This window comes from Nyctereutes procyonoides, unplaced genomic scaffold (genome assembly GCF_905146905.1).
Source record: "Nyctereutes procyonoides isolate TBG_1078 unplaced genomic scaffold, NYPRO_anot_genome, whole genome shotgun sequence".
In the NCBI taxonomy this organism is placed as follows: Eukaryota; Metazoa; Chordata; class Mammalia; order Carnivora; family Canidae; genus Nyctereutes; species Nyctereutes procyonoides.
In genome coordinates, this window is record NW_026575047.1 from 15,729,904 (window position 1) to 15,874,082 (window position 144,179).

Consider the following 144,179-nt stretch of genomic DNA (forward strand, 5'->3'; position numbering starts at 1 on the left):
ATCAGAAAAGAAAATCTAAAAAATGATGGCTTATTCCTTAATCTAATGCATGTCAAATGATGCATTCTAAAGTTTGGAAGATTATTAATACATACATCAGTTCTTAGGCCTTCCAAGGATAAGTCACTGAAAAAGGACCTAGACTGGCCATATTACACTCCAGAGAAACAAACACATTTTAGCTGACACAATGCCATCATACAAGAAGAAAATTCAGTCCATCTTATGTTACTGCATTAGATTCCTTGCTTATTAGCAGGAATATTATCAACCTTCACCCAAAACAAGAGTCCATTCTTAACTCAGCAGTTATGGTGATTCATTTTTCAAAATGCGGTTCTCTGCTGAATTCCCTAATGGCTGCCCAGTTTTCTCAGAGTAAAAGTCCAGTAATTTGTAATGTCTAATAGGACCTAAGTTGGTGATATTCCTTCCTGACTTCCTCTTTAGTCTTCTACTGGGCACTGTTTGCTAGTCACACCAGCCTCCTCAGAGTTCCTTGAACATGTCAAGCATCCTTCCACTTGTGGACTTCCACTGCTCTTTTTCTGCCTAGAATAGTGTCCCCTTAATATACTCATATTTTCCTCTACTTATATCTTCTCCTTCAAGTCTTTGCTCAAATGACAACTTCTCAGTGAGTTTATTTTGGCTAATCTATTGAAAACTTGAATGCCCATAATTTGTCTGATTATCTTTTTCTGAAGCATTTATAATTGTCTTATATTACATGTTTTTTTCTGTCAACCACCATCAAAGACCATTTCACTAGGGAGGATGTCGCTCACTAATATATTCTTAAATCAGTGGTTCACACATAGTGGGACCATAATAATATTTGTGTAATAATTAAAAATAATTGGGACACCTGGGTGGCTCAGCAGTTGAGCGTCTGCCTTTGGCTCAGGGCATGATCCTTGGATCTGAGATTGAGTCCCACCCACATCAGGCTCTCTGCATGGAGCCTGCTTCTCTCTCTCCCTGTGCGCCTCCCTCTAACTCTGTGTGTCTTTCATGAATAAATAAATAAATCTTTAAAAATTAAAATAAATAAAAAAGTAAAAAATAATTGATTTAATGAATTAGCAGTCATGAGTACATTCAAAGTGTTATGGATGCGTCCAGCCGTACAGAAGGTTTTCCATCTTTTCTGGTGTTCTATAAAAACAGTATCATCTTATCAAGGTTATTTTTATGTATACAAGTTTGAGAAGGAAGCAATTAAGGAAACTTAAGTTTGATCCAAATGCTGGAATTTTTAGCGACCCACACTGTACACATCAGATTTCAGTCTTTGTATCATAGGAAAGCCAGACTCTATGATCTCTTAGCTCTACAAAAGCAGGTAGCTCCACAAAACTTTATGTTCTCAGAGCCAACCTCAATTATGTAGTACAGGGATAAAGATAATAGGAATTAAATATATTTTCAAATGAGGAAATTGTAGATGTGGTTAAAACTAAGAAGGAAACAAATAAGAAATGAAACGATGGGAAGTACAGAGAGGCATAGTAGACCAACATGAGTATATTACACACATTCAGATTGCCTGCTATTGTCCTGCAGGTCACTAATGCTCTTTTCACTGATTTTTTAAAAAATCTTTTCTCTCTTTTCTTCAGATTAGTTTCTATTAGTCTGTATTCAGATTCATGATCTTTTTTTCTGCCATCCTCAATATATTATTTAGCCCATCCAGCGATTTTTAAAAGATGTGTGATACTGTATTTTTTTAATTCTAGAATTTCAGTTTGTTTTTTTTTATACTTCCATTTTTCCAGTAAGATTTTCCATCTATTTACTCCTTATGGCTGTATTTTCCTGTGAGCCTCTGAGATATTTATAATAGCTGTTTTAAAATACTTTTCTGGTAATCCAACATCTGCTCTATCTTGGGTTCTGTTTTGTATGGACTGCTTTTTCCTTAACTATATGCCATATTCTCTTGTCCTATGCTTCCTGGTAACTTTTCATTTATTGAGAATAATTGCCTCTAGTTCTGTTATGATCTTCAAGGAAGCTTGATTATTCCTGTAGATGGCAGTTGAATTAGTGGGTGACCACCAAGAATCTGTGAAGGCTTGATTTTTAACATTGGATAGTGCAGATCTGTAAAAACCCTGAGGTGCTTATCAAATTCGTTTAACTTAGCAGAACTCAAAGAGAAAACTCTGTTTCTACTGCAGATAAAATATTTGCCCAATTCTTTCTGCTTTCAGTTGTTACTTTCATCAGGAACCTCAAACTCTTCATGCTCAGGGTCAGGCAAACATTTGAGGGGAGTTTACACACAGACTTTGAGATGCTTCCCTTTCATGGATCCCCCTCAATTTCAGCCACTCTGACAGCCTTTGACACCTCATATCAATAAAATATGACTTTCTGTTTTATTTGCCCCATGTCACACTGGCTTGGACTGACTTTGGGGAAATGTCATGTAATTATGGATATCACCCAGTAAGTTTTTTTTTTCTTTTAAGAGTTGACTCTCTTTAAATATCTGCTTGCTTGGGACCCCCCCGCCCCCAATGCCTTTGAAGAGTTGATTTATGTTTTGTACAGTGTTTGCAATTGTTATTTCCTTGGGTATTAGTCCAGTGTCAACTACTTTGCCATTTCTAAAATGCTCTTGCTAATATTTTTAAATAAATCACCATTTAGAGAATGGTGCCATATTTGGTAATACATTTCTACCGTTAGATATTTATCTATATGGCCACCAATTCCTATATTAAGGAGACTTACAATGCATTAGAAATCATTTTTCTTATTTAGTAATTTTAAATATTGAGTCTTTATTCTATGCAATGTGGTATTCTTTAAGTATAAACTGGTATTTAAAACAATCATGGGACAAAACATTTTTTTGCCTCTACATTTATGATGGGTTTTTCATCCAAACTTTTATTAAATTATAGCTTGTATTTTGAAAACAAATGGATTAATCAGCTAATATGTTTTATGTTATTAGTATTTACTCAAAATTATGCTTTCATTGTTTAAATTAATTGTTTTGGGCAGCCCAGGTGGCTCAGCGGTTTAGCGCCGCCTTCAGCCCGCCTTCTCCATCCTGGAGACTGGGAATGGAGTCCCATGTCAGGCTCCCTGCATGGAGCCTGCTTTTCCCTCTGCCTGTGTCTCTGCCTCTCTCTCTCTCTCTCTCTGTCTCTCTCTCTCTGTCTCTCATGAATAAATAAATGAAATCTTTTAAAAAATAAATGCATTTAAGAAATACAAAGATATTGAACATGCCAAAAATACATAAATGTATCAAGAGTCAACTATTTTAATATAGAAGAGATTTATATACAGATTTTTTTATACTCCAGTAATTTTCCAAAAAGAACAATAGGTGTTCTAGATAGTGACTTCTCTAGTCACATGACAATAATTTTGCATGTGACTTATATTCATTGGAGGTGGGGGAATAAAAAGGCATGAAACTCAGAATTGTATTCAAACTATAAAGAGTCAAAACTCTAGAAGAGTATATGGCTTTAATAGCATATGGCTAGCATAGCATCTGGACATTATTATTATAAATTTACACACATAGAGATATACATATGTAATACATTGCTTTCTATAATCTTAAATGTTTAAAAAAAAGTGATGCACATAATCCCATAACCCTTCTACTGTACTATGAGTGTGGGAAAGTCCTATAAAAAAGAATGATTAATTTTCTCTGAAGCATGCATTTACAGAACAATTTATTTTCAGTGTCTTATAAACGCAAAAAAAAAACCTTCCTACATGCAACAAAATGCAAGAAACTCCACTGTAATGGCCAAACGCCCAACCTAAAAAAAAGGGGGGGGGGAGATGAGCATAAAAGTGTGGATATTTATCCATTTCTGGTTAATTTATTGAACAATATACCACTCTCTTCAATACATTTTAAGGCAAAAGATTTACAATGGGGTTTCCTGAATGGCCTATTTTACTTGCCAAAGGGAGTAAAAATGGGAGGTATATTTGTCTCCTTGAAAAGGTTATGAAACTATTTTGTAAAAACTTTCCCTTGGGGGCTTTCCAAAAACAACTGGGCCAATTCTGTGTCAAAACACAATGAACAAAACATATAAGACCAGACTTTTTGAACCAGCAGCTGGACCACCTGCGGCTCTCCTTAACAAGTGGGCCAATTCCACCTGGAAACAGAATGAACACAAGATATAAAAAGATCAAAATTGCTTGAACCAGCAGCTGTTCTATCTGCAGCAGTTAATCTTTCCTGGCAATCTGTTAGAGACACACATTCCTCAGGCTAACAGGAATAAGAACCTTTTTGCTGACTGTTGTGCCTCTGGGACATGCTCGGTTAACAGTTCTTTCCTCAAATGCCAGGAACGAGTCAGCTACATACTTAACCAACATAGGGAAAGAGCAACTGCAATTTCCCTTTTGATGTAAGGACATGAATAGGAATAGTTAGCTTCACTAATGAAATACAAATCCACTACTTGTTAACATTCTAGTTTTACAATTAAGATATTTGAGATATCTTAAGGTGTGCTAGCAATAACACTAGCTAAAATAAAACCTTCATGTAGAATAATGCAATGATACAAATGTGGTCTATCACTTAATCTAAAAATCAAACACTGCATGTGAAATGACACATAAGTAAGCTCATTGTGTTGGCCATGGTTCTAAGTGATGTAGAGATGTTAGCTCATTTAATCAAACACCTGCAGAAGTAGAATCATAAAGACCAGGGACTTGAAGCACTAGGAAGTTAAGTAACTTCTCCATGACTTTATAATTCATAATTAGCAGGCCTGGGATTCAAACACACACTATCTATATACTGAGACCATGTGCTTGATAACATGCAGTGCTGGAGGGGGAGAGAAACATTTGCTGGAAATATCTCATTCAACAAAATATACACTGAAATGTGCATGAATACTTTGAATTTTAAATGATTTAAAAATGTGTCATCCAGATATTTACATATTAGCTACAGTAATAGGATTCATTTCTACATTATTTTGTGCCAAATATTAAACAAACTTTGTCATATGTTTAAAATATTAATAACACGGGGCAATTCTTTAACCATATTAATTACCATTTTCTCAGTCTCAAGCTGTCCCGATGTGTACATAATATGCTAAAGGTAATCTAGTGGTAGTCTAAAGTGTTCAATTTGTGAAATATAATTTTTAATCAACTCATATGCCCACAATATGAAAGTATTTTTTTTTTTTTACCTTAAGAGGCCAAGGAGTTTACATGATGAAATCCTGATTCAATTATACTGGTAATCACAACTTTTTAATGAAATATTAATATTATTGTGACAGTTAAAATATATATATATATATAAAGACTTCATAAAAAGAAAGACCAATTCTGACAAAAATACTTTGATTTCAGATTTTATGAATATTATATTTCTAAGTTTTGTATAAATGAGATAGTTATAAATAACTAGTGATATCAGCCCAAATCATAAGTACTCAGACCACAACTTACTGTCTCCTGGGATTTTCCTCATTAGGTCACTTTTAATGAATGATAGTTTTATTTGGTTGGAATCTACCTATTCCTGTATAAACTAAAGATATCATCAGACTCTGAAGATAGACAAAGCTAAGTTTAAAGTCAAGCTTTGGCAGAGTCTAGTTGTATAGCTTAGGACATAGAACTATTAATCTCTAATCCTCATTTGGATTATGGAAATATTAAAAATTAATCTCATACAATTATTATTAATACATATTAAATATGGTAATATATAAAATACCTTTACGTCAGGGACAAATGCAACATACTCAGCCTATCAGGGTGATCAACCACCCCAGTTTGCCCAAGATCATCCTACTTTTGGCAGTGAAATTTCAATCCCGAACCAGGAAAGTTAGTCAACTTACACTACTCACACAAATACACCTTACATATATGTATTTTCATTCTTTTGAGAACACAGTTAAATTTTTTGAAACTAGATATATAGACAGAGAAATAGACAAATTAGCAATATGCAACGCCTCAATTTTTCAAAATTTAAATTTCCTAGAATTTCAACAGACAATAATACCAAAGACCAGGAGGCAGGGGAAGCCTCATCAAAAATAAAACAGATGCCTCAAATTTCCTGAGCACAGTTCGTGTAGCTTATGTGCAGAAGGAGCAACCAGACTCAAATTCTGCTCTTCCCACAAACAATTCTATTAAGTCTTGTTATTAGTTTTGCACACTAATAGCAGAATAGAAGCAAGAACATAAGATGAAGAGAGGCTTCTGTTGACAATCCGACTTAGAACTGACTTTCTACATCTTCGTAAGTGGAAGCAAACTTCAAGAAGTAGTACAAAAAGTTCAAGGCTCACATAAAATGATTATAATTAAAGATGTAACAATAGGTTGACTTCAATCATACAGTTTAAATTATGAACTAGTAGTGAGAAGAATATACAAACATGAGCAAACATGAGTAAACCCAGTATCATTTACGGGAAGAACAAGTAGGGAAAAGACAAGATGATTGGTCTTGCCTCAAGGCAGGACAAGAGGAAATGCAGGAATTTGACAAGATATAGCATTATATTGCCCTTTTCCTTTGGTATTATTTCACAAGGTTTCATTCACTCATCTAATAAGCATTTATTGAGTACCTATCATATAGGAATATAATATTGAAAAAGAGACATAATGTTCTTATTCTATCTGAGGACAAAAAATTAATGAACAAAAATTGAACAGTAAAAAGTTCAGTAGAGAAGAAATGAAATAATCCAATAAAGAATGTCTCAGAGGGCACTTAGCATAGGATAGACACGGTTGGCCTCTCCAAAGCAGAGAGCTCAATGATAAGAAGCCACCTGCCATGTAAAATGCCTGAGAAGCTTTCTGGTCCAGTAGGAGGCAACGCCAAAAGTCTTGAGGAAATAAGCATAAGTCTGGGCTGTGGAAGAGAAAAAGAGAAGGGACTGCTGTGGTCAGGATGTACTGATAAAGAGTGAGAGTAGTCCATAGGAGTAGATAGGATATCACGTAGGCCATGACTATGATAAGGTTTTAATAAGAAGTCAGTAGAGGATTTTCAGCAGAGTAGCCTGATCTGACTTATATGTGTATTCCTTTCCTACTATAATAAAGTGGCTTAAAACTATAGAAATGTTTTCTCTCATTGCTCTCATTCAAGCTAGAAGTCTGAATCAAGGTGTTGGGCATGCAATGCTCTCTCCAAAATCTTTAGGGGAGGACTCTTCCTTGCTTCTTTCAAGCATTTCTCGATAATCCCAGGCATTTTTTGGCTTGTATCAGTGTACCTCCAATCTCTTTGATTTTCCTCTGACATTCTCCCTATGTATCTTGTCTTCACAGGGCCATCTGATTATAAGGACACAGACATAACGGATTATGGGCCCACTCTACTCCAACATGACCTCATCTTAACCAATTATATCTGCAATGACTATTCTAAATAAGGTCACATTCTGAGGTACTAGCCTAACTAGAGGTTAGGGCTGCAACATATCATTTTGAGGATGACTAACTTCTAAAAACATGAGTAAAGGATCATTTTGTCCCTTTAGGCAAAAAGCTTTTAAAGGGGCAAAGATGGAAGGGGACCAGTTAGGAAGTCATTGCCATAATTCAGGTAAAGATAACTTAGTGTCTTTTTGTAGGATATTAACAGTGAAGATTGAGAAAAGTTTTTGTGAAGGGGAATGAACCAGATTTGTCTATGAACTAAATGGGAAGGATGAGCAAAGAAAGACTCGATTAAAGAGCTGAAGTTTTTAATGTTAACAGTAGAAGAGGTGAATAGTGGTGTTAACTGAAATTAGAAATGGTGGGAAAATAACAAAGAACAAAGTTGGTGTCTAAAAGGCAGTGTGTGTGCATGTGTATATGTGTTTAACATGTTAAGGTTAATACACGCATCAGATCTTCAAATGGAGGTATTTGATATGCCAGTCTGAAACTCAAGGGGGAGTCAAATAAATGAGTATTTCTATTACATATGGATGGTATTTGTAACCACAGACAGGATGAAAAACCGTAAGGAAGGCCAAGAATGCACCCTGAGCCCTGAGGCGCTTCAATAATCTAAAAACAGATTTACACAGAACTGTTTCTGAGACATTTCAGGAAAAATGGAGCTTCAGCGATGTAGCTGTTAAAATGAGATAAAGACCTGAAATCTAAATAGAAAGGAGGTTCTGAGTGAGAATGCTATTTGATAGTGGTGGTAGTGGTGATGTGTGTGTGTGTGTGTGTGCATGTGTGCGTGTGTGTGTGTGTGTGTGTGTGTGTTGGGAGAATTGTCTTGAAGATTATTTTCAGTATAAAGCTCATTTCTATAGAGCCATAAATATATACTTGGTATTAAATGCTAGGTATAAATAAAATTCTTTGCAAGTGGCAATTTGTCTCTATTGGTAATTGGGATGACAGAAGTTAAAGACACTCTCCTGTAATCCATTTACTGTCTTTTTTGAGAGATGGGGGCTCCTGGGGAAAGTCATGACATACTCTAATCTCCTTGTAAATACACTCAGAAATGTCCTTCCTGGTAGTAGACTAATGATATTCTCTAGAAGGAAGATTCTTATCTATGTAATGTTCTTGCTTTCGGTAAATAAACCCAGAATCTATGGATTTATGGAAAATGTCACATACACTGGTATATAAAATGGAAAGAGTTCATAAATTAAATGCTCTAGGATGTGTTGGGTAATATTTCACATTCTTCATATAGAGTCTCATCTGTTTCAGAGCCAGATAGTTCATCTCTAACGTAGTAAAGAAAGGATCTGGGAAGACACCCTCTATATGTCTGTCCTCTCTCTGTGTTCCTCATCCTTCTGATAGCTTTCATATCTGAAATTATTAGTAATGCTTGTTACTGACTAATGTTTTTCATTTATGTAAATCTGATTTGCCAAATTTGTCATTTTTGTTAGGTAAATATTCTCATTCCAATCTACTTCCCACAAGAGGGTCCTTCTGGAGCATTTCTTCATGATGGTTCTTTTGGAGCTTTTCTTCATGAAGACTAGGAAACTCTGGAGTAGAAATGATTCCAGGGACTGCTGATTATCAGAGGGATCCATGGCTCCTGTTGCATGCAATCAGAAAAACTAATTGAGTTTACATATTTGAGATCATGGCCTTGAGGAAAAGTTTCACCTCCATTTTCATACTGTTCTCTATTATTTATAAGGTGTAGAAAATCTGCAATACATATTGAGGGGAGTCCAAATAGAAATAATTAAAATTATAAAATTGTTGGTGTTTAGGAAGTGAAATGTAAGCGATCAGGAAAATTTAAAAGTCTTATAATATTCATTCCCTGGAGGTCCCAGGCAGACGAGATTTCCTTGTCCATTCACTAAAGACCAATGCTGGAAGAAAGCTGTTTTTATCAATTATATGGGCATTATTATCTAAATGACTCAATATAAAAGTTTATATTCAAGTCACAAGTATTGCTATAAACTAATATATTTATTCATTTCAAAAGTCCTTCCCCTTTTTCTTTTCTTTAACTTTTCCCTCTTCTCACTTGTTGTTTGAGAAAGATGGCCTCAGCAGAACACTAGAGAACAAAACAGTCAAATATCATCTTTGGAATATGTAGAAAAAAAGGTTTTGCTTTATCAGTAACTCATATATTATTTTAGACAATCAGTCCATATAATCATAGTAAAATATTTGGCCACGTCAGTGTTTTCAAAATCACTTCAGACCTTGTTCTCTGCTATTCTTCTCCGTGGGGTGAATAAGATTAAGGGTCTGTGTCCGATTCCCCTGTTGTCATCTGCCATGGTCTGTTTCATACTAATACTGAATGACTCCTGTCTTTTATCCTCCTTTGTTCTGCTACCTTCCACAAAAGGTAAGGTCCCATCCAGCTCTGCTAGCCAGGCCAAATCGGTTATCAGTCTTATCGTCTCTTATCACTTCTGAAAGACTTCTGGGTGCTTGCCTCTGACTTGACAAATTGATGCACTCTTTCCAAGTCCCTGGGCAAGTTGCTGCTCTTTCAGTCCATTCCACAGAAAATGCTGTGGGGCTCCCTCTCAATGCTGCTGCACTTATGAAAGCCAGTTGTCTTCTACTATTGCTATAATACGTTGGCAAAACTACTCTTTACCAGGCTTCTGTGAAAGAATTAGGACAAGCATCATCTGTACACATTCATTCTCTGAAGTGTACATTGTAGATCAAAGTCCCTTCCTAGAGATTTCCGACATTGTTGGATTCTATTTTTTTTCTCTGATGCCACATATAGCCTCATCATGAAATCTTTACCAGGTCTAGGAAAGAAAACCTGACCTTTATATTAGCAGATATTATCCCAAAATCTAGGGGTTTTTTTTAAGACTTTTATTTATTTATTTGAAAGAGAGAGAGAGCACAAACTGGAGGATGGGGGCAGAGGGAAAGGGAAAAGCATACTTCACACTAGAGCCCAACCTGGGGCTCTATCCCAGGACTCTGAGATCATGACCTGAGGCCAAGGCAGACACTTAACTATCTGAGCCACCCAGGAAACTGCTGGCATTTATTTTTAAATAGCTTTGACATATAGAATACAAATTTATTTTGGGAGTGCAAACTTGTTTTTCAAATTATTCTGATTTTAAGAAATTTTGAAACTATTTTAAAATTCAGGAAGTGATAAATGACTGCTTTATACTCTGGTGTCCTGTTGAGGCCACATTTCCCTTTCAGCCCTAGATGGTTGAAAGAACAATTGAGGGGGTAGGAAGAATTATTTGGAATGAATAATTCTATTAGGTTAAGTCAGGCAATGTCCCTGCTTCAGGGTCAATTCTGGGAAAAGAACAAGGGTGGCTAATTTTCAAGTCTTTTCAAATCCATACATGAAAACAAGTATGTGGCTTGTTGAAACACCTGGGTGGCTCAGTCAGTTAAGCCTCCAACTCTTGATTTCAGCCCAAATCATGACCTCAGGGTCATGAGATGGAGCCCCCTGTCAGGCTCTGTACTCAGCAGAGAGTCTGCTTAAGATTCTCTGAATTCTCTCCCTCTCACTCTCTCTCTTTCTCAAATAAATAGATGATAGATAGATAGATAGATAGATAGATGATAGATAATAGATATATTTCTTTAAAAAAGTAGAGGAAATAGCAAAGTAAACAACTCATGAACAAATCTTAAAGCTAAATCAATGGAAAAGTATTTTTATGAACTTAAAAATGAAAATCACAATTTAAAAAAATGACTGCATAACATCAGCTTTTCTGCAGGAGAGAGCAAATGTTCACCAAGAGATCTGATGGAACTGAGAAAGAAGAGCTCAAAACAGTCAATAAGAACTCACTGAAAATTGTGATGAGATAACTTCAGGAGAGAAGTTGTCTTCAGGCAAAATAAGGAGAGGTTTTGCCCAACCTAGAAGGGTTAATAAGAGGGGTCCATGGTAAGACGTGTAAAGGATCAGAGTAGTCATTCATAAACTTTGAAACTGAACATCCAGAACTCCCCTCCAGGATAGGACCCTATATTAAAGAGAAAGTGCTAAAAGTAGAATCAAAATTTAGTATGAAAGTAATATTAAATCCACATAAAAGTGTGTGGGGGGTGGTGATAGAGCCAGGACGTCTTAAAAAGTCAGATCACCATGTCTTTGTTCACTACACAAAAAACAAAAAAGGAAGGTCTGTGACAGCAATGACACCCTATACCACATTTTCTTCTAAAAGTTTAGGAAAACAGGGGAGCCTGGGTGGTTCACTTGGTTAGGTGTCTGCTTTCAGCACAGGTCATGGTTTCAGGGTACTGGGATTGAGCCCTACATGGGGCTCCCTGCTCAGCAGGGAGTCTGCTTTGCCCTCTCCACGTGCCCCTCCCTCCTTCTCTCTTTCTCTCTCTCTCCCCCAAATAAACAAAATCTTTTAAAAATAAATATAATCAAATGTTTAGGAAAACAAAATTCAAATAAAATCAAACAATTAAAAGGATTGAGATTGTTCTGGATTGAATTGCATCCCCTTAAATCCCATATATTGATGTCCTAACTTCCAGTACCTCAGAATGTCACCTTATTTGGAAATAGGGTCTTTAGAGAAGTAACCAACTTAAAATGAAGTCATTAGGGTGGGCCTAGGTCCAGTATGACTGGTATCCTACTGAAAAAGAAAAAGAAAAATTTGGAGGCGGACGCACACACAGGAGAAACACCATGTGAAAGTTGAGTTATGATAGCACAAGTGGTAGTATTTATAATCTTATCCTAAGGGTGTTGTGTGCATAATGTAAGATAAACTTAATGAGAAATCATGGATATTTTGATTCTCTCATCTATTATGCACTTCATATGATTCTCAGAGTGGCAAAAAAAAAAAGGAGAGATTAAATTTAAAAACCTAGGCTTAATTTTAAATAGGAAGTATCAGTATGAACAAGCTTGGTAACAAGTGATAAACTTCAAAGCCATGGGGATCTCTAAAATTAAGATCATAGTTTAAAATTTTATTACCAGTGAAAAGAAACCAGTACCCCTTGAAGAACTGCTGATTCCACATACAGGGAAAAATGTATATGATAATTCTGGAATATCTTAGTCGTACCAAATATTGAGGAGGCTATCAAAGTCAATTAGGGTCATATCAGTGCACTAGAGTGATGTCATAGCAAAGATACAACAACTTGCCATCATTTGAAACTCACTATGTTAACTTAAATTTATGGATTGAAAATTATGTCAAAAAAGGAGAAGCCTAATTGATTAACGTTTGAGGAAGATAGGGAATCAATTCAAATATTAGGAAATTACAATCATTTAGTCTACTTTTCCTGTATTAACTGTGCCACACTATAAGTGACTGATAAATTATTAAAGTGTCTCTTTATAAAAAGCATTTCACCCAATAAGTAAGAAAGATGTGATGCCACTTTGCCACCACCCAATAAATTATTGGACATACTAGGCATTGAGTCTCAATAACATCTCTAAGAAAAACAATTAGACAACATATACTTTCTGCTGTAAGAATGCACTTCTATCCATAATCTTGACAAAGGGATCAGACTAGACTCTGATCAAATCTCCAGATACAGTTACCCATACGTGATCAGCAAAACCAAGGTTGTTGGAACATCAACAGATAAATTATAAATAAATGAAAGCAATGAAAGGGGTACTTATAAAAGAAATCTAAAAATATACCACAACATTAAAAAAAGAGGAAAACTATAGTATCTAGGAATGTGCTTTTATCGATAAAACTCTAAAGAAATTTAAGAACGTGGTCACCATGTAAGTCATGATAAAAGCTGTTATGGGGGGGAGAAAGGAATTTGAAATTGAATGAGTCACATGACAAGCTTCTAGGGTGGGTAGCAAAACTGTATTTCTTGACCTGGGTGTAAATAAACTCTGTGGGAATTAACCTTACAATAACTCACTAAGTAGCACATTTGTTTATGGTGATATATCTACATAAGAGTTGTCTTTAATAATAAAAGGTATAAACATATGTTTTAGGTGGAGTGCCTGGGTGGTCAGTGGGTTGGGTGACTGACTCTTGATTTTGGCTCAGATCATGATCTCCAGGGTCATGAGAGGGAGCCCTTAGTAGGTATTCTTCCCTCCCTCTTTCTCTTCCTCTCCCTCTGCCACCACCCATGCTCACTCTCTCTCTCTCTCTCTCTCTCTCTCTCTCAAGTAAATAAATAAATATTTTAAAAAGTATGCTTTAGGCTATACAAATTTGATATGGAATATTTATATTGTATACTCAATTTTACTGAACAGATTATCTCCATTTTTGACATAATAATAGATAAGAATTATAAAGAAAGAAGAGAGGCTAAGAAAATAGGACAAAAGCTCAAATAAACCAAGCCTAAATGCCAACCTAATTCTTCACATTAGGGAGTAGAAACCCAGGATGTGACTGACCAGGTAAAATTTTTCTGATAATCTGTGAGGGATTGTGGAATGGAGAAACATCTTATTTTTTTCTTAGCTATTTCAAGCTATTAAAAGTCATCCAAAAATTACTATCTAAAACTATTGAAATATGATATATCTCTAGAGCCAAAACTACTTTGGGAGGTGGGAGTAGACACATGGAGCTTCCAGATAGTAATTAAATTAAATATATACAGAACCCTATGCCATCCTACATTAATAACTCTAACACATCTTAGGAAGCTTTTTCAAATAGGATGACATCTGCTCATCTTCTCTTTTACTTAGTAAGGTAACTAATATGTCTAACTCTCTTATAGTTCATTAAGACTATATATATTCCAAATATTGACAGCCCCAAAGTGCAGGGTACATAGCTTCAGAGACCTCAGCAAAGACAAAGGCTTTAGCAGGTGCAAGAGGATTTTAGGGATCCAGTTGCTGTAACTTGAACTTAAAATAACCACAGAAAATGTAAACAGGTGGCAGCAGACTTGGGCAGATCTACTATATATATATATATATATATATATATATATATATATATATATATGAGTTGTTTTATTTAGAGACCTTTGAGACATTATGAGATAGAACTCTGCTGAATTAAACTATAAGAAGTTGATCTGTCAGCATTAGAGGGGCTTCCAGAGGATCACTGAAGACATAGCACCTCTAAGTCAGCTATCTCAAATTCTACTGCAAACAAGGAATAGCAGAAGAGCTGACTAAACCTGGATGCCCACATCTTGAACACATGCTCAAGAAGTACCTGGTACCACAAGGACTAAAATCTAACTCTGGAGGGATTAATGGTATATACAAGGAAAGACCGTTTTAGAGGAGCCAGGTTTCTCAGGATGAAGCAATTCTACAACAGTGAGGAGAAACATTACAGCACTTGACCTAGGAATTCACGTCTTCTCACGGCAGAAGGGAGACTTTTTGTTTTTCTTGTAATATTTAGAGTCTGCAAAAAATTCATTATAAATATGATAGAGGGGTATAACTGGAAATAAAGGAGGAAAAGAAAGCACTTGAATATAAATGCAGTTACCACAAATTTCTGAACTTTGTAAGAAGACAGCAACTTCCCAAATATCTCAATTTTTATTCTATTCAATTTTTTATTTTAGTTTTTTAAAGATTTTATTTATTTATTCATGATAGACATAGAGAGAAAGAGAGAGGCAGAGACACAGGCAGAGGGATAAGCAGGCTCCATGCAGGGAGTCTGACATGGGACTCAATCCCAGGACTCTAGGATCATGCCCTGGGCCAAAGGCAGGTGCCAAATCGCTGAGCCACCCAGGGATCCCCTATTTTATTTTTATAGAGAGTAGATTTGTGTATTCTTACCCCCTGAGAATGTATAAGACCTAAATAATTTTAAATTCACAGGTCATGAACTTTAGACAATTGGCATAGGCCAAGTAGCATTCTAGTAAGAAAAAAAAAATAATGGTTTTCTCCATCTTTCCTCTTTTAAGTTTATACCATCGTGTGTGTGTGTGTGTGTGTGTGTGTGTGTATGTGTGTTTACAAAAGTATAACTAGGGTTCTGGAAACATAACTGTAAATTATATTTCACGATTAGCCTAGGGGATTTAGAATACATGTTTTCCTAATTTAGGGAATATGGGCTCAGTGCTGGGATACTCTTACATATATTATTAACTTATTATTTTTTTCAAAGTAAAGCTAAAGAAATATGCAGGAAACTACAAAACACCCAAAATAGCCAAAACTATCTTTAAAAAGGAAACACCCAAAATAGCCAAAGCTGGAGGTCTCACAATTCCACGTTTCAAGTTATACTATAAAGCTATAGTAATCAAAACAGTACAAAAATAGACACATGGATCAATAGAACAAGATAGAAAGCCCAGAAACAAATTTATTATTATATGGTCAATTAATCTTTGATGAAGCAGAAAAGAGTATGCAAAAGGAAAAAGAAAACAGACTCTTTAACAAAGGGTTTTGGGAAAATTAGACAGCTACAAGCAAGAAAATGAAACTAGGCCATTTTCTTACACCATACACAAAAATAAACTCAAATAAGAAAAAAGACCTAAATGTGAAACTTGAGACCATAAAAATCATAGAAAAGAGCATAGGCAGTAATTTTTCTGACATTAGTCATGGCAACATTTTTCTAGACATGTCCCCTGAGGAAAGGGAAATAAAAGAAAAAAATAAACTATTCATACTAAATCAAAATAAAAAGCTTCTGCATAATGAAGGAAATAATCAACAAAACTAAAAGACAACTGGGACACCTGGGTGGCTCAGTCAGTTGTTGAGTGTCTTGCTCTTGATTTTCAGCACAAGTCATGATTTCAGGGTCGTGGAATCAAGCCCCATGTTGAGCTCCGTGCTCAGCACTCAGTTCTCTTTCTCTCTCTCTCAAATAAATAAATAAAGTGATAGATGATAGATAGATAGATAGATAGATAGATAGATACATACATACATACATACATACATACATACATACATAAAATCTTTAAAAAAGGCAAATCTAAAATCTAAAATCTAAATCTACTTTTCTTCCCTTTCATATACAAATCTTTAATAAAAATAGCTCTGTTCAGGATGAGTCATAAAACAGAAGCAACAAACAAATTTCTGCCATCTAAGCAAGAGGGAATGTGGCAGGCTGAGTGGGCCATGGAGAACTGGGAGCAGTACTCAACCCAGAAGGAAGAACCTTGGCTGGTAGCTGACACGTGGGACTGTGGGACCAGGACTGACATGGGGGAATGTTTGCAAATGACACATCCAAACATATTTTTAAAAACCTTATGCAACTCTACGCCCCAAAAACAAATAATCCAATTATTAATGGTCTGAAGACACAAACAGACATTTCTCCAAAGAAGACATATAGATGGCCAACAGACACATGAAAAGACTGAACATCTGTCATCATCAGGGGAATGCAAATCAAATTACAATGAGACATCATCTCACACCTGTCAGAATGGCTAAAATCAAAAACACAAGAAACAATAAGTGTTGACGAAAACATAGACCAAAAGGAACTATTGTGCACTGTTGGTAGGAATGCAAAGTGGTATAGCAACTATGGAAATGTAGTGCAGTCCTTCAAAAAGTCAAAAATAGAACAACCCTATGACTCAGTAATCACACTATTGGATACTTACCCAAAGAATGCAAAACACTAATTCAAAAGAATATATGCACACCCATGTTTATTGCAGCATTATTTACAATAGCCACTATTTATGGAAGCAGCCCAACTGTCTATTGAGGATGAATGGATAAAGAAGATGCAGGATGTGTGTATTTGTGTGTTTATCTATATATAAATGTGTGTTTGTGTGTGTGTGTATATATATATATATATATACATAATGTATATATGTATATACATTATGTATATATATGTAATATATATATATATATATATATATATATTACATATATGGGATGGAGGGCAGCCCCAGTGGCGCAGCAGTTTAGTGCCGCCTGCAGCCCGGGGTATGATCCTGGAGACCTGGGATCGAGTCCCACCTCGGGCTTCTTACATGGAGCCTGCTTCTCCATCTGTCTGTGTCTCTGCTTTTCTCTCGCTCTCTCTGAATAAATAAATAAATAAATCTTTAAATATATATATATATATATATGGAATATTATATATTTATAAATGGAATATTATTTGGCCATAAAAAAAACAAAAAAACTGCCATTCACAGCAACATGGATGGAGCTAAAGAATATTGTGCTAAATGAGACAAATCAGTCAGAGAAAGACAAATACCATATATTTTCACTCATATGTAGAATTCAAGAAACAAGAGAAAATGAGAGAGAGAGAGAGAGAGAGAGAGACAGAGAAACCAAACAATAGACTCTTCACTATAGGGAACAAACTGATGGTTACAGAGGGGAGGTAGCAGAAGGGAGGAAATGGGTAAAATAGGTGATGGGGATTAAAGTGTATACTTATGATGAGCACTGAGCAATATATAAAGTTGTCAAATCACCCTATTGTAAACTGAGACTAATATGACACTGCATATTAGCTACACTGGACAAAATCTTATTAAATAAAATCTTAATAAATAAAATAAAAAGTGAAGCTAAAGAAAGATTAATGTTAAAATTAACATAACTTCTGAGACCCTGAAATTGCCACACTTATTCCAGGGAAAGACAGCTCATAGCATAACTTCTGAAAAATCCCAACCCCGTACTGGCACTGAGAATCCTCTTAATGAGTTTGTCCAAAAGGAAAGGTGGGGGTAGGATGGATTTTAGAAAAATTTTAATTGTGGACTTTAGACTTTTGACTCAAGCGTAATAGAATTTGACTTTAAAATGTATTTCAGACTTTGTTTCTGAATTTAATTTTTCAAAAGAACTTAAACCTTTAAGATATTTATCTTTATGATTTGAGAAGAGAAAAAGGTTTTATTAAAATGTGGAGCGTTTCAATGTGTCTGACATTTTATTATCAGGGTGACTAGTGTTTTAATATTAGAATTCCTTTATGATTTTATTTCATCTCATTACAGAATTTCTAATAGATTATACTGGACAATATGAACTGAACAAAATCTGTGATAGAAAATAGAATGAAAATGAACTTTCAGCTTTGCAAACAGAATAACCCTGAAAGAAACTTAATTAAAAGACAAATCTCACCCATTTTATAGATATTTGAGGATATGAATTTAATCTACTCTGCTGACTAATGATCTAAGGAAGAGACCCAAAGGAATGGCCTTTGGTATTTGGAGAATGGCCTTGTGAGGTTAGAGCCCTATCATGCTGAGAACTATGCTACAATCCATCAATGACCTGTGGTTAAAGCTAATAGGTTAAAAAGGGAACAAAACAAACTCTACCTTTCCTCTTAACCTTCCAGAGAAGTGCCATGACTCAGGAATTGGGTGATGAGATTAATTGTTTATTAGTATCCATTGTACACTCCTTCTAGCTTGTCTCCCTCTAATGCAGAGCCTGGGAGTAAATTAACACCTTCCTTAGAGTTTTACCTTCATTAATAATAAAGTTAACATTTTACTCTTTCACTATTGATTCTTGTTGTAATTTCCATTTGATTCATAACCTGAAAGATATGTGTACTGTTTTCTGGACTTTCTCATATCCTATTATTAAAAATAAAAAGAAGTATATGCTGACTATAGAAAACAGAAAATATAAGAAAGCAAATTGTGTTCTTTTTATTTTGAGTTGCTTGACTTTCCCTTGCTAATTGATAGAATACCTTAAATTGTTACAGATGGTTATCATTTGTCTGGAAAATATTATTAACTAGCACTGAACCAAACTGTTATCTCCATTACTCCAATCTGTCCTTCACATCATCAAAAAAGTAATCTTTCCTAAATTTAAATGTAATTATATTAATCCTCTGCTCTGAATCCTTCATTTCAGGTATAATACAATTGAAATTCCTTATTCAAATAAGGTTCTCATTTGTCTGGCCATTGACTACTATTTCAACCTTGCATCTACCATTGGTTCCCCCAATCACTCTACCATTCCTCTTGAACTCCTCAAATGCATTCTCCACATAATGCAACAGCAATTTGCACATGATCATTTCCATGTCCTGCCAAGCACCTCATAAAATCCTGCCACCATTAAGCACATAAAATGCAAGCTCACTAAAATACCCTCAAGGTCATCTGTTATCTGACTCTATCCTAGCTCTGCAGTACCATTTTCTGCCCTGATCAACTTCACGCTTCATGCTCTAACAATGTGAAATTGTGTGTAGGGTCCCCAGAGACACAATATAATTCCTAACTTCTGAGTCTTTGATCACACACGATTTTGTCTTTAAAATGTCATTCCTTTCTCTTTTAACAGACTTTTTCCTGATTTTTAGTTTCAATTCAGATTTCCCTCCCTCCCAAACTTAAAGTGAGGTTAGAAGGTTCTTACTGCATACTGCCGTAATATCCTATGCAGACATTTATGATAGTACTTTCCACATCATTTATAATTATCTGATTGTGTGAATTTCTCCCACTAGATTTAAGCTCCTTGAGGACAATGACTTAATTATATGATTAGTTCTCTAATGCATAAAGAAGAGCAGGAACTCAATAATTATATAGTAGATTGAAGAGTGAATAAATGAAATAATACTTTCTCTGGTTAATAGAGAGAATTACTAGAAAATCCTTAAATGTTAAATTGTTAGAATGTACATTGATGTAGCATTTCTGGATGAGACTATCTTTCATATTTGACACATATCAACATCTTTTCCTAGGAATTCAACTTTTAGAAAAATATCCTAAAATTATAATAATTTTATGTTATTTCATAATAATAAAAATAACTATGTCATACCTACAAGATATCCTATATACTTATATCATATCTAAAAAGATAATTCTTTGTCACTGTAATGGTAAGTAAATTGTAAACCACCCTGATGGTTAATTTTATATGTCATCTTGGTTAAGCCCTGGTACACAGTTTTTGGTCAGACACTACTAGTCTAGGTGTTGCTGTGAAGGTATTTTGTAGGTGTGATTAACATTTAAATCAGTAGACTTTAAGTAGGTAGATTACCCTCACTAAGGTGGATGAGACTCATCCAATCAGTTGAAGGCCTTCAGAGAAAATACTGAAGTGTCTTGAGAGAAGGAATTCTGTTCCAGACTACCTTCATCCAAGACTGCAACATCAACTCCATCCTAGGTCTTGCAGTGTTGCCCTAAAGATTTCAGACTCACCAGGCCCCACAACCATACAAGGCAATTCCTTAAAATAGATAAAGCATTCCCTCTTTCTAGAAAGAGAGAGAGAAACAGAGATATCAATAAGTATACATATATAGAAATATAGACATATACACACCCTATTGCGCCTGTCCCTCTGGAGAAACCTGACTAACCCAACCACTTAAAGGAAAATGAACAAAGAAATGTTTGAGTAAACTATAAAGCTCCAACCCAAATCTCTCACACTATTATGCTGTTGGCAAAATAAATAAATAAATAAATAAATAAATAAATAAATAAATAAATAAATAATTTGGCAGATCATCATGCATTAAGATAGAATGCAACTCATAAAAAATTTGATTCATAGCACCACTGATATTTCAAAAAGTCCATTCATATGTGTGTGTAGATACATAAGTACCAATTTGATAACAATAACTGTTTCTGAATAAGTAGATTGCAACTGTTATTGTCTTTTTCCTTGTTAGTATATTTGGAATTATTCTCAATGACTCTCTATTGCTATAACATAATAACATAATAACATAATATACTTCTTAGAAGTATAAAATATTTGATCCTTGTTCTCACATACCTCTTCTATAATTTTATTTCATTGACATAACAGTCACCCCCCCTTATTTGTCTTGACAACATGTAATCATGTCCCAATAATTCAGTTCATGAATCACATGTTCTCAGAAGCCTTTTCTGATTCATTATTTCCAAGAAGGGTTGCTTATTATTTTCTCTGAGTCATTATTCAATTCTGAACAAATTAATATCATATCCAAAATAATATATACATGAACTATTTCAGTTTTCTGGATTCTTATTTTTGTGATGATATATTAGTTCAACAAAGGCAAGACAACTATGTGTCAGGCAAACTTCTAGGTAATGGAGCTACAGTAGTTAACAAAATCACAGAATCTGTGTCCCCAGACAGTTTATATTCTAGTAAAAGGAGTGGCAATAGAAAACAAATAAGAAAAACACATTTAATTTTGAGTTTCATGTCTTTAGACACTCTAACCTACTTCTCCTTGTTGTATTCATCTATATCCCAAAGCTCTCCCACTCATTTTTTTTTAATATTTCCTGGATCATTGTCACATTCGTTCGCACCCTAAAATTTCAGTTCTTGAACCTCCCTCCCTGTATCACCTATCAGCCAAGGTCGTATCCTTTCTTCCTTTGCCTCTCTTATTAATAACTGCAATCCCTTAATGATCTTATTTTTGTGCCTTCAACTGCATAGCCACCACTTCACATTTCTAGTTGACTCACTGTAGTTCCATATTCTAACAAATCTTTGGCTCCACCAAAACCTAGAGTACACTGATTTTATCAACTTTTATTGTACCTTAAAATTCTTATTCCCTCATTTCCTTCCTTAAACAGTTGTTAACATTTCACATGGACCAGCAACATCTTTGCTATCCTCCCCCTTGTTGACATACTTTCTAGATTAGAACAGAAGCCTGCTTAAACTCACCAGTAAACCTACTTCAGGCCACTATCCCCAGAATTGAGTGTACCTAGGAAAACAAACAACCCCCTTGAAAAAAGTGTTAACTATTCTCAATTTAATGTCATTATCAATAACCCCAAGAGTTTCTTAATACTTCCCTGGGGGAAAACAAGTCCTATCTTATTCTTTCACTTGAGTACTCCATACCTTCTTTTTCTGTTTTTCTCTACCAGTGTCATTCCTTTCTCATTATCAGTTCTGATAGTTCAAATTTTACAAAGGACATATTGAATCAGAGGATATTACTCAAAACCTCTTGCCCACACGCCCATACATATCCATGTATCTATGACTGTAGTTTATCTTCTATTTATATGGAGGACCCACTTATGATTCACTTCTCTAGTAGGTTTCATTCTCTTCTGCCTCAAGAACTTAGCAACATTAATCCTCCCACATTCTGCATCTCCAATTTCCCCCCAGCTGTTGATTATTTTTATCAATATACAAATGTGATATTTATTTTCCTACCTTAATAGGAAACCCTCTCTCCACCTCTATTTCAACCTCTAGCTTATTGTTTATTATTATTATTATTATTATTATTATTATAGCAAGCTTCTCAAAGAGTTATCTGTACTATTTTTTTCCAATTTTATTCTCCTATTCTCTCTTATTAAACCCGTTCCAACTGGAGGTTTGCCCTTACCATTCCAACAAAGCTACATTTAAAATGTGACCAATATGGGGAACCTGGGTGCTCAGTTGGCTAAATGGCCAACTCTTGATTTTGGCTCAGATCTTGATCTCAAGGTCCTGGGATCCAATTCCACATGGAGCTCCCCACTCAGCAGGGAGTGTGCTTGAGATTCTCTTCCTCTTCATCTGCCCCTGTTCCAGCTTGTGTTCTCTTTCTCCAATAAATAAATAAATCTTTAAAATGTGACCAAAATTACTTATGTTGCAAGATTCAGAGGTCAGTTCTAGTTCTTACATTTGTCTTAGCAGCAGTATCTGGTCCATTTCAACATTGTCTTTTCCTTTCTATACTTTCTTCATTCAGCTTCTAAAAATTCAAAGTTGCCCTATTTTCTTCCTATGAATTGGTGCACTTTCTCATTCTCTTCTATTGGCCTCTCCCTTTTTTCCTATCCTTAAACACTACTATTTAAATATAATATTGCATCACCTCGATATATTAGTATCGACATATAGTTCTAGCTCTTCTAGACATATTCTCTAGATTTTTTTATTTCAGATTTTTATTTGATTTATATCTCCACCACATATCTCTCCTTTACAACCTTATGGTTATTTGACGATTTGACACTTCCACATGGCTATCAAAGAGGTATCTTAATTTTCACATGTCTAAAACTAAACTCCCTGTATCAGGTAACTATCCCTCACCCACAGTTAACACAGACTGAGAATGGACTGTATTTCCAACTGAAAATTGAAGCTGTGGCCAAGGTGTAGTAGATGCTAAAAAAGAAAATAAATAAATCAAATATCTACCATACTCAAATTACTAGATTGGCTAGAGACTGGAATCAAATCCCCTCTACGATAATTCAAATGCCAGCACTCTGCAAATGCTAGAAAAGCCCTCACTGGAGCAGCTCTCTGTAAATGCTGTACAGTACTTTCAGTAAGTAAGTTATAGATCTTGCACTGTGTTTATGCAAACGTAGCAGATGGTTATGCAAATGAAGTACATGTACTAAATCTTAGTGGTAAATTTAATTAATTATGAACTTATGAGATGGAATAATTTCAAGATGCTTTCCATTTAAAGACAGTTTGAAAAGAAATCTCAAACATTCCAGTAAAATCAAAGTGGTTGTAGGCTAATGGGCATTATGAAGACTTAGCATATTTTCTTAAGGCATTTTATTTATGATAGCTGTAATTAAGTTGAAAATGCTGACACATTTTCCTGAATCTAAACCATATTCAGATCCCAGAAGGATAGGCAAATACATCAAACATTTTCACAGTGTGCAGTAGGATTATCCTACAATTGTTTATTTCTAGAACTTGTTTATGAGTATCACACAGCCATTGAACACTGGAACAGTGCTGAACTTAGTTCAAATTCCCTAAAGCATTCAGCTATTGGAGGAGTATAAAAACGAGAACTGACTAGTGCACTTAGATTTCCATACAGACAGAGAAAAACTTTTAAATCCTTGAGTTTATTTCTATGCATTTGGGTGGATATTTTTTTTTTTTGGTCATTTCTTTGAACCAGAATGAAATTTCAAAATCTACTAAATAAAGGATTCAGCACAGCTGAGTTCCAATCTATCAACACTACTGTCACAGTGATTCATAGGAGTCCCTTAGCCTCCTTTGGTCTCAGTTTTTACATATCTAAAATAAGGAAAAGAATTAGACAGCTGTTTAATAGAGTACAAGGCTTTAAAAAGTACTACTTACAATGGCTAGTATCTTTTTCAACTGTGAGGTTATATAAACTAATTTTTCTTATTATTTGCATGTTTTGATCTGCATTAACATGCAAAGAGACAATATGTCTTCACTTTCAAGGAATAGCCAAGCTATACTACTATATTATTATCATATTAAAGGAGACAAAGAGCTATGACAATTCAAAACAATTTTACAGCTAGCAAATATTATAAACTAGAACAAATAGGATGATATGCCACTTTAAAAGTTAAACAATGAATTTTCTATATATGAGTCATCAGGGTCGCAATTTCTATGCACTATAAACATAAAATTTTTTATTGCAGCACTTTGAAAATAAAATATAAGCAATTTTTCATTTTTCAACTTAAGAAAAAAGTACAAAATACATCTCTTTATGGGTACTAAATCTGCCATTTTTTAAAGTTCAGTGATATTAAACGTTGATATGTACATTATTTTGCCTTTCCCTCCGGTATGTAGCAAAAAGGCAAGATGATTATACTGTCTCTGCTTGAGATTACGAAACACGTACCTCTGTCTTGGTGTCAAATTCAAGCCTACTTCCACTTAATAAAATCATTGGGTAAAATAACCAAGGGAAAGGAGACATAAAAACAAAGGATTGATTAAGTGCTGTGAGTGAAAATAATACTTAGAAGAGAAGATACAAGGAAAATATAGTGAGGAAAAGACTAGAAATGGAGGTAATAAGCTGTAGACCAAGAGAAAGAGATCATGAGGGTGAGGAGCAAAGAAAGAAGGAAGAATATAGGGAGAAACATAACTGAATAAATGTGGTGAAAGAGGAAAAGTACCCTCTAGGCTGGTCAAACATGATTTTTCTGACAGTTTATTATTTTTTTCAACGATTACGGAGTTGCTTTAAATGGCTATAAGTCCTTAAATATTGTTTTATGGAAGTTATGGATTTATAGGTCTCTAAAACAAAGAAAAATTTCATCCTTGCAAATAATGTGTCTTTAGTTTTTAGCTCATTTTTGACAGAAATTCTTCAGTGAATGAAATTTTTGCTCAAGGCAGACTTTGCTACTCCTACTGGCATTAAGTGGAAACACTGACAGAAATGGCAAGACTTCATATTGTAGATTAAGTTGTAATATTACTATAGAATGATCCAAATTCATGATAGTACACCAAAATGTGGACCATTTTTTACAAATCCACAAGGAAACAAAAGTCATTTTGCCTTAAGGCAAAAGAATATGAGCACATGAGATAACTTTTAACTGCTTCCAAATCTCTTTTAAGGAGAAATGATAAGGCTTTCAAGAGTATAGTATATATATTTTGTAACTTTCAGGCCAGTGCATGAGTGGTCCTTAAAGTTTAGCCTCTATCTTCCTGTCATTACAATACCTTCTATTGAGTCTAATATAAACACATATTCAGAGAAACAAGGCTATCTATTTTATCTATGCCACACTCTAGACAAAGTTATTTTAAAATTATCACTACTTTTTTCTTATACACAAGTCTGTGATAAGAACAATGATAATTCTTGATAATTATGTGAGAAAGCTTGCAATTCTAATTCAGATTGATAGTTGCTAAAATATTATTTATAGATCATAAAATATAAGCATATAATCATATATTGCATAAAATGTATATTTTATTGTAATTATTTTTATTTGATTGAGTGAATAAATAAATGTAAAGTACTCAGAAGTATGTGTTGCAGGTAGTAAGTCCTGCATAATTATAGCTACTGAATATTCCAATTCCTTTTCATACTCAACATACCTAAAGGAGACTTCCCCCTTATATCTAATTTCTTATTTTGTTAGAAATATCACATTTTTCCACTTCTCCAAATCAGATTCCCAAATTCATTCTATACTTCTTATCTTTCCTGTTTATACCTAGTCAAACCATACAACTTAACTTTGCATTCATTCATGTTGTCTTTGTACTTTTCTCTTTAGTATTTAGAGCATTTCATGTGGGCTGTGATGACTTTACTTTTCTATAATTTCTTACATGCCGTACAGTACTGTTATATTATTCTTTCCAAAATAGTTTCTTCCCTGCTACCTATCTGCTTAAAAATTAAAAATAATTTGCTATTTACAAATTTATAATGGATTTAAATGAATTCTAATCATTTATTCCTGACATCATCACTGCTCCATAATTAGATATACTCATTTTTTTTTCCTCTTCACACTCCCCCAAACAGAAAACCCAAAATTAGCCATGCAGGTATTCTAAAAATTTTGACAATACTTAATTATTCACAGAATGTCTTATATTTATCAATCTGTTATTACATAGATTTGGACTAGGAAAAAATGTGTCATATTTTAGATTGATGTTGCTCAAAGACTATTATCATGCTGAGATGTCTCAATATATATGACAGTATATTTTGCAGATGATAATGAAAGTATCTTTCCCAGTCCTCGTGAAAAAATCTAATATCTAAAAAAGCTATTAAGTGCTCTTTCTAAATCCTCACATTCAAAATGTAAAGTGAGAAGAGCCCTGAGAAAAAGCATAGTAAAATTCTTCTCTTTCTTTCTTTCTTTTGTTCGTTCATTCATTCGTTCTTTTTGATAGCCAGACATGTGTTATTAGGATAGGAGGAAAGAACTAAGACATTTCAGAATCTGTGCCAAAAAAAAAAAAAAACAAACAAAAAAGAAAGAAAGAAAAAGAAAGAAGAAAGAAAGAAAGAAGAAAGAAAGAAGAAAATGTGATAACATTTTTTAAAAATTGTAATAGTTTATCTACACTGATATTGAATATAACGTTATTTTTACTTTTGATATAGTCCTAAAGAAAGAAATAATAATTAATTAATTAATTAATTAATTAAAAAGAAACCAAGTATTTTAGGCAGTTAAAGGAGTTGTGTAGGAGTTCCCAAGTTGAAGCAACAATGAGGCTCCAGCAAGTATTGTAACTCAGTACCAGTATCAGCACTAAGCAAATTCCTGCCTGAGGACATGCAAACCCCTTCCTCTCAAAGACTGTCTTACTGAGACCTCCTCTAATTGATCAAATTAAAACATAATGTATTGTGTTTCTTAACTTTATTTCCAGTGAAAGAGTAAACCATTAGAATAACACCCTGAATGATTAATATCTAACTACAAAATGTTACACTAAGGTATTATGGCTCTCACATACAATTTTGATTTATATTCTGATACATATAAATCCTCCTGAGTGCTAATAATAAAAGATCTGTGGTATGATTAGCTTAAAAATGCCTACGATACATATTATGAATATTTTGACCATCTTATTTGCATTTAAAATGAATTAGTTTGCCAATTAGCAAGTGATATCTGACTGTTCCTAAAAACTAATTTATGTCTGAATTTGTTTATGAAATTAATTATATAAAACATAAAGGTATATTTCTGTTCTGTTAAAGAAATGAATTGTAAACTTAAAAAAAATTATCCTCTATAAAACTATGGAACACACACACACACACACAATTTTTTGAAGCAGAGTCACTGATTTAGGGGTTTTGTAAGCTTGGGTATATAAATTTTAAAGAAATATAGTCCATTGAATTTTAAATGCCCTTATTTCTGACAATTATGTTTGCTTCCTGTTACATATTTTGATTATACTTATTACATTAAAAAAGACCTAATTCTGGGATCCCTGGTGACTCAGTGGTTTAGCACCTGGCTTTGGCCCAGGGTGTGATCCTGGAGACCTGGGATTGAGTTCCACAGCAGGCTCCCTGCATGGAGTCTGCTTCTCCCTCTGCCTTGTCTCTGCCTCTTTCTCTCTCCATGTCTCTCATGAATAAATAAATAAAATCTTTAAAAAAAACTAATCCAAAACTTTAATATTAAGACTTAATTGACATATTTTGTAACTTAGTTAAACCCAAGTTACTCTTTCCATTTTCCAAGATATCATTTTCTTCATTATAGGAATATCTTGTTTACCAACTTAAGACTTAGATTTTACATTTGTAGATTTTTCCAGTGTCTTCTTCTGTTTCTTCACCCCAGAACAGTCTGTTTTATTACTGTATTAGTCAGCTTGAGCTGCCATAATAACAATAAAAAAAACAAATTGGATGACTTAAACAACAGAAATTTAGTTTCTCAAAGTTATGAAGGCTAGACATTCACAATCAAGGTACTAGCAACATTGGTTTCTGGTAAGACCTCTCTTCCTGACTAGCTGTCTTCTTGCTGTGGCCTCACATGATCTATTCTTCATGTGCATGCACTGAGAGATCTAGGGTATCTCTTCCTAAACTTTTAAGTATGATGGTTCTATCTGATTAGACCTCATACCCTTATGATCTAATTTAACCTTAATTACTTCATTAAAGTCTCTATCTTAAATAGAGTTGATATTGTGGTTTGGTACTTCAGCATACAAATTTCAGGGGACCAATTCAGTTCATAACAATCCCTAAGGCTGATTTTTGTTTTTCATTTTCTTTACTCCTTTGTCCTAAACTTTCATAGAGCTTCAATCTAATGTTTTTGGATAAAAAGACATCATATCAAAATATAAGTGAAATAAATAATTTTGCACTAAGTTCATTGAGGATCGGGAGTATACCTACTTCCAAGGGTAATAGATAAAACTCATGAAGTCACTTTATGTTTTACAACTTCAACAAATATTATCAAATTGGTGATATCAACATTTTCATAAAAGTTTTATGTAATATTTTAAAACTTATGTTCCTTCCTCATCAAATTATATCCTGAAACTCTGAAAGGATTCTGATACTATATTTTCTGTTTCTCAGAGTTAAATACTGCAAACAAATATGTAGTGCACACAAATTATATTGACAAAAAGAATATATTCCTTCACAAATTTGTGTTTGATAGTTTTCAGGATTTAAGAACTGAGAAAACTAAATTTTATACTTTAGCTTGTCATATGAAGTACTTCAAATCCTTTAGGCAAAATGCTACATATACACATATGTATTTGCATGTATATACACATAAAAATAAATGTATGACAACTAATTTTATGACTTTGGAGAAGATATTAAATTTGCTACAAGAAATTTTCTTACATTTACAAAAAGTATTTATATCATGTTTACATTTCTTTTTATAAATGTTTACTTGATGTTACTGTGGTCATCTTGCAATTTTTAAAGACTTGCAAATCATTTCCCTGATTAAGACTTTTCAGCTTTTATCTCTAGTGCTTTTGAAGGTATAGAATCTGTGTCTGATCCAATTAATGGTTAATAAACAGTATTCCAGAGAATTTCTCAAAATGTTTATATCTATTCTGAGTTGAAAATGAATAGCATCTTTAGAAAATATTTCTTCCAATAAGGGAAATTTAGCAAGTGTTGTTATGATCAAACCAATTCACTTGTCCTCCCACACACATCTTAATACTGCTTGCAATTTTTTATCTAAGAATTTTTAGCTTGTTAATTGTTGTTTAATCTGAACACCAAATAGTACTTCATTATTTTATTATAGTAAATATTAACAGCAAAACTTTTTTGGCATTTATTATATGCAGGAATATATGTGTACTTGGATACATGTGTTATATATATATATATAGTACTTATATAATAGATAATATTTATATATACCTTTAGTCATTGCAAGATTTTCATTAATTATATGTTTTTACTATTTTCACTTTTTTTGAATGAGGATACAAGTTTCAAGCATTTAAGTAATGTTCTCCAATGCTACCTACCTAAAAACAGTAAAACAGGGAATAAAATTCTATGAGTCTGACTTCAGAACCACAATGTACACTACCTGAATCTGACCTCACCTCCTTGTAGCCTACTTTTTCCCTTGAGTTGTTATGGCAAACACCTGTGTGTAGGAGTGACTTGAGAGCACCCAGACACAACATTTCTTGCTTTCTGATCCAAAGATTCTCTGCCATTGATGTAAAGAAGTCTATGAGAATTCATTCAGACAATCTAATGAATGTGCAAAGTAAACCACATGAACGACAACAATCCCATAAAAAACTGGAAGGTAATAATTGAGAAAACTGCTTCTAAGTAACTGTACTACCTGTGAAGCAATATAGTGTTATTTGTAGATGGATTCAGATTAGTTGAAAATGTACATTTCAGGATCTAGGGCAAGTAACATAATTTTTTAAAAGAAATATAATTAATGTGGTAAGAAACGAGATAAAATGATATTATAAAAATGATCAATTAATACTAGGGAAGGCAAAAAGAAGGGGCTACAAAAACAAAGAACTTAAATAGCAAAGGAAGTAGTTACAAAGTAAACTTTAGAACAAGGGAAATGATCAGAGGTAACAAGACTACCACATAATGATAAAGGGGCTAGTACTCAAATAAGAGAAGAATTCCAACAGTGTTAAGCACCTAACAATAGAACATGAACATCCAAATATAATAGGAAAACCATATAGAATTAACAAGAGAAATAAACAAATCCACTTTTATTTTTAGAGTGCAACAGCCCACTTTAAGTAATCAATAAATAAAACAAATAGACAACAAATAGGTAAAGTTGACCCGAACACTGCTATAAATCAGCTTAGTCTGATTGAGATTTATAGAACATGTCATTCAAGAACAACAGAATACACATTCTTCTCATGCTCACATAGAACATTTATCAGGATAGACTCGATTCTGGCCCATAAAACATATCTTAACAAATTTAAAACAACAGGACTTATATGTAGTATGTTCTCAAACCACAATGGAATCAAAATAGAAATTAATAATAGAGAGAGAGAGAAAAATACTGAATAATTTATGTAGATATTCTAACATCAAGGAGGTGGAATGTAATTCCCCACTTCTTAAGTGGAGGATGCCCACAGTCAATTTCAAAGAGTAAAGTACTTAAAGGGGACTTAAAGTAACTTTTTAATCTGTAAACCTAAAAAACATGACCTCAACCAAGTGATCAACTACAATAAGTCATGTTGATAGTATGTAGCCCTGGTAATGTAATTAGCATGGCACTTGACCTGTCTGGTCTTACCCTCCAAAACACAAACCCCAGGCTAATCACAAGAAAAACATCAGGCAAACCCTAATTGAGGGACATTCTACAAAATACCTGGGCAGTACTCCTTAAAAAATATCAAGGACATTAAAAAAATAAAACCTGAGAAACTGTCACAGCCTAAAGGAGCCTCAAAGACATGACCATTAAATTTTATGTAATATTCTAAAACAGGAAGAGGACCTTAGGTAGAACTAAGGAAATCTGAATCCAGTATGGATTATGAATAATAATAATAACAGGTCAATATCAATTCATTAATTCTGGGAAATTGAGCATACTAATACAAAATGTTAATAATAGGCAAAAATGGCTATGACTATTTATGGAAACTGCACTATTGTCATCATTGTTCTGTAAATCTCAAAATTGTTATAAAACAAAATGCTTATTTTAAAAAAAATGAGTCAATACACCTAAAACTTATGTAATGCTATATACTGATTTTACCTTATTTTTTTTTTAAGAAATCATACCGGTGACATTAAGAACATAGTGTCACCAACAGGGATGCCTGGATGGCTCAGCGGTTGAGCATCTATCTGCCTTTGATTCAGGGCATGCTCCTGGGGTCCTGGGATCAAGTTCCACATTGTGCTCCCTGCATGGAGCCTGCTTCTTCCTCTGCCCATGTCTCTCCCTCTCTCTGTGTGTCTCTTATGAATGAAGAAAAATAAAATCTTTTTTAAAAAAGTGTTACCTATCAATAGAACCTACCCTTTACAGTTGTTGTTTAGTGAGTTTAAGCTTTGATGTGTCTTCAGGTGTTTCAAAACCACCTGTATAATGATGTTGAACTTTATGTTTATTAGGCCAGTGTATCAATAGTTGCTCTGTGAAGGACACATTGTCCGTCAAGGTATTACAAACACAAATTTGCTGTAGTTAGGTGCTTACAAAATAATTGGAAAGGACAGAGACTAAGCTACTGCTCTTTGAGTTTTGAGTCATATCATTGCAGCTACAATCTGGTGGTCAAATAAATGCGGTTACCCCTGTTACCATCACTGCTCAACACAGCTAGCTGCCTCTCACCATAGAATTGGTAGCCGGGTAGTGGATTGTGGAATTCACTGTGGCTCAAACCTTTACATTTATCAGAGCTTACTTTCCACTCACGGTACTGCAAAATACTATGGTTCTCCTCACTGCTGTCTTCTAAATCAAACATGAATGAAATCTATTTCCTAGTCATAATTTACTTATAGATCATTATCATTAAATGTTGACTATTAATCCCTCACCTCTCCTGCTTTTAGATTTTTTATGTTCTTTAAGGAAATAAGAATTCTTATCAAAATATTAAAGAGAAAGGAATACTTCCAAACTCATTCTTTGAAGTTAGCATTATACTATACCAAAGCCAGAAAAAGGTACAAAAAGGAAAGAAAATTACAGGCCAATATTCACAATGAACATAGATGTAAAAATCCTTAACAAAATACTAGCCAGCTGAATTCAAGACCACATCAAAAGGATTATACATCATAATCAAATGGCATTCATCCCTGGGATGCAAGGATGGTTCAATATACACCAATCAAAGTCCTACACTACATTAACAGAATGAATGATTAAAAAAAATGTTATCCTTTCATTTGACAAAATTCAACATACTTTCATGATAAAAACTCTCAATATATTACATATAGAAGGCATAATAAAGGCCATATATGACTAGCCTATACCTTATATAATACTTAGTGGTGAAAAGCTGAAAGTCTTCCTTTAAGATCAAAAACAAGATAAAGATTTCCACTTTCCCTATTTCTATTCAACAAACTACTAGAACTCTTAACTATAGCAACTAAGCAAGAAAAAGACATAAAAGTTTCCAAGCGAAGAAGTAAAATTATCTGTGTTTGCAAATGACATGATCTTATACATAGAAAAGCCTAAAGACTCTACAAAAAGAAAAAAATGCTAAACAACTAATTAACAAATTCAGTAAAGTTTCAGGATACAAAATCAACATACATAAATCAGGTGTGTTTCTATACTAACAAAAAACTATCTGAAAGAGAAATTAAGAATCCAATTTCAGTTACAACAGCACCAAAAACAACAAAATACTTAGAAATGAATTTAACCAAAGAGACCTGTGCAATGAAAACTATAAGACATTGATAAAAGAGACTGAAGAATGCACAGATAAAAGAAAAGTAGCCATGTTCTTGGTTGGGAGGAAATAATATTGTGCAAATGTCCACGCTATCCAAAAAGATCTACAGATTCGATGCAATTGAATTCTGTCAAAATTCTGATGGCGTTTTCTCCAGAAATAGAAAAAAAAAAAACTACCTTACACCTTGTGTGGAGCAACAAAAGACCCCAAACAGCTGGAGTAATCTTGAGGAAGAAGAACAAAGCTGGAAGCATCACAATATCTGATCTCAAACTGTATAAAACTGTAGGAATCAAAACAGTAGGATTCTGGCATAAAAACCAGCACATAGACCAACAGGGCAGAATAGAGAGCTCAGACACATATCGACACAAATATGGTCAATAAGTTTGGACAAAGGGTCCAAGAACATGCAATGGGGAAAGGATAATCCCTTCATTAAATGGTGCTGGGAAAACTGGATATCCAAAAAAAGAATGAAACTGGACCCCTATTTTACAACCACTCACAAAAATTAAATCTGAACTTAGCAGAAGGTTAAGTGTGAGAAGTAAAACCATAAAATTCCTGGAAGAAAACAGGGAAAGAGTTCTTTGATACTTTTCTTGGTAATGATTTCATGGATATGACACCAAATCACAGGCAACAAAAGCTAAAATAAACGAATGGGCTGCATCAAACTAAAGAGTTTGTGCACAACAAAGGAAACAATCAATAAGCTGAAAAGGCTACCTATAAAATAAAAGCAAATATTTGTAAACTATATATCTGATAAGGGGTTAATATCCAAAATATATAAGAACCGATACAATTCAACAACAACAAAAAGCAATAATCCAAATAAAAATGGGTAAGGTAACTGAATAGATAGATATTTTTTCCAAAGACAATCAAATGGCCAATAGATATATGAAAAGGTGCTCAGCATCACTAATCATCAGGAAAATAAAACCACAATGAGATATCACCTCGAATTTGTTAGGATGGCTGCTATCCACAAAGATATGATGAGGCACCTGGGTCACTCAGTAGGCTAAGCATCTGCCTTCAGATCAGGTCATGATCCCGAGGTCCTGGAATCAAGTCCTGTGTTGGGCTTCCTGCTCTGTAGGGAGTCTGTTCTTCCTCCGCACCTCCCCAAACTCATTCTATCTCTCCATCTCTCTCTCAAATAAATAAATAAAATATTTTTAAAACATACGAGATACATGTTGGTAAGGACGTGGAGGAGTAGGAACCCTTATACACATTCTGTAGGAATGTAAATTTGTACGGCCACTACAGAAATCAAATAGCAATTCCTCAAAAAATTAAAAACAGAACTATCATATGATCCAGCAATCCCACTATCTGGATATACATCTGAAGGAAATGAAAGCAGTATCTCAAAGAAAGATCTGAATATCCACATTCAAGATAACCAACATATGGAAACAATGTAAATGTTCTTTGACATATGAATGGATAAAGAAAATGTGTTTTATATGCACAGTAGCCACCCTTATCCATGTGCGATACATTCCAAGACCCCCAGGAATGCCTGAAATGACAGTACCAAACCTATTATATTTTATGCTTTTTTTCCTATACATACATACCTATGATAAAGTTTAACTTACAAATTAGGCACAGCAAGAGATTTACAACAGTAACTAATAATAAAATAGAATGATTATTACAATATACTGTAATAGAAATTAGATGGATGTGGTCTCTCAGAGAGAAATATCTTATTGTACTGCACTCACCCATTATCTTCTTGTGATGATGTGAGATGACAAAGTGCCTACATAATGAGATACCATAAGGTAAATGACATAAGCATGGGATCCCTGGGTGGCGCAGCGGTTTGGCGCCTGCCTTTGGCTCAGGGCGCGATCCTGGAGACCCGGGATCGAATCCCACGTCAGGCTCCCGGTGCATGGAGCCTGCTTCTCCCTCTGCCTGTGTCTCTGCCTCTCTCGCTCTCTCTCTCTGTGACTATCGTAAATAATAAAAAAATAAAATAAAATAAAAAATAAAGATTTAAAAAAAAAAACAGCTTTAAAAAAAAAAAAAAAAAGAACCTTGTGCTAGGCTACCATCGACCTGACAGTATTACAGGAGGATCTTCTGCTTCTGAGTCACACTGACCATGGATAACTGAAACTATGGAAAGTGAAACTATAGACAAGGGAAGGATAACTACCCAATGGAATATTATTCAGCCATAAAAAGAAGGAAATCCTGCCATTGGCAACAATATGGGTAAAACTGTAGAATATTATCCTAAATGATATAAGAAAGGCAAATAATGTAAGATATCCCTTATATGTGGGATTTCATAGAAACAGAATAGAATGATGGATGTCAGGGTCTGGAGAGAAGGGAAGATAGACAGATATAGGTCAAAGGATATAAACTTTCAGTTAAAAGGATAAGTTCTGAGGATCTAAAACAAAAGAACAAAAACAAACAAAAAGGAATAAATTCTAAGGATCTAATGTACAGCACGATGGCTATAGTTAATAATACTGTACCTTATACTTGAAAGCTGCTGAGAGTAGGTGTTAAGCATTTTTACCGTACACACACACACACACACACACACAACATGACTTAACTATGTGAGGTGATAGATGTGTTCATTATCTTGCTCTCTTTAATCATTCCACACTGTATATGTTTATCAGATCATCATGCTGTACATTTTAAGTTATGCGATTATATTTGTCAACTCTTCCTCAATAAAGCTGGGCGGGGAGGTTATAAGCATTTAGCCAACCCAAATAGAAAAGCTTTCTTTTAAATATATTTTCTTATAATTAATATGATACAGTTATAACTTTTTATTCAATTTATAGAACTGCTTAGAAAATTGCTACAGACTTATCAGCATAAAACAATACAAATTATTATCTCAGTTTTTTGGAATCAGGAATCTGAGCACAATTGAGTTAGGTAGGTCTTCTGCTTTGTGTGTCACAAGAGTGTAATCAATGTCTACATTCTCATCTGGAGGCCTAACTGGGTAAGAATCCAGTTCTTAAATAAACTTTAAAGTTTATTTGTGCTATTGTCAGAATCCATCCTCTCCCTTTTTTAAAAGATTTTTTTTATTTATTCATGAGAGACACAGAGAGAGAGAGAGAAAGAGAGAGAGAGAGAGGTAGAGACATAGGCAGAGAGAGAAGCAGGCTCCCCGCAGGAAGCCCGATGTGGAACTCCATCCTGGGACTCCAGGATCACGCCTTGGGCCAAAGGCAGGCGCTCAATCACTGAGGCACTCAGGGGTTCCCAGAATCCATTCTCTTACAGTTGTATGATGCTGGCTTTTTGCTGTCTGTCAGCTAGACGTTTCCTCTGGTCCTAAAGGCTGCCTCTAGTTCATAGGGGTGCCCACATTACTTGACATGTGAATTTTCCCAATATGGCCACTTATTTCAGCAAGTCTACAAAGAGAGTATGATTTGGGGTTTTATTTATATTTACAAAAGCTCTTTGCCTTGCCTATATTCTATTGTCCAGGACCAAGTCACAGGGTCTGCCACACTTGGGGAGGAAGGGGTTGTATAAGGTATGAACACAGGCAGGAATCACAGAGCCCATTCTAAGGTCTTCCCACTGTATTACACGGTCATAATGATTGTGTTTTGTATAATTGGGATCAGGGACTTTGGGGTAGACAGACTGGGGTTCAAATCCTGGCTCTGTTGATTGTTAGCTTTGTGAAGTTGATAAAACACTTTACTTCTGTAGATGCCCGCTTTCTCACATATAAAATGTGGATAATAATAAGACTGTCTTCATAAGGACAACTGCATAAGATGACACATTTGTGGCACTTATTACCATAAGTACCACTTAGTAACAATGTTAACTTTCTGCTGTTATTGTTAAAAGTGCACTTTGAGTAATTGTTTGTCCTTTCCCAAAGAAATGCAATCTTGACTTACAGAAAGTTCAAAACAAATAATTTATTTCTGGAATGAATAGGTAGTAAATGTTTAAAGCTATCTAAACTTACTAAGATCCTAGTTCTGAGCCCAAATCTCTAAAAGGGAATTTGATTACACCAGACCTTTAAATAAATGTTTTCAATGGAAACTGCACAATTTTTTTTGTACTCTTTTAGGCTTCAGATATTTTGAAATTAGCTCCTAAAGGAGATGTTTCTCTCTGTCAACCTACTTGTTTTATTAAGTTCTCCAGGCATGGTTTGAGGTTTTTCTAATGTTTTGTCTTTTTTTTCCCCAATTACATTTCCTTATTTCCACCTGGCTTCAGATTTCAATTCCTTATAGCAACAGCTTAAATATTTATAAAGCTTAAGCTCTAGACTTTCTTCACTATAAAATTGAAAAGAAAAATTGAAAATGTAATAAGAAGAGCTAATATGTTAACTTGACGAAATCTGGACAGTACAAAGAAATTTCAGAGAAGTGTAGTTTTTCTGGCCCTGTCTCCAAATTATGCCAGGCCTATTTCTTCTCATAATATTTTTCAAATCTATTTTTAAAGTGATACAGAAAGAAAATTAACGGTGACAATTTTTAAAGCCACCAACACTAGCTAATTGTCAACTCCATCTGGAATTTCAGAGTAGGCATCCTTTCTCTCCAAAAGTCCAGATTAAAGAGGCAAAAGAGACAAGGCAAACTGGCATTTGTTGCGAATCAACTATGGACAAGCCACTTTCTTTAACTTTTATAAATGCTTTCCTTTTATGCTTTCACATCATGAAATGTGTTAGTGGTAGAAAAAGGGGGAACTTCTGAAACACATGATCAATTTCATATGTTTATAATTTTATAATTTTAAAATCTTAATTGTCAGAAAAAAAATAAGCTCAAAATTTTATCACTTCCTGTCAAATTTATCCACAATCTAAAAAACTATTTTATTGTTGACAGGGCAGACTCTTGAGACTCATATACACAAACATATGTGCCATGTACATGTACATGCACACAATACCCATAAGGAAATTTTGGAGTGTTTTGTCAAAAAAAAGAGAGGAGAGGAAAGATATTGGATGTAATGTAGGAAGCCTAAGTAAAGACAAAAATCTACAATAGGTACTTTGAATGGCTGTTGAATATTTTAAGACTTTTGTTCCGTTGACTGAGGGGAAGAAGGATTAGTCCACAGGTTTTGCTCTTCTTGTCAAACCATAACACTGCTTATATCCAAATGGTGCCATTGTAAATTGCAGAGTAGCATCATCCCCCCACCATTCTGCGCATGCTTATATCACCTTGACACTTGCTAGTCAGTTCTTAATTTGTACTAAGATACCTTTGTGGTATCACAGTAGTCCCCTATTTAAAAAAAAAAAAAGCAACTGTCTTTCTTTATAGTGTATAACAAAACCTTCCCTCTATCTCTCAATAGAAGCTTGGGTAAATATTCTATTGATAATCAGTGATTTTTGAGTTACACTTGTGTTACTCAGAGAGTGAGGAACATAGAAAGAAAAATGAATTATTCCTCAAGATTTCTGCATGGGTAAAGTAGACAATACCTAAGATTAATCAATCCAATGTAGGTTACCATTGCCAGTTCCTTCAGGTTGATATTAAAGGGAAAGATCATATTCCACCTGTATCTTATAAATCCTAAAAGCTCCACTTACTGTATTGCCAAAGATCTACATTACCTGGAATATAGTTCTACATTTCGCCTGTTCATAGTAATTATCGGGAATATTGTCTGTCCCTACCAAAATTGTTGGCCTGTCAAAGCCCGTCCATTATTTAAATATTGTCTCAAATTAATATGCAATTTCCTATGTAGCTGGTGTTAGGCTTTCTTCCTCCAGGTTCCCAGGGGACCCAACATACTTTTTTTTTTTCTGTTATAAACATCTTTTTTGTGGGCTTGTTTCCTGTACTAGCTTGTGAGTATCTTAGAGGTAAAAAGTCACATTGAATTTTAAATATTTGACACTGAATAGATGTTTATAGAATGCTTTTAAAGAAAAATATATCATTCCCACTTATGTGGTCGATAAAAGAAATTTTCCTTGAGAATTCCTTGCCTATTGTTATACTACTTTCTCCTCTCACAGAATTAGACTAAACAACCTGCTAGGTAGACTTCAACCATTGGTCCCTATTATTAAAATAGCTAATATGTTAAAATTCCTAAGCCTTCTCCATATCTCCTGGGTAACACTTCCAATGAGTGCTTCTTTCTGTAATCAAACTTTTAACTCATATTATATTTCAAGTTCGATTTTGAGAAGGCAGCATGTCATTTTTCTCTCATATGTGTTATGAGACAGATCAAGCTGAAATGTTTACAGAAAATGAACTCTACACCAGCATCAAGAGCTCTTCTATCTGATAACCTGTACAAAAATATTGGAGAAGGGTAAATTTGGAAATTAGATTTCCCTGATGTTCAAGGAAAAAATAATTTGATTTTAGACATTAAAATGGTTTTACTTTTTAGATTTACTAATAAAATTCAACTCATGTACAGGGGATTTAATCAGAGAGCTTTAATTCATTAGCAGGAAATTGATAGCTGGTAGAACTTTTATTCAAAATGAGGCAACTTACTATTAAAATTATATTATTGGAATATATTTTGGATTTCATACAATATCATTCTAAATTCTAATGGGTTGTATGGACCTGGAAAATAACTAGTAAAGTGAATTTTGAGGTAGTATCCTTGGAGTTATTTATTTACATATATATATTTAAATATATATATAAATATATATATATATTTACATTTCAAAACTTTTTGAAAGTAAAGTCTGTACAGTTCACAAGGTGGTCTAAGAATACCCAATAGGAGCAATTTCAATAATAGGGGGAAGCTTCATGAAGGTAGAGGCAGGGCCTTTTGATAGATTGCTGATCTCCTTTACATTTTGCCTGTTCTTGGTAATTATCAGGAATATTCTCTGCCCTTACCAAAATTGTTTACCTGTCAGGGCTTTCTTGATAGACTGTTGATCTCATTATTCTTCTGACTGACCATAGTTTGAAGATTAAGCCCAGGGGTTTAAGAAGGACTAGGGAACACTGACCACATCCTTTTCACCCACATTGACATACAGCCAATGGCACAACACTTTCAGCCTTTTCTTAAGCATCAGATGCCTAGAGTTATTGACTGAAGGGACTCAGAAAACTTCTCAGAGTACTTGTATTTGAGACTTGAATAATGTAAAGAATATGGTGGTGTAGGAGAAAGCAGGACAAGCAAGCATCAAAGGGCCTAAGAAACTTCCAGACACAACTCCTCAGTCTCCCTGTTCAGTCACATGGAGTGTGCTTCATTTTCAAATTATAAACCATAAAGACAGGTGCAAGAAATCTTGCTTCCAAGAGATCCAGAGAAGGTTTTTAGTAATATTATTGTTACACTTCCTCGGTCATGTAGCCAAGTTGTATAATTGGCTTAACCAGAAACACATAAAACAAAAGGACAAATATTAAAATATTAATGATTTGTTTCACCAAATGAAGTTTAGGTAGGCATTACTTTTGAAAAAAGCTCAATTTAACAAACTGAATGCTTGAAATGATACAACTCTTCTATCTCATCTATCACCAAAATTTAAGCATTATGAAAAGTATCAATGGATTGATTCAGTGTGATAGTTAATTATTAACCAAATCTGGCTCCTTCCCTAGCCAGTTTTCATTGGAAGACATCCTATGGAATTTTAGTCTTTAATCTTTCAACATATTTGGTCATCTTTATCAGTATTGCATTAATTTTGTTAAAATCAATCAAAGTAATCTTGCCAATTATACCATTATTACATCAAATGGCAGTTGAATTATTATGTAGATTAAAATAATTTAAAAAATCAATCAGTTACAGGTATAATATTTTTTTTTATAAATTAATTTTTATTGGTGTTCAATTTACCAACATACAGAATAACACCCAGTGCTCATCCCGTCAAGTGTCCCCCTCCGTGCCCGTCACCCATTCACCCCCACCCCCCGCCCTCCTCCCCTTCCACCACCCCTAGTTCGTTTCCCAGAGTTAGGAGTCTTTATGTTCTGTGTCCCTTTCTGATATCTCCCACACATTTCTTCTCCCTTCCCTTATATTCCCCTTCACTATTATTCATATTCCCCAAATGAGTGAGAACATACACTGTTTGTCCTTCTCCGATTGACTTACTTCACTCAGCATAATACCCTCCAGTTCCATCCACGTTGAAGCAAATGGTGGGTATTTGTTGTTTCTAATGGCTGAGTAATATTCCCAGGCAACACCCTTTTTGAACTTGGCCACAGTAACTTCTTGCAAGATACATCCACGAAAACAAAAGAAACAAAAGCAAAAATGAACTATTGGGACTTCATCAAGATAAGAAGCTTTTGCACAGCAAAGGATACAGTCAACAAAACTCAAAGACAACCTACAGAATGGGAGAAGATATTTGCAAATAACATATCAGATAAAGGGCTAGTTTCCAAAATCTATAAAGAACTTCTTAAACTCAACACCAAAGAAACAAACAATCCAATCATGAAATGGGCAAAAGACATGAAGAGAAATCTCACAGAGGAAGACATAGACATGGCCAACATGCACATGAGAAAATGCTCTGCATCACTTGCCATCAGGGAAATACAAATCAAAACCACAATGAGATACCACCTCACACCAGTGAGAATGGGGAAAATTAATAAGGCAGGAAACAACAAATGTTGGAGAGGATGTGGAGAAAAGGGAACCCTCTTACACTGTTGGTGGGAATGTGAACTGGTGCAGCCACTCTGGAAAACTGTGTGGAGGTTCCTCAAAGAATTAAAAATAGACCTGCCCTACGACCCAGCAATTGCACTGTTAGGGATTTACCCCGAAGATTCAGATGCAATGAAACGCCGGGGCACCTGCACCCCGATGTTTCTAGCAGCCATGTCCACAATAGCCAAACTGTGGAAGGAGCCTCGGTGTCCATCGAAAGATGAATGGATAAAGAAGATGTGGTTTATGTATACAGGTATAATATTTTAAACTAAAAATTTTAATATTTGACTATTTTAAACTAAAAATGGCTTTCCTAACAAAAGTGGCCTCAACCCATATACCAAATGTCATGGATTGGAATATCAATGGCCTATATTTGGTTTATTTGGATTCCATGTCTCTTGCAAAGATAAGCCTTGTTTCATATTACAGAAGTATAATACTTGTCTTCCCCCCACCAATATAATTCTAATCACAGATTTTAAATTTTGACTAACTGCATTGTTGAGTGCAGCTACTTCTGCTTACACACGGAACTTTGTTACTTGGAAACAACTCTGCAAATCACATTCTTTGTTCATAAATCCCCATAAGATCCATAGTCTCCCAGAAGTTTATCTTTCATGCTTCTGTGACCACTGTCCTTGAATTAGCTCTGCTTCCATCTGGATCACACTTTATAGCCCCTCTTGGCTCAGAATACACGTTCTTGGTCATTTTCTAACATGGCAGACATATAACTGTCAGTGAAATGTTTTGTAACATTTTGTGTTTTTGTCTTTGTGTGTTTCTTTAACCCTTTCTGCTGAAATGTTGTTGTGTATATGGGCCTTGTCACCTTTCCCCTTTCCTTCCTTCCCCTCTAAGAGGCCAATAAGGCCAATATAGGTAGATGGATCTTTTTTTTTTCTTTTTTTTCTTTCTTTCTTTCTTTCTTTCTTTCTTTCTTTCTTTCTTTCTTTCTTTCTTCTTTCTTTCTTTTCTTTTCTTTCTTTCTCTTTCTTTCCTTTCTTTCTTTCTTTCTTTCTTTCTTTCTTTCTTTCTTTCTTCTTTTTCTATATATCTCTTTAACGGCAAATCTAATTTATTCTAGGAACTCTAGACCTGTGCCAAATTAGCTTTAGTTTCTTTTAGAATGTTTCAGTCAATGGTCGTTTGTTTATCCAATAAACAGATTGAGGGCTTATTTCTTGAGCATAGTATGAGTATCTATTTAAATATACATATATGTTTAGACCTAAAGTGTTGAGTTCTCCAAGATGGTGCAATTGTACCACGTATGCAGAGTTGGATAATTGGAAGGACTCATTAGACTCCTTAGATTGTGCTCACTAAAAGCTGTAATAAAAGCAAAGAACATACCACACTTACAGAAAGAAAGCACAGGCAAATACGGGGGCAAAGAGCCTTCTATATTCAGTTTCCCAGAATGCATTGTCAATAGTAAAGATGCATTTCATGCTTTTATTATGAACTATCAAGAAATATGTGAGAAATCTCAGTTTCAGGGGATCTGAGCAAAAGGCTCTGTAATAACAAATAACCAATTTGTTATTACAGTCCAACTAGGCTATGAAACTAGTTAAATGAGGTAAGCCATTTCTTTAAATGATAGAAAAAAATCTACCCCTACGTGTCTCCAGCGAAGCTTTCAACTTTATTTAGAACATCATAAATCACTAGCCAGCCCATTTTAGCTAAACCTTGTCTAAGAATCAGTACCACATGTTGAGGCATTCCTGGAGAAAAAAAACATCTAGCCGTAAGATAACTCTGCCTCTTTACTGTATCCTCTATGTGAGGGTGAATTCTTACTTAGGAAGCAGCACCACCTATCTCTGCCAGACAAATTATCCTTACTCTTAAGGGCCAGCTGCCAGTAGGGAGCTTGTCTTCAGCTCTGAATCTAACACTCTAAATTTTAAGAGTACATCACAACATGGAAAGAAAACACAGGTAGGTCTAACAATGAAATTCAGTGTTATTATTGGAGTACATCTAATTTATATTCTCTAGTATCAGCTTTATTCTAAGAAAGATTCTATTTTGATTTTTGTATGGCATACTTTTTTTCTTAATGAAGTTTTGAACTTAAGTGAAGAAAACAAAAATATCATCCAAAGAGTTTTCTCAAACCCTAACAGAGTGATGAGTTTTTTTATATTAATTAATATTAATTCTAACCGACAACGTCTGATATGTTACATTTTGCCTTTTTGCTTATCTGTGTGCTTCTAATTGTTATAATACTACAATTTCCTTGTGCGCAGTGATTACTGCTCTTTTATTTTTATTGTGCCTTCTCCTTGGAAGGGAATAAGCAAGCTTATTAAGTGGAAATACTATGCTGCCTTCTTAAGCAAACATCATGGATTTTAAATATATGTTGTAGTCAGCAAACCTGTTGGAATTCACAACATACTTGACAGTTAAAGGAGACTACTGCCATAAACTCTAAAAATTATATTATCATAAAATCTTCATTCATATTTTTTTGTTATTGTTATTTTGAATAGAAGCCACAACCATTGGACAAAGAATTAAAGTCAGCTAGGGATCACTGGATGGCTCAGCGGTTTAGTGCCTGCCTTCGGCCCAGGGCGTGATCCTGGAGTTCCAGGATCGAGTCCCACATCAGGCTCCCTGCATGGAGCCTGCTTCTCCCTCTGCCTGTGTCTGCCTCTCTCTCTCTATCTCTCATGAATAAATAAATAAAATCTTAAAAAAACCCAACATAAACACATATTTATAAATACTACCTTAACATTTGCAGAACAGAATATAGTTTCACAAGTTTTCCAATACATTTTCAAATTGTAGCCTCATAAACTTGAAAATACATGATTATATAATTAAAAACTATATGTATATGTCAATCTTCAGAATCTAATAGCATTATCAGCTTCAATATTTGACCTAGATAGGTTGTATTTGTTATCTATATCTTATTTTATCATTCTTACACAGGGAAAAACTCATTAGTAATAGGTTAATGAAATAAATATATTACCAAAAGTTGATTTTTGCTGTGCAGTAACCCAATTTAATTATTCAAATGAACCCATCAAGTGTATCATGAAAATGAATAGCTCCTTTGAATATAATACAAATGGAGTAGCATGCCATTTCCAGCTCTCATGAACTAATGAGGCATCTCACAGAACTGTTCTAGTCACAAGAGACCTGTGAAGAGGGTCAAGATCTGTGTGATCATTGTTTGACAAGGCAGAAAGCTTAAGGGGTTTGTTCCCTCTTATCAACTACACTTTAAACTTTAGACCTGCTTGGTTTCTCGACTCTCAGCTGTGTGTTCTCTCTTCTCTAAAGCCCCTTATGCATTTCCTTGGGAAGTAAATAAATGAGAGCTAAGGGGTGATTCTCAGCAATTATATCTACATGACCCTACTATCCCCAGGCTTTCTCGATTCTTGATCTCACAGAGTTCCATTCCTCTTATTTTTCCAACAGACGTATCTGACACCAACACTGTAGCTTATGAGACAAACTGCAAATTGCTGTAAACATTGATTTTAAGAAATTAGGGAGAACCTTTAAAGTCAAAATTAGCTGTTATTTTCAAGTGTAACTAATTGTATGTTAACAGCTAAGGGAAATTATTTATAAAATAAATGATAAAATATGTGTCGAACTATTCAAATGCATGCTGTCCTTTAATGCTTATGTTCCAAAAATGTGTAACATTCAAATAGCTCTGCAAAATACAACTTTCAGAAAGGGATTTCAGTGAACAGAGCCTCTCTCCTTAATCTCTGCTTGCTTGCTTTTCTACCATGAAAATCTAGGAAAATTACAAAGAATCCCAAACCTCCCTTCTTCTGCCTTTGTTTTTTACTTGCTCTAAGATGAAACAGTGGAGCTGAGCTAAAGTTAGCAGAGTTTCTGCTTTCTTTCCCCAGGGTCATAGGATATCCTCTGGATCCCTCTTAGAGTTCTAGAGTCAGAGTTTCTCCACCATAAGAAGACAACATAACTGGATGACATATATGAAAACATTCTCACTTATAAGGATGTTTTTGAAACTCACTTAGGTTTGTTCTCTGTAATGTTTCATTTGCCACATGCCACCTTCTTCAGAAATCATCCCAGTGTCCTGCCCCCTTTAGAGCAAAACCTCCTAAAAATATGTTCTGCAGTTGCTGTTACTTATTCCTCACATTAATTTCCTTGCATATATCCCAGTTAGGCTCCAAACCCTCATTCATGGAGCGGAAGCTATTCTTGTGAAGGACAACTACAACCTCCATACTGTAACCCAATGTCATTTTTATGTATCACTTAGGTTGCAAAAGGAAATAGATGACATAATAAAATTAATATAATTCAAGGAAAGTTGAATACGGGGTTTAAGTATAAACTGTAGGAAGACTTTAGAGAAACCACAGTGATAAATGGCACCCAAGGTCGATTAGCAGTGGACCTATTATTGACCATAATCCTGGAATGATAAAGGAAGGATGCATTTACTAATCAGGATGGAAAGAATCATGGAGCGGTGTCTACTAGGGAAAAGCTAGGTCTCTCAGTAGAGGAAGAGAGCCAGCCTAAGGCAAGTCTTCAAGAAATGAGGTAATGAATACACACTTTGATTTTACTCACCTCTCTCCATCAGATTTCATGCTGGAGATCTGTTAGCTGAGCTGACAAAAACCAGAGCTCAAAGAAGCTCTTGATTAGTCTACAAAATGTAGCATTCTAGGATAGAGTACAGGCAAGAGAAGAATAGAGAATGGATCTACAAGGTTAAACAGAAAATATTCTTTTATGAAACTTCTCATCTCACTCTACCACTTGGGAGTATTTCACACAGTTGACCACCCCCACATCCTACAAGTGCTGTCTTTACCCGTCCTCCATGCTAACACATCCTCTTAGGTTCAGTCCCTAACCACTCTTTTTCTCTATCTTCTCCTCTATGCAAATTAAATGTTGTAAAATTCAAGAGAGAGGTCTTAGGCCTTCTCTTTCCATATGACCTTATTTTATGACAAGCTACAAATGTTAAAATTGCTGTTGACTCTCAATTTATAGTCTCAACTTGGAACTCTTCATTAAGATTCCAACTAATAGGGACACCTGTTTGGCTCAACAGTTGAACATCTGCCTTTAGCTCAGGGCGTGATCCCGAGTTCCTGGGCTGGAGTTCCTCATCGGGCTCCCCACAGGGAGCCTGCTTTTCCCTCTGTCTATGTCACTGGTATTCTGTCTCTCATGAATAAATAAATAAAATCTTTAAAAAAAGATTCAAGCTAATATACTAAGCCAGTTTTGTGGAATCTTCACTGGATGGATGTGTAAGAGGAAACCCCAAATTTAACATAAAAAATAGAACAATTCCCTTCTTTTCCACCCTTCCCTGCCTTGATTTTTTTTTTTCCTAATCTTACCCGTCTCTGTCAATAGAGCCACCATTTATCAACTTGGTTACACCAAAACTGCAGAATTCTCAGATAGCTTTAAGGATTTTATCCAAAGTTGTTATTTTGATTATTGATCACTGAATAACCACTTCAAAACTTAGTAGCCTAAAACAGCACTTTATTTTTTATCTTTCCCAGTTTTGTAGATTTCCTAGGATGTGCTGGGAAGTTGTTTCACTAGTTAGACTGCCTTAGGCACTTTCAGTCAAAGGTCCAGATACTGGTGAAGTATCTGTAGTCTGAACTGTGAGATGGGATTACTGAATCTCTACCTATCTTAATGTAATCTTGAGTTCTCTCCAAGTGGCTTCTTTATGATCTTTTTTTTTCAATTGTATTTAAATTCAGTTAATTAATGTATAATGTATTATTGGTTTCAGAGGTAGAGGTCATTGATTCATCATTCTTATATAATACCTAGTGCTCATTATATCACATGCCCTCCTTAATGCCCATCACCCAGTTACCCTGTCCCCTCACCTTTCTCCCCTCCAGTGACCTTCAGTTTGTTGCCTATGAAAAGGATTTTCTTATCGTTTGTCTCCCTTTCTGATCTTGTCTTGTTTTATTTTTCTCTCTCTTCCCCTATGGTCCTCTGTTTTGTTTCTTAAATTCCACACTGAGTGAGATAATATAATAATAATCATTCTCTGATTGACTTATTTCGTTTAGCATAATATCCTCATTGCAAATGACAAGACTTCATTTATTTGATGGCTGAGTAGTATTCCATTGTATATATATACTACATCTTTTTTATCTTTTATATACCATTCATCTGTTGATGGACATCTGGGTTTTTTCCATAGTTTGGCTATCATAGATATTGCTGCTATAAACATTGCCATGCAGATACCTTTCTGCATCACTGCATTTGTATCTTTGGGGTAAATATCCAGTAGTGCAATTTCTGGGTCGTAGAGTAGTCCTATTTTCAACTCCTTGAGGAACCCCTGTATTGTTTTCCAGAGTGGCTGCACAAGCTTGCACCCCCACCAAAAGTGTAAGAGGGTTCCCCTTTCTCTGCATCCTTGCCAATACCTGTCCTTTCCTGACTTGCTAATTTTAGCCATTCTGACTGGCGAGAGGTGGTATCTCACTGTGGTTGTGATTTGTATTTCCCTAATACTGAGTGATGTTGAGCATTAGGAGAAGGTATTTGCAAATGAAATATCAGATAAAGGGCTAGAATCCAAAAATCTATAAAGAACTTATCAAACTCAATGCCTAAAGAACAAATAATGCAATTAAGAAATAGGCAGAAGACATGAGCAGACATTTCTCCAGAGAAGACATACAGATGGTCAATAGACACATGAAAAAAAAAATCCACGATCTTTCTATAAAATCTCTTCAGCAGAGTAGCTATACCTCTTTCCCATTATGTCAGCACTCTGAGAGTGAACATTCCAGAAGCAGGGGCAGAAGCTGCCTGCCTTCCTGAAGTAAGTGGTGGGGTGGGTCCCTTCTGTTAGTTCATAGTCTCTAGCCAGCCGACATTCAGTGTAGAAGAGGACTATATAAAGTGTGAACACGAGCATGTATGATTCATCAGATGTCTTCTTTAAGATGTATCTACCACAGTCATATTTGTTTATTTATTTATCCAAAACTGTATAGCTTGATCATTTCTGTGTCTACTGATTTCACATACCCAAGTAACTACCTCCAGAAGCCAAAACAGGTCATATACTTTGGCATTACAATTTCTTTCTGATCTAGCAATTGGTGGATAACATTAAGGCCTTATGTCATTCTCAGAATTCCCACTAAGATTTCTATAATTGCATTCTCCAAATAGGGGTACCCAATTATCTAGGACCCAATTTCCAGACTATACAACAAGGCTGGTGGCCAAACCAAAACTTTAACCTAGAAATGAAAATCTAATACTTCCTCTAGTACCAGATATACTGCCTTAATTTTCTGCTCCTTCTGTAGATTTATCTTTTCCTTCATCATCCAAAGTCATATATTTTGCCAGGTAAATAGAAGCAGACTTCCAAAATGGTATTACATCCTTTATTTTTAATACTCCATCAGTCAACCAAGAAGTTTGTTTCATCTTAACATGAAGAATATTTTCTGGGGATTTTATTGCCTATCTCAAAGCAAAGTTGTCACCTATCCATAGTTATAGTATTCAGGGGTATATTCCTGTAACCCATATCCATATTTTCAGTGAACTTTACTGAACTGATCTATTCTTATTGCAATGTCAAATATGCCAATGGCAGAAAAGATATTTTGGTATTCACATTATTTGATTTCTCTCAGTGCTGATGGTTCACCGAAGCCCATTAGCAGGTAGTCATGTCTCTCAAAGGAGCTATACCTATCCGCAAGGCATCAGGTAACTCAGGATCCCAAAATTTCAATAATACTGTTGTGGGAGAATATTAGATTTCTACAATATACTCCTTTCTCTATTTGTCTGCATAGAAGTTGCTTTCAAAATTATTTGTGCAATAAGATCATATGGTCTTAATACTGCTTGATTTCAACCTGCTGCAGGTCTGCATGTGCTCTGGGTCACATTTCAAGGTGTGATTTTATGTATCAGGGTTAACAGGTTTCCTCAAAGGGAAAAAAATATCAGGGAAGCCTGGGTGGCTCAGCAGTTTAGAGCCACCTTCAGCCCAGGGCCTGGTCCTGGAGACCCGGAATTGAGTCCCACGTCAGGCTCGTTGCATGGAGCCTGCATCTCCCTCTGCCTGTGTCTTGGCCTCTCTCTCTCTCTCTCTCTCTCTCTCTCTCTCTGTGTGTGTGTGTCTCTCATGAATAAATAAACAAAATCTTAAAAAAAATCAAGATTTCTGGTAAGTCCAACTAAATTCAGGGAGGCCTAATTATAAATTATGCATTTTTCTTATGAGTATGATATAGACTGGTAGAGACTGCAGCTTATTCTATAATTTCCGTGGAGTGTCATAGAATATTTCATATGACCACAGACCAAGTTATTCACAAATTTAACTGATTGGGTTAGGCCCTATCCTTTAGCCTCAGTGATCGTAGACATAATCACAATTCTTTTTTTTTTCATAATCACAATTCTTAAATATTTTATAATTTCTTCCTCTGAGAGGGAAACTATCATGTTATCAATTAATGTAATGAATCAACTTACTTTTACTATTTATTAAATCTATATCTCATCTAAGTAGGTTATGACAAATGCCTGAACTACTCTAAAAAGAGAAAGGTAAGTGCATAATTTGGCTTCCTTCTGTGATTGGTATGGAAATAAGAGTTTGACAGAGTCTCTCAAAACATGCCAGTAGGACTAATTTATCTTGTTAGACTTTCTGAAGACCAAACTATATATAATACACGGAGGGTATTTTAATCCAACTAAACAGTTTTGCACCTTTAATTAGTTTTTAAACTTTACAATAAGATGAGGGAAAATTTATGAAAGGCAGGGATCATAACATAAAACACTACAGGTTAAAAAGTACTGAATTATTTGCTTCTCTGTTCTGTTCAAAATTATGTTCTCTGAAATTACACATGACTATTCTAATTATCAAATTAACTTTCAATATCTCTTACTTTCTTTTCAAATTATTTTGATTAATTTCATATCTAATCTGAAAACAAAATTATTTTTTGTCTAATTGTTTACTTTTATCTAAATATGTTATTTTTCTTTGTATTACTAAAAGTCCCAGTCTGTTTTTTTTAAATGACTTTTATCATTTCCTGAAGGATTACATAAATAGTTCTTAATTTAACTATTTCTATAAAGCAAATATAACTATTTTTATATTCACATGTGTACAAGCTTAAAGTTACAATAAAAAAAAGGGAACAGTTCAAAAAGAAGGATAAAATTGACACTATTTTCATTTTGTTTTGTTTTTTATTCTTACCCCAAAGACTACAAACAGGTGAGATGAGTTTTGAGAGTAATGACTTGGAACTAAAATTTTAATTTTCTTCATTATTTGAAAAATCATTATACACTGTTAAAATATATACTATGAAAATGTATATACAATCTTTGCATTATTCAAAAAATAATAATGCAATTGTAGGTCAAGTTGTAAATCAAATGAGGAATTACCATATATTTCCTATGGAAATAACTGGTTAGGGACCCATCATTTATTCATAGTCACATATAAACCTGGAGGAAAGGAAGGAAGGAGGAAGGAAGGAAGGAAGGAAAGAAGGAAGGAAGGAAGGAAGGAAGGAAGGAAGGAAGGAAGGAAGGAAGGAAGGAAGGAAAGAAGGAATATCCCCATGGGATGACTTTCATCATGTAATTCAGAACACCAATGGATCAACTGATAATATAAACAAGTCCCTTCTCTGTTATAGACCAAATTTCTGTGTCTTCAAAATTAATATATTGAAGCCTTCACCCATAATGCCATGATATCTGGAGGTGCAGCCATGGGGGGATAAATAGGGTAAGATGGTATCACCAGAGTGGGGCCCCTGATGAAATTAGTGACCAGGTAAGAAAAAAAGAGACCAGAGCTCTCCTTTTCTATTCACATTCAAAGAGATCATGTGAGATGAAGACTGCCTACAAGCCAGGAAAAGAGACCTCAGAATGAAACCTGCCTGCTTTCACCTTTATCTTGAACATCCTGGCCTTAAAACTATGAAAAATAAACTAACTGCTTCAGCCACCTCACCTATTGTATAATTATGCTTATAAAGACATATGCTAAGCCCCTCCTAGAGACAGCTGTGTTCTCAGCTGCAACAATTGCAGGCTTTATGAACCTGAGGATGGTTTTATCTCTTCTAAATCTGAGGCTGTTTCTCTCTGTGAGAAAGTAGATAGGATGGAAGGTGAGATATAATAGTAATGTTTACTATATACAAATTTTATTGTATATAATTACATAATAAATAACAAAATATATTAAGTGTTTGGAACACAGACACCTTCTTTACCTCCTACTAAATTTTCTACTTGAAACAAATTTCATTTTTCCATGGCATATCCGTAAAGCCACACAGCTAATTGCTACAATGAATATTTTAATCTCAGATCAGAATACAAATGAAACTTATTAGAGATATTCCTTTTTAAAATCTGATTTGCATTCTTAAGAGATTAGGCAAAATTTCTCCCTGGTATCCATAAACACATCGACATTTATCAATCAAACGGTAGAGAGGAGGTAGAAAATAATGAGACCCACTAGAAAGGGGAAGTGTGAGAGAAACTGGGGATCTGAAAATCAGGGACACTGAGGTTTGATTCCTCTGTTTGCAACTTTTTATTTATTATTTTTAATATTTAATTTTTTATACATTTATTTTTTATTGGTGTTCAAATTGCCAACATATAGAATAACACCCAGTGCTCATCCCATCAAGTGCCACCCTCAGTGCCCGTCACCCAGTCACCCCCACCCCCACCTACCTCCCCTTCCACCACCCTTAGTTTGCTTCCCAGAGTTAGGAGTCTCTCATGTTCTGTCTCCCTTTATGATATTTCCCATTCATTTTTTTCTCCTTTCCCCTTTATTCCCTTTCACTATCTTTTATATTCCCCAAATGAATGAGACCATATAATGTTTGTCCTTCTCTGATTGACTTATTTGCAACTTTTTAGAATATGACTATTTCTTCCCTTAATTGGGGCAGAATTGCTTGGATGACCAAAAATTGCTCTGGTGACCACATCTATGTATCATAAGCCCTGAAAATGGCATCCCAAACATAAAGGAATTTTTAAATTTCTGCTTTAGAATTTTCCCTATGTTTTATAATGTGCTTTGTTATTTCCAGTATCTCGGATGTGCTATATCTTATTATTAAAAATTACTTCATTTTCACTATTGTTATATTGTAGTATCATTTGTCTTATCCAAATATTGTAATATCTAGGCACATTTTGTTATTTAGAAAGATTATTGTCATCATGTAAATAATAAGTTGCATGCTAGCACTAAAAATCAACCTTATTCTGTGAAGGCAAAATTTCTTTTTCTTCTAAAGGGGACAATATGTCATGAATAATGAAGCATAAATCCCATTTGGGTCATAGTTTCAGATGTAAAGAGATGTGAAGAAACAAAAAGTGAGACTAACAACAGGAAGTCCTTGTGTATCTTTTCATCTTCTAGCCTGTCAAAAACATGGAAGTTTGTACTGAACACAATGTCTATAATTACAGTACTGGTTGCCAAGAAGAGTTACTGTGTCTGTTAAAAAGATAATTACAGCTACTTTACAATTCAAATCTGTGTTCAGTTACCTTGTGAAATCCAAATGAATGCTAATCTGACCTTATGTTTCCAAAAGGCACTATACTTTTTAACACTTTCTAAAAAATTGTATTACTGAGGGTGACAAATACTTTCACATCTTCAAAATGATTGCACATAAAACAAGCACTTCAACTACCACCCTGAACACACTAAAGAATCTCAACAACCATAAAATCCATCTCTCTGTAGCACTTAACATTTTCACATGTTTCAGACGTAGCTGCTTACTCTACAATTCAAACTTGGGTACACGTATCAGCAATGTCCTAGACAGAAAATAGATCACACACTCAGATTAAGTAATAAAAGTGGTCTCCACAAGTTTCATAAAATAGCAGTTCCCTAATAAATTGGGAAATGATCAAGGGATACTTGTTTTTCGGGCTGGAAAGAGCTGTAGCCTTACTTTCTCTAAGTCAAAATGGACTAAGAGAGGAAGCAGTTATCAGAACCAGATCAGTGAGAGTTGTTTGGACAGGGCCACCAAACAGAAATGTGCCCTTTAATAAAGAGATACACTCAATTCCCTGTGACTTGGTGGGGTCAAGATAATGCATACCCCTACTTCCCTAGCTTCTGACTTCTAATCTTCAACTGATCCCACACCACCACTGCCTTAGGTCAAACCCATTAGGAAGCCATTGTGCAAAGGTGCAGAGTGAAACAGTGCATAGGTGTCAGCCTTTTGGGACACAGAACAGAATTAGGAAGGTTAGAGAAGGAAATTGGAGAAGGAAAGGTAAAATATACATGGCGACTCATGGTCAATTTGGAAACAGCTTTTCAAATAATGCATTGCAGTACATGATTTCTGAAGTATCATAATCACAAATATTTTAAAGAATCAACTTCAAAGCTCTCTGAGTCATTTGTGTAAGGAATATTTTTCTATACTATTTTCAAACATAATTTACAAATATTGCCTCATCTAATATTACAAACAAGTGAAAGAAGACTTTTTAGCACACAGTGGCTCAGAGAATTTAAACATGTTGCCAGAACAAAGAAAAAGAATGAAACATGAATAAAAGGGTGAATGCCATAAAATGAGTGTGGTCATATTGTTCTTACCAAATACCAGACATTGCCTAAGTAGGTTAGATGCATGAACTCAACTCAACATCACATGAATTACACATTATTATATCTTCATTTCACAGATTAGTAAACCCAGTTAGAGAGCAGGCACCCTGTCCAACATCATACTATTTGGTCAGGAGTCACCCTCCAGCCATTTGGTGTCAAAGTCTGTGTGTTAGATCAAAATTTTCATTGGTGTTATGTTTGCTGAGTGATTTGAGCAAGAAGTGAACATCACAGAAATAAGTATTATGTTTGGAATCAAATGTTGGCTGTAAAATAAATAGAAAATAGATATATGTCAGTATCATGTGAGTGAAATCTTTCTAAATTGAATGTATATTAAATTTTATATATCCTATCCAGGGATCATTTAGAGATTATGTCAATAAAATAGAGTTTTGTCACAAGATAATGATCTCCTGCTGTTACATAACCATGAACGTGAAGCCAAGTTGTTTATTTTCAAAGCAGGGAAAATCAATCCCAGAACTATGCTCTATAACAGTGATTTTAGTTCTATTATACCAAAATGATGCATGTTGATTTAATAATTTTGCCTGATGGATGTTTGAGAGGGAAAATGACAGATGTTCCCTATACCATTGTGAGCCAGAGGTATTCTGTTGGGCTTAGAAAATATACCTGTTGTATGTTTTGCCTAATCAGAAACAGTCATCCATAAAAGTGATGAGGTTGTACCCCTGTTGTAATCTGCACCTTTATGAATGAGATGATTTATGACCTGTTAAGGGTGCTGTGGTTTTAAACTTTAATCAGGGAATAGTGGTCAACCATGCAGCCATAAGGTCTAAGAGAGCAGGATATATATAGTCCTTAAAAATTTGAACTGACAGCAAAACAACTGCAGAAAGGTCTATTGCACTTGGTAATGATCCTGACTCAACTTTCATTTTAACTCCAGATGGGATTGTAGTAATTGTTTACTTGGGTCCCAAATAGCAAAATATTTCAAAGTTTCACTTAACCTGGCATGTACCCGAAGACAGCTAACTCCCAGAAAGACATAATACATATTTGTGAGAATATATTGAATAATACCTTGTATTTTAATATATGTGATTGCTTTCAAAGTGTTTTCTGCATATTATTCCTTATTCACCTTATGTTCCCAACCACCTGGAGAATTAGTTCTATACTGATTAGCTGAGCAAATTGCGGAATGTGGAGTAAAAAGAAAATAAATAAATAAAAGGATGTTCTGATTCCTACTCTATATACTTGCATGAAACTCCACCACAAAGCCTTCTGTCTCACAAAATTATGTTTTTTAATTAAATCTGACTTGCCATAATTTTTCATTTTTGAATAGCTAAGACTTCCTCTGTAATCATAAAGTGTAATCTCAAAAGCATTTCAAAACTAAGGTAAAAACTTAGTCACTACAGATAATTTTCAAATATTGGACATAAATATTTTATGAAATCAAATACGTTCTTGATTAAGTAGTGAGAAATTAACAATCAAGTTACAGAACTTTTGCTTTTAAAGTGAATTTTAGGGGTTCTGGGTGGCTCAGTTGGTTAGGCATCTGCCTTTGGCTCAGGTCATGACCCTGGGGTGCTGGAATTGAGCGTTGCATCGGGCTCCCTGCTCAGCAGGAGGTCTGCCTCTCCCTCTCTCTCTCTGCCTGCCACTCCCCCTGCTCTCTCTCTCTCTCTCTCTCTTTCTGTGTGTTAAATAAATAAATAAAATATATTTTTTAAAAAAGTAAAGTGAATTTTAAAACATTATTCTCAGATTTGAGGTTAATAGCATCAGTCTCTAAGCAGTGCTCAGTAAGTGCATACCTCTTCACTACCCAACTTCTAAATGACTAAGGCATTCAACAAGCCAGCTGATGGATGGGAAACAAATATTCACTGATGGAACTGATGTTGTAGAATATGGTATATATATTTGAGAAAGTTGTCCTTCTGACACCAAACCTCAGATTTAGACAGATGTACTCACCCAGTTATAGCGACATAAGAAAAGAGAGGCTATCCCAGGCAGGAATTATCCCTTTTAAGGCTTAAGAGAACAGAAGAGTATAGGTACAAAGGATTCATTCCAAAAAAAAAAAAAGGAAGAAAGAAAGAAAGAAGAAAGAAAGAAAGAAAGAAAGAAAGAAGAAAGAAAGAAAGAAAGGAAAGAAAGAAAGAAGAAAGAAAGAAAGAAAGAAAGAAAGAAAGAAAGAAAGAAAGAAAGAAAGAAAGAAAGGAAAGGAGGGTGGGATGGAGGGAGGAAGAAAGAAAGAAAGAAAGAAAGAAAGAAAGAAAGAAAGAAGAAAGAAAGAAAGAAAGAAAGAAAGAAAGAAAGAAAGAAAGAAAGAAAATACTAGACTGCAAATTGCTTTGTTTCTCCCTTCAAAGACACTCAAGATTTAATTCATTTAATGTCCCTTAGGCAGAGTAAGTAAGGAAGTAAGGAGGACATAAAAAGTCAAGATTGTTATTCTACTGAAGTTCCTTTCAAGGAAGAAAACATAATTTTCCATTATCCATCACTACTCCAGCCATCTAACTTCTGTTAATATTCTCTCTGCCAGAAAAAAGTTACTCATAATTCTTCAACCTCATCATGGGAAATGTGATTTGCCGCATAACAAATCATTCCAAACCTTGGTTGCTTAAATCAACAGTGATTTACTATTTCTCACCATTCTCTATGTTGACTAGGCAGGTCTCTCCCTGGGAATTAGGTGAGGACACTCAAGCTGGACAGGGTTGGCTGGTACGTTTAAGGAAGCCTCTTTCACACCTCCAGATGTGAAAACAGTTGATGATGGTGCCTCTATTCTCCTCCACTTGGTCTCTATCAAAATAATGCCCCACCCCCAGGGCCTGTCCGCCTGGTCTCTCTCTCTCCAGGTCTGGACTTTACAAATGACAGCTAGATTGCAAGAGAACAGAGTAGAAGCTTATGGGTCTCCATTGAAGGGCTGAACCCAGAACTACTTGCACAATGTCACTTGCCACATTCTATTGATAAAGGCAGGTCACAGATCCAAAAGAAAGGGAAATAGATTTCACCTGATAATGGAAAAACACACAGAAATAGCAGAAGTTGTTAGCAGCCAAATTTGCAGAGAAGCAACTGCCAACCCCCAAAGAAATTTTCCCAACGATTCCATTTTATGCCTAATTCTCTTGCCATCCTAACCAGAAATATCCATCCTCATAAACAATACATTACCTCTAATCCTTCTGTATTCAGTATCCCCTTCCCTAACTCCTTTGGTTTAGCCAGTATCCTAAATCCCATCGGACCTGTGAAGCCAGAGGCTGATGGAGGCATCTTGGTGTATGCAGCATGACTCTCGAAATGATTCTCCCTTTCCCTCACCTAATAGATACAGCGATACTCCATCCCAAATTCTTACATTATTATTCATCTTCTGCTGAAAGTAACCTACTATTCTCAGTAGATTCTTTTATAGAAACAAAAATCACTTAAATCTCTCATATAATAATTACAGATAATAATTTATACATATATGTAATATTTACAAGAGAATAGGTTTTGTGTTTTTTTTTAGGAACAAACATTAGCAGCAAGTTTGAAACTCTTTAATATTTCCAGTCCTTAGGATGAAGATATAATTACTGTTACATCTTTAAGATATATAGTTACTCTGAATTATTTCATTACTGAATTCAAATTGGCAATTATTAAGTTAACATAATTCTGGGTGCTTAGGATTTAGGTCAAAACTAACTTAAAAGCAATACCAGCACATGCCACATAGGACAGATTTCAGGAAAAGGTTGACATCTATACTGAATGCATATGATGAGTATTATTTTCCAATTTGTCTCCACAGCCATAAAGTCCATAACTATTAATTTTTAAAGAAGATTAAGAGCTAATTGGCACACACACAAAAACAATGTCCCTGAAATCAAACCACAAAAACATGACAACTACCACAAACACATATTGACGTCTTCTATGGAATTACCAATAGGCTGTGTGGAAAATCTGATGCACAGCTTGGCAGTAACACTGCTGTTGCTGCAGCCAGTAAAGTAAAAATCCAGCATGTTCTAACAGGAAGAAAATGCTGAAGTGAACAGTTTTGAGTTCTGCTGCCTGGTCCTCTAATACTTGCCCCAAATTCTTGGTGCTAAATCATTTCTTCTCTATCTCTAGGATTTCATGTGACCACCTCTAATCTCAAACTTATAACTCGATATCATTATTTTCATTGCTGACAACATCAAAGACAGAGCAAAAATTACAGGGGCTCCCATAACAACATACCACAGACGAAGAGAATCAGAAATTTATTGTTTCAGTGTTCTGGAGGCTGAAAGTCTGGAATCAAAGTTCATCAGAGTTGGTTCCTTCTGAAAGCTGTAAAGGAATATCTGTTCCATGACTATCTCCTACCTTTTAGTAGCCTCAGCTAGTCCTTAGCTTGGAGAGGACATCCTTTCTCTGGGTGTCTTCACATTGTCTTCTCTCTATGCATGTCAATTTCCGTGTCTAAAATTTGTCTTTTTTTAAAAAAGGTTTTATTTTTTTTAAGATTTTATTTATTGGGATCCCTGGGTGGCGCAGCGGTTTGGCGCCTGCCTTTGGCCCAGGGCGCGATCTGGAGACTCCGGATCGAATCCCACGTCGGGCTCCCAGTGCATGGAGCCTGCTTCTCCCTCTGCCTATGTCTCTGCCTCTCTCTCTCTCTCTCTCTCTCTCTCTCTGTCTCTCTCTCTGTGTGTGTGTGTGTGACTATCATAAAATAAATAAAAAAAAATTAAAAAAAAAGATTTTATTTATTTATTTATTTATTTATTTATTTATTTATGAGAAACACAGAGAGGAGAGAGAGAGGTAGAGACACAGGCAGGTGGAGAAGCAGGCTCCTTGCAGGGAGCCTCACATGGGACTCGATCCCGGGTCTCCAGGATCGTGCCCTGGGCTGAAGCTGGTGCTAAACCACTGAGCCACCCGGGCGGCCCTAAAATTTGCCTTTTTATAAGTATATCCAGTTGTATTGGGTTGGGGCCCATCCCAATGACTTCCTCTTAACTTGATCATCTTCAAGAAATCCTATTTTTAAATAAGGGTATACCCACAGGTGCTGAGGGTTAGGATTTCCACATCTCTGGTGGAGACGCAGTTCAATCCATACCCATCATGGTTTTGGAGGTAGTTCAAACTCCTAGGGATAGCATAAGAGGGCCATTATGATTTTACTTTCTGCTTTTTTCTTTGGTCTCCATATTTCAATCTATACTCCAGATTATTGAATAGGTAACAGTATAATTTCTCTTGTTATACATCACACACTTTGTGCAAGCATCTCCTTCTTTTTGGCTGTTTATAGGCCAATTAAAAAAAAAAAAAGATATCCTTGTGCCTACCTAATTGTGATCTCTCCAAGTCTCTATATTGAAATAGGCTATTTAGTTTTTGAACTGGACGCAAAATTCACTTCAGCAGACTTTCCACTTGACTGGAAGCTCATCCCATTTTTCCTATCAACACCCGCACTCTCACATTTTGCTTTATATCTTTGTTCTAGGTGAGGTCATTTTGTACATGTCTCTGAACCTCTGGCCCATAGTGATTGAGAACTTTTAGTCAGAAATTTTAGGAAAGATGTTGATCTACGTTGTAAGATATAAAGCTCATGAACTGGCATCTGCTATATTTTCTGCTATATAGAGCAGGAATTGACAGATTATGAGCCATGGACCTGTTTTTGTGTGGGCTTTGAACTATAATAGTTTATATTTATTTAAACTGCTGAAAATTTAAGAATACTATTGAAAATTGGGCAGCTCCAGTGGCTCAGTGGTTAAGCACCACGCTCAGTGGTTAAGCACCACCTTCAGTCCAGAGCATGAACCCGGAGACCCGGGATCGAGTCCCACATCAGGCTCCCTGCAGGCAGCCTGTTTCTCCCTCTGCTTGTGTCTCTGCCTCTCTCTGTGTGTCTCTATGAATAAATAAATAAAATCTTTTTAAAAAATTTAAAAGAATATTATTGAAAATAAAAAGAATAAAAATATGCCATGTCAAGTAAAAATTATGTGAAATTAGAATTTCAGCACTCATTAAGTAAAGTTTCATTGGTATATTTTCTTATATAAATAGCTTTGCTTATTCATTGATATATTTTCCATAGTTGTTCTTATGCTACACCAGAAGTGAGTACTTGAAACAGAGATCATTTGGCCCCTAAAGCCTCAAATACTTGCTACATAGTTATTTGTAAAAATTGTATTGTAATAAGTTAAACTACAGAGATGGAAAGAGTAAAAAGAGAAGGAAAGACAAAATCGAGACCAGAGTGACAGAGGGAGGAAGACAAACAAAACATATATGCAGAAAAGAATCTAGAGTCATTGAGTTTTAATTGAGTTCTAACAATGTCTAATTCCTATTGTTCTTAAGGTTCAGGAACATATGAATTCCATAAATCACACCACATTAATTTTAAAAATCATTTTTTTGACTGCAATTAAAGTTGCCCCTGCAAATACACTTGTCTTTCTTCTACAGTTGACCTAAGCTCTCTAAGGAGAGGGACTAACTAATTTAGTATATTATCTCAAGTATTTTATTTAAGTCATTAAATAAACACTCTCTGAATGAATAAATACAGAAACAAATATATGTATATGTTGGTTAATTGAACTAAAAGTAAGGGTTGGGGTAAGGGAGCTAAAGTGGATGAGTTCCCCCTGTTCCCAAAGCATCACTCTCCCTAAAATGTGCTTGTGAAAATATCCAAAAGAATACTTACATGGCTTTCCAAATCAACTAGAGCCCCACAACAAACAAATAAAAACAAACAGTACAGATGGTTATTTTATCATTGTTAACAAAGTGAAATGAATTCCTGGTAATCGCATTGAAACTGTAAATGACGCCTGGTGACAGTCTGGTACTTGCTGTGCCTTTGCATGAAGGCTAAGTCAGCTCATGCTACATTCTACATGAAACCTAAGTCATTACTCATCCACCTCCTCTCTATGCTATACACTCTGTGACTCTGAAAACTGTTATAAATACCCTGAATGAAAGAACATACAGCGCTGCCACCATCATTGTGAACTTTTAACATGAGGTTGCTAGCACTGGTAGTCCATTTTTTTGAAAAAGTACTGCCAACTGACCAAGACTCAGATTATCCTCATTGGCAGCAAGAGAGTTAGGTGCTTGGAGAGCTTTGCAAACTCATTTACCACGCTATGGAATTCTGTGTGGTTCATACACATACCTTCCACTCAGTTATCAAGTATGATGTTGCTAACATAAAACTCTGCATAATAATGCTAAGATATGAGACATCTGAGTGACTCAGTGTTGAGCGTCTGCCTTTGGCTCAGAGTGTGATCCCAGGGTCCTGGGATTGAGTCCCCCATCAGGCTTCCCATAGGGAAACTGCTTCTCCCTCTACCTATGTCTCTGCCTCTCTCTCTGGATCTCTCATGAATAAATAAATAAAATCTTAAAAATAAATAAGTAAGTAAGTAATGCCAAGATATTTGAGGATAGCATAAATAAGTGTGGCATTGTCTAGAGCATATGGATTATTATATCCCTAGCCTCAGTATAATTAAAATCAAGATCAAGACCCACTGAGATTAGTGGCTGCACCTTGCACCATTATATCATTCTCCTACAGCTTTGCATTGACATTTCAGGCATGGATTTTGGAATCAAAAGTATCAGCCTTTGAAACTTGACTTATGCTCTAGCCACATAAACTTGGGGAAGTTATGTAATCCAGTTAGCCTTAATTAGGTCATCCCTAAAATAGGGATAATAATAAAAATAACTATTAAAGTGAAAGATATATTTGCAAATGCAGATAAAACAGCATAGTTCTTGGCACATAGTAAATAAAATTTGACAAATACACGAGAACACAGAAAGTCATAGCCCCTCAGATTGTTCATCACAAATGTTCTAAATGTCATTGCTATACTACATTATTTTAATCAAAATGTGACTACAAAAGCCATGATGAGATTAGTATGGTTTTATTTGTGCATGGTTTCTTTTGTCCTGTTAGATTTAACACTCAAAAGGAATTCAATAAGCAAGTAGAAGTCTGATATAAAATAAGAAATGGATAGAGTGTCTTGTGCCATGAGGAATAGCTTGGGAAATCCAAAATATGCAGCCCATTGAAGAGAAGCAGATTATGATAGGACATTTTCAATAATATCAAAGTATCTGTATGGCCCTGGGTGGTAAGTAGGTGAAGGTTCTAGAAGAAAGATCTGAAGTCAATGTATAATAATCAGTCATCAGTGGGTTTACTATATTTCCTCAATAAGCAATGAGATTCCTGACAACGTGGATTTTTTTTTTTTCGTGGATGTTGATAAGCACTTAACCAAGCCATTGAGAGAAGGAACTCCATCAGATACCAAAGGGCTGATTAGACTACCTCGCTTTCAAATTCCATTTCCGTCCTGAAATTCGATGCCTCTATAATAATTTACACCATTATAAGGCAGCCCCAAATGGACCATCTGCTAGCTAGACAGAGACAGAGACAAGCAGAGACATAGATCTCCCCTTTATCCCTGAGTATATATGGCTCTCTTTGGTAGTCAAATAGCCATAGTCAGAGACTATATCAAATGACCATACAAAATCCAATATTTAAATTCAATTCTCCTTTCCAGCAAATTTTTGGGAACTCATGAGGAATTCTGTCGTGGTCCACAATTCAATCCTTCAAACCTCTTGTTAACTCAGTTCTCTTCACAGCACAATGCTGTTGCCCTGGGAGTTTAGGGAGCATTTGGTATGTCACCCTAGTTTCTTCTCTGTGACCCTTTTCTTCTTGTAGCATTTTATTAAAATTTGAGCTAGACCTCCACAGACTAAACAAGGTAATAATACTCAATAGTTCATTTCCTAAATTTGGCTTATTCATATTTAAATTCCCATTCAAATGGACTTGGAACTGCCGGTTTTGTTTCGCTCTAGACTCCACATCAGTATCACAGAGGGGTCTGCCCCTTAAGCTCTCCAGCCAGTTTCTGCTCCCAATTTCTTGTAGACAACTCTTTGGTTGGAATGTAAACACAAATAAATGCACTCTCACATTTGCAAGCCCACCTAGGGGAAGTCATTACCTAATAATGCAAAGACAGAGGTAGTCCAATAGTGCAAAGACAAAGGTAGTCCTAGTAACGATTTACTTTGATAGTAAAACGCTTAACATCTTAATCTGGAGTTTCTTTATATTTCTCCAAAAACAGAATTTTATCCTAACTTAGGTATATCTCAAGATAAAGAAATTCTGCTACAAACATTTTCAGTTCTAGAAATAGAGTTTTTAGCAACTCTTAAATGGCTCTTTTCCAACCACCAAAAAATAATGAAAAATCACCAGATGCAGATATAAATTTTTCATGACTGTTTTTGTTTTCATCATGGCCAAAAATATCATTAAAAATTGTGTCTTTGAATGAGTAAATGAAAATGCACTTGTTAATGTAAAAATACACATTCAGAACATGTGCTGTTTGAACATGCATGACATGTTCAATGTCAATGCAGTGAGGCCAGTGGTTTCACTCTCTTTCTTACACTGAGAGTTAAGGAAAAATTCATGCAGTACCACATAAATTTCTTAGCATTTTTTTTCACAATCATTTACTTTCTTGCAGTGGCTCTGTTCCTTGTGCTTTTTCTACCCATGTACCATCTGTCTCCTCTGCTTCATCTCACCTTCTTTCTTTCAACATTTTAAGCTACTATGACAAGAGTTTAAGATCATGGAAGTCATAAAATCTGGCTTGATATGTTAGCTAATGTTATATTCTTTGAAGGTCCCCATAAGTAACAGTCTTATAAACCCGTGGTGAAGAAGTCATTGAAAGACAACCTTCCTGAATCTTTTATAACCCATTAAAGCAAAGAGTAAACTTTTCTATGAAACAGCTGAAAACTTAAGTTTAAGTCCAGAAAATGTGTCATCCACCAGAGATTATTGCTGAGGATATTTGGAAGTCACTTGTCCTCACAGGAGAAAGTAATATGTTATAAGCATAGCACATTATTATAAAGGTTTTATTATTGGATTAATGATGCAGTTATGTCTTTACATCTTGAGCAACAACAAAATCTGATTATGCATAAGAATGGCTAGTCTTGTCTGAAATGCTAACTATTTTCATAATTTCACTAGTGTATATCACACTGTAGATTTTAATTTTATATTTAAAAAGTGATGTAATTTAAAAGTCAGTGCATTCATAGAAAACATGCTGCTGTTGGTACCATGCTTTTGCAACACAGGAAAAAAAGAAAATCAAATTCAACAAAATATTTACCTGCTTGAAAGTAAGTAAATGATCAGTTTAAAAGCAAATTTAAGTATAATATAAATGGAGAAAATTAAAAGGTATTCCTTTATGCTATTTTATATGTTTAAGACATTAAAATGTATCTTTCCTCAAATATTACTAGTTTAACAAAGGTGATACTCTCCACTGTCTTTATAAATAATCTTGCTTCTTATCTTCCCTAATTCACCTAGTAGATTGAACCATTTTTGAACATTTAAGTTCAATACTGAAATTATCTTTTAATATTCCTGTTTCTCACTCTTAGGCATTAAGTCAATCAACCAATATTTACTACCAAACAACCATGTTGGGGAAATCAATACAACAGATAAGGACACTCTGTTGGTGGACTTTTTTAAGGTATAGTATGAAAAACAATATTTTGTAAATAACACAAGAGTGATAAATTTTTTTAAGATACAAAAAGGTATGTGAGCAACATATGTGTTTTATTAAAAGTCAGGCCTTCCTAAGGATATGTCATTTAAACTGAAACCTAAAACATAGACATGAGTGAGCTATGTGAAGACATTGAGGAAAAGATTGCAATTAGGACAACTAACATAAAGGCATTAAAGTTAGAGTGTGATGAGCTCAAAAGAAAAACAAAGGTTTTTTGTTTTGTTTTTTTACTAGAGTGTGGAGAGCAAGGCAAGAAGTGGAAGTATAAGAACGTAAAGAAAGGGAACAAAATTGCAAAGGCCTTGAAGACTGTGTGTAATGGCTTATTGTCATTATAAGGCCACACTCATTTTTTCATGTTGGTAGAACTCCAATTTTACTGAAATATATACCCCTATATGAGTCCAAGAATGTTTATGTCCTTCCCAGTCTAAGAGATAAATTTTGTTGGACATAGAGATGCCTGGGTGGCTTAGCAGTTGGGCATCTACCTTTGGCTCCGGGTATGATCCCTTGGTCTGAGAATAGAGTTCCACATCGGGCTCCTTGAGAGAGCCTGCTTCTCTCCCTCTGCCTATGTCTCTGCCTTTCTGTGTCTCTCTCTTTCTGTCTCTCTCATGAATAAATAAATAAAATCTTAAAAAATATCGTTTGGCATAAACTAACCAGAAATTTCCCTTTTCTCTTGCCAGTAATCAGGATTAGGCATATTGCTAAACCCTGGTCAACTGGACACGAAAGAAAACCTACTGGAAGATAGTTATGATCTGAATTTCACCTCTTCAGTCCTAACCCCCAATGTGACTGTATGTTGAAGCCCTAATCACAGTGTGAAATATTAAAAATTTCCAAATACTTTGAAATTAATTAACATACAGCTAAATAGTCCAAATGCCAAATAAGAAATCACGAGCCAAAGAAATTGTAACTGAACTATAAATAAAATACACTTTTTTTCCAAATTTATAAGAGGCAGTTAAAACAAGGCTTGCAAAAAAATGTATAGTGAAATGTTTATATTCAAAGCCAAGAAGGATTGAAGACTATGGCCTGAATTTCTACTATAAGCAGCTAATAAAAGAAAACTAAGCCAAAATTAGAAGGGAATAAAAACGTGAACGTAGAAATCAATAAATATAAAACAGTCAAGAAAATTACCAAAACCTGAATTTGGTTATTTGAAATAATAAAATTGATAAATCCCCAGCAAGTCTGAATATATTTTAAAAATAAAAATTTACCAGTAAAGGAATAAAAGAGTTGATATATCTATAACAGTTCATTAAAATGTAATAAAATATTACCAACAGTATTATGAAATTCTTTTGCTATGATTTCAACAACTAAGATAAAATAGACAAATTTTATAAAAAAAACATGATCTCAGAATAGCTCAATATCTATTAAAAACCTAATATTATAATAAAAAAAACTCTTTCCATAAATGAGAATTCAACCTTAAATTATTTCATTTGCAAATTCTCACTGGTGAATTTTATCAAATTTGATAGAATTTTTAAATCTTATACAAACTGTTTTTCCAAAAGTATGTGACTTATTATATTCTCTAACATTTTTATAGAAGTCAGAATTACCTTGATAATAAAATCAAAGACATTATGAGAAAAGACAATTATAGGCTAATGACCACATGAATATAGATGCAAAGAAACTTAAAGTATTAGCAAATAAATTCTAATAATATATGAAAAGAAAATTAATCGTGATCACGTAGACTTTATTCCAGGAATGCAAGGTTAGTTTACTATGTATGTAGTCATTTTACTATGTATGTGGTATGTATGTAGTCATCATACATACGGATGAAGAAGTAATATTTTACCATTTTCCCTGTAAAATCAAGGAAAAGACAAAAACACAGTTTCACACTTGTGTTTCACTCATTCTTTCTGTTACTCATCTGTCCTCTTCCATGTCAATTCCATTCAACCTCAAGATAGCAAATTGTGATGATCGTGTTGTCGCTTCCACATAAAATACAAACTGCTAACTTTATTATCTTTGCTAAGTACTTGGAATGTTGCAAGAGTACATGGTGATTAGAGTTGATTTATGTGTTCTGTCAATACTTGTGCTTCCTACTTCAAACAGAAACACAATGACAAAATGATAGGCAGCAAAACGGACTCACATTTTCCTGAAATCAGGTTACTAAAGACATAAGGCTTCAGGAAGAATGAAAGAAGCACAGACTAAGGTCTCATGAGCCCAGTATTAGTGTGAGAACAGTTACTGACTTTCTAAGCTTCTGTTTCCTCCTTAGGTTAGTGGCATGTATAGAAATGGTTTAATAGGAAACAAAATAAGATGATGTGTAAGAAAGCAACTTTTAAACTATAAAGTGATTTTCTCAAATAAAATACTAGAAATAGACTATTTTTATCTCAGTGAAATAGGAGAAGGAAACTAATATTTATTAGTGACTACAATGTGTCAGACACTCTACTAGATAATTTACATTTCTTCACATTCTTAAATCTGAAAAATAACCCTAAGAGGTTAGTTTGAACTTTCAAATGAAAAAATGGAGGCGGGATGCCTGGGTGGCTCAGTGGTTGAGTGTCTGGCTCAGGTTGTGATCCTGGGGTCCTGGGATCGAGTCCTGCATCGGGTTCCCCACTGGGAGCCTGCTTCTTCCTCTGCCTGTGATTCTGCCTCTCTCTGTGTATCTCTCATGAATAAATAAAGAAAAACTTTTTTTTTTTTATTATAAATTAATTTTTATTGGTGTTCAATTTACCAACATACAGAATAACACCCAGTGCTCATCCCGTCAAGTGTACCCCTCAGTGCCCGGCACCCATTCACCCCCACCCCCCACCCTCCTCCCCCTCCACCACCCCTAGTTCATTTCCCAGAGTTAGAAGTCTTTATGTTCTGTCTCCCTTTCTGATATTTCTCACACATTTCTTCTCCCTTCCCTTATATTCCCTTTCGCTATTATTCATATTCCCCAAATGAATGAGAACATACACTGTTTGTCCTTCTCCGGTTACTGTGGCCAAGTTCAAAAAGGGTGTTGCCTGAGTTCTTCTCTGGGATTTTGATGGAATCTTGTCTCACATTTAGATCTTTCATCCATTTTGAGTTTATCTTTGTGTATGGTGCATGAGAGTGGTCCAGTTTCATTCTTCTGCATGTGGATGTCCAATTTTCCCAGCACCATTTATTGAAGAGACTGTCTTTCTTCTAGTGGATCGTCTTTCCTCCTTTATTGTATATTAGTTGAGCATAAAGTTCAGGGTCCACTTCTGGGTTCTCTGTTCTGTTCCACTGATCTATATGTCTGTTTTTGTGCCAGTACCACACTGTCTTGATGAACACAGCTTTGTAGTACAACCTGAAATCTGGCATTGTGATGCCCCCAGATATGGTTTTCTTTTTTTTAAATTCCCCTGGCTGTTTGGGGTCTTTTCTGATTCCACACAAATCTTAAAATAATTTGTTCTAAGTCTCTGAAGAAAGTCCATGGTATTCTGTCTAAAATGAGTCTCTTGTAGACAGCAAATAGATGGGTCCTGTTTTTTTATCCAGTCTGAAACTCTGCGCCTTTTGATGGGGTCATTAAGCCCATTCACGTTCAGAGTTACTTGAACTTCTTCTTAAAGGGGAGTTTTAAGAGTCCCCCTTAAAATTTCTTGCAGAGCTGGTTTGGAGGTCACATATTCTTTCAGTTCCTGCCTGTCTTGGAAGCTCTTTATCTCTCCTTCCATTTTGAATGAGAGCCTTGCTGGATAAAGTATTCTTGGTTGCATGTTCTTCTCATTTAGGACCCTGAATACATCCTGCCAGCCCTTTCTGGCCTGCCAGGTCTCTGTGGAGAGGTCTGCTGTTACCCTAATATTCCTCCCCATGAAAGTCAGGGACTTCTTGTCTCTTGCTGCTTTAAGGATCTTCTCTTTATCTTTGGAATTTGCAAGCTTCACTATTAGATGTCGAGGTGTTGAACGGTTTTTATTGATTTTAGGGGGGGATCTCTCTATTTCCTGGATCTGAATGCCTGTTTCCCTTCCCAGATTGGGAAAGTTTTCAGCTAGGATTTGTTCAAATACATATTCTGGCCCTCTGTCCCTTTCGGCGCCCTCGGGAACCCCAATTAAACGTAGGTTTTTCTTCCTCAGAGTGTCATTTATTTGCCTTAATCTGTCTTCATGGTCCCTTAATTGACTGTCTCTTTTTTCCTCAGTTTCCCTCTTTGCCATCAACTTGTCTTCTATGTCACTCACTCGTTCTTCCACCTCGTTAACCCTCGTCGTTAGGACTTCTAGTTTGGATTGCATCTCATTCAATTGATTTTTAATTTCTGCCTGATTGGATCTAAATTCTGCAGTCATGAAGTCTCGTGAGGCCTTAATGCTTTTTTCTAGAGCCACCAGTAGCTGTATAATGGTGCTTCTGAATTGGCTTTCTGACATTGAAGTGTAATCCAGATTTTGTAACTCTGTGGGAGAGAGGGCTGTTTCTGATTCTTTCTTTTGAGGTGAGGTTTTCCTTCTAGTCATTTTGCTCAGTGCAGAGTGGCCAGAAACAAGTTGTATTGGAACACGGGGGAGTATCACTGGTCCGTCCAGCTGGTCTTCTGGGGGAGGGGCCTGCTGTGCTGATTTTCAGGTGTCAGCACTTGGGGGAGCTGCTCTGCCCCTGCCTGCTGCAGGGCTCAGCGGGGGTTGTTTACCCCGTGGGACCCAGGGAGGAACAGCAGCAGTTGCTATGGCAACTCTGGAAGCCTGGATTCAGCCTCCGCAGGAACTACGGGGCTCGGGGGCTCTCGGCTCTCCGTCCGCAGGGCCTGGAGGCTCCGGAGCGGGGCCGCTGATGTGCTCAGCTCGGGGCAGGAGCGTCCTCGCTGTCCTGGGCCCTCCCGGCCTCTGCCTGTCCCAGGGGGAGGCCGGATCCTGGGCTGTGTCCCGGCGCCCTGTGCTCCGGGGCCTGCGCTGTTGGATTCGCGCTCCCGCCCTGCAGCCCCCTCCCTGGAGCCGCTCCCGAGCCCCTCCGAGCTGCTCCGGTCGGTCCCTCCGTGCGCGCTGCAGCCCTTAGGGAGCTCGGGGCACTCTCCCGGGGCGCAGGTGTCTGTTAGTGTCCCCGGGAGCCCGAGGGCGTCCCCGCCCTCCTGGGTCCTGCTCCACCTCCCTGCGAGCCCCTTTCCGCCCGCCCGGGAAGGTTGGTGCAGCTCCTGCTCCTCCGGGACGGGGCTCTCCTGTCCTGGGGACACTCGCCCCGGCCTCAGCCCGGCTCCTCCGGGGCCCCTCCCCCTCGGAGGCCTTTTGTTCCTTTATTTCTTTTTCCCCGTCTTCCTACCTGGATAGAAGCGTGAACTCCTCTCACTGTAGCGTTCCAGCTGGTCTCTCTTTACATCTCAGGCCGAATTCGTAGATTTTCAGGATGGTTTGAAGGTTATCTAGGTAATTTGGTGGGGACAGGTGACTTGGGGACCCTGCTCTTCCGCCATCTTGCCCCTCCCTAAAGAAAAACTTTTTAAAAAATGGAGGCTTATAGTAATTATTAAGTCATCTGAAAAATATCATAATAATGATACTATGTTACTTATTTTGCCACTGACAGTAATGCTTAAGAATTTAAATTCTTAGGTCAACATTTTGCCCCTTAGCCAGCTGAGTCCATTTGGGGAGTCAGTTTCTCCAATAGTAACATGGGAATATTATATACTAGATTTAATGACATAGGTATTATTTGAGTAAAAATACATATAAATTTATTAGCAGAATGTCTAAACATTAAGCTCTCAAAAGACATGAGCTCTGTTACTGTTAATATAATGGTATTAACGATAAAAGTTTCTTTAAACATTGGAATTAAAGTGCATGAGATAAAGGAAGCATGGAGAGTTCTGCCTACTGTCTTATATTTTAGAAAATGATGTGACTACAGATTCTAGGGAATCTATTTCTGCCTCATTGGAATTGCCATGCTGTTTCCACCACACTCCATGCATAGGAGTCAAAATCTTTTGGAAATCATTTCTAAGAAGGGGCATTTTATATACATTTGTCAGCTGCACTGATGGCTTTTTTTTTTTTTCCTATCTTCACAGAAAAGTAACTGTCAAGGGCACAAGAAGGACATTATGTTAAGGAACACATGCTTGGTTCAGGTTGGTTAAGTATCTGACTCTCGATCTCAGCTCAGGTCTTGACCTCAGGGTCAATGAGTTCAAACCCTGCAAAAACAAAAAGATGATCTTTGGGAGAGTAGCACTGAAGGAATTTTTGGAAACATAGGTGAAAATATTTATCAAAATTCCATGAATATTAACAAATGGGAAAACAGTGAGTGTCTACTACTATTAGGGGAAAGGAAGGAAAATGAGTGGGAAAAAATAGAGAAGGTGACAAAATATGAGAGACTCCTAACTCTGGGAAATGAAGGGAAGGTGGGTGGGGGGATGGGGTGACTAGGTGATGGGCACTGAGGGAGGCGCTTGATGGGATGAGCACTGGGTGTTACACTATATGTTGGCAAATCAAACTTCAATAAAATATGTATATACATATATATAAATATAATATATATATATATATAAATAAAAGACAAAATCAAACACTCTGTCCCGCTCCTTTTTGGACACAGCTCTACAGGACTTCCTTTCCCAAAAATTTCTCCAGGGACTGCTTTGTCCCAGATCAAACATGACAAACAAGCACACAATAAAAGAGATGCTTTCTGTTCAGAATAAATAAAATGAGACATAACAGTAGTAATATAAAACTTGACAAAGGCAACATTTCAACTTTTAATCATTAGTGTTAATAACGAAAAAAGTGTTCCCAATACATAGCTATGTTGAGCAAAACTGTATTCTTTAAATATCTGAAAAGGATAGGAATTGAAGATTGAAAAAAAAAAAGATACTTTTACCCGGGAAATATGACATTCTGAGTCTCAGGAGAAATCATATTTTTACAGCTTAGTTAAGAACTCCCAGAAATCAAGATTTGGAAGTAATCTTGATAGAGCTTTCAGATTTTTGTAAGGGTAGTTGATACTGCCATAATAAAAGTTTAAATTAAGAACCTTCATTTTGGCATGTATCAAGCAGAAACCTGCTAACAATGCCCAGGCTCATTTCCAAAAGAAATGAAGTAGTTCTGGCAGGCCAACCGAATGTATAAGGTAGTAAATTAAAAAATAATAAAACATTCATCTGTCAGCATAAGTCTGGTTGTGAAGTATATGGCCATTATTTTGCAATTAGTGTCACTTACTGAAATAGTGCTTTCACAGCGATTCAGCCTTTAGCCACAGTTTTCCAGAGCATTTCCTTCCACCAGTTTTGAAAATTATTGCTGAAATAGTCACTCAATATTAAATCAATCTGTCAATTAGTGATTGTGGGAGACTACTCCCTCTTCTGTTCTATACGTATATGCACTCAGACAGTACAAATATAACTTCTTTTACAAAGTCATGATGTTTTGCTTTAGCCCAAAGCTTACAGGAAGATAGAACTTTTTCTCAAATATGTTTCCATCTTATCCCGTCCATTAAAAGAAAATCCCAGAACCCTCCACACTATTCTTTAATTTGACTTTGCCCATCCTCAACATTATTAAGCTCCGTTTCACCACTATACTTTTGATTTTTAAAGTCTACTCGTCCTTTCTTTCCTTGCCAACTTCTTTTTTTTTTTTACTTTCCTTGCCAACTTCTTTTTTTTTTTTTTTTGAAGATGTTATTTGTTTATTTGAGAGAGAGAGAGCAAGAGTGAGTGAGACAGCACAAGCAGGGAGAGTCTCCTTACCAGCTTCTTATGGAAGTGATCATTTTATTAAATAAAAGTATATTAAAAAGTTATTTTGGGGGCACCTGGGTAGCCCAGTCAGTTAAGTGTCTGCCTTTGACTCAGGTCATGATCCCAGGACCCTGGATGGAGCCCATACTCAGCAGGGAGCCTGCCTCTTCCACTTCCTTCTACCTCTCCCCACTACTTATGTTCTCTCTCACTTACTCTGCTCTCTCTCTCTCAAATAAATATTAAAAATATAGTTTTAAAAAAGTTATTTTCATGTTTATCCCTTCTAAATGATATTTTCACTTCAAAAGATGACTGTGGTTCCCCAGGAGGTTAAGACAGGGAGCTGATATACAAGATTTTGTAGGCTGTCCCCTGCTTAGGACATAAAAGTAGTCTGAAATCCATTCCAGCTTCACACACAAAGCTAAGTACTCTGGCTCAGAGCAGAGACATCCAAAAAGGAAGGGTCCCTTATTTTTATTCATGCAAGTAGTCTTGGGAGAGGGAGCTTTTACTACATTGTTTGATGGTGTGTACCAAAGTGAACTGACATTGTGCAGGTAGCTGCTCATGTTTTGTGTTCCAATAAAAACGGTTTAAATATCCTCCCCAGTAAAACAGTAATGGAAGAACACCAATGCTACAGAGAGAACGCAGACACAGAATGCTTAGTTTAAAGGGATAGACAGCTTGTATATAACGCAAGCAGGCTATGAGCACAAAATATACAGGAGAGAATAAGAGCCTCACGTTGAAGCATTGGTCGATAAACACTCATGCTTAAAAACCATACTGGGCTCTAGGGTTCCTGAAGAGTAATGGGAGCTGCCTAAATCTGAATCTCTTTACACATTTGCCCACAACCAAGATGGAAAAGGCCAGCAAATAAAGCTATTCGCAAAAATAAGTGGGGGATGGAGAATACTATATGCTTAAGTGTATATGTAAGTCAAGATGTTAATATCCAAATCTTACAAAGACTCAATACCTAACCAGAATCGGGTAGAGACAGCAAGGAAAAGAAGGTCTAGAGATGGCATAAACCTCATAAAGACACCTCCCAAAAGAGAATTGCCTGCCCAAAGTAGGGGAAAAACTCAAAATGTGAATGACATCTAGTGAGAGCAGTGCTGTGAAGAAATTTGAAGGAAGGGGCTTGAATGACAGTGCAGTGTCCTGGATGACCCCACTTTGACGATGGGAATGGAGAAGGCATGTTTATTATAAGACTTGTGGAAGGAAAGAAGAAAGCATAGGGTAGAAATCAGGGTGTTACAAGAAAAATACCGTATTATTTCAAAAGCATAATTGTATCTCCTAAGCATGTAAAGTCTCAATCTATTAACATCCAACTACTTTGTCTCCCCACATAGGGTATTTATGAACTAAATGACTTTGTGAGCCATGAAAATCTCTCTCCATAAACCTACAGAAATGCTGTTATTGCTGGATGAAAATGTGATAAATTTTTAAATAAACAAAAAAAGGCAAACAAGATTCACACAAAGGTGTCAAAAAAAGAAAATAGAAAATATGAATCAAAACATTTAAGTATATAAAAACACTCACAGGAAAAAATACAAAGCAGAGAAAAAATTTAGTATGGTATTTATACTTGAAAAAGAATCCTTAAGCAAGCACTTGACAAAATGAAAAAATAATTCAGCAATTCATAACAGAAATAGACAAAAATGGTAATATGTGAAATATCAGGTGGGCTTAAGAAGGAAATATTAAAACCAACAAAATATCACGATTGAAGACTAAAAAGCAAAATAACAAAAACAATATTTATCTGGAAATATAAGGGACATTTAGAACGAGTGAAAGTGGCCCAAAGAAATGAATTAAAGATAGAATCTAAAAAAAGATAGAAAAGAGTGTATGGGAGATAGGCCAAAAAAAAAAAAAATTGACCTAATCAATATATAAGTGAAGAATCTGAAAAAGTATAAAATGATGGAATAGAGCTAATAATAAAACTAGAATCTCAGAAAACTATAGAGGGTTTGATTTATAATACATTCTCTTTGATGATTAGTCCATTCATGGCTCACTTTTATTTACTTAGTCTATTATTAATTAGTCATTTTTAATAATGCAATGCACAACCTTGACCCTTCACCAAAGAAAACTAAGACCTGGACACATTAATTAACCTCATGTCCCTCCCTAAATCAATAAGAAAAATCATCCTGAATTCCATGTGTATCATTGCATCATCAATCTCATATTGCATTTATATAAATTACTAAGAAGTATGTGAATATAATATAGAAAACATATATAAAGATTATATGTGTATGTAATTATATGTCTAAACACATACATATTTTAAATATTTTTAATTTTATAAAACTGTACTTTTGTTCTACCTGATCATTTAAATTTACTTTTTTTACTTAATATTTATTTCATCACTAAGATTCATCCATATTACTGTATGTCATTTTGGTACATTCATTTTAACAGTTATATTTATTATTTGATTATATTGCATTTTATCTACTTTACATGGACATTTGTACTCTTGTTGTTTTCCTTAAAATGTTTACTCTATTAAATGTTGCTACAATGAATCTAGCTAAATAGTGGAAATTTGTGAATGATTTGCTGAATTAAAATTCTGAAGAGCAAGAAGTAAAGTATAATCTCCCTTTAGTATCAAACCAGATATTGCAAAGAGCAGTCAACATATTTCTAGAAGTATCATTTTGGACCAAAAGGTAGATTGAATTTTCAATCAGTGGCAATTAATTGAAATAGACCATACACTGAAAACCAAACAGAAAAGAATATAGTTTAATTGAATCATACATGTAAACCCTTCCAGTATTTCATAATTTATGCCTGACTTCTTGGAAATATTTTGACAAGGAGTTACAGGTTTTATCCATCCCTCTATCCCTGGTTGCCTCCAGTACTTTATCTAAAACATAGTAAATACATGTTTAAATAAAGAATAATTAATGAGTGAATAAATGGGTAATTCAACTAATCAGTCTTTTCAAACAGAAAGATACTTTTGCTCTCTAGTAGTTAATAGGTTTAAAAGTAATATTATAATATAAAATATTCATTTAAAATTGATAATCATTTTATTGCCAGGCAGCTCCATGTAACTTACTTCATGGTCTGCTGTTAAGAAAATTATCTTCCTTATAATTAGTTTTATGTACTTATTCACATACACAAACATACACAGAGTTACACACACACTCCTTCCACTTTCTAGAAATATAAACACATTCATATATTCTAAACATTTTTCTTAAAATAAAGATGCTATTATAGTACTCTCAAACTGAAAGCTAGACTACTATCTTCCTTCTAGAACATTTTGTGCATGCACAAATCACTTTAGATAGCTCATTGAAAAGCATAATTCATTTACCCTCATAAAAAGTCTTACCATCTAAATTATATTCAATGTCTTCAAATTAGGGGATCCCTGGGTGGCTCAGTGGTTTAGCGCCTGCTTTCAGCCCAGGGTGTGATCCTGGAGACATGGGATTGAGTCCCACATTGGGCTCCCTGCATGGAGCCTGCTTCTCCCTCTGCCTGTGTCTCTGCCTCTGTGTGTGTGTGTGTGTGTGTGTGTGTGTGTGTGTGTCTTTCATGAATAAATAAATTAAATATTTTCTTGAAAAGTCTTCAAATGAAAAAGTATGTTAAAAACTAAGACAAAAAATGCTTATGTAAATTATCTAAAAGTCTCCACATGCATAAAATTTAAAGAACACTTTGCAAAAGAAAACAAATTTGGAAAAGGCAATGTGTTTTTTAAGGCAATATTGATCTTGATCTATATTAAGAATAACAGAACAATTAAAAATTTGAAATATAATCACCTAAAAAGTAAAAGGAATCACAAATAAAATGTCTGTTATAAAAATGAGAGATAAGGTACATAGAGATTATATGAGAAGAAAATACAGAAACCCAGTAGGATTGAGGAAAGCTATAATCACTTCCTACAATGAAATATATCTATTAAATAGCAATTATTGCTTTGGTCTTAACACATCCAATATACAGATGTAATGAAGTAAAAGTTCTATAATATTTTTGACTATTCAGAACAAACTTAAACATGTTGAGTGTATTAAATAATCTATATAACTTTTGACTTAAAAAAACAAACAAACATCAAATTAATGATAGACTAACCTAAGGCAGGTCATTTTCCAGGAGATCAAGTAAATCCTACTTATACCAGTGGCAAAATTGGTTGGATGAGTCATTCACAGCTAATTTGTCATTTTTATCTTTTACTCTTGCCCCCACAAAATTCTATTTAATCACTCTCTTCAAGTCCTGCTCTGCACTGCGCACTGTGGCTGGTTGGGATAAAAAAAGAATGGTGGATTCTAATCCTATTCAGAGAAGACCAATGTTACCATGTGTGTAAATTATTTTAAAATGCCTTCTACAGAGAAGGTGTGATATTATGTAGATGTTGGGTGGCTTAAGCTGCACTCCAGGGATATTGTTTCTTATCTGTAAATCACACACTGACAGTGGCCCACTATATTCAATTAGAAAGGCCACTCTAGAGTCAGCTTCTAACTTCAGCTCTTCTTGTCTTGAACAGCACCAGAAATGTTGCTCATTAGCAAAATAAACAAAATAAAAATGAGTTTTCATGGGTGAAATGAGTAGCTTGTGAGCAGAATGGATATTCAAAAACACTTTCCTTGGTGAAACACATCTTTTTTAGTAGTGGCCTGAATGTTAGAGATTTCCCCAAACCCTAAGACCCAGAGTCTAAACTTCCCAGACTGTACCTATATACCTATCACAGCAGATGCTTTGTTCCATCAATGGTTCTGAAGATTCTTGATTGATTTAGAATCAATCTAGCTTTCCGGGTGATTAGACAAGTGTTAGAATATGATTGCATTAGCTTAAAGGAACCTTGCATGCAAAGTGAATGTACAGCACCTAAAAAGACTTGTGGAAGGGTGGTCAATGCTCACCTATCATTAATCAGAGAATTCCAGTGTTATAAACTGTCACACAGCAAAACCAAAACAACTTTTTAGTAAAGAGTTTGATGTCCCTTATTCAAAGGAAAACAGCCTATCAATTGGGGGGGACAGTGCCTCACAAGCAGCGGAGGACTTTTCCCAAGGGATTTGGGCAAAAATGAGTTTTATAGAGCTTTAGTGAAAACAACATGGAAACAGGGCATAATTGGCTATCAGGCAAGGGGTTTCCTTATATGGCTGTCAGATACTACTTTCTAGGGTAAGGTAAACTAGTCAAAGTGGAGTCTGAGGACTGTTGTTGGTGTATGGAAGCTTCCTTGATAAATGTTTCCTGTAAGTGCTGACTGATTTAAAGTTAGATTTATGACGTGGCCATGACCACTGGGGCAGTGTTTTGTGGGTCATAATATGTGAATTAACTGAATCAAATTAACTGAATCACTAACAATGAAACAAATGAAAAAAAAATAGTAGTTGTGCTTTAATGAGTTTCAACTAGCTCTCAACAATAAGCGATGTAGAAATGTGGAGCTGTGTAAAGTCTGCTCTTAGTTTTCAACATTAAAGATATGTGTAGATAATATAAATCACCTTGAAATTGGTACCCACAGAAGCAAATGGCCATTTAGTCATTATCTAAAATTGTGTCTGTTTCATGCAGCAATCTCACAAATTCTGTTAATCATTATTTAACTCAAAGCTAAGAAGCAATTTGACACAATAATGGTGTTATTTGATGACAATTAATTCTTAATTTATTCATTTTCCATTAAAAACTCTGAGCATTTTCCACCAGTTTCATTTTACAAAAAAAAAAAAAAAGAATTTTTATAAAGGATTTCTTTTCTCCTTAATCTTTCCATGCATGATAAGAAATAGAAGAGACCACCTATTATGATATCTGAGGACTTTTAAACCTAAGAACTTACTGATTTATGTCAGGTTATGGGAGAAAGCTGTAGTTACTCTAATCTCTGAGTTAGTAATACTTTAGGGCCTATATTTCTGAATTTTCAAGGAATAACTAGATTTATGTGCCAATTCACTTATTCAAAGTGGGTAGCAAGTAAGTTCCAAGATAGGAACTTTCCTGGGCTGAGATGCAAACATTTATTTTTTTGTGAACAAGCTTGTTTTTGCCAATTATGTCTCTTCAAAAAGAGCATTTGAACATTGCAAGATGAAGAATAACTCAAAAAAAATTAATTAAGCAATTAGTTAATCCATTTAGGATAACACAGTAAAAGAGGCAATTAAAATCTAATATTTAGTGAGTGAGCTATGATTTGCCAACGGCACCAAATGCGTACTAAATATAAGATGGAAAAAATCAATAAAATGTACACAAATGAAATAAGACGATGTTGATTTATAGTGAACAAATTAAGAAAAATAAAAGCTATTTAAAAGGGTAATTTTGTCTTTCCCCATACAAATATAGTAATCTCAAAAAGAAAAAAAAATGTAAAAATACCAGAAATAAAATACCAGAAAATAAAGACAAGTACCATGTGATTTCATTCATATGTGGAATTTAAGAAATGAAACAAATGAAAAAAAAATGATACAAATGAAGAAGAAAAAATACAAACAGAAAACAGACTCTCAAATACAAAGAATGAACTGTTGGTTGCCAGAAGGGAGGAAGGTAGGGGATGGGACATGTATATACACAGATGCTAAATTTACAGATGCTACAGATACAGATTAGAACTTATATATTTTTCTTAAATTGGAAGGTGATTTAGAGATCTAAAAGTCAAACTTCCATTAAATACAGGAATGGGTGAAATGGGTGAAATAAGATTAAGAGTAAACTTATCATGATGAGCACTGAGTAATTATGGAATTGTTGAATATAATGATATTGTACAACTGAAACTAATACAACACTATATAAAATGATAATAAAACAATAGAAACAAAAACAATAATGGTCAAACAGATGTTTACATTTTTAAGTTGAAACTTTAAGATTTAATGCCAAGTAGTGAAAGAATTCTCCAAAGTTCTAAAGCTTTAACAGAGATAAAAGAATACTCAGAATAATTAAACACAGACCTATTAACTGAATTCCATAGTAGTTATCATATAGAATTAAGTTGATTGTCCTGTAGACTCCTTTAACTTTTCTAATCATTTTGACAAATTCTGGGAGTGTTTGATATAAAAAGACTGAATGAAGTAGAGAAATCTTCACACATAGAAATGATTAATTAAAATAATGAAACAAAAGTAAAAATAATATGTATCTAAATGAAGAAATGAAAAAAAAATTAAAAAAAAATAAAAAATAAATAAATGAAGAAATGTCAGATCATTTAATAGGTAAAAATGGCGCTTAAAATACACATTTCTGTAGTAACATGTATGCATTTGTCATGAACAAAAATGTATAAGAAACAAACATAGCCATAAAAATGAGTTCACTACCAATTTTATGCTTGAACATATTTCAAGTATCTCATTTAATTCTCACATCAACATTATGACATTGCTCATTCTTAACTTCATTTTAAAATAAAAACCCAATTTCTGAAACACCAGGACAGCATATATTGCGATTTGAAGTCAATCCACAGAATACGTACTTATTTTTTTTTAATTCTGTCAATTTAAATTAAATTGGAATGTTTGTTAAAACCTAGCCTTTGAGGGGTGCCTGGGTAGTTCAGTCGGTTAAGTATATCCCTTCCGCACAGTTCATGATCTCAGGCTCCTGGGATTGAACCCCGTCATTCAATTCCCTGCTCAGGGGGGAGTCTGCTTCTCCCTCTACCTCCGCTTCTCCCTTTCTACCCCACCCCCATGCTTGTGCTCTCTCTGTCTCTCTCTCTTTCTCTCAGTCTTCTCAAGTAAATACATTAATGAATTTTAAAAATACCATTTTTTATGTAAAATACCAGCTTCTATGTTTTCAACAAAAAACTATGATACATATAGACAACTTTGCCATATGGGCACACCAAACAGGTTTGCTTCAAATGGGAAAGCTCTAAACAGAACTTGTGCAGAGATGAAGGAGGATGTGATTTGGAGAAAACTGAGATTGTATGCTAACCCCACACAGTTAACTTTGTCACATGTGATATTCATTCTGCCTCGACAGAGGGTCATTCCTGCAACCTCTTGTGGCCCACAAGGAAGCCACTGGACAGATTTGCTTCAATGATGGTGGCCCAGCTAGAAAGTGGTCCTTGAGAATTTAATGATGGAGGAGAAAGGAAGTTATGGTAGTTTGTTTCCGAATTCATTATCACTTAAACATCTTTACTGCATTTTTAAAGTCCCCACAAAAATGCCTTTGAGACCTAAATTCTGGGGCAGGGAACATGGAAATATAAATAACAGAGCCAAAAACTGTTGCAAACACCAGGTCTCTTATTTTCTCTGAAGACTGGTAGCAATAAATCCACTAGCTTAAAGTAAAAGAAAGTTGTAATGACTTTTCTCAGGGCTAATGACCTGACCCCTCAGGAGTGATATTTAGAAATTGGAAATAATTGTGGCATCCTATTAAGGATCAAAAGAAATTCTTTATCAGAAACCTTTGTCAAATCAATCATAGAAATAATCCACATGCATATGCGTGTTTGTGTTTGTATGTAAATGTATGTCTATGTGTGTGTCATTATAGTTTAGTACCTTACATATTTAGAAAAGTAAAATCCAATGTGACCAAAACACATCATGCTCCTTAGGAAAAGATGTAGTAAACATATTTTCACTAGATGTCCAAAAATATTAGTCTGAAATCACTTTGATTGAAATTATATATTTAAAATTTTATAATATCTAGTTTCAGCATGTATTTCCCAAATAATTCAAGAGATTTGGAGAGCATCCAGAACAGAGAAATTTAAATGATTAAAGAAGTCAACACAATCTATTAAATGAAAAAATTAGAAGAGCTAAATTTGTATAACTCAGGGAGAAGAAAAACATTTACAAATATTTGAAAGGTGTGAAGAGGAAGAAGTAAAAGCAATTATTCAGCATAGTATGCAGAAATATGATATAATAAAACAAAATAATATCAACAAGTGAAAATTTCATGTTACTTTAAAAACATTTTGTTTTAAAGAGTAAATAAAACTATTTCTACTTTTATAACTAATTAATTTTCCATTTATATATTTAATAAAATATCATGTTGACTTATGAGATTTATGCATGTTGCAAAAAAGACTTGAGGACTAATGCCAAGTAGAGTAGCAACAATAATAATAGTTGATATAATCTGGCAAGCATACTTCTAACTCATTTCATTTTTACAATTAGTCTGTAATTGTGGGTAACTATTATTGTTCCCATTTTATATTTAAGGAAATTGAGGTAAAAAAAAAAGGCAGAAAAGAATGATAATGCTTAATCATTAGTATTTTTGTTATTTATAATTTCAAAATAAATATTTTCATTCAATAGATCTACTTGTAATTAGAGCATATTTGTATGTTCATACACAACTGGTTTTATAACTCACACAAGAGAACACATGATAATCTTAAGGACCCCATTATTATTTATTCTTTAAGTATCCTTATAATTGGCATCTATAGGCCAAGTCATTAATTATAATATTCAACAATAACTTATTACTACATATAGTCAGGAAAAGAACCATTCTAGGCCTTGGCACGATAGCCGAGAACAAGGCAATTAAGGCCACTAGTTTCATGGAACATACCTCTAGAGGAAAAGAAAAATATAATAAACAAACTTCATTAATGGAGATCTCCACAGAAACAAAACTAATAGCATAGATAAATGATGAGCTATATAGACAGATGATGGATAATGATAGGTAAATAGATATATGATGATGATAGATGATAAGTAGATAGATAATAGATGATAGATAGATAGATAGATAGATAGATAGATAGATAGATAGATAGATAGATAATAGATAGATAGGTATAGATTTATTGTAAGGAACTGACTCATGCAATTATGGCCACTGGGAAATCCAAAATATGCAGGGTGGGCTGGCAGCCTGGAGACCTAAGAGGAGCCAATGCTACAGATCCAGGTCAAAGGCCATCAGGCCTTCATTTTAAGCCTAAAAGCCACCCACTGGAGGCTTCCTCTTGATGGAGTAAGGAAAGATCAGCCTTTTGTTTTATTCAGGCTTTCAACTCATTAGACAAGTCACACCCATGTGATGAAGAATAATCTGCTTTACTCAAAGTCCACTGATTTAAATGCCAATCTAATTAAAAAAAAAAAAAAAAAGACTCACAGAAATACTCAGAACAATGTTTAACCACAGAGCTAGTCACTCTGTGGCCCAGTTAAGCTGATACATAAAATTAACCATTACGCAGTGAAATAACATGATTGAGAATTGTGGGGTTTGAGTGGTCAGAAAGTCCTCCCTTAGGAGGTAATGTTGGAGATGGGATGTGGATGACAAGAAGTGAACATCCAAGGGACAGTCCATGGGAAGGAAAACAGCTCTTCAGAGAGAATGTGATGTTGAATCAAGGAACACAGCAAAGGCCTGTGTGATTGGAGCACTGGGGTCAGGAAAAGACAGGGAATGGTGTCAGAAGGAGAGAAAAGTCGTGCAGCCACAGTCTCTGCAATTTCAGTTTAATGTGGAATAAGATGGACAGCTTCTGCATTGTTCCAAGTGGTGGATGGCCTACAAATCCATGACACAGGAATTGTCCTTTACAAGGCATTTATATTGTTTGAAATAATGTTCTACGTATAGTCTGTAACTAGCAGTCCACAGGCATTTATTGAGCACCTAATAAATGCCAGTGACTACCTAATCATTGGAGAATAATATAATAATGGACATCATCCCTACTTTCAGTATATTTCAATCCCAGACATAGAGAACAATGCAAAAACATAATTTTATCTTATGTTTATTTCCTATACAGAAGTTCTCCTGTGGTACAAAAAGCTGCTGGGTAATGCATAAGGTTACTAACCCTGGAAAACTACTGGTAAATTTACATATGCAGACGAAACAAAAGACTGAATCATTAATGGATTAAACATTAATGGATTAAACATATTTTTCTTGCATTTGTTGAGAATTTCTTTGAGTGCACTGTGTAAGGCAATGAATTTTACTTTCAGACTACTTAAGAATATCAGGAGAACATTTTTTTCTAACAGTATAATTTCAATTAAATCACCTCATAATAAATTAAGCTAAAACACAAATACAACCTGAAACCTTAAGTGGCAAATTCTGGCTTTAAATCAAACAGAAACTTGCTCTCAATTAAAAAAAAAAAATCTCAGTTGAATAAATGTTATGTTAATAAGGAAAGAATCAAATGGTTTAACACCCTTTTTTATAGACATTGTCCTCTATAAAAATAACCTACCCAGATATCTACCCAGATAAATAGATGAGTAAAGTTATAAATATGAGCATTTTTACTGACCTCAATACAGTGTAAATGCTTCTTTTTTGTTTGTGATTGCCAGATCAGCACTATCCTATTTCTGTGTATTACATATCGAAATTCCAAATCATACTGGAGCAGGGCTTTAGCTTCACATTCATAACATCTCCTGAATATTCATACAAACTGCCTCTGAAAATACTCTCATTAAAAAAGACCTGAGTAATAGTCTTTGTAAAGCACTTTAAAAATATGAACCTTTGTGTAAATGCTAAGTAGCATTTTTATTAGTGTTAAACATTAAACAATAGCAGAGGGAGTAATAAATTTAGATTTATGGTACGGGCAAGGAAGAAAAATATTTTCATAAGGAGCATCAAAGGACAGTAAAAGGAGATTTAAAGAAGCAAAGCTATATGGTGCCACAGTACAAAAAAAGAGTATGAAAAAAATGAGCCAGCCAGTACTGTAAGAATCTAGTCTGGTATAAAACTTTAATGCAAGTAAGAACAATTAGAGCCATGGGGGTCAGGAGGAGAGGCATTTAAGCTATTCGAAAATGGATACCGAATGAAGGATAACCCCTCAATGGACCATTAGTCATCCCCTTTTGATAAAGATAGTGTTCTATTTGAAATTTCTTCTAAGAGACAAAGATACATAGAAAAATTTGTCTCACTTCACTATATCATAAAATGACCTTCTTGGAATCTTCTAATCAAAATGGTTGTTTCCTGCTCTGCTATCACTGACTCAACCAGCAAATGCTTTTTTTTTTTTTCCTCTAGGTCATCTCTCCTCTGTTGATCCCAAACAGTTAATGTTTTTGGATGGTTATTAATATTGAGAGTGAATTCTGACATCTCACACTTCGTGCCTAGACAGTCACTTGTGATGGCCAAGCCTTGTACGAAATTCAATCTGAGAAACATACTTGCCATTGTTCTAGTGCTCCAGTATAACACTTGGGGTCAGATCTCTTGCTCTTGCTGTACTTCTGACCTGGATTAGATCTAATGCAGTAGATCCTCCTACTCAGGTCACTCAAGGAGTGAGGAAGAAGGATGGTCCAGCCCTTAGTGCCATTCAAGATCATCATCTGTATTCTCAAAATTTTTGCCCTCTGACAATCAAGTACATGGCCGTACCATTAGAACCCAAATACACCCAAGGGAAACTTAACCAAGTCAAGTTAAGGGATGTTTCAGCTCAGGGATTCAGAGCCACCATTACCCTTTGATGATGCAGCTCTGTGGAAGCGTAGGCACGAGTGAGAACCATCTTCTATGGTGCTTCTGTAGAACTTCAGCAGCTTCATTGATTCTCCCTTTGAGGAAGAGCCTTTGTCAGGACAAACTGACTTCATGCTGACATGGCTGTTTCATTTTCAGAAGGAGGAATTAATCCTGTTTCTTTCCCTAGTGGAAAGTCTCCAGGATTCACAAACAAAATTACCCATTCTTATCCCAGAAACTTTCTGAGTTTCTATATCAATATTTTTCTGTTAACCTATGCAAAAAATGGCTTTGAATTTTGGCCTCACAATCCCATTTAAGTGCTTTATAATATTACCTTTTAATGTTATCATATGTAAGAAATTATCTAGCATATCCTTGTCTTATAATACCTCTAAGTGATGATATAAATTCTCAAAAAATCTTCAATAGCATCTCTTTTGGTGTATACAATTAACAAGTATGTACAATGTTTTAGTTGAAATCATTAATTTTGAAATAATCTCTAGTATGATGTGTATGTGTGTTAAAGACATACTAGGGTTGTATAATTAGCATACATAACGCCTTAGTCTACATGTTAAAACATTCTTTGATTAGAGAAATGCATCACCTAACAGACATGCATTTGGTTGGGGGTCTGGTCACAGAATTTCCCTCTCTTGCTGGGAAACCAGCAACTTCTCTATTTTATGCCAGCTATTCAAGGCCTGGAGCTCACTGTCAATGCATCTGTCCATTCTCTTCCTCCTAATCTGGTCATAGGACTCATATAACCTCCTAGGAATTCCAAAGTCCTTTGGAAGTAACTCTTTCATGCAAAATGCTGATCAGTGATCCTGAACCCTGAGAGAGATCTACTCCAAGATACTGACAGGTTTCAGGATTATATGCATTTATAAAGGTCTCTTCATTTTGTGGAGTTGGATGTGAGGCTTTGTTTCATTTTAACTTGCTACCTAATGCTAAGCTTGGTAGAGGGATAGAAGATGAAGTTCTGAAGCCTTTTAACCTGTAACCAACTTCAACCATAAACTACTAATATTCATCGAAACAAGCCTGTCCAATCTAAGGCCAATTTGCTTTCTGGCAGTTATCTGTGCAACTCTAAATAGCAAAAGGGAGGCCAGAATAGGGTGGCTAATGTTGCTAGATTAAGACAACTTTTTGAGAAAACCTGACCTGAACCTGATTAGCAAAAAGTTTGAAATAAATATGTGAATTGAACAAATCTATTCATATTGAATTATCAGCTGCTTAATAAATCTTTTAAATGATAAAGAGAATGAAGAATTAAAGTCAAATAAGTATGCTTAAATTAATTAAAGAAATAAAAGGAAGAGCCAAACCATAACAAAGAGCAAGATTCTACAAAACAGAGCAGCAGATTTGGAGAAAAAAACAAGAAGGAAACTTTTACTTATTCTTTGTTTAAAGATTTATTTATTTATTTATTTTAGAGAGAGAGAATGTGTGTCCATGTGCATGAGTAGAGGGGAGGGGAAGAGGAAAAGAATCTCAAGCAGACTTCCCACTGAGTTCAGAACCCCACCCAGGGCTCAATATAACTACCTCAAGATTATGACCTGAGCTGAAACCAAGAGTTGGACACTCAACTGACTGAGCCACTCACACGCCCATAAAAAGAAAACTTTATAGAGAAAAAACAGAGTTAATGAGTTAAAATATGAACTGTATAGGGATACCTCAATGGCTCAGCAGTTAAGCATCTTTGGCTCAGGGCATGATCCTGGGGTCGTGGGTTTGAGTCCCTGCTTCTCCCTCTGTCTGTGTCTTTTCCTCTCTCTGTGTATCTCTCATGAATAAATAAATAAAATATTTAAAAAATATATTAACTGTATAGATTCAACAGTTCATTGGACATAATAAAGATTGAGTTAGGAGATGTATATGAAGAATTACCCAAAAGAAGGCAGAGCCATGGAGGAAAGACACTACAAAAATATTTACTGCATGAAAGGTAAGATGAGAAGTTCTAACATATCAGAGAAATTCACAAAGGGAGAACAAAAGCAATACTTGAAAACATAAATGCTAAAAAAGTCCAGAGTTGATAGAAGACTTGCATCCTCAGATAAATATTCACAGCATTCTTAACTACAGAACATTAAAGACTATTAATAAGTGTATTTAAAGTAACCGGAAAGATAATGAAGATTATCCACAAAGAAAAAGAAAATATACAAGAAGTAAACTAGAAATCTACACCTTGCTAAAGATTGATAGTAAATATATTTTTAGACAAACAAAGGTAGCATTTTACACAAACAAGAACATGCTTTAAAAACTTTAAGAGCAAACTTCAAAATGAAGAGGGATGTAAGAGGTAAAGATGAATATTAAATTTGTGTTGGTAGCAGAGGGGTTATAAAAGTAAAGTTGAACTCACATAATGTATGTTGGGAGATGATTATATTCAATTGATTAGAATTATTTCATATAATATGTTAAGTCAACATGATTATATTCAGTAAATTAGAAGTAGAGCATGTTACATTTTATGTTGTCTGGAAGGAGGATAGAAATATTAGTTAGCTTTAGATTTGATTAGGTCAAATGTAAAGTTATATTTTTAAGGCTGACTGCACACACGCAAATCAAATGTACACAAGTGCAATAGAAATTGGATGCATCATTTTCTAATCAGAAGATGAAAAAATTGAATTAAAAATATTTCACGGACCCCTGGGTGCCTCAGTGACTTAAGCGTCTGCCTTCAAAAATCAACTGCATTCCTTCGCATCAGTTAGAAATCATTAGTCAGTAAAATGTCCTTAGATACAATATCAAGAAATAATATGAAGTACTAAGGAATAAAACTAGCAAAACATGGACAAAGACCTTCCATGGAGAATAGTACAAAATGTAACTGAAAGATGTAAAAATAAACAGAGAAATGTAGAGATACGTGGCTTTTATATTTGGGAAGTTTCAATATCCTAAGGATGTCAAATCTCTATAAATTCAAAGCTGTATCATCAAAATCACAGAAAGATTGTATGTATAATATGAAAAACTGATTCACTTATGAATATTGAAAAATATAGATCTAAAATGCTAGTTATTTTCTTAATTTTAATCAGAGGCATGACATAAAATGTACATCTTAATGGTAATTGCTAAAGTTGCTTTTAAATCCATATGTAAATTATTATTTTTTTTTGTTAAAAGTCCCAGGTATTTTAAGGGAATATGCTTCCTTTCTGCAGTATAAATTGCTTATTTATCATTTAAATAGAACAACAGTTTACTTTGTCACAGAAAGTTCTAAGGATGGAGTCCATTTCCAGATTCATCAGGCCCAAAGGAAGATATTCGATGTGGTTGCTATGTAAAGAAACTGCTAGAGATAAATTGTTTTAAATCTATTATATCAGCAATCAGGACAATTTTGAAGAAGAATAAGTGAGAAAATTTGCCTAAGAAAATATCAAGATTCAGTATGCAGTTAAATAAATGAAAATATTTAAATAATTTATTTAAATGAGTTTATTTTTAGTTTCACAACAGTTATGTACATAATGGTTAATGGAATTAAACAGAAATTCTAGAAATATATATAAACATAGATTTTTTTTAAAATATTTTATTTATTCATGAGAGACACAGAGAGAAAGAGAGGAGCAGAGACACAGGCAGAGGGAGAAGCAGGCTCCATGCACCGGGAGCCCGACGTGGGATTCGATCCCGGGTCTCCAGGATCGCGCCCGGGCCAAAGGCAGGCGCTAAACCACTGCGCCACCCAGGGATCCCACATAGATGTTTTATATATATCAGAGATGTCATTGCAAATCTGGATAAAAGATGAAGTCATCAGTAAATGGCACTTGGAAAACTAGTGTCCGGTATCCAAAAGAAAAAGAAAGTTACGTCCTTATACCAGTTTAAAATCCATTTCAGAGGAGAAATGACTCAAATGTTTAAAAAAATAGTCTATAAAAGTTTTAGAACAAAACATTGAAGGCCCTCTGTTTCATATCAGAGTAAGGCAAAATATCTTAATTGAGGCACAGAAAGCACAAAAGCACAAGATACACGTTTTATAAATCATACCTCTGATTAAAATTAAGAGAATAACTAGCATTTTAGATCCATATTTTTCAATGTGCATAAGTGAATCAGTTTTTCATATTATGCATACAATCTTTCTGTGATTTTGATGATACAGCTTTGAATTTATAGAGATTTGACATCCTTAGGATATTGAAACTTCCCAAATATAAAAGCCACGTATCTCTACATTTCTCTGTTTATTTTTACATCTTTCAGTTACATTTTGTACTATTCTCCATGGAAGGTCTTTGTCCATGTTTTGCTAGTTTTATTCCTTAGTACTTCATATTATTTCTTGATATTGTATCTAAGGACATTTTACTGACTAATGATTTCTAACTGATGCGAAGGAATGCAGTTGATTTTTGAAGGCAGACGCTTAAGTCACTGAGGCACCCAGAGGTCCATGAAATATTTTTAATTCAATTTTTTCATCTTCTAATTAGAAAATGATGCATCCAATTTCTATTGCACTTGTGTACATTTGATTTGCGTGTGTGCAGTCAGCCTTAAAAATATAACTTTACATTTGACCTAATCAAATCTAAAGCTAACTAATATTTCTGTCTTCCTTCCACAGGTTTCAGTGAAAAGATGAGGAGTGGAAAAAGCTTGATACAACTTTTGTGTGAAGGTCATCTGTATGCTGGAACCTTGTTAATAGGAAGGGTTTGGACATCTGAGAAGTGTGGACCATATTTTCAGAGAGCCCAAAAACTCTAGTGCTTTTCCTACTAAACCCACTGGTGGTAATCACTCTATCTTTAATCTTTCCTTTAAACCATTATCCCTGTCCATTTGTAGTTGATTTTGGGGCAGATTCCATGCTCCATTTATTTGTGTGTTATTCATTTACTTGAGACTGGCAAATGAGACCTCTTGTTTCATTGAGATTTCATTTTTATTGTGGGGAATGAAGGGCAGAAAAATAAAAATAGAATAAGGAAATGTCAAATTGCAGTTAATGATTGAAATATTCTCAAATAATACATAAAAATAAAACATAGGAGATTGTCCTTGAAAGAGACTGGATTACATTGGATAGACACACGTGGCTTCATCAAGGTGATGACATTAAAGCTAATATTTTAATATACCTCTAAGCTCCTAATGCATTGTAGTGGTTTATCAAGTTAGTAGCTGCTTGATAATTTTGTGTTAGATTTAACTGAATATTTGTGTAATCATTTAAAATCCTGATAGCTCCTTGTAGTTTTCTGTCACTAAACTAAGCCAACAGATAAAAAGTTATCTCTATAGTAAATAACTTTTTACTAGTCATTAAAACTGTAATAAAAAAATAAAATAAAACTGTAATCAAAGGGAGAAAAATGCCAATCCTGACCTACCTTTGGGTGTCAATCTTATGAATTATAACTAGTGGCCCTCATTTCTACTGCCAGTCCCTTTGCTGAATTTTCTTTTATTGGTATTGTCTATATTCTACAAAGTATACCCTTAAAAATCAATTTATTCTTTTAAACTTTTCAATCAAGAGTCTACCTTCAGTTACTTTTTTTGATTTTTCATATGTTTTCTAGCTAATATACAAATATATGACTCTTTAAGTGTTAATGTTTATAACTGACAGAGCGAAATCAAAACAATTGTTAAGAAATGTCTCTAGTTCATCATAGAGAAGTGTCCCTATGTTAGTTTTCTATACTACATAACAAATGCAATGACTTAAAATGACACACATTGACCATCTCAGTTTCTGTGGGTAGGGAAATTTGAGGCTTAACTGGGTTTCCTACAAGACTACAAGAAGGATGATGGCCAGGACTGGTGCTTATCTGAAGGATCAACAGGGGTGGATCCAATTGCATACTCATTCAGGTTTACTGACAGTTTGCAACCTTGAGGCTGGAGAGTTCATGGTAATTTACTACTTTAAAGCCAGCATTAGAGACAGAGTGTCTAGAGTGAGTCTGTTTGCTAAGCAGGGTCTTCTTTAATAAAATGCAATCCCAGAACTGACATCCTATCACTTTTATTGTATTTCATTAATTAGAAGCAAATCACAGCCCCTCCTGTGTTTCTTGAAGAGGATTGCAGGAAGTTATGGTTATTATGAGGTGAGGACCATGAGGAAACCTTCAAATCTGTCCACCACAGTATTTTTTTAAGTTCCCTGCTTTTAGATGAATCTTTCATATATCATAAATTTTGTGCAAAACATCTTTATCAAATATGTTATCATCAATAATTATAACAATCGTAAGATAGTATTTAAGCAGTCCTACTGTCATACATCACCTAACACATCTTTTGAACAACATTGGCAGGTAGCAGCAGTGTAACTACTTTATGCCTGAGGAAACAGAAGCCCAGAGTTATCTACACTCAAATTCACATAATCTGTAAGTAACAGGGCTGGAATCTGAATACCTATTTCCTAATAATAATTCCAATGCTCCAATTTACCACTTTGCTTCACTGGGAAACGCCATCACAAAGCTTGGCTTCCTCAAACTCGGCAAAATAGATGTAAGTCCAGGAAGCCATTTGCTGCCTCCAAAATCTAGTGTATCTGTTTACCACTTAATGACTGGAAGAAATTAATAACACTTTATTCCAGCCATATGGAGGAAAGAGAGTACAATTATCTTCTTAGCATTTCTGTGCTGGGAGCTGCTTCTATTTCCCCTCTTTCTGGCCTGTCCTAGCCAGCTGTTACATCTCTCTTCCACAAGGAGTTGGATGAATCCTTTTCCTCAAAAAAAATGCTACAAAGCTATCTCTGTGTCCATAGTTGACCCATAACTTAATGATTCAGCTCTCCTTTTTCCATAGTATAATCATTTTTAAAAGGAGAAGACATCTTTCTTTGGAATATTTAAATTTACTAAACAAAGCAAATATATTTTAAGCAGTTCACACTTAAACTGCTTCTTCATACAAGAACAATAACAATACAGGGATCCCTGGGTGGCGCAGTGGTTTGGCGCCTGCCTTTGGCCCAGGGCGCAATCCTGGAGACCCAGGATCGAGTCCCACATCGGGCTCCCGGTGCATGGAGCCTGCTTCTCCCTCTGCCTGTGTCTCTGCCTCTCTCTCTCTCTCTGTGTGTGTGTAACTATCATAAATAAATAAAAATTAAAAAAAAGATTTTAAAAAAAAGAACAATAACAATACAATAACACATATAATAACAATAACACATCTTTTGAACAACATTGGCAGGTAGCAGCAGTGTAATACTTTATGGCTGAGGAAACAGAAGCCCAGAGTTATCTACACTCAAATTCACATAATCTGTAAGTAGCAGAGCTGGAATCTGAATACCTATTTCCTAATAATAATTCCAATGCTCCAATTTACCACTTTGCTTCACTGGGAAATGCCATCACAAAGCTTGGCTTCCTCAAACTCGGCAAAATAGATGTAAGTCCAGGATTTAAGTATTTAAGCAGTCCTGCTTCTTCATACAAGAACAATAGCAAAATCACAAAGAATGATCTTTGTGCAAATAAATTAATTAAATTTTACTCAAGGTGAGAGAATGTGTGAATTTATTATTTGATATTAAGGGTCGGTGGCATTCCCTTTGTGGTCATTTGAAATGTCTGGTGTTTATCCATGTTTGTTTAAATGTCTTGGTTGGAATGTTTGCCCAATTATCTTGTGTTGCCTTCATGAACCTTATAAGAGCAAAGTACAGAATGAAGATATGTTTTGTAGAGCATGGAGGAGTTGAGCTTATGGGAAAAGAAACCAATTATGAAAACAGGTAGTGTTTGAGGACAGGGACTGAGCTGATAGAGACAGGTGAGCAGTAACTGTGTCAATAGGAGGAAAGGGAAAGAGGGAAGGCAATACATGACTTTACTAAAATTGTACTCTGTCCATTTCAAAATTTTGCTCTGGATAAGTAAAAAGCAATATATTGAGAAAATATGGTTATGAAATTCTTTGAGATTTTGATAAAGCTTAGGAACTCCCAAAAAGTCCAAAGGATTGAAAGTAGAGTGCTATTTTTGAGGTTATTAGCTTTGTTTAATCATAATTCACACACATCTGAAAAGGACTAGTTAAATTCATTTCTTACTTAGGCAAAGAAGAATTGCCAACAAATGTGGTTTTCTTGCTAAACAAAGAAAGAAGCAAGGCTGTTACATTTTTGAGGGGAAGTGTGGATTTTATATTCAATGTAAAGGGAGCAGCATTTTGATGCACGATAAAAAAAGGAGAATTCTAAGCACATAGTTAGCATCGAGTCTGCCTTCAAAAACCTGTTTTCTTGGAAGTTATAACATTAAGATAAATGTGTAGAGTCAGGTCTGCTGTGTTTTCTGTGAAAGCTCTAACCTTCAGAAGTAAAACTGAACTGGAGATGCTGAGAGTTTGCAGGCAGTACTTGACTCACATTACTAGATCAAAATTAAATATAAGTGAGGACAATGTGATATACAAGGTTCAGATTCTTTAGATCAGAATGGAATGTTCCATTCTTAGATTTGAAAAGATCAATACTCTTAAATTGAAATTTTAGGGAATTATCTTGCTTCCAATTAATATTCTTATGTCACTAAGTGAGACCACAGAGATTCAAGTGGGTTAAGGGACAGGGTGGGGGAAGTTAAAGGAAAAAGCAATATCTAAAATCTACCAGAGGGATCCCTGGGTGGCACAGTGGTTTAGCGCCTGCCTTTGGCCCAGGGCACGATCCTGGAGACCGGGATCGAGTCCCACGTCAGGCTCCCAGTGCATGGAGCCTTCTTCCTGGGCCTATGTCTGTCCCTTTGCCTATGTCTCTGCCTCTCTCTCTATCTCTCTCTCTGTGTGACTATCATAAATAAAATTAAAATAAAATAAAAACTACCAGAAAAGAGGATGCTTGGGTGGCTCAGTGATTAAGCCTCTGCCTTCAGATCAGGGTGTGATCCTGGAGTCCCAGGATCAAATTCCACATCAGGCTCCCTGCAGGGAGCCTGCTTCTTCCTGGGCCTATGTCTGTGCCTCTCTCAATCTCTCTTTTTCTGTGTCTCTCATGAATAAATAAATAAATTAATTAATTAAATCTACCAGAAAGGAAAAACAAAAAGAAGTGTGTTGTGTTTGTGTGTATGTGTTTATTTTTTAAATAAAGAAATTAGTTTCATGTTGACATCACAAATCCTAGAGCACCTACTCCTCAACAAGAAATCATCTGTTTGATGATATATCTAAGAATTGATAATATCAATGTCCAAATTGAGAAATCTTAGCTGAGATGGAAAAAAAAATCATAAATGACATTAAAAAAGATTTTAGCATTTCTTTTTATTTCCAAAAAGATAATTTTTTCAAATAGTCCAAGGGGATGTGGTCTAGGTATGCAACGGAATATTACTCAGCCATTAGAAACGACGAATACCCACCATTTGCTTTGATGTGGATGAACTGGAGGGTATGATGCTGAGTGAAGTGAGTCAATTGGAGAAGGACAAACTTTATATGGTCTCATTCATTTGGAGAATATAAAAAATAGTGAAAAGGAATAAAGGGGAAAGGAAAGAAAATGAGTGGGAAATATCAGTGAGGGAGAGAGAACATGAGAGACTCCTAACTCTGGGAAACGAACAAGGGAAAGTGGAGGGGGAGGTGGAAGGGGAGGTGGAAGGGGGGTGGGGTGACTGGATGACGGGTTGAGCGGGCACTTGACGGGATTAGCACTGGGTGTTATACTCTATGTTGGCAAATCAAACTGCAATAAAAATATATACAAAAAAATACTCCATGACCAAATGATATAAAAAGTTAAATTGATTTTAAAAACAAAATTAGGGGTGACTCAGTGGGTAGAATATCTGCCTTTGGCTCAAGTTGTGATCCTGGGCCCTGGGATTGAGTCCCATATCAGGCTTCCCTCAAGGAGCCCGCTTCTCCCTCTGCTTATGTCTCTGCCTCTCTGTGTGTGTGTCTTTCATGAATAAATAAAATCTTTAAAAACAAAAACAAAATGAGAATTTTTAATATCAGGTGTTCTTTACTACTAGAAAACCATAAAAAACAAATTGAAATAGAAAAACCTACCATGTTCTTGACTAGAAAACAAATAATAATATTCTCAAAATTAGTATAGAATTTTAATATAATTATAATTTGAGCCTCAATATTTATGATGGAGAAAGGGAAAGTTGGGTGAAATAAATGTAATTAAATGTGGGAAAATGACATGCTTAAATAAAGATAAGAACATTGTAAAAATAAAATAATAATCATAAATGTTTTGCTTTACCTCTTGTTAAAATATAGCATAAAATTTTTATAATCAAAACAACATAGGATTGTTATAGAGGTAATCTACTAAACAGTATATCAGAGTGGAGAATCCAGAAATAGAAGCAAATATATATGTGAATTCATTTTATTAAAAAGCTTCAATTTCTGGGTTACCTGGGTGGCTCAGTGTTTGAAAGTCTGCCTTCACCTCAGGTTATGATCCTAGGGTCATGGGATTGAGTCCCACATCAGGTTCCCCACAGGGAGCCCGTTTCTCCCTCTGCCTATGTCTCTGCCTCTCTCTTTGTGTCTCTCATGAGTAAATAAATAATAAAATATTTTAAAATAAATACATAAGCTTCAATTTCAATTTGAAGAGGAAAATATTAATTTAATAGTGTCAATAAAACAAGCTATCTAGAATAAAATCATATTATGTAGCACTACCTCACACTATATTTAAAAAGAAATGAATTATAAACTCAAACATTAAATGAATAAAACATATAAATAGAACATTTACAGCCATTTAGGATAAAATTAGCTAAGGATAAGCATATAAGTTCTAAGTAAGGAAGTTAAGAAATCATAAACATATTTGACTATGAAATGAATTATGCTGTAATATTTCATAGACAAGATCAAATGCATCTGAGAAACTGGGTAACATGGTTATAGAAATAAAGAAAACTATAAACATTAAATATGGTAGTTATAAATTGATAACTAAAGGTTAAAAAAACTAATGGATGGGTAAAAAGTTACATAGGCATATCACAAGGAGCCATGCCGATGACCAATGAATCAGAGAAAACAAATTCAAACTCAGTAGTCATTAGGGAATGGACATTAAACAAAACAGTGCTCATTTTACCAGATTGAAAAAAAAAATAGAGAGTAATAATTAGAACTTATTTTCAAGATGAAATGGAAGATATCTCATGGATGATTTCTGGAAAGAAGTTCTATCTCTTTGGAAAGCAACTGGCAAAATGCATTTCACTTGAAGGTGTCAGTCTCTCCCAAACAATTCTAAACACACATACCTTAAGATATGTAATGCAAACAACGTATTACAACATCTTTTGTAGTTACAAAACATTACAAGCTGACCACCAACAATGGGATGGTTGGATGAATTGAGGGCAGGTAATACCATTAAACAATTAATCAGAGTTATAAGCCAGATGATTCAAAAAGATTTTTAAGAATTGTGGTTGAAGGCAGAGAACAACAAAGCAATGTGACTTCACGCAGCAAAAAATGACCACAAGTTTCTGCATATTATTTATCACTACAACTAAAATTCAGGCTTATGCAGCAGGAATCTAAGATGTTGTTGGGGCCTAGAAAAGGCTATAAAAAAGATACATGAGAAATTATGAACTTAGGAGTTTAGGGCAAAAAATGAAAATCATCACAATCTGCAAAATGAATTATATTCATAAAGTAAATGATAATATGATATATATGTATATAGAAAAAAAATGTATGAAATGAAATCCCTAAAATATAATTGGTGTTTATGTCAGAGTCATAGAATATGTTTTTTATATATTTTTTATTTTTTATATTATTTAAATGTTTCATGATGACGATGACAAGGGGAAGAGAGAAACGATAATTTCAGGAAGACAGATACAATTTTTATATTCTATAGCTGTAGTTCAGAAAAAATATATGGATTTATATATTTTAGAGGATATAAAGTCTTAGGAGGTACTTAACCTTTTATGCAGCATTTCTTCCTACAAGTAGGGACATTCTAAAGGGACATGACTTTATTTTCCATGCAAATTGTTTGCCTTTTTGGTTTTCATCTCCTGTTACTGGTAGGGAGAAAGCCTATTTTTTCCAAAACTGCAGGTTACCAGATCAGCAGGAAGCCTGCCATCTTGTAAGCTTCCATACATTTTTTGGTCTTAAACCTCAGTCTATACCTATGAGACCAAATGCCCATGGATGAGTGAGTTTTCTACTTTTCATGAATTATTAATTACCTTTCCAGAAAAGTCTAATGGCTTCCAAAGTGATATGCACTCACATAAACACATAGTTTTCTTTTTCTCTTGTTATATGTTCAAAATTAAAGGTCTTGAAGGCTAAAGTTAGAATATTATCCTAATCTGGCAATGATAAAAAATAAAGAGAATGCAAAAAAATAACAATATATAACCCAAGTACTGACACATTCATAACCTGTACTGTTTTCTTTTGTCACATGGGGTATTAATATTTTATAAAAAATGAGCAGCTGACATACATAAACATATAGTTAGTACAAAAGAAATTATTTTACCTAATTGTAAAAACTAAGTTCTCTCTCATCTGAAGTATTGAATTGAGGCCAAAAATAGTGCTTTAGTTTAGTTTAGTTTTGTTTTGACTCAATAATAGAGTATTTTCTGTTTAGATGTCTGTTTTCTTTAAACATATGAGTTTTTTCCCCTTGACAAGTCAAACCCTAGAAAATAACAACAGCAACTTTTAATTTATTTTAAACTGAGTATTATTATTCAGATTTACTATCAAAGTAATTAATGGTGACAACTGGGCATAATATTCAGCTAATAAATGTTATGCCTTATAAGCCACAGAGGAGTGAAATCTAACATGTTCCAAGGTTAAAGGAGACAAAGGAATGAAGATCAATCTGGGGAAATTTACTACTGCATTTGTATGATGAAGTGTCATGGATATGAATCCTGTTTCCAGCCTGTATCTCAAGTACAAAGTAATTGCTGGGATTTGAATTTTTTTTTTTTTTAGTCTGTAAACCTCCTTTTATAGAATATGTAAATATAATCAAGGAGGAGAAACATATGTGTCATGAATTGTTTGGATTGCTTATTGACGATCTCATTTCTGTATTTAAAAGCATATAAATTATAAGGACTTTTCAACCCTGTTGATTATTTTAAAACAGAGTCATATATTAAAACATCTTAGATTCCTGCTACATAAACCCGAATTACAGTTGCCAGAATCATAGCCCGTTTTAAAAGATAATTGGGACATCTTTTGTATAAATATCACTAAAGTGGTTCTGTCTCTCCATAACCTACAAACATACACACATTCATACATTCACACAAACTGTTCTCCACTACAACCCTGTAGCTTTCAGCAAACTCAATCCAAATTTTGAGTGCATTAAAATCCTATCAATGCTGAACAGTCCTGGCTGAATTAGAATATCCTCTGGTCCCTAAAGCCCTAATAAACTTTCAGAGTTTACCTCAAATTTCCTGGAATATCCTTAGCCTCATATCCTCCAAACCAGAAATAATTGCTCCTTCTTTTTCACTCTATTCCAGATGAGTTGACACATACTACCTTGTCATTTGTGCTACAAGCATTTGTTTACTTTGAGTTCATCCTGTGAGGAAAGGTTTTCCATATTAATTATGTATCCCTAGTAATTAAATTCCCTAATACATAGGATGTGTACTTCCCCATATTTCTTCAAAATGCAATCTGAGCGCTCTCTCCTCTTTCTTCATGATTTGTCTATTAACATATGGAATAATTTAGATGAACTTTAAGTATTTGCCTTGTTGAGCATCATTTACCAAGTGTAGCTTTAAGCAAACTGAACACTTTTTCCAGAGGAACAGCTTTAAAAAATTCTCTAGACTAAGTTAAGAAGAGTCCCTAAGTCCTTTATCTGACAGAATGACAGATTCACTGAACAGATTAGTATTTTTAGGGGGGAATTATTTCAGTTTCCCAATCATCCAGGACCTAAAGTCAAAGATATGCACACCAAGATTAATTTCAAAAAATGCCAAGGGACTTTTCTTGAGATTTTTAGTGCAATCATTAACACTGCCTGCTATGCACACATTGAATAAATAGCCTAAGAGGTCTGAAACCTAGTGTCTTCCCTGGAATCTCTGTTGAGTCGAATTTTTCCTCTTACTCCCTTCCCTCTGCAAAAAAAAAAGTGTTTTAAAAGAACAATTTAATCTTAAGAACGGACACATTGAACCAAGTACTGATTCAGTTCTGACGCAGAACTGATTCAACCAAAGAATACTTCATCAAAATCTATTATGCACCAGGCACTATATCATATGGCAATGCACACTGGGACAGGACCTAATCTGCACTCTCATGGAGTTTAGACACAAAGAGGCAGAGACAGACCATAAAAGTGCATAACGTCCTGTAATATAATTTTAAATAAAGAATAGTGCTTCAAAGCACTGACAGCCAGGAACAGTGAGTGACTGGTGGGGAGTAACATTTTCAATAAGTTGCATAGCAAATTGAGGATGGAGTCTTTCAGCAGAGAGTCGAATCTGACATTTGGTCACAGGAGGAGAAGCCAGTTTAGAAAGTCAAGATACAGATAGATATTTGTGATGGAGGAGGAAACTAAGGAAACCAGAAGTTGCCTGATGAAAGTAGGTCAAGTTTTTTTAAACTTTTAATGGTCTTTCAGTGTCCTAATCTTAAACAATAACAAATAACTAAGAATCACCAGATACTTGATAAATGTTTCTTATTGAGAAAGAAATACTAAACTAAACAGAACAAGGAAGAGAATAGAACATCAATACCAGGAATAGAAGTCCTTAGAAAATAATAGGTTGAATTAAAAGAATTCAAAGAAAATATTATATCCAAAAGCATGTTAGTACTATTTAGCTTATAAACTATGGGTATGTATATCAGTAATGAAAATAATAAACTAAGAAATTCTTTTATATAATATATTAAGCAGATTGCCTTCATTTTTAAAAAAGTAAAATTATATTTTATGCTAAATTGTGACAGATGAAAAAAACAAGTATAAATATCACTCTTGCTTGATATAGGGCTTTCTCTCCTTTATCAGCTGAAATACTATGATTCTAAGTAACAGAAAACACAATACACACTGACATAAAAATGATAAAGTCTAGAGGTAATTTGGCTTTCCTGAGGATCAACTCAATCTATGGTTCTGGTTTCTCTGTGCTACTATTGCTAAATGTGCCTTCATCTCTGTGTGCCCTTCTTCTGGCTGTTTTCTTCACTTGCAAAATGATCAAAGTATTTCCTGTGTTGACATTTATCCTTTACAATAGTCAGAGAAAAAGAGCTCTGGAAACTCAATAACTTTCCCAGAAGATCCAAGGAGCCTTTAATGGTGACTGAATTGCTCTGTGGGTGAGGAGGCTGTTATTGAACTAGCCTTTTGGAAGGGGGGATGGAATCACGTTTGTGTTCTTCACCTGGAACTGAGAGTACAGTCAGGTTTCCCTGAGTCATAGGACTATATGAATGGTTGCCCTGGAAATTAGGGTAGTGGAGCCAGACAGGGAGGAGTCAGACAGGGCTGTCCATTACAGCCAGTCCATTACACTGGAACATTATTTATCATACAAAGGTATTTAGAGCATATGCTACTACCATACTAACAAAATAATTATTTAAAAAATATCAGTTTCAGGCAGCCTCGGTGGCTTAGCGGTTTAGCACCACCTTCAGCCCGGGGCGTGATCCTGGAGACCCAGGATGGAGTCCCATGTCAGGCTCCCGGCATGGAGCCTGCTTCTCCCTCTGCCTGTGTCTCTGCCTCTCTCTCTCTCTCTCTCTCTCTCTCTCTCTCTGTGTCTCTCATGAATAAATAAATAAAATCTTAAAAAAAACCTGATATATATATATATATATCAATAATATATATATATATATATTTCAATGACCAAATGGATTAATGGCAGGCATAATAAGAAGACTACATAATATAAGAATTGATGAATAATAAAAGGAAACAGCATTCCAAAAACTTATACCTGAGTATAAGTTTACTATGAAGAACCAACACATTTACCCTTGCAGAGACATTATTGCATCCCATAGGATAGAATCATTGGTTCTTGAAGCCTACTGGTAGGTAGCCTATTCAGCAAGGTGGGAGAGACTATGGAATGGGAGAAATTCTAGTGGTATCATATAAGCTGAATTATTTGATAAATATTTTAGCATTTCAGGTTAATGTGAAGTTTCATAAAGCTAGTGAATGCCCTCCAAAATGCCTCTCTCTCAGAAATAGCAATTTAAAATCAAAGAAGGCCTTTCCTTTCTGTCTTTCTTTCCTTAAGTTGAGTTTTCTACATTACAAGACAGGATTAACCAGAAGTCAGCCTTCATTCAGATGGCTAGTTGTGCCAAACCCCTTTGTGCTTTATTTCTAGTGTTTATATGACATTTAAAGCACCTTTGCTTTGTTGATAGATATTGAACACCAGTAATTGTACTACCTGAGTTAATTAGGCATCTAGAGCATGTTTACCATGCCTATCAATTTTCTGTCTAGCAGAATATCTCAAAACCAGTTAACAAGGAAGAACAGTGTGAAATGCTTGCTTAATTGTGTATACAGTATTCTCTAAAGCTAACCAATGACCTCAATTAATAAATCGAGGTTAGCGTTGTTCATTTCATTGTCGTTTTGAGCCTTCTGCGACTGCTTTCCCAAAACCAAGACTTTATCTTGCAGAAAAGCTTTACTGGGTTTGCAGTAAGCAGAGGGAGAATTGTCAAATCATGAAGGAAATTATGCAGACTTGGGTTTAACCTAAAGCTGAGTACAGCCACAAAGAACAAAACAATTTTAGCACGTTATTTTTCTTTTCAGAGTGCCTTAAGAATGTATGATTAGGAAAAACAGAATTTTATGTCTTCATATCATGAACTTCTTTGGGAGATATACCAGAATGTTAATAAAATGCTAGGTATTGTACATATAATTTTCCAGTGACAGGAATGTACTCTCTGCAGCATTAAATAAGCTGTGTCGTTATCTTGCACATTAGCTTCATAACTTAAAATAAACTTTGAACATAGCTCAGATATTTCCAGTGGTTGTAGCCTGTCATTAAAAGAGGAAAGGGATGAGACTGATATTCTTTAATCTAAGTAGACTTTTACTTGTGGAAAGTTAAAAAGATAATATACTCAGATTTTTTTTAACTCTTTGTGTAAAACCTAACTTTTAAGACTAACCATAGACACAGGGCAGCATTAAATAAAGAATAGTTGAAACTTACTAAAATTGGACTACATCAAACAATTTATTCAACATTTTTAAAAAAATATTGAATGCAGAATTAGTCCTTCATATTCACAACTAAGCATGTCATATTCTCCTCACATTATATTTTAAAAACTCACACAGTGTATTCAATTTCCATTATAAGCTCTTCCAACTCTGGTTATAATGAGGAGAAATTACAGTGTCTTGAATGCACTCTAGGAAAAATATTAAAATATTCTGCTATCATCACTGTACTATCCGAACAACCTAGCTTCATTTTTATTACTTCTTTCTATATGCCAGAAAAACTTTTTAAAAAAGATAATTAAATGATGGTGAAATCCTTTCATTTATTTATTGAGAAGCAAAATATTCTGTAGAAAGTTTTAACTTGGAGAACGGATGGAGAAAACAGAAGGAAAATATTACACCCTATTTGTCTCTAATAAGAAAAGAAAGGGAAGAACTTTACTAACATTTATCTCCATTGTTTTAAACATTTTCTGGCAATTTGGAACGAGAAGTTGAAAAAAATAGCAACCTCTGTATTAATCTAGAATATCTATTTTTTCTATGATTCTGCCGATATTCATTAAAATTCTGTTTTCCATGTTTTTATTATCTCCCTCAAATAACTGTTGTTTAATGTGCTTAATACCTCTTTAAACTAGTTTGCTGAAAATTGGCAATGTAGAAAATAATTTTGCTCATCATTTACAATAACCCCTCCTTACCTGCTTCCTAATAAGAGAAAGCATGATTTTGAAGTATGGGTTCTAGAATCACACAGACACTGGCTTGAATTAAATTTCTTCTTATTATTAGCTATATAATTTTATGTGGGTTAATTTTCTGAGCTTGAATTTCCTCATATTCTAGGTTAGAATAATAATAATAATAAAATTTACCTCGGAGATTTGTTTTTTGAGATACTTTGCGTTTCTTTTATTGTATACACAAAGGAAATATTAGCTATTCATTTGTTATTGCTATCACCATCATTATTATGGATTCAAGATGAATACTGAAGTCCATCCTTCCTTTCCTGATAGAATTCTAAGTCATAAAAACAAATGCAAAATCGATGAGGATTAAAGATCTGAGATGTGTAGCTATATAGATACATTTCCTAATCCTAGGGGTATTAAGAAAAAATCTTTATAAAATAAATGGGTATTTGCAAGATAGGATAGTCTCATGTTTTCAATCTTAGACTCTTGTATAAAAATCACACCATGTATAAAAAAAGTTCAGAGTCCATGACTTGCTCTATTTCCTTCCTCCATGATAAAATAAACTTCAATTCCCTTAATAGTCCTACTTAGCTCTTTAAACAAACAAACAAAAAATTATATGGGGGCACATGGGTGGTGAACTCGGTTGAGCCACAGACTCTTAGTTCAACTTGTGATCTCAGAGTCTTAGGATCCAGCCCCAAATAAGGTCCATGCTCAGCCCTAAGTCTCTAGAATAGCAGGTCTTTTATTATGGGTTAGCTCCAAGAGATCTATGCATACATTGAATTGAATGCAAATATTGGTATAGTTTCCTACATTGACCTCCCAGCCATGTTTGACTTTACCTTGTTCTTTCTTCAGATTTTTCACTGTAACCAGAACAATTTTTTTGAAATGAAAAATACAATACCACCAGTACATCTGGTTAAGTAAGCCATATTAGCATTTTCATAATCTTTAAGATAAATACCAAAATCCTTAGCTTGAATTGGAAGACTCTATATGGTTTAAATTTTATCAACCAAAGTGATTCCATTTGTTTCCTTTCACTTTCCTAAAATATATCTACTCCCTACCACTCCATCACCACAGGATCTTCCTACATGCTGCTCTTTCTGCCAACATGCTGCAACCTCCCTTCCCCAACACACCCTAGTTCATCCTTTGGATCTCCATTAGAATATCTTTTCCTAACTTCTATAATTAGTGTAGAAATTCCATCATATATTTTCAAGTATCATGAAGCCCCCAATGTAATTTTTATAACAGCTCAACTTTAAATTTACTTATGTATTAATCTCATTATTTTTTGCCACCTACACCATACTACAAGTCCCTTTTCAGAAAGTATTTGCTCTGGGTCTATTCACTTTTGAATCACCATCATTTAGCACAATGTCTGGCAAAATAGATGCTTACTAAATGAGGGCATAAACTTTTTTTAAAAATGAGAAAGTTAAAAAGAAACATTTTTATCTCCTATGCTTATCACATTATATTGTCATCTTGAAGGTGGAAGGTTTTCCTTATTAATCTTGGACAACTTAATCAATAAATCTGAATATTAGAAAGTGGAGAGGGTCAATAATGTATCCTCAGACCGAGAAGACAATGTAATATGGCAAAATAAAGCAAACCACTCTACACCATTTACACAGAATTTTATTTGGGGTAACATTGTCAGGGGCAAGCAGGCTGATAGACTAAAGATCCAGGGCCCTAGGAATCTCAGTTCCTACTTTCAGCCCCACTAGGACCCTAATCTTCAGCTTTTATGAAACAAGGGGCATGGTGGTGAATTCACAAGGTAGTTGTCTAGAGTGGCACCTCAGGAGAACAAGTTGGAGTTAGTGTTGTCAGCACTCCTACATTGAACAAAGGTGTAAATAATGTCTAATATAGTGCTGACAATGAAGTAGTCTCTTAATAAACAAGAACTCGCACTTTATTACTCTCATTGTTATTTTCATGATTACTTATGGCCCTGAGGTAAACTATTATTCAGAAGTGAAACTCAAAAAAAAAAAAAGAAGAAGAAGAAGTGAAACTCATTTTTCAATATACATACACATATGCACAATTTGGAATGCCATAGTTTATTCTTTGCTTTAAATAAGAATTATAAATATTTTATTGAGATTTTTAAAAATTGAGATTAAGCTGAGATTATAATCTTTGATTTGATATTTCTTTCACTTTTAAATCAAGCCCAATATTTTTATTAACTGCATCCAAATATAATCATATTAATATGACTTTGCCTCATTTGAAAAAGATGAAAAAATAACTATGTAAAAATGCATTCAATGGCATCTCTTTCTTGGAAATTAAGCTAAATGCCTTCTTCAGTGTTTCATATTGAAGATATATATTGCAATTTGCCTTATGTATAAACTTCCAACTTAATGTTAAATTTCTCCCAATGCATAAATATTACTGGAGAATAATTCAGAAAACTCACAGGATTCTAGAACTTCATAATACTTTTAAGAAACCTACATTGTAGAACCTAATTTTTTTTTTAATATAGTACATCATTTTGAGAGCCCGGTAAAACATACAGATTTACCATTTTAATCCAAAGAGTTAAGTTTAGAAGCAAGAGTCTAAACAGGGGACAATAAGTAACTTTGGTGTTATGCAATGATGCATATGAGAATTTGACTTTAGAATACTTGAGGGAAAAGTAGCACATAAGCAATTGATGCAATTAAAGTCTACTTATTTCACAAAATCTTATTTCTTATTGTTTCACTTGATCAACTTCCTGCCTACCTTTTCCCCTTAAGAAACAAAAAACTCAGTTTTGACATGATGCCCAATTGCACAATTTAACACCAACATTAATAAAGTAAAATAAATAATTTCCTCTAAATGTTATTTCACTGTTGAGTGAATTTCTGTGTTGAGTAATTTCTATAGCTTTTGTAAGAATGCCAGTAGCTTAGCTCATGTCTATTCCGATCTCATGCTCTTTTCAGATTTTTATAGGGATAGTAAGAAGACCAGATTCTTTCCCCTCTTCCCATTGGTAATTGTTGATTGATGTTTGAGAAAATGATAAAAGCAGAAGACTGAAATTAGACTATTACAGAATTAAAGTAACACATTCTTTTTTTAGTAACATGAAAAAGGAAAGAAATACAAAAGTGATGTATTGTTTTGATATATATTTTGTATTCTATGTTCTATCCCTAATTCAGACAAAACTTTCACAGTGAATTCCAAGAAACAAAATTAAATACCAATCTTTAAGAAAACAGCAGGTAAGAATTAAATATCTTCAAGACAGAAGCATCCATTTACTGCGGTTTCTGTCTTCTGAAGTCAGTTGAGACACTATTTGACAATATTTTACAGTTTTTGTCAAACTAAGCATTTTAACATTGTAAATGTATTGACTGAGTAACCAACTTTCAGTTCTATGGGAGCAGAAGCAAATTCTTCACGAAATTCCACTTTCATCCTGCAACTTAAAACATATCCAGCTAATGAAAAAGTATGTTCAAGTGTGTTCACTTGTAGGGTGAACTTCAGAGCTCATTTCTGTTGTCCCACTTATTGTTAGGATTCTCGGCACAAACCACTGGATTGTGATGCTGGGGCTGGGGCTTATTTCTGTTCTGTTATGTTATGTTCTATTTCTGTTATTTTATATGTGATGCTGGGGCTGAACATCTTATTTCTGTTCTGTTATGCTCTATGTCTCTGCCAATAGAAGATATTAGAAAAGACCTTAGAAAAAGACTGGAAGACTTAAGGGGAAACGGGGGACTCGCTCCTTCCTGTTTGTTTCCCTGCTCCTGTTTTGGCTTCTTGCTGCTCTTGGTCACCACAGCAACCATTTTTCACCCTTGACAGTGACATTTTCATTTCAGTAGTGGCAGCTGATTTCCGTTTGCACTCTCCAAACCTTTCTGAACCAACCTCATCACACCTTTTCAGAGGTGTCAGCTTCTCAAGAGGGAGTAGGAACTCCTCCTTAGACATCTGATTAGCAGACACTGAGTTTCAGCTCTGCAATTTCCCTCCTCTATGTCTGAAGTATTAATAATTTCAAACTTTAATTGCCTCAGCCTTGGGAGGGAATTATCTTCCAGGAACTACTATCTCCGATGCCTTAGTATTTTCTTTCTGCCTTTTCAGTCCTCTGAAAACTAGTAGCAAATCTTTATATTTAAGTATTTCTCATCAAAAACCAAAACACGACCAAAACAAAAACTGCCATAGTTCTACCTCCTGACTGGACCCTGGATGATACATAAATCATTATTAGGGATTAACACCTGAGCTCTTAAATCCTTCTGCCTTACATACCTTAGTTTATCCACATGTGAATTCTATATGTGAGTTCTTATGAATTTTGCAGTTGAACTTCAATGGCCTTAGAAGCCATTGATAAAGAGACCACAGTTGCATGTAAACATATTACTTCTTTAAGTGAAAAATGAGTTCCTCCTGACATTACTAACTCAGTGAAAACTGATTCCCAATACCTTTTCAGTTATCACCACCAGATTTGCAGAAAGGATTGTCCTCTCTTATATTTGAGTACTCTGAACAAGCAACACCTCTACTTCTTACTCAACAGTAGACACTTATGTCTCTTCCCATTAAATACACTCTTGTATTCAGAAAGTCAAGAAACACAGGGATTTCACACTTAGCAATGTGGATTTCCCTAGAAATTCTTTCATTTTTTTCCAACCTAAGACTACAATGAGTAGTTCATCTTCTTGATGGTATGGTGCTTCCATATCATCAAGCGCAAACTTTTATCTGCCCTACTTACTTTCCTGCCTCCCAAAGTACATGGTCAACTTTCTGAAGATGGAAAGTTTTGTAAATACTACTCCTTGGGATCCCTGGGTGGCGCAGCGGTTTAGCGCCTGCCTTTGGCCCAGGGCGCGATCCTGGAGACCCGGGATCAAATCCCACATCAGGCTCCCGGGGCATGGAGCCTGCTTCTCCCTCTGCCTGTATCTCTGCCTCTCTCTCTCTCTCTCTGTGACTATCATAAATAAATAAAAAAAAAATTAAAAAAAAATATACTACTCCTACTTATAACAATTCAGTTAATGCAATGCCAAGTTTTCTGCATGTCTTCAACAAATGTGAGATGAATAAATGAATGAATGAATGAATGAATGAATGAATGAGTGGTTTTAATTAATTCATAACTAATCCTCTTGTATTACATAACAAACACTTCCCATGTCCATACATTTTCTGTGATATGATCTTCAGTATTACTAGCCCCCCCCATGCATGCACTTGTATATACTTGTATTTGTGTCACATTCTAATTTGCTTTTGTAAAGTATTTCTAGCAAACTTTGGAATCATTATAATGATTAAATTGTGTTTGATTTAATTTAGTGTTAAGTGCATTCTATTGTTTTCTAATTCTTTGGAAAATTGGTAATCCCCCTGTACAGTGTATGTGATAATTCCTTATTAATTAAAAAATCTGTTTAACAAGGACAGCAATTCCCTCTTTACAATAGATAACACAGAGTTTATTCAATAATTAACTCCCTGTCAAAGTTCTAAAACTAATTTTATCTTAGATTCTTTTCCGAGATGCTTTGGCTCTATCCGTAGCTCTAGAAACCATCTGGTAGAAATCTCCCTTGATGTCCCTATTTATGACCTTTTCCTACAGAAAACTATACTTAGCTGCATTTTGCTTTACCATAAATATATTTTACTATGTTTTTCAACTTACCTCTTGCTGTTGGTTCAAAACTTCAGGAGTTTCCTGGGTGAAATCCGAAATAGGTTCTGGAACACAAAGGGTGGGAAGAGATCAAAGAAAAATGCAGACCTCACCAGATTGGTAGATGGCAGGGTTAATAAGCAAGGGAACTTACGTAGGAGGCCTGTCCTGGGTGAGCACAAGATGAGTCGATCCTGGCAGCCCCCTGACAGAATCTTAAAAGTTTATACCGAGGCCTTAACTCCGCTCCATCCTATACTGGTCAGATCATTCCAACAACATGTTACTACCTCAAGGCTGTGCCCTTGGGCAGGGCACCTTGCAGCAAGAGGACAGCAAGCAAAGCACACAAGCACAGGAGAGGCTGGGGATCTCCGGACTGTCCAGATTCAGCTCATGGGTCAACCTGTGGCCATGTCCTCTAAATGACCCTCTCCAACACTTGCATATGTTTCATTGTTTATTTATTTATTTTTCATTCACGTGTTTTGAATGACTAGTTATCTTTTTTACCAGTCCTCTTCCTAGAATACACATATTCTCTTCAGAGTGGAAAGCTAAGGGTTCTAGTCTATGCTGTGACATTAGTATATTATGTAAAAGTAAAACTTGTTAGAAACATTAAGTCAAGCCCTTTAACTTCAGAAACAGTCTCTTGCCTCAGTATGAGAGTATAATACCTTTCACTTATTACCAGTATCTTTGAGAACATATAGCAAGATGATATGTATGCATGTGCTTAGAAAATGAAGCTTTAAATTTAAGACAGATGAAACCTTCTTAATTTTCAGTTTCAAGCTTTCCAGAAATATATTCAGTCTCCACTGCTTTTCAGCCCTATATACTGACTTCTCCTTGGTTACTGTTTCTTCTGTGCTCTCCGGATAACTTGTCATGATAAAATTGTTATCTAACTTTCTAAATTATATTGAGATGCCTAGGGAATTTTCTTTGTTATATACAAACAGAACTGAAAATTCTTCCTATGTCCATTCAATTCATAAACTCTTGATCCCACATCACTAGGGGTCCCTTTTAAGTTTGTATTTAAATTCCAGTTAGTTCACACACAGTGTATATTAGTTTCGGGTATACAATTTAGTGATTTAACACTTTCATACAACACCCTGTGCTCATCACAACAAGTACACCCCTAAAACCTCATCACCCATTAAATGCATCCCTTTCTGGTAGCCATCAGTATGTTCTCTATAGTTAAGAATTAGTATCTTGGCTTGCTTCGCTCTTTTCTCCCCACTTTGCTTGTTTGTTTTGTTTCTTAAATTTCACATATGAGTGAAATCATATGTTTGCCTTTCTCTGACTGACTTATTTTGCTTAGCATAATACCGTCTCTTGATAACAACATACCTCAACACCTCAGGAGTTTGCATACTTACTGGATCTTCTGACTCTCTTCCCATTTTCTTTTGAACTAACTGTTCAGACTTTCACCCCATCTTTCCATTGAAACTTCTGTTAAAGTCACCAACAATCTCTACATTGCTAAATCCAATGGCCAATTTGCATTGGTCATTTACTCAGCCTTGAAAGAATTTCTTCACAGGGCTCTCAGAACAATCTTCTGATTTACTATCTGCAGCATACCCGTGCCGGATTCTACTTATACCTTCAATCTCTAAACACTAGGAGGGCCTCAGAGGATAGTCCATGGATCTCTACCATTTTCTCTCTATTCTACTCCTCTGGTGATTCATCCAATCTCTTTGTTCTAAGTACCATTGATACCCTGACAACTAAGGGTATGCAACCAGCCAGGACTTTGTCTTTTATGTAACCTAATCTATCTTTCCATTCAGATTAATAATAAGATTTCAAAAGTACTATGTCTAATACAGAACATGTTGGACATATGATATTACCTTTTCTACTCTTCTTAGAAAATGGCAACTGTATTTTTCCAGTTTTCCAGGCCAAAAATCTCAGACTCCTTCTTGACCCTGCTATTTGTCAAATGTCTGCATGTTACCATCCTTATTAGTTAGCTCTAGCCTCAAAATAAAACCAACATCAAGTCACTTAGTACCTTTGCAGTTAGCACCCTTGTCCATGCCAGTATTGTCTGAATAGTGTCTAACTCCTTTTTAATACTTGCAGATTCACTCTCTGATCTAGTTTCAACACAGTTATGAGGGAAATTTTTCTAAAATGTAGGCCATATATGTCACTAATCTGAAAAAAAAAAACTTAAATAGTGTGGTATTCAAAGCAAAAGAGGGGCACCTGGATGGTTCAGTCGATTAACCATCCAACTCTTGATCTCAGCTCAGGTCTTGATCTCAGGGTCATGAGTTCAAGCCCGGCATTGGGCTCTGTGCCATGTGATGCCAATATAAAGATGAATTAAAAATTAAAAAGTGAAAGGCAATATCCTATTCATGGTACACAAAGGCCTGTGTGATCTGGCTCCCATTACCTAAGAGCTCATTTCTTGCCACTCTTCAATGGTTTACTCTGTCCCTGTCCCATTGGCCTCTTTGCTATTCCTCCAATTCACAAAGTTTACTTCTGCCTCAGGACACTCAGACTTGCTATAGAATCCTCTTCTCCTAGGTTTCCTTAAAGATTGCTGCTTCATTTTTCATAATTCTTTTCCAAAATATCATTTTAGGAGTGAAGTTTCCCTGTCCACCTGTTAAAAATGGTAACCTAACCAAGACTCCATCTATCAGTTCTCCTGCTTTCTTTTCATAACACCTATTATTCATCATAGGCTTTATTTATCTGACTTCTCTCTGTCTCTCTCTACTAAAATAAAAGCTCTCTGTGGATGAGGCCTGTTCTCTTTCATTGACTGATATATCTCTGTCACCAGAAGGCCCTCATATATATTTGTCGCTCATAATAGGAACTCGATAAATATTTGTTGAATAATTAAAGTAAATAAAAACTTAAAAATGTCTGAAATATTAGAAATTCATCTATTTTTCATAACTTAAGTAATTATCCCTTCTAAATAGAAACATAGTCCACTATATAAATAATCTTGATTCTACAGATATAAGTTAAAATATTAGAAGGCTAGATGATCTGAAAGGACATAAAACAAAATACTGAGGATTACTTCCCTTGGAGGGTCTATTTGTTAATTGTTTCCTATCATGTGAGACAGTTTTAGAAGGATCAACAACAGACACTTTAGGGAACCTACAGTGGGTGAAATAAATGCTAGATACACAACCGAAATATTTTACCTAGAGTCTGAAGATTTATTTAGACAATAAAAAAGTATTTACACTTGAAAAAGGGGCTTTCAAATTAAGAAGGGCTCTTTGTTAGGAGGTGTGCGTATAAGATGAGAGAAAATTTGTTTTCCATAGTACCTGCTGCTATGTCTACACTAACTAAATATTTAGTATACTCATTATTCACTTAATTATAGTGATAAAATTCTATAACAAGATCTCAGTATGTAATAATAGTAAATTGAAGAACATTGATCTTTAAAGTAGAAACTATAGATGACATAAAACTGGCTCTGTTTATTCTGCCGGAGGAACGTTTTCTAAAATTACAATCGCATATTACTGAGTTCATCAGGCTCATATTTTCAAAGTACCCAAGCTTACATACATAGCAAGGTGTGAGTAAAGACATCATGAGGCCACAAATGGAATATAAGAAACAACATGAGTTGAATCGATAGTCCCTCAAAACATAGAAACTTGTCCACCTCCAAAACTTACAATTCTCCAATGGGTATATGAATCAAAGTGATTATTTTTAACTTATTACCTTTATCAAAATAAATATTCATTTAAAATTTTCTTAGAATCTTAAAGTGGCTTAAAATTTTGCAATTAAATCTCATGAAACTTTCCTATGAGAGATTATGTAATAATAATGCCACTTAACTACAGAGAACTATAAAACTTTTGGCACAAATGACATTGTCCAACACGCCCCACACTAAGAGAATTAGCCAGACTCTGGCATATTTTCTGTTGGTCCAAGACCACATCCTAGGATAACCATAGCTGCCACCACCCTCTTAAAATATGTACTTAAGGAGGCCAACACTGTTTTAATGTTTAATTTCATGAGGTAATTTGACTGGGCTATGGGGTTCCCAGGTGTTTGGTGAAGCATTACTTTGGTTGAGAGGGTGTTTATGTTTAATGATGAAATTAGCTTGTGACTGAGTAGAGAAAATTGTTCTTCCTAATGTGGGGGGTCTTCACATGAAAGCATGAGCAGAACAAAAAGCTCATTCACTTTTCCTGGAATAATAGGCAATTCATCCTATCTCACTGCCCTGACCTGTAACATTGATCTGTTGATGACTCCAAACTCAAACTGAGACATTTTGGCTCCTTTTGGGTCTTGAGCCTGCTAGTTTTCAGGCTAAAACATAAACCATCAATTCTCTTGGTTCTCAGACCTTCAGATTCAGACTGCAACTCCATCACTGGCTTCTCTGGATCTACAGCTTGCAGACTCCAGATCGTGGGATTCCTTAGCCTCTCTAGTCATGTGAGTGAATTGCTTATAATAAATCATATATATGTGACTGTGTGTGTATCCCATTTGATTCTGTTTCTCCAGAAAGCATTAATACAGCTGACAAAAGAACACAGTTTGGTCCAGTCAAAACCTGACTATAAGCCCCTGACCTCTCTAGTTCCTAACACAATTACTATAAAAACAAAACAAAACAAAAAAAACAAAAACAAAACAAAAAAAAAAAACCCTTATAATTATAAATCCTTTCATTCTCCCTTTGAGATAAAAAAATCTTCTACCACCCAAAAATGTCTCCTTTAGTAACTGGGGGCCATGTCTTTAAAATGCAAATATCCAGGTAGATAGCTCTCCTGTCTCCCAGTTCCTGTGGGAAAGTATATCTAACTTTGGTGGGCACTTTCTCCACTTTGCAAAACTATATCCTGTTCTAAAGATATAAAAAGTTTTTCTACTCCAAATAAGTGCCAATTAACAAATTCGATGGACTGGTCATAATGAGCAACCCCTTTTAATGCCCTTTAGTACTTTACCTTTAGCACATTCCTGCATTTTAAAAGCCTTCTCTCTTTTGTTTTGATGGAGTTGAGCCCGGTTTACAGGGAAGTTTCTCCACTACTGCAGTAGTTTGATTAAAATCTGTCTCACAACTTTCAACCAGTGTCTGGTGAATTTCTTTTTGATGCTAACTTCATCACTCTATAGAACAGAAACTGAATTTGGGAATGTGAGAAACAGGTCAAGTAATACAAATTGATTTAAACATTTTTTCTGCTTACTGAACAAGGAACCTCACTTTCATTTTTCCATGGGCTCCACAAATTACATAGCTGGTCCTGGTTGTAGTAGTAGTGGTAATAGTGGTCGCAGCAAAGCTAACATGTATTAAGTAATTGCTCCGTGCCAGGCTCTGATTTAGGTGTTCTTTTTGTACCCAGTTATTTCACTTCATAACAGTGATATAATACACTAACACAAACCCCTTTTTATACTTAAAAAAACTGAGACAACACAGAAATTCATTATTACAAGTATTAGAACTGACATAGAGAAGAAATAGTGAAAATAGAATGAAAAGAACAAACAAGAATCAGAGTGGAAATAGAATCTAAAGGAAATGATAAGAGCTTAGATCGAAGAAATGACTCATGTCAAGTTTGTTTTCCTGTTTTTGTTTAATTTTTGTTTTGTTTCTTATCTATGGGATTTGGTACATGATGGAATAATAACTGAGATGGTCTTAAAGATGAGATAATAAGTCTAGCTTTTGTCAAACTGAGTTTATATGAAAATGTCTAATAGGGTAATTGGAAATATGGGTCAGTTGCTCAAGAGCAAAGTAAAGCTGAGAAAGGAAATTTGGAAGAACCCAGTAAGGTAACATTTGAGCTCATAGGAATATGTGAAATCAACAAACAGGAAAGATATCCAAAGAAAGAAACTTAAACAAGGATTTGTTTAAAGATCTGGAAGACATGGTGTCTGAGAAATGTTCTTTCTTCCAGGTGCCTGCATCATCTTTTAACTCCAGATAAGGGAGAGAGTTTAAATCAGCAAATTTTCAAGAGTTCTTAATGTTGCAGAGAGCTCAAGGAGGAATGAGGAATTACGAAGAACCAAATATTGGAGTAAAGGATAAACACTGGTGACTATCAAGAGAGCAATTTCTCTGTAGTGAGAGGCAAGAGCCAGATTGCAAATGTTTTCAAAGGGAATTGTTGGTAAGAAACTGATGGTTGTTTGTACTTTTCAGGTGTTAGAATTGAAGAGAAAGAATGAATAGAATGGTGGAAGAAAATACTCAAGGAAATGAGTTTTAGGATCAGAGACATTTGCCTTATTTAAAAGATGAAAGGACAGAAATAATTGAAGAGAGAGAGAGAGAGAGAGAATATTGATAGCGGAGAACTGCTTCTTTCACCCTTCCTTATTGCAATCTTTTAATCCGTTTTTCATTGTATTCATGTATTAAATATATTGGGGTTGCCACTTTCAAGCACATAATCTTTAGCAATAGACTTTGGTTCTCTGTATCTCATTTTCCATTTGTAAAATTAAAATTGTCTGGCCTGCCTTATGGGTTTACTCACTCAGGGGGTGAGTAAAATGTAGAATAAGTAAGTACAAATGCATAAGTAAAAATTAGGCACTAAAATAGAATTATACAGTAAGTTTAAAAATGTGTGTTACTACTATCACTTGTTTCCTGCTCCTTGGAAGAATTCCAAAGAGAGCCATGAAAGTTCTCTTTGCTACTACTATACAAAGACCTGCCTGAAAGTCAATCTCAACCACTTCTAGCTATAAATCAAGTTTGCTGTTTTTCAATTCAGCTGTGCCAACATTCTAAAACTTTAAGGGTTAGAGAATAAGCAAAAATACCAGTGGAATAGCTGTAGGTCAATTCGAATAAAAATGACTTACTCACCATTGTTCATTTATGCATATGAACTGACATATTTGCATCTTCATATTCATTACTCGGGAATCTATTCTGATTCTTAAAGTTAGTGTACTACGGTTATCATATGATTATGTGTGGCATCAATTTTCCTTCCTGCTACATCCCTTTTTACAAGCTGTAAGCATCATAAACTTGGAAGATTTTATTGGAAAGTCAAGGTGGCAGAGTTATGGAAATGACTCAGAAATGATGCTTCCCTGCTGCAACAATGTTGATTTACTTGTAATGCTAAACACACTCCACTAAGTCATACACAGCTCTTGGGAGAGGGATGACTAATTAGCTCAGTGACTTATCCGCCCACATGCTCTGCTGATTCTGATACATTAAAACATTTTATTAGCCTGCAAGGTCAGGAAATCTTACTGCTTGGGTAGTATTTCTAAAAATTTAATAGCAATAGCCTGATGTTAGTTCCTTTGCATCTGTAGATTGAAAATAAATCCTCAAAGATGAATAAACTCATATACTTATTTCTTAGAACTTTTTTTCACACAGAGGTCTCAACAAAGACTGAAATGTTTAAAATGGAATAATCATTGGCAAAGTCAGATAATTATTCATATGTTGACAAATTCAGTTATCTAAAAACTCAGAATTCCTTGCTATATTCTACTCGTTGTGGATTTCAGTATGAGATAAAGACCTGAAGTCCATAGTTGTGTGTGAAGTGCCCTCTTTTAGCATTTCTGACCAATGGATCATCTTAAGCGAATATTTCTAAATAATGACATGTCCCTGGATGTTCAATGTGCTACTGTCAATGGTAGAGCTGCAAACAGAACCACAGTAACTAATATTCAAATAGGGATTCTGTAATCAGAAATGACATTAGCTTACTATCAATCTTTAGCAGCTAGAACCATATAAATTGAAAATTTATTTTCCAGCATCATCACCATAATCATTAGTTGAGCAAAGAAATATTACATTAAATTAGATGATGATGGGCCATGTTAAGTTGGGAGAATTATGTTCATCTATTGGTTTTCTGCCATTGACTAAATACTACAGTTGGTACACTATCTTCTTTGCATACAAAAGATGGTAGCATTTATTCCTAGGCAGATAATTGCCTTTCCTGCTAATCACATAAAATACCCCATACATTTGATTATCATCTCTTGCAGCAAATGGCACTGAAGCAAAAATGTGGATAAATGAAAAGTGGTAAGGATCAAAATAAAGGGATCAAAACAGGGAAAAGGACAAGTTGAGTAGTTTATTTTTGTATGCAGAAATAATAAATTGATCAACCTGAGAGGGAATATTTAAGGCTCACATATTTTGCAAGTTTTCCATAAGCACCGTATTGTCCCATGTTATAAAAACATGCAATGGCATTTTTGTTTCTTTCCATTTGGGGATATCATCATTTTCCATTCACCGGCTACATTTTGAAGACTACCTCAAAGAAAAGATAAAAGCATTCGAAGATAAGGAAATATAAAAACAGACTTGGGGATCCCTGGGGAACTCAGCGGTTTAGCATCTGCCTTCGGCTCAGGGCATGATCCTGGAGACCCAGGATCAAGTCCCACATCAGGCTCCCTGCATGGAGTCTGCTTCTCCCTCTGCCTGTGTCTCTGTGTGTCTCTCATGAATAAATAAATAAAATCTTTAAAAAAAATACATACATACATACAGATAGACTTAATGAATTATTAGTTGCTTTTAAATTTTATGTGTGAAATTTTAATAATCCTGCAAACAAAATTGATTCCCCAAGTCCTTGGACGTGAATCACATTTTTTCTCTTCTTCATTCATTCAAAAATGATGTAATTTTATGTACAAGTTTTTTTGCTCTGACAACAAATCATGGTTCCAACTGAACCCACATCTTAAACTATTCAACATATTAGCTATGATATGTGAATTCCCCATATATTAAAACTATAAGAATAGAAGCAAAAATTCCAGTTAAGTAGCCTTGAGTAAATTCTAATAAAAATGACTTACTCAGCATCATTCACTTATGTATATGAACTGACATATTTGCATTACTTTGGGTAGAAAACAGCACAAGAAAGTGTATGAATGATTGCAACATCATTGATCTGAGTTCAAATTTAAGTTTTGCTACAAATCTTACTGTGTAACACTGAGGATATATCATATTCCATCTCAGCATCAGCATCAATTTTTTTGATCTGTAAAGTGATGGAATTCAGTCAAATGATCACTAAGATTGCATCTAGCTCAAAAGCTTCATGCCCAATAACATGCACCCAGATTCCCAGTAGATATGCAAATAAAATGTGAGTAATTGGAGGCTTCCACATATGGGAAAAAAGTACTTTTAAAGACAGTTGGCTTCTGGGTTAAAATGAGAAAATCAATAAACATTTAATTCAAGATAGAAAAATATGTTCAAGCATTCTTTCCATAGTTGAGGGAAGGCATCTGTGACTTTGAACTTTACTTCCTAGCTAGAAGCAAGTCATTCTTCTTCTTTAGAGAAGGTGGGAGTATTTTACCTACCCAATCATCTAGCCATTAAAAAGCACTACACTGATGTAAGAATTTCAGTTGGAAAGCAGAAACTCTGTTCCACTCAGATAGTGTAATATCTATACTATATCTCTATTAAGCCCCAAAGTCTTATTAATCTCAATCCTTTTCGTGTGCATTTTAGTTGTTGAGCTAAAGTGCAGCACATAGACTTTAATATCTACGTATACCTCCTTAAACCTAGCTGAATTTCTTGAAACCACAATAAGGAGTCATTTTTTAGCACATATGAAAGGGAAAAAAATCAGCTGTTGAGCTAGATTTATGAAGTCTAAAAAAGTCATCTGACTACACAATTATCATGTGAGTGTATGCAAGCTTAATGAAAACAAAATGAACATATTATATGTATCAGGATATTTTTTGTTAGTATTCTAGTGAATTAGAAAGAAATTGCCAACAGTTATGTGGTCAAAAAAGGGGCCACTTTTATATGAGTAATTTATTAATGCATTCTCAAATGAAATGGGGGTGCCCTAGCTTGGTGTCAGCTACACCCCCACAGAAAACTCACCCCATTGTGGTATACACTTGAAGCAGGCTTTCTAGCCATCCATTTGCAGAAGGCACCATTTTGTTTTTACCAAAAGGGGAAAGGAGCTTAGGATCTACATGCTTTGCCCAAAAGCAAATGATCAGCAGAGAGATGCTATAAAGATGAACTTCTGGCCTATAAAGCTATAAAGATGAACTTCTGGCCTAAGGTCTTATCTATCCCCAGGAACTCACCTAAAATCTCATACACAGAGATTTTTAAAATCTGTGTCTTTTCTGCATTACTGAAATATGCTTTTTAAAATGTGTGATACGTGAAGAGGAGAATGTGAACTACCCACTTCAGAGAAGTTACTTCAGGTCATTTTAAACAGCATATACAAATGTATAAGAGGACAATTTTGGAGACTAAGTGTGGCAATGTCCCTGAGATCTTCTGAAAGTGGTCAGGAGCAATTAGAGTGTCTGGATTTCTTTTGATTTGCAATTAAGAATAAAATAAAGATAGTTTCTTCTTATCAATAATGTACCCTTAATGTCTAGGCTTGTTTGAACTGGAGAAAAATAGATTATACTTGGTAAGAAAAAAATAAATAATAAAACAAAACATACATGATATAACTTGTATATCTAAGTTTTCCTGTTGTCCTCTAAAAAAGATGCCAAAAATAGGGTATGAAATGAATTTCTATTGCTTGTTCAAACAGCAATCATTAAGCCCTGAGCTATTTTCCAATTTGAAAAATGATAGGATTGCTCTCATGGAATATGGAATGCTTTTAAAGAAGGAATACACATTTTTATATGTATATATATTCCTTTGCAGGTGTTATGCTTTCTGGTCTCTATGCAGAATATATAGCTTAACTGCTTCAGTTTCTTGAGCCACAAAATAAGACATGCAGAGATCAAACTCTTAATATTAATTCAGCTTTTATGCTATAGCTGTATAAGTTCAGGTTCATAAGGCTGTGAAGGGGAAGATGTCATAAACAAGAAAGTAGTGATGAGTCACACGAATTTGCAACCCTTTGGCCTATTCAACCTTTAGTTCTGAATTTAAATCACTTTTGAAAACAGGAAATGTGAACATAAGTGAATTTAGACCACAAGAATAAGTGTTGCATTAAATACTCAATCAAAAAGTAAATAAAATTCCTGCAAAAAGGTAAAAATCTACAAGTCCAAAACTAAAAACTAACCAGGTATCTACATTTCCAAGGCCAACAACTCCTTTCTGGTAGCGACCCACACTTTGACATAACCCCTTAATAAATCAATAGATATGAAATGAAGAAAATTACTACACTTCTTATTGTTCTTCAGGTTGGCTAAGTAATTTATACTGTACTATTTTAAAACACTTTTCCTACCCTCTATAAAATTTAAAGACTTATACTTTTTTAGAAATTACAAAAAAAAATATAATACTTATTTTTGAAGGCAGAAGTGCAGGTAGTTTAAAGAATGGTCTAATCCAAAAGCTTTAATGCATATTATTCATTAATTCACCGATTCCTCACTCAAAAATTATTTGAGTTCCATGATGTGTCCAGCACAGTACCGTGAACACAAATATGTAAAAAATCTTGACCTAAGCAAGGAAGTCCGAATCTAGTCTTTTATCTGTCTGGTTATAGAAAGAAGTAAAAGAACATGAGAAAAGCAGTAGCACAAAAGAGAAGGATGTTTTCCTGGTGTAGAAAAATAAGAGGGAAGTGTACAGAATCCCTACATCAAATACACTTTGCTTAGCCTTCTGGCATAACAGCTATAGGTTCCACTCAGTACTTAAAGATAAATGCGTTCAGCTCAATGACAGACTAAGAGGTTTTGCTCATTTCTCAAGCTCCTCCATAGAACTCTGGTGAGGTTTTGAACCACAGAAAGATACATTCATAACCTCCACCTCCACCAGGCAGGCCTGTGAGAGGTAAACTATATATTCACCACTCCATGATGAGGAGAAAATAATCAAAAGAGCAACAACATAGCTCCCATTCCTATATTCAAACCTCACTTGAATGCATATAATTGATGATTCCTAGCTGTTAACGTATATTATTTTACTTTTCAAGCTTTTGCAACAAAAGGAAAATGGAGTGGACACTTAGATAATCATTCCCAGCATCTACCAGAAGAAAAAAATCCCAAAAATAAAGGTCATGAAAAAGTCAGAACTTTTAGCCTGTTCCTTATTCATGTATAAAGCATTTCTTTCACTCTATGAACACATAGTTAAATTTAGTTCTTGTCTTTGACAGTTCCCTCAATAGCCTTCCTCTACAGAAGTAGTGCATATTGGGGAAAAGGTTGGGATCAGAAGAGAAAGAGAAACAAAGAAAGAGAGAAAAGACTTCATCTCACACTAGTAGTATATATCTCTCTTTCCAACAAATCTTTGAAATTGTCCTTTAGAATTTGAAAGCCTTAAAAATCCTATTACTTATGTTCTAATCTTATTGTTAAATATGTTTAGTATGCTCTCTTAGGGTGAGGAATTGTCGCCAGTCCAGTTACATAGAGACAAATCTTTTTGTATTTTCAAATGGCCCCATTGCCTTTCTTCTATTAAAAGTAATTGCTCTTCCAATATCCATTAATGTTAAAAACTCTCAGTAAATTAGGAATAGAGGGGAATTTCCTCACCTGGATATAGAATATCTAAGAAATCCCAGAGATAATACCATATGTAATACTGAGAAACTTGAAGCTTCCCCACAAACACCAGGTAAAAGGCAAGAATGTCCTTCCTCACTACTCCTTTTCAACATTGTACTGGAAGTCATTGTTAATATAGCAAGGCAAGAAAAGGAAATAAAAAGACCTACATATTTGGGATGGAGATATACAAAAGGTTTTGCTCACATATGGCATGATCATCTCCACAGAAAATCTGAAAGAATTTTTAAAAACTGGAACTAATAAGTGATTATAACAGAACTGCAGGATACAAGCTTAATACGCAAAAGTCAATTGCCTTCCTGTATACCAAAAATAAACAAGTAGAATTTGAAATTAAAAATATAATTTACATCAAAAATGAAATATTTAGATATAAACCTAACACAATGTATACAAAATTTATAAGAGGAAAACTAGAAAACTGATGAAAGAAATCAAAGAACTAAATAAATGGAGAGCTAGTCCATATTGTTGGATAGGAAGTCTCAACAGTATAATTGTGTCAGTTGTTTCTAGCTTGACCTAACAATGCAATGCTATCCCAATCAAAATCCCAGCAAGTTATATTATGGATATTAAAAAAACACTGATTCTAAAGTTTATATGGAGAGCCATGTCCCAAAATAGCCAAGATGATATTGAAGAAGAACAAAGTAAGAGGAAAGGAAGTATGTGACATCAAGACTTACTATAGAGGCTACAGTATTTAAGATAGTGTGGTACTAACAAAGTAATAGACAGATTAATAGAACAGAATAGAGAGCCCAAAAATAGACCCACATGACTATAGTCAACAGATCTTTGATAAAGAAACAAAGTCAATACAGTGAAGTACAGACAGTCTATTCAACAAATGATGCTAGAGCAACTGGATATCTGCATGCCAAAAAAAAAAAGTGAATCTAGACCCAGACCTTACACTCTTCATAAAAATTATCTCAAAGTAGATCAGATCTAAATGTTAAAACACAAAATTATAAAACTCCTAGAAGATAATATAGGAGAAACATAGATGACTTTGGGTATCATGATACGTTTTTAGATATAACACCAAAGACATGATCCATGTAAGAAAAAAAATTGATAAGCTGGACTTTATTCATACTAAAAATTTCTGCTGTGTGAAAAAATAATTTTAAGAGAATTAGAAGATAAGCCATAGACTGAGAGAAAATATTTGCAAAAAGAAAAATCATATAAAGGACTGCAATTCAAAATAAAGAACTCTTAAAACTCAAGTATAAGAAAAAAAAGCCCATTTAAAAAATAAGCCAAGAACCATAACAAACACCTCACTAAAGAAGATATACAGATAGCAAATAAGCTTATGAAAAGGTGTCCATTGCATTAATAAAACAACAATGAGATATCACTACAAATCTAATCAGAATCTGGAACACTGACAACACCAAATCCTGGCAAAGATATGGAGCAATAGTAACTCTCATTCCTTGCTGGTAGGAATGGAAAATGGTAGAGTCATTTCGGGAAAGAGTTTTGCATTTTCTTATAAAACTGAACATATCCTTATCATGGTACCCAGCCATTATACTTCTTGTTATTTACTCAAAAGAGTTGAAAATCTAGGTCCATACATAAACCTACACACAGATATTTACAACAGATTTATTTATGATTGCCAATCTTGGAAGTAACCAAATTGTCCCTCAGTAGGTGAATGGATATTTAAATTTTGGTACCTTCAGAGAATAGAGTATTATTCATCAATATTAAAAAGAAGTGGGGATCCCTGGGTGGCGCAGCGGTTTAGCTCCTGCCTTTGGCCCAGGGCGCGATCCTGGAGACCCGGAATCGAATCCCACGTCAGGCTCCTGGTGCATGGAGCCTGCTTCTCCCTCTGCCTGTGTCTCTGCCTCTCTCTCTCTCTCTCTTTCTCTCTCTCTCTCTCTCTCTCTCTGTGACTATCATAAATTAAAAAAAATAAAAAATAAAAAATATAAAAATAAAAAGAAGTGAGTTATCAAGCCATGAAAAAGACATGGAGGAAGCTAAAATGCTTATTATTAAGTGCAAGAAGCCAAACTAAAAATGGTGCATACTATATAATGTTCTAGAAAAGGCAAAACTTTGATGACAATAAAAAGATCATTGGTGAGCTAGGAGTGAAGGGGATGAGGGCAGAACTAATAGGGAGGGCACATAAGAGTTTTAAGGGAGTAAAAATACTCCGTATGACAACCTACTGATGAATATATGTCATTGGAGATCTGTGCAAACCCAAGACTGATACTTAAGGTAAACTATGGACTTTGGGTAACTATGATATATCAGTGTAGATCTATCTTTGGTAACAAATATACATACTGGTGGTGAAGGAGGCTATGCATGTGTGAGACCTCCATACCTTCTTCTCAATTTTGTTGTGAACTTAAAATGGCTCTAAAAATATAAAGTCTTAAAAAAAAGTTAACATTCTCAAAGTACAAAATTAACTCTACAAGGGGAAACCAGTCTGTTTAGATCAAGAAAACCTGGAGAATGTTGCCTGGGAGTGGACTCATGGAAAGGTAAAAGATGTTTAATAACTACTAGTCAAAGGAATGGGTACTAAAATCTGAATTTGCATTATAATGTGAAGGTATAAATGTATATGTTTCTTCTAGAACTTAATGTATGTACCCTGGTCTAGTTATTTCTCAGCTCCTAACACAGTGCCTACCATACACAGATAACAAACAAGTATTTAATGAAAATTAAGTAAAACACTAGTATTTAATGATTAGTATTTAATGAAAATTAAGTAAAATAATATCTATGCAAATGGCCGTTGACATCAGGAACCTATTTACTATACTTGTGGTGGGAATAGAAATGAGATCTTACATTGGGATTTAAGGATGGAATAATAAACTCATCACAGAGTATTATGACTAATTCTCTGTTATAGTATCCAAGTGCCTGCCACCCTGGATGTTAAAGTGCACAGTGATTGCTCATTCTGATTGAGTAATTGCAAAACAAAACAAAACAACAAAACAAAACAAAACAAATGACAAATAAAAACGAGCAACTAAAACCTAACTATTCACCGAGATGTGAAAAATGACCAAGAATTGGAAGTAGCTGATATTTTAAGTTATGAATTTACTACAATTTATAATCATCCATATTACATAAAACTGAATTAAGCTGGCTGTCAGAAAGAAGTAAAATATATTAATTTATGTATAATCTATAGCACTGGAGAAGTAAGGCAAAAATCAATCAAAGGAATACATCCCTATAGAAAATTGTAAACTACCAGTTACTTTGATCCTCTGAAATCAGAATGGACAAACGACTGGAAAACACACTACAAAAAACACTCTCTCAGCCTGATTTAAATCAATCTAATTCTCCTATCTCTTAGCTTTCCTTTAGCTGACTCAGTCATCAATAGGTGCTATCTTCATGTTGGGCGTTGTTACATCATTTTTTTTTACAGAAAAGTTTTTTTTTTCTTTTAATGAGCATTAACAATCCATTCTAATACCATATTCCACATATTCCAAGACCATTAGAAAAAATCAGAAAACTAAAAGTAGAATTTAAATTTTACTAATAGAAAATTTAAGGGAAGAAAAGTCACTATACGGTATGAAGCATTTTATAAATAAACCAAGCATGAAATGAAAATAATGGAGATGACAATGTCATTTTAAAAGAAATAGTGAACGATGTACCTAGCTCTAAAACAACATAAAATGCATTTTTACTTACCTTATCGTATTTCAGGGTTTCCATACAAAAGAGAAAATCAAAGTGAATGGAATTTAAAAATCTAAATTCAGTAGCACCTGGGTGGCTCAATTGGTTAAGAATCTGCCTTCAGCTCAGGTCATGATCTCAGGGTCATGATCAGGCTTCCTGCTCAGAGGGGAGTCTGCTTCTCCCTCTCCCCGCCCCCCCCCCGCCCCCCACCACCTCTCCTGCTCATGCTTGTTCTCTATCTTTCTCTCTCTCTCTGTCTCTCAAATTAAATAAATAAATAAATAAATAAATAAATAAATAAATAAATAAATAAATATCTTTTAAAAATTCTAAATTCACTATATCCTTGAATCTTGTGATGGAAAGATTTTATGTCAACACAATGAGTTCATAGAATCTCCTTTAAATTTTGCAACTTGATAAAAATGTATTCAGGAGTTTCCTTGCCTTATAAGAAGCAAGTCACCAAAGTTATTTAAACTTATTATTTTATATTTTAAGCCCTACACAATGCCAGAATTCTTAACCCAGAATTCATGTACTATTATGATGTTTTCAGCTGTCTATCAAATCATTAAATTGGTCAGAACAATGAATATATATCCATATGTACATACTTTAAGAGAGGAGATAGGACTTCCACTGATTATTAAATATGTCTATATTAGGATTCTCAGAGAAAGAGAACCAATAGGTTATACATTATATATTATTATTAAATATATTATTATTTCATTTATACTTACATTTATATTCATAAAGTGGTGTATTATAGAAAACTAGCTTATATGATTAAGTTAGTTCACAGCCTCCCATTTGCAAGCTGGAGACCCAGGAAAGCTAGTAATGTAGATCAGTTTTTATCCAAAGGCCTGAGAACTAGAGGACAATGGTCCCAGTTAAAAGGTAAGAGGAAACAGATGTTCAGCCTAAACAGGCAGAGAGAAAAAAAATCAACCTTCCTCTACTTTTTTGTTCTGTTCAGGCCTTAAAAGGTTGGTATAATATCCACTTGTTTGGAGGAGACTCCACCAATTCAAAGGTTAATCTCTTCTAGAAACACTCCCACAGACACACCGAAAAATAAAGTTTAATCAGGTATCTGGGCATCCCTCGGTTCAGTCAAGTTGACACATAAAATTAACCATCACAAGGTGTATGGGTGGCTCAGTCATTAAGTGTCCTACTTTTGATTTAAATTCAGGTCATGATCTCAGGGTTGTAATATTGAACCCCATGCCAGGCTGTGTGCTGGGCATGGAGCCCTGTTTAGGATTCTCTCTCCCTAGACCCTTCATCCCCCAACTCTAAAAAAAATAATAATAACCATCACAATGTCTATAATCAACAAAACGCTAAAGAGCATTGAAAATTCATTCAACTGTACTTACTTCACTAATGACTGAGTCTTTTGATCTACCTTCTATTAATGAGCCAAAATCTGGTAGGAAATCTAATTCCTCTCTGATTCAAAGTCATTTTCATTTGCAGACTATATTTTGGTTTTGTCTTTAGTCCTTGCTTCTTCTAATTATACAAGTTCTTCCTTACAATTTCAACTCCCTATTGGCTTTAGCTACCATTTTATACTGTTGAATCCTCTCTTTATCTCAATCTCTGATAACTCTCCTGTGCTACAAGAACCAAAATGTTCCTACCTTTCATATATTTTTACCGTATGTTTCTAAATGAACTGATTAACATTCACCCACTCAAAACCTATTGTGATTTATTTATTCCCTATAAAAATCAATATTATTCTCCTCTGGTTTCTCTAGGTCATCCTTATATTATGCCTACTGTAACTTCTCCTTTTTCCTCTCTTATACACAAACTCTTTGATTCTGTTGAATAAATGTCTTTTGAATCTTTTTTCACACTCCCATATCTAAGTTTAAGCACTTATCAAAACTTAATAAGCAACTATAACTTCCTCTTGAATCTTCTCTCTCCTAAATCCGTTCAATGTCTCCTCTAATGTCACCAGTACACAGTACCCAAAAGCAAATTTTCCAGTTAAACATGTTTTCTTATGTTTTCAACTCCTAGCACTTACTCCAGAGGCTGCTTTTGGGCAATAGGCTTGAACAATGGGAACCTGAGTAAGACAGAAGGGCTCAGTGACCTCAAACCCCTGGTTGAACACAATCTCATTAAGTGACCCACCCTGAAATCACCATAGATCCTAACAAATCAATGAGCTATGTACAACTAAGCGCAGTTACCAGGAAAGGGAAAACTCAGTATACTTCCATACTTCTGCACCTTCCCACTTTAAATACAACCCCCATCCACTGCCTCATGGCAGATAGTCCCTCCTTTGCTGTCTTGGCCACCACTCCATTGTTGCATATTCATTAAGATTATATCTCCTTTGTTCTGCCTTGAGTGAATTCTTTCACTACCCAAGTTACCAGCTTCCACTAGATTGGGTCACTCCATATTTTGGGGCCCAATTTGATAGGTCAGACACTCACTATATTCACCACACTACACTACTTTTTTTTTTCCTGCTTACCTTATTAGATAGTAATGCTCAGTGTGTCACCCACCTTTCCAGTGACTCACCTAGCCCAGTGCATGTAATGTACAAATAATACTATAGCAAAGATGTCTGGCTGTCTACAGAATTTGTGTTTCCCCTTCCATGGTGTTAAATTAGTACGAGGAAACAGCCACTCACCTGTGGGCTTCATTTCCAAGCTCTCTTATTATGTGTGTGACTAGTTCTCAACAGTGAAATTTAGCAGAAGTGATAGGGCTTTTAATGATTTGGCATATGCTACTCTCACTTTTATCTTTCACTAGGTGACTACAAAGGAACAAAAGCTAAAAGATGGAAAAACTCTATCCCTGAAAGCACAAATTGGAGGGGAGACTCTATCCTGCAAGAAACACATTCACTGGGAACATGAATGATTGAATAACTTTCTGTTGCATTAAGACATATTTGTTTAAGGTGTTATGGCTGCTAATTATTCCAACTAATGTTACTAGAGAGTCATTTAAGTATTTTGAAATAAATGTTTATAATATTTCTATGTATTAAACATTTACATAAATGGGTGAAGGCAGCAAAAGAGGAAAGCATATCTCCTTACATTTCCCAAAATGTGGCTATAGTATAATGATCTGCCATTCAAAATATACCACTTCTTTCAAATAAAGAGGAGGAAACACTGTAGAGTACTCATTTGGAACATATCACAAAATTTGCATCTTTATAAAATTTCTCCATTTTTATAGGTTTTCACTTTAGCACACAGTTGAAAGTACCATTTTGTTCAAGAAATAACAAAAAGAACAATACAAATAGTTAAAGAGAATCTAGACTACATTGACAACTAATTAGAGCAATGAAAGCATTTGGATAAGGGCCCAGTTAAAACTCTCCAAGAAAAACAGACTAAGCTATTTGAGGAACCATATTATGCACATTGCTTCCTCCTATAAACTGTGTATTTTGGGTTTGTTTATTTTGCCCAGTTTGTATGTAATGGTTTTTCCCACTTTTGCATAGTCAGTTATTTCAGTAAAATTGAATTAAGTGGGAAAAGAAAATTTAATCAAGAAGTTTCCCCTCCAGCACTCTATTCTTCCCATTATATATAAGAAATTTGTGAGATGAGATTAATGTACATGAGATTAATGTACCATATGTGTGGTGGCAATGAATGAGTAACATAGAGAGCTGTTTGGAGGTGGTTTCATGTAGATATATGCATTAGGACTTTTTGAGTATAATACAACACATGATCATAATTCAATAATTACTGATTTTTATTGATCTTACTATCTGCAGAAGTCTGAAGTCCATTTGGTTCTTGGTGCTCAAAGTTTGAGCCATGGACCAATGGAATCAACATCACCTGGAGCTTGTTGGAAATGCAAAATTTTAAGTCTCACCCTAGCTGATTTGTATACATGTTAAAATTTGAGAATCACTGCTCTAGGTAAGAAAGAAGAAATAATGTGTTCATGACTTCAAAAGGATTGCACTACTGTGAAAAAACGTTTTTATTCCAGTTTAAATAAAATATTTCCTGAAATTAGGACTTTTGTGAGTAATATAATCTAGGCTAAGTCATCTGCCTCTTCAGGCTTGGAGTACTAGCACTAAGCTTTAGAGAAAAGAGGCAATGTCTTCTAAATAGTCTTTGTATCAGTTAAGACATTTCTAGCTAAAAATAATGAAACAAATTCATCTCCACTATTCTTAAGTAGTAAGAAAACTCTGGGAGTACAAAGATGATTCAATCCAACAGATCTGGCTTCCTTTGCTGGCAGTTCTCTTGGCTTTACCTTTCTTCCTATGTAGCTTCATTTGGAAGCTAACAAGAGATAGCAGTGAAAGAGATAGGTCTTGCACATGGCAAAATGATTCCAGATGAATGGAGACTACTTTTTCTTGTGACTAACACTTAAGAAAGAGAAACATTTTCTCCGAATTCCCAAGCAAATATCTCTCTTTTTAAAATTGTTTCATTAGGATATCATGATCCTTGCCAAATCAATCCCTGCCATCCCCAGGAATGCGATTGATTCATTGGCTTAGACCAGAGTTCTTGCAACAATGATTGTCAAGTGCTTGACAGTACCTTGAGTGACCTATTGTCTTGGATTAATTCCTCCAACTGTTTCTCAAGTTCCTCACCAATAAGGCAGAGGGATAAAAGTTGAGAAACCAATCACTATGTTTACCAAATTCTGCATTTCTTTTATAAGACTCTTATAATCCTGCTTCTTTTTTCTCATTACTATCCCTCTGGTCATATTGTCACACAATCTTCTCAGTAAAACTAGCTGCTTAAACTGACACTACTACCCAAACTAGACAAACTAGTTACTACTGTACAGTCTCCATTATGTCCAAAGCTTTGCCCTGATTCTTGGAAGGATAAATCTTTTTTTTTTTTTAATTTGTTTTGTTTTGTGTTTCTTACCATGATTCTCACTGGCCCCCCCTCAAGGACAACCTCCATGGCCAGGAATTTCTATGATCTATATTTCCCATTGTAGAAGCATGCTCTGAGAGTACAGAGCCAGCTCTTCAGTAAGCTGAGGCCAATGTTAACTGTACATGACTAAGTGAGAGGAAATTCTGTTGCCATTTGGATGACCAGTTTGAATGTGCTTCTCTTAGTTACTGAAAGATATTTCACATTAAATGAGGCCAAAATAATGTGATAATCATATCATATCTCTCAGGTATAATCTATGGCACACAGAAGCACAGGTCCATAGAGATACAGGCCAGAATTCTTTGAAATCTCAAACACATTCCAGTATCAGGAAAATCTCGTATACCAAGGGTGCTGCATTGGCAATTTTACTGTTCCTCTCTGTGAGCAAACAAGGCATTTTTGCTTGCTTAATCCTCTAGTATATAGTAGGTCTTCAAAATATATTTGTTAAATAAAAGAATTCTAATCTTGAGTAAACTGGCTGAAAGTTCCATGTTTTTAAAAATAATCCGCGAATTTTACCTTATAAAGAATGATCATTGCTAAATACTCCAAACTATGATGAGAAGACAATAGTGGCACAATAAAGAATTTCTATGACATATGTCTATCTTCTTAGCATTAAAATTATTTTTTCTCTTATTTGAAGGCTTAGAATCAATCACAAGATCTATGAGTGAAGCCTAAACAATAAACAATGATATTAATTATAAAAGAGTTACTGTAAGCCAATTTTTACTGAAATTTGCCTGACATGAGTCCATAGTAAGCTGGTAAGGCATATATCATATATGTGCATTTTGTAGTTAATATACATAAATGAAGCATCCAGGGAATTAATGATATTGATGGTGTTTCAGAATATCTAGAAAAATTTCTCCCTTTAGATTTGATCATTTCCTTCATGTCTTCCGATGCTATTAATTTTTCACTCTTCATTCCACACCATCCTCCTGGGGAGACTCTCCAACTATACAGGTCCACAGTAAATTTTTTTTCATTCCTTGTATTTTCATAGCTCTTGTTGACTAGATATTGGTTTCCAATAGTTTTGTGAACTTTATTGGCAAAAAAGTTTTAATAGTTTCGAACCTTTTGCCGATATAATTCAAATTTCTCAAGAGCACAGTAAAATCAGCATACTTACATCTTACACAGGATGGAACATAAAATAAGCACTTAAGGAGAAAACTAAATGACTGAAAAGAAATCAACAAAATGTCCATATTCTGTCTTTCACTTTCACATTAAATTGGACATTTACAAAGAATATGGTAACAATCATTGTGGTTGAAACGTATTTGTTCCACCTTAAAATTACCTCCATATTTCCAGCCTCATCCTTCTTATTGCAGCTGGTTCAATGATGCACAGATGGTGAATCCTCTTTACATGTCTTGCACTATGCTATTATTCTTCTTCTTCCTCTAATGCATTGTCCTCCAGCAGTGGCAGTAATAATAACACATCGAACTGTATTCTTTTTTCCAGTGCTATATTTGTACAAAGACTTTTTAATATTTGCCTAGCAAAGAGTGAACATGTTAAGAAAAAATGAAGTAAATTATATTTTAAGATATAAAAATATAAATAGAACTCCATTATAATATAGCTCATTACTAGATGCAGATCATATTGCAAACAATGTCCCTGGAACCATCAGCATCACAGAGTATAAAATTATTAAAGACAGGAATTTACCCTGTAAATTACCTATTCCTTAAAAGGCAGTCTAAAGTTTTAAGAATAACATAGGACTGGAGTTGTCAAAGTTTGCTTCCTTGGAGCCTTGATTTACAAGAGTGCCTTGAAAATGTGTTACTCACATAAGACTGGTAAATATTGAACTTAATTCCCTCTCCTGTGGATTCATATGGTTTTAAAGGCTCTAAGGTGTATGCAGAAAGGAAATTCCTTTGAATATGTTGGAACTCCAGAATAAAAGTTTCAAATTTATTCAAGCACAAAGGAATATTTCCATGGAAAACCTATTAACTAGTAGAGATGTTTAGAGGGACATTGACTGGGGAAACACTGAGGTAGTTAAAATGGATTTGTACTGGAAATCAAGAAAGCTAATTTCTAGTCTTAGCTAGGTAGCTCCAGGGCTTAGGAATTCACACAATTACTGAGGCAGACACGTGCATTTCATTCTAATTAAAATAGACTCCTAAATGCATTTCATTCATAACAAAAAAATACAGTACTGATGTTTATGTTTGAAAGCTTTCAGTTTCAATAACAGCAAACCCAATTCAAACATAAGTCCTGAGGCTTGAGCCAGGAGGCCAGGCCATATTTTTTTTTTTTTTTTTTTTTTTTTACTTGTCTCTACCTGGTCTACTTTGTCCTCATTGTGTAGAATTCCCTTCATGGTCTCAAAATGCTTTCTCCAGCTAGTTGGTTGCATGAGTACTCTTTCATATTCCACAGATATGGGAGAGTATTTTTTTTTTACCAAATTTTCAGCAAATTCTCTGAGATTTACTCCAATTAAACTAAGTATTTTGTGTCCCATGAACTAATCACATTGACTAGTTTTTGAAATGCACTGATAGGGTTTATCTTAGGTTATGTGCTTCTACCCCTGAAAGCCATAATGGGATCAGCTTCCCTCAAGCTACAAGGATCTCATGGTGGCAAGGAGGGACTTTGAAGAATGGAAAATATGACATGGACATTATGCAGCAACATAAATTATTCTCTTCATTAGAGAAGAATTCAAGAAGGATAAAAATTATACATTTATAAAATGATAAAAGCTTAGGCAGTAAGGAAAATAACTAAGTGACATCAGCTGAATCCTTAAAAATATATATTTCACATGAATAATAGACACTGCTATCTAAGATTGTCTTTTTAAAATGTAATCCTCGGGATCCCTGGGTGGCGCAGTGGTTTGGCGTCTGCCTTTGGCCCAGGGCGTGATCCTGGAGACCCGGGATCAAATCCCACATGGGGCTCCCGGTGCATGGAGCCTGCTTCTCCCTCTGCCTATGTCTCTGCCTCTCTCTCTCTCTGTGACTATCATAAATAAATAAAAAAACTTACAAAAAATAAAATAAAATTAAATTAAATTAAATAAATAAAATGTAATCCTCACTCTGTAAATGAATCAAACCAATCCTTTATAGGAAACCAATCTGTGTTTTCTGAAAGGCACCAAAATGCCTACAGAAATTGGACAGTTGCTGATTTTCATCAAAAATTTAATTAGGAATACAATTTCAAAGAGTGAATGACACAAAAACCAAATAAGATGACATGTTTCCTACAACTTTTTTTCACATCCTTAAGAAAATACCCTTTTGAGTTTGCCAATGAAATTGTAGTGCATTTACTCAAATTTTCAAATCCATTTATTAATTCTGTTAATATTATATTAGATATGTAAACTTCTGAATTGAGAAATATTAGGTCTTATCAATGAGTGATTAAATTTTATTAATTTGGAAATTTTGAGGTTACTTGAATTTGCAGGGAACAACAAAACATTTATATATTTATTGGTACTATATAGAAAATAAATGTTTTTGAAGTCATACATTTTATTTTGTGTAAACAAAACAAAAATAATAAAGAATGCTTACTTACATAATTTGTTATACTTTCATGAAGAGGTCAATAGTATGAGATTCAGCAGATTATGAACTGTTAATAATGAATATCTTTAAAACCCAGAAAAGAGAGTCTCCTATGCATTGTCTTATGAGCAAGGCACAAGTCTAGAAACAGTCCCAAGTCAGGTTGGATAGGTAAGGTTTAAACCCCCCCGTCCCTCTTTCTCTCTCTTTCTTTTTTTTAAGCTCCCAGACTGTGGTGCTTTGGTAAAGCTACCCTAGGACATTCATGAAAGCACCTGCTGTGTGCCATCCCTGACAGAGGTGCTGGCATGCTGGCATGTGGCGGTGCGTGAAACCCACCACTTCCCTCCCTGGGCCAGAGGCTGTCAGCACCCTGGCTCTCTAAGGTTATCCATGTGCCAGACCATCTCTTCTTCAGCCCTGGGGATTGAGCTCCTCTTTCTAGAAGGAGGATCCCCTACAGATTATTTTAGCACTGCTTTCCCAGAGCATCCCTAATTCTGGGCTCCAGGAAAAGTGCCACCAACCGCCCTAATGTAATTTTTAACAAGCAGGCCATGATGATTCAGAAGGAAGAAGTCTGACAGGACCACTCATGAATGTCCTCAAGGATAGGGAGTGCTCTGGAGTCTGGCTCCACGGCTTTCTTGCTGGTGGCCTGGGCCAGGGGTTCCCCTCAGCCTTAACATCTGACCACAAGTGGTTGAGGTATGACTTCAAACCACATCCCTTGTCCCCCTGTGTTAGATTTCACAGATGGCAAAAAGAAGGCCTTCAGTGGCCTGGACCAGTGGTCTCAGAAGCTGTGCAGTTCTGGCCCCTGGAAAGCCCTCTGCTTTCTTCCTCCTGCTGCCGCTTTTGTCCCCTCCTCCACTCTCCTCATCCCTGGGGGCTTGGGCTTTTAAAAATAGCTAATTCTTTCACTTCAAAGATAAATTCTCCATCTTTGACAGAGACAATGGATGTTAGTATTGCTCTTAAGTAATGGGCTATGTACATTTGCCATTAAGCCCCAAAATGTCTTCCAATCAGGACAGTTTTGTGCTCCTCTTATTTAGGAATTCTCAAGTAACCACTGCATTGAATCTTATACTAACACAATGCATTTCTTTTAAATGTTGTTTTGTATTTGCTTTTGTCATCCTGAATCCAAAGAATACAGAGAAATTTTGTTTCAAATGATCCAGTCCCATTTCCTCTTTGATCCCTGTGTAACTCAATTGTGTTCTATGCCAGTCTAAGATCCACTCAAATGCTGATAAAGGCTTTTTCTGGACTGAAGCATCTTGATAACATCTGTCAAAAAGAGCTATGCCCAAAGACCTTTATATTCTGTAAACTGCAATGGATATGGACTTATTTTCACCGTTTTGTACTTACAGTGATGGCCGGTGGGGGTGACACATACATACATCAAACCTAATAAATGACAATTTTCTGAACACACCCATTGTGCTCAGCACTGTGCTAAGTGAAAATGTAATGGGGCTAAATAAGAAGTGAAGATGTGATTTTTAAGGAGTGTGCACCACAGGATGACAATGCTATAAAATGAAAATATGGCAAACAATATAAGCAGTACAAATGCTAAACTGTGCAGTCTGGGAGAGCTACGGGCATACCAGGATATAACAGTCATATACAATAAAAAAAACCTGACTTTCTTTATATTATCATGCACAACTGCCATATAATGATTTCCTTGCTATTGTCTTTCCTTCCCCCCCTCCACTGCTTATTCTTATTTTGCATTGTCTACATAATTTACCAAAGTGATAGACACATAGAAGACCCTCAATGGATGATTATAGCATGGGTATTGAATGTGAATGTCAGATGTGTCTGGTAGAGGCTTAGACATTTTCTCACCAACAAAATGGTTGTTTCCTCACCTCTTCAGCAGTCAATAAACTGCAGTGGCAACTATGACATCTCATTCTGCACTCCAACGACGTTCATAAATCATTCTACCAACACTTCTCCAAACTCGAATAAACATTAGTAATAAACATTATAAGCACGAATGGTTAATCATGCAGGTGGAAGAAACATTTATGTTTAGAAAAATTCAGTTCCATTTAAGATAGAAATTTTATCTTAATGATGCTACCTTTCTTCAAGGAACTATTTCTCTATTTGGAAGATTCTGGTCAACATTACATGCAGATATCCTGCTCTACTTTGACAAGAGAACAAAGATAGGCATGTTTCCCTAGTTGCCACTGTGATGGAAGTGTGTCTGGGATTCTTTTTTTTGCATACTAACTTTAACATATTTCGATGTTATCCAGATTGTGTGATCCTTCTTCGTTGTGATAAGCCCATCTTGTTTGCAAGCATGAACAGTGTTTTTTAAAAATGACTAATATGAAGCAGTGGAAAATGAATTAGACAATAACACAACAAGCAGTCATTTAAATTCCCCTGAATAGCTCTCAGTGAATTGTCCATCATTCACTGTTCTTTGCAGTTTAAGTAAAATATTACAGTAAATATCTTTCTCAGCCCCAAATCAATTTTCCTTTATAAATATATGTTACTGTAAAAAGAGCAATAGTTTATGATGTATGAATAATAAAAAGGTCTGCTATCATCTCCACTCTGCCTTCTGTTTTTCTTCTACATATGGATAGGAGAATAGTTTGTATGGAAATAAGAGGAAACTAAAACTATCATGTATTATCATTTTGTGAGAACACTATTTGGCTCTTAGATTTAGATTTAACAAGAATAAACAGACAGTATAGGTGAGACATGTAATCTCTATACCTCTTTGGCACAGAGTTATACCATTCTTGAACCTGGTTGCTTCATGTTACCAGGATTTCAAAATCTTATTTAGTGTTTTAATTAATGATTCAGATTCTTCATTCATAAAGATTTACTTAAAAGAAAAAAAATGGCTTTTAGTGTCTTCTTCTGAAGATGATGATGATGATGATGATGATGATTATTCATGAGAGACACAGAAAGAAGGCAGAGACATAGGCAGAGGGAGAAGCAGGATCCCTCCAGGGTGGGATTGGATCCTGAATCACGTCCTGAGCCGAAGGCAGATGCTCAATGGTGGAGCCACTCAGTTGTCCCTAGTTTCTTCTTCTAAACCCAATTGTCAAAATTGCACACATATCAAAGTTATTCAGTTTGGGAAGGAGATATCCAATGAAGAGCTGTACTCCTCTTTTGTTCTTATATCGCCTTTTCTGATATTTCTAGGAATTGGATTGCAGTGTTTAACAATACTAAACAAAAGAGACTAAAAATTGGAAACAAGAATGCCACAACTTGTACAGTTCTTTTCCATACAGACATTAATGCCTTCCTTATGTTATTTGTAAAGTTTTTCCTGCATAATCTTCAGAGATCAACCAGTTGGAACTTTAACATTTGCTGATATCTTAGAACCAGCTTTGTGTAGAGATTTTCCCATATACTACAAAAAAAAAAAAATCTTTATAGTATTAGAAAAAAAAACACTTACTGTTACAAATTTGGCTGAGGTATTCTATTGGGTGGTTGAAAGTTCAGACAAAAGTTAGTCATCAGTGACCTAGTTTCTTAGAGATTCTGATTTTATTATACCTACCTTTCATCAGAAAGTCTTGTTTTTGCCCCAGCTATTAAAACAGAAATCTAGAAACATCCTAGAACAAACAGAAATAATACTAATATTCATATAAACACATACAGTTTATCAGTAATTTTATATTCTGTATTTCATGTGAACACACAGTTACCACCAAAAGTGTGGTGGTATAGATGTTGATACCATCCCCATTTTAAATGCAAAACCACGGAAACTTAGGAAAAAAAAAAAAAAACAGACCAATCCACAACACTACTAAATTGGAGATCTGGGAAATAATCCTTTTTTTTTTTATTTTCCACTCCAACAACAGACCTTTTCAGAAGATGATTTACCATGTAAGATGCTTTTCTTTCAACATGTTAAATCCCAATTTAATATTGAACTCAATTGGTTCATCATTTTATTTAATACTACGTTGGGGTTTACGAATATGTGCTAGATTATGTTCAGGGCCTATAAAAACACATGCACAGAGAATAATTAATTAATGAAGGAAACTTGTAAATGTAAATATAAGTACAACTACCAAACTGCTTTTAAGAGTGACAGTCTTGGTTACAGACCATGAGGGTCTTTAGTCATTAAGATATTGAATGTCAAACTAATACTTTTATTTGAAAATATCCTTAGCCATAGCCCAATACAAATCAGGCAGGCTTTCTCTGTTTCATCAGTCTTTAATGATGTATTTCTCCTCTGAGTTTGAGGTTAAGGCATAACTCAACAGCTAATTAGATGTGGTCTTTGATTTCTCACTTGTGTTTTAGAAGTGTCTCATCTCCCTGACTAAATTTTAACTTCTTTTTTTTTAAGATTTTATTTATTTATTCATGAGAGTCACAGAGAGAGAGAGAGAGAGAGAGAGAGAGGCAGAGACACAGGCAGAGGGAGAAGCAAGCTCCATGCAGGGAGCCCAACGTGGGACTCGATCCCAGGTCTCCAGGATCACGCCCTGGGTCAAAGGCTGTGCTAAACCGCTGGGCCACGGAGGCTGCCCTAGATTTTAACATATTTGGTAGAAAATATCCCCATTCTTCTTTTAAATTCTGGAGTTTATTTAGCATCCAACCTTGTACATATTAGGAGATGAGTACAAATATTTATACTTCATCAGATCATAATAAAAAAAGTTTCTTTAGTGATCTTTGGTAAATTATCATAAATAGATGATGAAGTATGAGCTTTTTAAAATCATGCTCCTTAATTATTACTATCCTGTCATTCAATCTGCAGCTTGCTATATGCTGAAAACATACATGGTCCATGCATGATAAAACATACACAAAGTCTTATCAAAATGAGACTATAACTTAATATAAATTAGTTTCTCTGATTTGCATGGTAAATCAGGTTCATAATGAGAATACATATCCTGTATACCTGCAAAGAAAATTCTTAGATATGTTGCAGAGCAAATAGGGACTACAGTTACATTTGGAAGTTTGGAAGTAGCTTATGTTTAAAGAGAATAACGCCAGGAAAAGTGGGTCTGATTTTCTTTCACTATTGACTGCCAAGTGGAATCCGTTAGGAGGCTTCCTGTTACAAGTTACAGAACACAAAACTCAAACTGCTGTAGGAACTACATTGGTTTATCTACATTGTGGAAAAGTCCAGAAGTAGAGTTAGTTTCAAGTATGGTTTGGTTAGGTTCCTACTCCTTTCCCCTGCAATTCTCTTTATTCTGTCCTATTCTAAATAGAGAATTTATTGTCAAGCAGGCTTCTGTCACTACAGCAAAATTGCTGTGCACTTTTAGGCATGACAAAGCACCACCACGATGTTTTCCCCAGCAAATTATAATGCAGCTAAACTGCTTATATTATCTTTCAGCTGATACCTGGGCCTGAGGAAACACCATGGGAGTGTCTAATTGGTGATGGAATCATCCATGGTTAATTATCCATGATTAGTTTTTACAAATTAAAAATCAGTCCCAAACTGGTGCTCAGTTCAATCCCAACCACACTTCATAAGAACGAATGTTGGGAAGAAAAATCACAGTGATCTCTACAAGGAGCAAAACTGATTATTTCTTTATATAGGTCCTACTTTTAGTTTCATATAGGTTATTATTAACCTCAACCCATAATGATATTTTGAATACCAAGGAATAACTCAAAGGCATTTTTTCCCTGGACCTCCAGTTTCACAAGAGTCATGCTAATGATATGCGGGCATGATCTCCCCAATAACTGTGACCTTATCAATAGCAAGTACATTTTTAGAATTCAATTACCTGTAAATATACCTGGAAAAAATCCTTAAGTGAATTTTATTTTTGAATTAACTGATAAATCTTTATATTAAAGTCACGTATCGAGAAATATTATGCCCATTTTACCCTTGAAAAATCTGATTTAGTGTGACTGAGTAATTTGCTAAAATTCATACAACTAAATGTGAGAGCAGAAGAGCATAAACACAAGTATTACAAACCTAAGTCTCTTGCTAATCTATTATATTGGACATAAGAGCATGCATTAAAAAGCAGGACCTAAAATGCACACTCTAAAATATTTAAGGTTATGAAGATAGAGCAAGAATATAAAAATAATAAATACAAAATGAATCACTTGTATAGCACTGTTCTTAGATTATATATTAAACTTCATTATGTAGTTTTCCACTTAGGACCAAGGAAATAAAGAGAGGTAAATGTCAGCCCCTCAATTTAATAAAAGACTGAGGGGTAAGGAAGAAAAAAAAAGTCGAAAGAAGATACCAATGTCTATTTGTGATGAGGATTTTTCGTGATGGGGTCTCCTCGGTTTCCCTCTCTCTGGCTACAGATGTAGGTACAAAAAGAAATGGATTCAAATCAAAGCAAGAAAAGTATCCTTTTGACAAACTTCTTTCAAGTTTAGAAAACAGAAATATGTCAGTTCCTGGGAGACATTGCAGGTTCTCTATCCTTCCTACAGCACAGATTCCTACTTCCACAGATTCTGCTCTACCTGACTCTCACCGTCTCCTTCAATTTCTCCCTTCTAACAAATTAGTCCCAGAGCAGACAAGCTTTTTTTTTTCTCCTTGTAAAGTAAAAATACTGTTCCCTCACCATCCCCCTCTGGCTATTGACTCCTTTCTTTCCTCTTTCCAGTGTTTGTGTGTACTCATTTTTTTAAAATTCATTTTATTGCACCTATTTGAACTCCTGCATATAACACCATTGTCCCCAGTGTTCCACTGATGCTACAAAAACCAAAGTCAGCAATTGTTGCTCTATGTTGCTAATTCCAATGGTCAGTTTTCAGTTATCTTACTTAACTTAACAAGAGCATTTGACAAATTTCATTACTTATCCTTGAGATGCATCCTTGGCTCCTTGAACATCATTCTTTTTTATTTTTTTTTCTTTCTCATGCTCCTCCCTTCTCAGCCTCCTTTGTTGGTATTTCCCAATTGCCCCAACCACTGTATGTTGATATGAACTTGGGCCCCTTCTGTAAATATTTTCTTTTTTTTCTATATTTATTCTCTAGGTGATTTCATCTAGCCCCTTGATTTTGAATATCATCTATATGCTAATTATTTCAACATTTATATCTAGAGCCAGAGCCTTATCCCTGAACCCCAAGCACATAAATTCAGCTGCCAACATCAATCCTTAGACATCCAAATTTCTGATCTCTTCACCTACCCCAAACCTGCTCTTCAGGTCTATCCTTATGTCAGTAAATGGGAACCTCATGCTTTGATAGTCTCATCCATCAGCAAGCCCTATTAATTCTATACTCTAAATGGAACAACTAACTGCTTTGAATGTTCATCCAAATATATACATAACTTGGTCCTTTAACTCCATTAACGTCTGTGCTTAAAAGCTTGAGTGAAGCTTTACTTGACCTACAGCAATTATTACATCTGAAGAAAGGAAGTTTTTCATGTTTTTCTGTTTAGTATTGACCTCTCTTGACCAGAGTGTAAACTCAATGATGAAACATTTTTTTTTAGAATTATGTATACAGCTCAACCAATTCAAAGTACACTTCTGCTCCAAAGAATTCTTAATTCATTAAGAACATTGATTTTTACCATGATCACATCTTCAAGAAAAAAAAAATGGATTCTTAATATCACTATTAAAGCAAAAAATTGAGGGGCACTTGGGTGGCTCAGTGGTTGAGTGATTGCCTTTGGCTCAGGTCATGATCCCAGAGTCTTGGGATCAAGTTCTGCATCGGACTCCCTGCAAGGAGTCTGCTTCTCCCTCTATCTATGTCTCTGCTTCTGTGTCTCTCATGAATAAATAAATTAAATCTTTAAAAAAAAGCAAAAAAATTTAACAGAATTTACAATAGTGTTTACTATAGTAATACATTCTTCATTTTCAAGAGAATGAAATTCAAATGTCTTTTCTTTATATTGGATAGAAAATTAAATCATATGCTTAGTTAACTGATATTTTGTTTGAAGTGTGCAATGACACTGACATAAAACTGATAGTATTTAGTTTTTTTGAGAAACAACTGAATTCTTCTGATAATGTAGCAAACATATCAATACATATCAACTCAACTTGTTGTTGTACAAGAAATTTGGAAATTACCAAATTTAATTTAGAAGAATAGTTTCTAATCAAAATTTTAAAAAGTCATGTTTTCCATACTGATGTAAAAACACCTTACGGGGTTAAATCTTTTCTGGGCACTGTCTTCTTTAAATTTCAAACTCAGCACTGTTGCTTCCTTGTTATATTTGTTTCTTTTGACTTGCATGTGGTCAGCAACATCACTATGATCCCTGTGGTAGATGGTAAATGTCAAAATATTTTATGCAAGTTGCTTGTTGAATATTCATATTGTTGTGCAAGTTGAACATTGCCATTTTCCCTGTCTTAAGATTTCATCAAAAATGTATTTTCATTTGTTTTTAATTCATTACTGCTGAAAGGGCTATTGGAAATTTTGAAAAAAAGAATTGTTACCAAAAATAAGATAAATAGCTGTTGGCTTACACCACACAATAAGTGACAAAAATCACTCTGGCAAGAAAGTTCAGACAAAACAGCTTGGTCTCTATTTTCTGAATTTATTTCAAGAGTACTAAACTTATGGCTTTCCATGTTTACCACCAGGCCCATTAATTGTCAGCCTTCCTACATCTCTCAAGTCGAGCAGAAAGGCAGGAACATCAGATCAAACACTTCACCTACTACCACCCAAACCAGGAGTTAGCTGACTAACTGCTTGTGTCTGAATTTATTTCATCCAGGAGTGTTTGACATGCTGTCCTGAATAGAAGACATTGGTTATATTACATCTGGGAAAAGGTCAGGAAAAGAGAAGGAGGTATCTCAGTTTTGTTTTCTTTAGTTTTTCACATTTACTAGGTGTTGAAATGAGTTCTCTCCTCATAACACATGTATTTCACACAAGTACTGGAAGAGACCACAGCAGAAGCTGGAAGTACAAACTAGAAACTAACCAAATTTATACCATTTTGCTTTAAGGCAAATAAGAATAATCTATCTTTAAAATATGAAAGGGTTAGAAGAAAGGCCAGGTATCAGGCTTATACCAAGACCTTAGATGACTGTGGTAGTAATTGTTCTAGGCAGTCCTTTGTTTTTACCTTTTTTTTATTCTTCTTCTCATAACAGATCCAGCCTATTTCTTATATCACACGTGTGAGCATGGGACCCAGGCCCATCCAATCTCAATAGCCAGG